Consider the following 140,703-nt stretch of genomic DNA (forward strand, 5'->3'; position numbering starts at 1 on the left):
CCATGGTCCAGTATGACATTTATTGTTCCCTTCTATAATTGTTGCCTTCTAACTTACCAAATAATGGCTGATGTCAAACTTCAGCATGTATTCTCCATCTCCTTGTACGCCATCAACAAGTTGGTCTTCCACACGCAACTCAACTAAAGGCCGCATTGGCATTGGTGGAGCTGCGCATGCCAAATCTGCTATCCAGACTGTGGCCCCAGTGCTGTCAATGTTTGCAGGACTGCAGGAGAAACAGGGAAGATGGCGTTATTGTTTTTTTACTTCACAACAGAGGAGATTCATCCCCAAGTTCGACTACAAGCACTGGTTTGTATTCGCTAATGGATAAGACTAGTGTATGTTACTCTGTCGTGAGTTCACAATTTGGCGGGAATGCTCAGTTTCTCACAACACTGACGTCAGCCTTACCTACAAGGGTCCACGGATCTAAAAATATTTGATAAACATTTTTAAAAAGTGGCAAAATAAATGGCTTTACAAAAGAAAAGCCCAAATGTAATGTTATTCTGAGCTGTCTTTAGTGTTATTTTTTTCTGTATGGCGGCTGGTATAATAGTTTTTCCTGTTTGTCGGAGGAAGAGCTGGGTCTGGCGGTGTAATGTGATTGGACAGTAAGGGATTTCGCGGTGCAATGTGATCGGACGGATTCTCCGGGTCTAATGTGATTGGACAGTAATGGATCTTGTGGTGTAATTCTGTTACTAGGGCGAGTCTCAAAAAACAAATTAAAATTAACAGAAATCTGGCTTCTGAAAATGGAAGGAAAATACAGCAAAAGAAGAACACCTGAAGAAACTTAAGACTCAATCACAAATGAAAAGTTTTTTGGCATTGAGACCGTTGTGGGGAACAGGGACTGGGATGGGGGGGCACTAGCGAAACACAAGGGCCTGGAGGAACTGAGATCAAGCTTCAGAAACGACCACCTGAAGGTGTTTAGAAGACAACACAACAGCCAGCTGAGAAAACTGATCCACCATGTGATGTTTTTAGCTTTCCTAACCACAGTCAGAATTAGGCATTCCTTGCGAGGTCAAGCATTTATAAGAGGGCCCAAGCAAAAGCAGGAATCAGATATGTTAAACGCTCATTTTCCAACTACTGCACACCCCAACGGTACCAAACGGTGATTCTCTTCAGCTCACTACAATTGATAAGCAAGGACAGTATCAACAGCAAACAAATACTGGCCTATTTAAAATCGTCTGATTTCATTGTGCGTATGTTCTTGCTTGTTATTTGAATGGAATGAGAAGTCGGATTTCTGTAGGTGGAAAGGGCTTGAGAGCTGTCAATGTCCAGACAAATGTGTTGGTCTGTTGGCAGATCTGGTACTGAATATTATAACTGAACAAGTGAAGAAAGCAAAGTACTTCAAGCCTGATTGTGGACTGTACACTGGACATTTAAAAACATGAACAACTTTTACTTGTCCTTTGTTATATTGACGAAACAATCAAAGAAATATACATTTTTGATTTACATTTTATCATAAGTAAGACAAGTTAAATGTTTTAAACTAATCGCTAAGATGAGGCTGGATCAAGACGGAAAGGCTTCTGTAGTTTATATTTGTGTGAAAAAATGCATGTATATTGCAATTGATAATTTAATAGTTTGATTTAAAAATATATTTCCAGAGTTTAGGGTAGAGGTTTGGGATTGGTGGGGGGCCCATTAGAGGTCCATTGCCCAGGGCCCATAAAAGTCTGGTGCCTGGCCAGTACAGTCAGCACATAGTAATTAGTTTTTTCTTTTGCAATAACAAGAGTTGTTTAAAATAAACGTTGTCACAACACTCCAGCCTGAGGCGACTACGCTACCTACAAAAATAAAAATGACCATAATGATCCTAATTATTGCTTGCAGATATGATTGCTTATCGAGTTTTGTCCAAACTGAAATGAAAACAATAATTTCTGTGGGTACCCAAACTGAACAAACACACGCAACGAAATACATCACATTTTTACAAATGTATTTGTTTTATGTTACACTCGATTTCTGTCTTATAATAATAATAACCAAAAATATATATCCACAAAAACATGCCATATCCAAAATCACCCCAAAATATAAACTTTAAGAAAAGAAAGCAATAACTTGTCAAGAAATGCAGTACCCATTTTATAGTATACTGTAATTGTAAATACTTTTTGTAAACTTTCTAATATGCATTCAGACTAAGGCTTAAAGCTGTAAATTTCTTGTTTATTTTTGTTAAAGCCATCTTTGTGTCACAACAGCATTAGAGAGAGCTCCTTGGTGCTGATCAGGGTCTCCACAAAATATCCATAAACACTATAATGACATACCTAACAGCAGGAAGCTATGTGTGGCCAGGAAAAGCTGAACAGCATTCCTCCAGCTTTCAATCAATGGACTGGCCATGCAGACCAATCATTGTGAGCCTTTTGTAGGTTGTCTTCATTCTGTCCCAATCCATTTTGGCTATGCAGTGTAGATTAGATTTGGAAAGTCAAGGCAAATCTGTAAATACGATGTCGCTATGATCTAAAACACTACAGATTACCAACAATGTGCTGTGTGGCATTTTTAAAAGAGTTATCAGGACAGGCTACAATGCTACTTCCCTTCCCAGTTTGCCTGTGCTATGGGGTTTTCCATTCATCACTGGAGAGCATCACGAGAATAGAAAGCCGACACAGCGGCCACAGCCAGCATTCACACAGCCTATTTTTAAGGGCCAACAGGGGCTCCTTAAGTACTGTTTGTTCTTTCATTGAACACAATATGTAATTATGCAATTCAGGCTAAGCTAGCGTGCACTCTCTCCTCTCTCTCTCTCTCTCAGCATGCAGGATGGCACAGAGACCGCGTTACTGCGTGTGTGCTTGGACGCTCGTTTGTTTGCTTTATGTCGGTGCTCCCGGCGTTAGATAAATTGGGTCTGGCTGCAGTATATGTCGTAACTGTGAGAAAATTACATGTTATTAAAGGCAAGATAAATCACCAATTTCCCTCTCTCTGAGGCTGACAGCAGGCCTTTAGATGTGTCTTAAGGAAAAAATAAAACAACAATAAAAAGGGACTGTGTTTCTTTTTCACTCAGTGGGACAATAATAGCATCCCTGCTTCCTGTAGATAACCTGAGCTGCTGGATTGTTCCTCGCTGTCTTTCAGAACCCCTTCCCTGTTCTTGTTTTGCTGATGTTGTAACGATGGCAAATGACCATTCAAAGAGAATGGGTTCAAAGTTACAATCTTCTACCATGATTACTACTTTGATTTTTATAAAGTCCAGCTAATAGGAAATTCCCAAAGAGGGGAATGAATGACCAGAAACAGGAGAAGAAATCAGACTCTTGGAGTTGAATGTTTGCAGTGAAAGTCTCAAAACTGTTCGCAGAAGCACGTTATGAGCACAGACATTAAATCCTTTCATCTATCCTCCCTAGACTCCACCTTTACAACAAACTCTGTCTATTTCACACTCTGTCCAATGCCTCATCCACATTGCCAGGTCATTGTTCAAGCCAAATGTAAACACTTTCATCACAATCCACCCACCATAGTCTACCTATTAGTGTTCAGCTCCTGAATGAAGCATTGCAGCTTTTCCTTCAGATAGTGTATTGATTTCAAAGTGTTGGCATACTTTGTACAATGCCCACTCAAGGGGGATGACTGAGGAACAGCTTCACTGATTGTACTATATGTATGCTGGTGATCAGAAGTTGCTTATTTACTAGGTTGAGCTGACTGAACACAGACTGAAGTAATTTCAAAGCCCTGGAAAAAAACTATACAATCAAAAAGCACTGCCAAAAAACATTCAATCAATTTGAATTCAAAACACTTTGCTAATCATTGATACCTAGTTATTAAGGTTTTAATCAAAGTCACTGTTCTTCATTGAAGATAATATAAATTAGTTATTTGCCTTCTGCATGGTCTACTAGGTGACATGGTGACATTATCTATTGGTTGTTCAACTAAACAAAAGATCTTCCCCAGAGTAGGTAAGAATAGTACTTGATTGTTGTGTGTACTTTGATATATTTAATTATGACATGCAGCCTAAGAAGCCAGGCCCCAAAAAAATCATATTACAGTGTTTTGTGTTTGTTTGTTCTTGTTTTTTTTTATACAATGTAATTGACTTCTACATTTCACCCACTTCCAGTTCAAAGACGTGGTTATTCAAGAGTCTGTGGGAGGGAGGAAATGCATTCTTAGAATATGAAAGAAAGTTCTGAGGCACGAGTCAATCAAAGGCGTGTTTGTGTGAGCGAGCGAGTGCGTCCCCTTGCGTGTTTGTCATGTGTCTGTGCGCATTCCTGTGTGCGTGGCGGTGTCTCTGCCATTGTTTGTGCGTTTGTCTCTGCATATGTCTGAGGGATGGGTGCGTCTGTGCGTCTGCATTCTTGTGTCTTGCACCCGGACTTTGAAGGCTTTTGGTGAGGAAACGTTGAGAATGTTTCATTTGCAGACTCCTTTGTGATACCAGAGATTTATTGTTAGGATTGTTTCGTTGTTGTTCTAGTTGTTGTTGTTGTTGTTGTTGTTGTTGTTGTTGTTGTTGTTGTGTTCTTTGTGTAAACTGTTCTGCTTTGTATAAACTGTTAAGTTATACCCTGAAAAAACATATTTATGTGTTTTAAATTAACTCAACATTACACAATAAATAATGCAATTTTGTCCTTACAAGTTATCTACAATACAGGCTATATGTGTGTGCAGAACATGTTTCTGCACTGCACTGTGTAGGTACACCTTTTCCAAAGCCTGGTGTGTCTCTCACTCTGTGTGATTTACATCCACACACACACACACACCCCCAGCTAGTGTGTATGTGTGCTAGTGCTAGGTTATGCTGCAGTGCCACCTCCACTCCTGTCTGCTGTATAGTGAGTGGAGTTTATCAACAGTACAGTGTGTCCCAGAGCTGGCGTGGGGACGGCGCCCGCCTCCGGGGCCTCTTCCCGGGACTCTCGTGCGAGCGGTGTGCGGAATATTTCAAGCGTTCTCAGAGACTGGCATTTTTTTTGGCGGCGGAGCCAGAGTGGGTACCACAGCTTCCAGGCAGGGCGCCCACAATCCCACAAGAGATCCATTCTCACGGGGAGGGGCCGGGCCATGCCGAGTCAGGGATGACAGAGACTCAGCCTGCTCGGCACAGCGCAGTCAACACCCCACACCACTGTGTGACACAGCCCAGTCCAATCCATATAGAAAACATCAATGGGTATAGCACAGTCAACACTGCACAGCACAGTACGGCACAGCATAGCTGAGCTACACTTCACAGTACAGTACAGTATTGACAGCATTATAGGGATTATAACACACATTATTTGGCATTTTATAAGCTATTGTTTTATGGATCTGTGTCGTGTATCTGTCTCTCTTTACTAGTGTATGTATGTATGAGATTAATAGAGAGAGATGCTAATGTGGAAGGAAACAATATTTTCAATTCGGAACATTTTAGAGCAAATTAGTTTAATTTGCACTTTCTGATGTTTTTTGTTGTCATTGTTGTTTTTATATGGGCATTGCCCAGCCCAAAAGTGTCAATTCAGGTCCTTAATTCAGGCACTGAGTGAAGGCGAGGGGGAAAAGTCCCCATTTCATTTCACATCTCTCTTCCAAGACCTGGTAAAACAATAAAACATTCACACTACAGCCAAATATCGGACCTTCTCCGTCTGCTGCTCTGTTTATTTGCCTTGTCTGAATTACTCGAAACACTGAGGGCTCTAAACAGTGTGAGTCCCCCTCACGGAGACGGCGCCACTCCAAATCCTGGATTATGTGCGACTTAATGGTCGATGAGAGAGGAACATCTGAAAATGAACCAAAAAGAGATGTGTCCCTCACAGCTCTGAAGAGAGAACTAAGAAGCAAAACAAACAAACAAATATATATATATATATATATATATATATATGCACACATGCATACATCAAATACAATCCCTTGGTTTTACAAATTTACATTAACATGTCACAGATGTCATTAGCTTGTTTGTTTGTTTATAATTATATTTAAAGTTTCCAGTTATTTTTTCCCTTTTTACAGAAGTGACTGATTTCTCAAACCCACTCACTTTAGCAAACCCCTCTCCATTGGACAGACAAACAGAAACGCGTACAAATCCAAGGGCATGGTGTTTATATGTGTGTGTATGTGTGTGCCAACAAAGGAGAGAGTAAACAACTCTCAGTGGCTGTGTTGACATGCAGGTACTGCTATGATTTCTTTAAGGTGGTTGTAGGTGGTTACAATTTTAAATAGTTTTGGTTCATGTTTGAATACAAATCTAAACATAAAGCTCCACAGCACGGGTGATTGAACTAATGCAGTATTTACCACAGCGAAGTAAAATTGTTATTATTTTTTTTGTTCCAGCATGTAAACACAGACAAATATATTGATCACTGAAATCTGTGAATGTAGTTCAGTGTGATGAAGTTCTCCAAATAATGGATCCCTCTGTCTGAAATGGAGATATTGTCAAGGCTCTGACTGCTCTCGGCTCACAGCACACAGCTGGACACTGAACCAAGTGGAACAGGAACACTGCCAAATTGATACTAAAATAAATAAAAGTGGTATTAACATATACAAGCAACATTACCCAACCAAGAATGTAAAGTACCTTTACCTCACAAGACTGAAGATTGCTATACTTCTACTTTTATCTATGTTTGTAGTGTTTGTATGTATGCATTTGTTGTTTTCATGTTATTTTATTCTGCAATACCAATAGTACATAGTGTAGTTATTTTGTAACAAATCCAGCAATCCACCCCACATTGAGTAAATATCTGGAATTTGGTGTTGATGTCCCTGAGGTCTTAAAAGAGGCCCATGTTCTACTGATCACTCAGTTATGGGGGTAAACTGTAAATTAAATGTCTTCAGTAACTTGGAAAATTGGAAATGACATAACACTGGGCTTTAGCAAGCTGTTTCAACTTCTTGGAGGCTTTGATCATTATTTGATGTCATTATAAAGCCCCCCCTTTCTTTTTTAACATCAATAGCAGATTGCATTAATCCTCCGCAAAGCCTGGAACTACTATAAACTGTACCCCTACAGTGATTCGCAGCATCACGTTGTAGTCTCTAACCACAGAAGAAGCTGCAACATCAAAAGGCCGAGAGAGAAATGCTGCCTTCTTGTGGCCATTTGCAGTTCATGTGTGCGAATTTGCTTTATTTCTTTGCTCGTCGGGATCTTTCTAACTTCTGGGCTTTTGTGTGAGCTGGTGTAGGTATTTGTCTTGATTGTCATGTTTTTCCCCTGTTGTGGAGATGAGGCTACAGGAAAGCAGTGACGTATTCGGATCCTTTACCCTTCAACCAGAGAGAGACACTGAAAACAGTTTGGCACTGCTCTGGGAAAGGAGATTCTGGGTGCCTCAGCAACTGAGTTAAAAAAATGTACACACAGAGCAACTCAAGAGTGATTTAGAAAGCATGAGTGTTCCATTTAAATAATGAAATAAATATGATGTTTTGCATCAATCCAACAAATTAGTTGTGTTCATATATATTATCCCAGCAGCCCTCTCTCTACAGCCAAAACCGCGGGAAAGGATTCTGCTTGAGTACAAACTTGTCAATTGTGTTTTATTGTATTGTGGTTTAACAGTGACAAACCCTGATCCTGGATAGCCACAATTTTGTTAAAAACACCTGGAATAATGAAATGAAACAATTAATGAATTAGGGACTGGGATCAAAAATAAAAACAGAAAACTATACATTTCTCCAGGACTACAGTTGGCTGGGTATGACCTTTGAACTGCTCCCGATTTGCTAACAGCTAAAGGCAATGTCATTTATTCACTTTATCTTCCTGGGTAGAAGAAAAAAATCTCTGCAGCACATCTGCATACAGTATATGTTTGCAGTGTCACGGGCAAAGTGCAGTTAGCTAAAAGCCCGGGAGGATCTGCTCTGATATAAACAGAGAGGTGATCTTGGGTGTGCAACATTGGGGAATCTCAGCACTGTGAGGAGGATCTCCCTTGATAAGGTATGTGACCAGGGATGTGTGCGCTGTCTCTGTCTGTGAGGGGGAATTGAAAAGAAACTGTTAAATGGCTCAAACTGCTAAGGACACTCTGGCTGTTCTACATTTAGGATATCTATAATATTTGTTGAATGCCAAAAAACATTAAACAATAAAAAGTGTCATGATGTGACGGGACAGAAATAAAAGTTCCAGTAAATGTTACTCTCCTAATATAATTGGGTGCCAACTTGTTAATGATCCATCTTGTGTTAAAGAGAATAGAAAATAATTGGTGTCCTATGGGAGCTATTGAAGGTACTTCTGCCACAGCAAATGGTGCTGCTTGAAAATCTAATCACAGGGTTAACAAAGCATGCAGATGACTGTTTAATTATCTTCCATCACTTATCTCTTTCTACCCCCTCTCAGTTGTGCTGTCTTTGAGAAATGAGAGGGTCTCTGCTGCTGCTGTGTCTGGCTGGGCTGTGGGGCAGCTCCAGCACCACAGGTAGGTACTCAGCTGCACCTGAATTTGTCAGTGTTGGAATTTAAAAATGATTCAGTTTGTCACTGTCCTTGAGAGGCGCATTTGCCCAGTTCTGCAGTGGTTTTCCCTGTGCTTTGCCTTATGCATTTACTGTGCTTGGTCACAGTTTTGTGCCATTGTATATTATATTATTCCTCTGCCCATGCTTTACCAAGAGTGAGAGAGGTACACAGCACAAACCGGTAGTCTGCCCTTTGTAGCCAGTGTTTTACACAGCTTCTAACTTTCCCACACACATATATGGCCTAGATATATATATATATATATATATATATATATATATATATATATATATATATATATATATATATATATATATACAATGTGTTTTTATTTAACCTATTTAACTTATTTTATTTAACCTATTCTTTTTAACTAATTTTATAAAACAATTACTAGTAGACTGAAGATTTGGTAGAGTGATAGATAATCAAACTGTCAGCAGAAGTAACCTCATCTGTCTTTGTTTCCCTAGACTGTGTGAGACACCTGAGTGCGAACACTGACTTCCCAGGAGATGATGTCTTGCATATTTTAACGCCGGATGTTGATTACTGCCAGCTGGCCTGCACTCAGCATCCCACCTGCCTGTTCTTCTCATTTCACACCTCAGAGTCTACTATAGATAAAAGGTAAAAGGAGTATCACAGTTGAGATTAAAAAAAAAACGATGATGTTTTTTTTTTGGTGTAAATGACTCTACACATGAAGACAAGATTTCTCAGAGAAATTCAGTTGACTTTTTCCCGCCAATATTACAAACCTGTGAAGATTAATTACTTACTTAATTAAGGGATGATTGCTTTTAAAAGGCTATTATCAGCAAGCCCTGTAGATTTATCATTCTTGTCAATCCCTAGGCAATTCTACTGTTTCCTGAAGTCCACAAGCTCTGGCAAGCCCAGCGTTGAGAAGGAGTTGCAGGGAGTGATATCAGGCTACACACTGAAGGACTGTGGGGATGACCCTACAGGTGAATATGGGGAATTTTAGATTGCTGTGTTGGGACAGTTCTTGTCATGTATTTATATACAGTATGTCTGAGGTGAGTGAGGGATATGTCGATCATAAAACATAACAATAGGGTGCCTTTTGAATGATTTTCCACAGGTTATGATTATTATTTTTTTAAATCAGCTTTAATTTTTTTTTAACTTTTTCTTGTCTTTATAAAATACATTTCCTTGTGTTAGCACAGAATAGAGCCTAAAACCCATGTTTTGTTGGAATCAGTTTCTTCTATCAGTTTCTTCTCTGCCAGGCAGACTAAGCAAATTAGCTCCAAAGTAACTATTTAATTATTGCTATTATATACATATTTATATACATATTTTTTCTTGTCCATGTTTGTAATTCTCTTCTACCAGTACAGTTTGATGTATTCATAATTCATAACCAGTCTGTAAAGCGCTCTGTGACTACACTGCGAAGGGTGCTATAAAAATAAAAATGGATTGATTGATTGATTGATTGAACTCTCACCCTGTGTCTTGTCTGCCTACAGTATGTCAATCCACTGTCTACAAGAACATAGACTTCTATGGAGCCGACTACAAATTCCTGTATACAGACACCCCAGAGGACTGCCAGAAAGCCTGCACGAGAGACCTGGACTGCCAGTTTTTCAACTATCACACAGACACCTTCATAGCACCTGCTGATCGGTATTTGGGCATGGGAGGGGGAAACTAAAGGCTGCAATTACTTCTGGGAGTAAAATGCTTGTTGGTTGGAATTTGTTGACTTAATTTTTCCCCCCTGTGTAGCAGTCACAGTATCTCCATTCATGGGTGGAAGCAAGCATTGAAAGCATGGTAAATTAATAATCAATTTCAGGTTACAGAACTGAGGAGATGACTTCAGCAATGGGCCATACTAATTATTGATTATTATTTGTACAGTTTAAAGATGTATAATGTAGGCCTACTGATACAGACGTTAAGTTGTTGCATCAGTTTTCCCTGTTGCAAAGTTTCATTGGAGCTGTTTCACTGTGCTGTTCTTTCTTTAGTCAAAAGTGTTATTTGAAGCACATCAAGAGCCTCCCCAGCCCTCCAACTATCAAGTCCACTAACAGCGTGATTTCGGGGTTTTCCCAGCGCCCCTGCCTCACTCAGAGCACTGGGACAGGTAGACCAATGACACACTACGACACAGAACAGACCAAGTCCCTCTGTATTGGTTTACTCTTATTTACCAATGTGGTCCCTGTGATTGTGTGCAGAGTGTCAGTCCAAGATCCTGCAAAACACTGAAATCCCGGGGATGGACTTCATGGAGCTGCCCGCTCCCTCTCCGGAGTACTGCCAGCTGCTGTGCACGACTCACCCTCACTGCACCTTCTTCTCCTTCACCAACGAGAAATACGCCACGCCCAATAAGAGGTACAGTCTCCCAGTCGGCACTGCAGCTGTGGTACATTGAGCAACACGATGCAAACAGCCCCCTACAACAAGGCAATGAACTGACCTAAAAAAACAACAAAAACAAACAGCGACTTGAGGGTAGAGGTCACTAACACAGTGCAAATATTTACCTGAGATTAGGAGGTCCATCTCACTCTCTTTCTAGCTCTATCTATGCATCTCTTTTTTTTTTCCAGGCTAGTCTGCTTCCTTAAAAATGGAGACACGCGACCAATCACAGCCAAATCAGAAGTCAGTTCTGGATACCCCACCAGATTCTGTGGCCCTGCAAATGGTGAGACACTGGTCAAATGTTCTCTGACCATACCTTTACTTGTGGTCCATTCTGCATTGCCTGTAAGTGCATTAGGGAATAGGTGCTCCACTGCTGCCATGAGTTCTGATTGGTCAGCTGAGCTTCCTCCAATGGCTCAGGAGTTATTTGGGTGACCAGTGGTTAGTGCTCCGTAAGTTCTTCACCGTTGCAATCAGCTCAGACTTTGTAATTGCAAATGTGCTTCAATTTGGTGTGCTTACATAATAAGGGAATCCTTTTGCTCCTGAGACAGCTTCTGCACCCTCAGTCCCTCTCTCTCTCTCTCTCTCTCTCTCTCTCATTGTCTCTTTCTCTCTCTCTATCCCCAGCCTGTGTTAAGACAACATATAAAAATATTGACTTTTGGGGCTCAGACATACGCACCATTCAAGTGGATGATGTTAAGCCTTGTGAGGAGGCCTGCACTGCTGACCCTGACTGCCAGTTCTACAGCTATATCACATCCACATTTGACCCACCTGAATTCAGGTCAGTACCTACCCCCTCAGAGGAGCACCAGAATGGACAGCAATTTTAGATTATTATATTTTTATGTTCCTTCACTTTAGTGTTAGCAAAGAGAACAACAACATAAAAAACAAGCTTTTACTCAGCTTAGAAAATCATGATTAGCAGCACAGTGTAAAGTGGAAGGGTTTGGAAGTTGCTGATGTAGCGTATGTCCCCTGCAGGCAGTATTGTTACCTGAAGAAGGTGATTTCGGTCCCTTTGCCACCCAAGATCCTATCTCTGCAGGGGACTGTGTCTGGGTTTCAGATAAGAGGCTGCCAGGAGACTGTGCCAGAAGTGACCGGTAAGTGGTAGGCCTACTTCCTAACATAGAAATTCCCTCCACTTTATGTAGAACAGCAGTCACACCCCAGCACATCAAATGAGCCTAATGTATTCTTAAACCACCAGTTTTTCTATTTTGCTGATGATGGGATATCAAGAAAAGACAAATTGGTATCACGCACTACATACTGTATTGGGTGCTGCTCTTCATAGTCTCTTCCACAGCTGTCACATAGCTCATCACAATAATATAAACTGAGGGTGCAACAGCAATAAATGTTTGGTAAACTTTAATTATGTATCAGTAGGATGTAATTCGCAGCAAGGTTCCAGTGCCCAGAACTTCATTAGGCTGCAATGGTGGAATAAAAACAGTCCAAGACCATTAGAATCAAACTGTGGGAATTGAAAGCTGGATTGTTTTGTGGTTTGTGCTGTTGCCTGCCCATGACATTATATAATGAATACACAAAGCAGGCCTTTTTCAGGATTTGTTCAAAGTCCTGATTTTTAAAGGAATCAGGGAACCACATCATGGCCATGTGGCAATGTACAAGGAGAGACCAGCCTAGATTTGCTATGACTTGCCATGAAGTCTAATTTTTATATTATTATTATTATTATTATTATTATTATTATTATTATTATTATTATTATTATTATTATTATTATTTTGTTTTAATAATAGGAGAAAGTGAGAATGTGGGAGCAGTGAGGAGTGAAGACATTTCTTCACAGACAGGACCTCAAGGAGAGACAGCTAAAGCTACAGATGAAAAATCGAAACATAAACATAAGGACACTCATAGACATGGACATCATTCCAAACATCATTGAGACGCAGCACACAGCTGAGTGGCAGTCACTCTTCACTGTCAGCAGTTTTGGATAACTTGCCTGGAAATTTATTAATAAACACAGCATAATTTCATTAGAAATTATATACAAATTTAAGATGTATGATCTAAAAAAATGAATCTTTATCATATAATAATTGTGACGTGCTGCATGTGACAGCAAGGATAATGTTTAATGGTTCATGGTTTAATGGTTTAATGGTTAATGATTTTTTTTTGCAGCCCATGCTTTTTATTAAACATATTTGAAAGGTTCTCTATCCCTTGAAGCATTTACAAATTAAAAAAAACGAATTACCCACCATCATTTGTGTGATTTAACAACATGCTTCGTACTTGCTTGGGGGCAGTGGTGGACAACATAATTGCATGGCAGGTAGACATCTACAGGGAGGCAATGCAACTCTAAGAAGAATAGGGCAGTGACACTTTAGGTAAATAAAATACCCAAAACAACAAACAAAAAGAATCACAATGGCTTTTAACAAAATGAAAGCACAAGTCTATGCAGCAGCAGGCAACACTCAAACCCCTGAAACTGAAATTCAAGGCTGAAGAGAAGGCCTGTGCTTGGTTTCTCACAGGGCTGTCTAGCTTCCATCCTGAACTGATGACATCACTGAAGTCTGGCTCACTTTTGAAACCCTTATTGCCATACCTGAACATTATAGCCAGTCCACTCGTTTGTGCAGGCTTAACTGGTCTTGACTACATAGGGTATTCACTTTAATGAGGATTTGCTTTGCAGTGCAGTTGGCAGCATATTGGTAACATAGCAAGCCAATATACCAATATCAGAATGTGTATTTTTTTCTGTGTCATTTCATGTTTTTCAAGATTGAGTGGTGTGAGTAGCCAAGGGTTTGGTGCCCAGCAACACTCACACACTAAAGAAAACACTAAAACATGATTGTGTCATTCCTTTTTCAATCTTGTATCACCTGTTGCATGTTTGTGAGTTATACATACGTTTACAAATGGTTGTGCCTGTTAGGTGGAGATGCAAACATCTCAATTTGGAGTGAAGAATCCTTTACCTTTTCTTCATTAACTGACAGAACACACAATATGTACAATAAATGGAACAACAGCATATTATCATCACCAATTTGGAAGAAACTTTTATCCAATGCAAGGTTTTTATCCAAAGTTTACTAGAGTGCCAAAACAAATTCTAAAACAATATGTTTACAGTTTTATACAATACAACATAGAAGCACATATGTAAAGATATCAAGTGTAACAGTTAAGTACAGTAAAGAAATGTGCCTTGCTATGCAATGCATAAAGTGCAAACTGTCCATGAACAAGAGAAATTCACAGTTGTGAGAGGGTGCCTCCTCCCGTGTGCTAATGGACTCAAGCTAACACAAGCCCCTGTTGTGTTTAGAGTGTGGGAAAGCAAAGGCAGGCCTTCAGCGCATTCTGGGTGGTGAGAATGCCAAGCTGCAGCAATGGCCCTGGCAAGTGTCCTTGCACCTCTCCTCTCACTTGTGCGGCGGCTCCATCGTGGCAGAGCGCTGGGTCATCACGGCAGCACACTGTATCACAGGGTAAACTCCAAGTCCTCTCCACACACACAGACACACACACACTCTCTCCTCTCAATATCCATTGATTGTTTTAGGAAGGTGGGTGAAAGATAAAGATGTTTTTGTGCTGGGGCAACAAACGTGCTAACGTCTGTTTACCACCATTCACAGCACTACTGTCTCAAACTGGAAAGTCTATGCTGGGATATTGAACCAGTCGGACGCACTTTCTGAATACTACAGAGTGGACAAGATCATTCAGCATCCAGGGTATGATGAAGACACTTTCAAAAATGACATCGCCTTGCTGAAACTGAACAAACCCATCAAGTACTCAGGTGAGATTGTTTGGATTAATGTGGACTCCCCCCCTCCCCCCTTTTAATTATTATAATTAGCTTCCATCCCACCTCCAGCCACCTAGCTCTTAGTGATGCAGTTGGCCTTTAACACTCTCTGTGTGTGTTTCTAGATATACAACAGCCCATTTGCCTGCCAGATGTGCAGCAAGTAGAGATGTTCTGGGAAAAGTCGTGTTGGATTACAGGCTGGGGATACCTAACCTCAGGTAAGCAATAGGGCAGGGCAATGCACATCGACCTTTGCCCTGTTTCTTTTTCATGCCACCAAGATCCCTTACAATTATTATCACCTTGTTACTGATTTAGTGGCAGTTTAGCATTCCATGCTGCAGTGCGGTTGAAACCTGCTCTCAGAAGTCCACTGGGAGTCTCTGCTGCATTGATGAAACCCCTGCTGATTGTTTGTTTTATTTTAACTTTTTGACCTGCAGTGGGGCGTCTGCCAAATACCCTTCAGCAAGCAGCGGTCCCTCTGATTAAACATGAGGCCTGCAGCTCCTTGTACACTTCCAAACCTGTCTTCAACACCATGTTCTGTGCAGGATATTCTACAGGGGGAACTGACACTTGTAAGGTAATGCACAGTTTTAATCTTAGTGGTATTGGGTTCAAGACTTTTCTTTCTTAAACTGACTGGACTGATGTTAGGAGGTGTTTCTGGACTGCTGGACCACGTTTTGCTGGCTGATTCCCTGGGATCCTTGAAGAAAGAGCTTGATATTTGACCAGAGGCTAAAGGGTTTTGTTTGCCACCTTTCTTGTGTTCTTATGGCCCAACATCAAACAGCAGGTGCCAAAAGCAGTAGACAAACAAAAGTACAATGGTTACAGGAGCAAGTTTGAACTGACTGAGCTGGGATTGTGATAGGGGATCATTGGTTTATCAAACTAGGCTTGCAAATCTCTTTCCAATACAGCTTGAGAACCCACTTCTGTAAGTTCAGTGTGGCAAATATGATTGTCACACCAGGAATCGGTGGGCAAATCCTATCACATTTCTGCTTCCTGCAGCAGAGGTGTTGTTAATTTTTTTTTTCTAGTATGGAAATGATTCAATAAGTCACTGTCACATTTGTTTCCTGGTTTGCAGGGTGACAGTGGGGGCCCTCTAGTGTGCCAGGCTGGGGACACGTGGTACCTGATGGGCATCACCAGCTGGGGGGATGGCTGTGGGGAACCAGGGAAGCCAGGGGTGTACACCCGTGTTGAGAGCTACAGGGATTGGATCACAACCACCATCAGTAAGAGTAAGCATTCTCTCTCCAGAATCTAAATTAAATATAAATGTAATCAAAGTGTGCCAGTGCGCCAATGCATTAAGACTTATGTTGGCTTTTATACACTCTACACAATTGTCAGAGTTTAGAATTTCTAATTCTTTGAGGGTTCCTCAGAGAACCCCAGAGTTCTAAATTATTTTTTATTCCCCAGAAAGGGTTCATTTGGGTGTTTTTTTTTTTTTTACCCAGTAAGAAGATTCTTTGAAGCCCCTTAAAGGTTCCTCCTTAGTATCAACCTGAGGAACATGCTAAAGTGTATGCCATATACTGCCACTGTTAAAGGCACACAAACTCACCTTTGTGTTGAAGATGCAATTCAACATTGACCTTATATTTGTACACCTAATAAGACTGATCATTTAATTATTGTCAGAGGAAATCAGCCTATTTTTCAGGTTCTCTCATACATGGCTATAATATCTCACTTTTAGTTTTCCTGAAATGTACACTGATTTGCTGTGCTTCCCAGGGTCCTGATGCTGCCTTCCTTAGAACAACAATAATACAACCAACTTTGTACATTTTTTACAATTGTGAATCATAGTGTAATTTTCGTTGTGAATAATACCTCAATTAGGCATATACATAAAGAAACAAGCAAACACACTCCTCTAGGAAATAAATGCCTAGTTAATCAGATGAATAATCATCAGATGTTAATCTCTGGTCTTTTTTTCCCCTTCCCTGTAGATTTGTCAGTCAAGTAACACTGGACTTATTTACAGCTTTTGACTCTCACTAAAGGACAGTAGTACAGGAGAAGATGTAAACCGGCCAACCAGAACACTTCAGAAAGGTCACAAAGAAGAAAAAGCTAATCCAGTTCCTGTGCTCTTCTTCCCCGAGTTATTCACAGACCTTTACCTTACAGTTGTTCACCTGTTCCAGCAGGGAAAACCCTGTTCCTACTATCACGGACAAACTTTATTGAAATACATGATATCAATGTTAAAAACAAAGAGGTCCCCATGGATGTGTAAGCAAATTATTGTTTTATTTAATACAACATAACAGGGGTTACAGTGTGAAAGAACAGTGATTGATGACCTTCTGTAAAACAATACCTGTGAAATTAAATTCATTACTGCAGTAAGGTTTGTGTGCAACTGTCCATATCTCTCAATCCTACATCATTGGAAAGCTGTGTAAATAAAAATGTGAAGTTACAACAATGATAATATTATGAATAATACAAATGGACAGTTCTAATTAGAACATTAAACCTCTCTTGGAGATATGAACAATATTCCACTTCTAAGGCCAGTACAATATGAAATATGCTTTTTAAAATAAAATAAAATACAAATGTTAAGACTAAACTTTAAAAATGCGAATGGATTTTTGGAATTTCCTTCATATTCTAGAACTTCATCATATAAACGCACTTGGAGCGAATGCAGGTATTACTGGTCACATTGCCATCTCCGTTTTGTGACACACAGATGTCGCTATTGCCGGCGGGGAGGGTAGTTGTGATGGTGTAACTGCTCTTCCTTTTCCGCTGTCTGCTCGGTGTTTTTTTTATCCCAAGTTTGACCCCAGTAACTATTTCCTCTCGTCTCCCTATAAAGTTCCCATGCGTTTCACACGCTCCCTCTTTCCCTGGCCACAAATTAGAGTGAGTGTCTGCACTCACCGGGCTTTTAAAACTTATAAAAAAATCTTTACAAAAAAAATTACAAAAAAATAAATAAAATACATAAAAAATACAAAATTCACAAAACCTTTATAAAAAATAACTTAATACCTGAACGTCAAGAGAAAAAAGAAAAAAATAATAATATAAAAAAAGCAAAATATATTTTTATTTAATTTAAATTAAAAAAAAAAATACAGAAGGCCTTGGGCTTGGATTGCCTGAAGTTTTACAACGAAAAAATAAATAAAAAAAAAGAAACAAGAACAGAAGAAAGTTATTATACCTAGCTACTACTTTTAAAAGGACTCCGCATCTTTTTTTTTTTTTTAATTATTGTATTCTGGGACTTATTTTTTTCTTCTTCTTCTTGGGTTGACAAGTCTGCTCAAACTTTTCTACAATTCGCCTTTTTTATTATTTTTCCTCCTTCTCCTCTGTGGCGTTTCCAGCGCTGCCTCCAGAACCGCCGCCAGTAAATGAAACATTAAATCCGACAGCACAGCAGTTGTAACCAGTGGACATCTTACCACAAACCCCGTCTGTCTCTCTCTCTCTCTCTCTCTCTCTCTCCTCCAAACATTTCGCACAAACCATCGTCAGCCCTGAACGATGAACACGGCGACAGCAGGGAGCTACCCGATGGCTTCTCTGTATGTCGGCGACCTGCACCCCGATATCACGGAGGCGATGCTGTACGAGAAATTCAGCCCCGCCGGCCCGGTTCTGTCCATCCGGGTCTGTCGCGATATGATCACTCGCCGCTCTCTGGGTTACGCCTATGTGAACTTTCAGCAGCCCGCAGACGGTAAGAACCGGGAATGCGTCTTATGTGTGTCTGTGTGTCTGCATTGCCGTGGCTATTTAAATCCGTCCCCCCTCCCGGTGTGATGTATGGACGTGGGCTGCAGTTCAACAGCGTTTTCCCTGTGTGTCCCTGTGCTGCAGTAGTAAGATGCAAGGTGCAAACCTCCCCTTCTCTCTCGGGCAGATGTAGGCAGTTTCCTCTGTATCAGATAAGCGTGCGGATGCTGGGAGGAGGGTGGGTTTTAGGGAGTGTCAGACATCCGAGAATGGTTTTATTTATTTATTCATGCTCTATTTGTTTTAGCATAACGCAGTTATTTGTAAGGAGTCACTTTCTTCCACAAGTCTAGTGGTCTCAGCCCATTTCCTGCAGTACTGCACACACACCTTACCCCAGAGAGAAGAGCTCAAACATGGGATAAGCTGGTGGAGATGGGAAACATTGGCAGTCAAAGAGGGAACTAGTGGTCATTTCTCCTGTATGCAGGTTTACCACAGTACATATGTGTAGGGCATTTTGCAGTGTTCCCCATGGTCCCCCCCACACCTGCTTATGCCATGTATTGATTTTGCTCCACAGTGGTTTCACTTCCCCATTTCAACATCAATGCCTTGCCATGGCTTCTATATAGGCCCGTTTGTTGTATTAATATAACTGCACCGACCATGTTTACAATGCAAAGAATAAAATCCTAATCATAAGCATAACCTTCACTGCCTAATCTGGAGCCTGCAAGGTTATCTCAAGTTTTTATTCTCGCTGATGTGTTCTTGCAAATCACCCAACTTGGAAAAGACGTGTCTATCTATCTATCTATCTACCAACTATACAATGGTAAAACTCTTTTTAAAGCGTAAACTCATAAGGAAGATTATTCATTTATATCTGAGACTTCACCTCAAAAGAACTGGGTTTTTGAATAGCAGGTCATAAAATTGTGCTCCAGTCCAAGCTGGCTGAAGGAAAGAAGTGGATCCCATGTTACAGAGGCTGCAGACTCAACTGTCTTATTTCATTGCAACACCCAGCAAAGTGCAGGTGCAGGCCACAAAGACTCAAGGTGGCTGCCTGGTTATCATCACATTTGTTCTGTAAATTGCTACTTGATTAACCACATTAAGATATGTTATTTCCCCCTATTCTGGGACGTAATCTGCATTTTTACAGTCAACTTAAAGGGTGGCAGTTTGTACACTAAATACTTTTGCAATAAGTGGACATCCCCACATAACATATCACTAGTACACAAGCCTGTACTAGTGTTCATTATCCAGAAAATGTGCCTTTTTTTCCTCAAGGGACTGTAGATAAGAGTTATCAAGGAGATCCAGAACTCTTCCCATCTATGGCCTCTCTGGGAAGCTCGTATATGAATATAATTGAACCTGTCTGTTTAGTTCACGGTGAGGGCAGTGTATACGATGTTTCCAGGTGTTAAGATGCAGTTTTGCACAATATTCACTGTTGATAATGTGCCACTCGCAGAGACCTCCATTACACAGCAGGCTCGGCTCGAGCAGAATGGGAGCCGGGTACAAAAGAGACTTTGTTCCTGAAATCCACAATGCAAAAGCCCAAGTTTGCATTTTTGAACAATCCGTTATTGTAGCTTTGTCTGGTTTTCACACTGCCGTTTTTAAAGCTGCAGCCCCTCGACTTGCCATGTACCTCTCTGCACTCTGACCTGACCTGGTTCCTGTGCTGTCACATTTCTTCATTTTTTATTTTTTCATTTGCATCTATGAATGTAGCTCAGCACCTGGATAACAGCTTCTATATCCCCCCAGGGTCCAGTCAGTTATTAGCCTATTAACATTTAAGTGACAAGAAACACTGATGACTGGTTGGACTTTGGGAAACCCCTGTACAGAACTGATGAACAGAATCAGTGAAAATGTTGGGAAAAAGTCCTAGCTAGTTTAAAGCATGCTTACAGTGGAATAGCTTGGAACGCATGAGGTTTTGTGATGATTTTTTATTATTATTATTAACTAGCAAAACTCCTCAGCGGAGCATTTCTTGCGATATAGCACGATGCAGCTGCATTTCTAAACAGTTGCTGGTCTGTGCTATTCAGCAGCTCATTCCTCTTCCATGTGCCCACCCCCGTGAACAGCAGGGTAATGTTAAACCTATCTCCATGCCAGCAAATACCTTAGAGGACCCCTTGCTGCTAAATATAGTCCTCTCTTCAGGCTGGCTGAGACCCTGCCTGTCTAAAAAAGACCCCCCCCCCCCTACCCCCATAGCAGTTTTTCTGCTGAGACATGTGAGGTTGTGGTGTCAGTTTCTGTAAGAATGACACACAGAAATACATTTCAAAATCCAATCTACCTGACTTATTAAATCTATCTTTCAAAAAATAATAATTATATATACCAGTACTACTTTAATGATTATCATAAATGCTGAGCTGCAGTGCTGGATTTAGTTTCATTGTTTAAGGTGATATCGAAGACCTTGTCCTATTGAGGTCGTACGCAATGTCACATTTCGCCTTCTTGGCTCTGTCTGAGGTTACTTGAATCCGGCAGTGATATTGGCCTTGATGCTTGAGAGAATGGCAGCCCTGCCTCTACCGACAGCTTGAATCTGAAGGCCGGTGGAGTTCCCAATTGTCTGCTCACATTGAATTGAAGGTGCTGTCATCCTGCAGAATCAGTGCAGCATGTAGTATGAAAGATGTTTAGTTTTAATGTGAGCAGACAGGTGGGAACTTGCAAGTGCCAGGTGAAGCTGTTAGTGCCACTGTCCTCTTCAGCCCCTGAGGGTATGATTTGCACTGATTAGAAAAAGCACCAGTCAGACCTGTGGAACCAAAGTACTTTTGCACTTGAAGACCGTGTGTGTGATGCACAAGAGCCACCAAATCATGTGTTTGTGTCCATATAGTTCTATAGCTTTGCTTGGTGTTGTATTATACCTAGCTGTAAATCCAATTTCAATGCCAAGGTTGCTCAGTGGGCTTTGTATATACGAGAGAGGTAACTTAGAAGATTTCAGATTTTTGGCTGACATGAAGGGGAGAGAAAAAAATTCTAGAGCATCAGGCACAGAGGCAGGTCTGCAGAGGAGATATCTAGGACGCAGTGCCACGGATTCCTGAAATACAATTTTATTTAATTTCTGACAGCTCTGCACGTTAAATAATATCCATTATACTGCAACATACACAGAATTGGAGTGCATCAACTTTCAGGATACTATGGCCTGCTTTTGGTATGCACTTATTGAAAGTTGATCAAAGAAGCTGCACCAAGTTCTTTATTACCATGGGGTACATTGTGGGGGGGGGGGGGTGAGATTATAAAGTGGAAGTTGTGGTTAAAATCAATTTGTGTTATACATCATGTGTTACGGAAGCATATTAGGTATTGTGCCTGACAATTTTTTGAGAACATCGTCACCATGTTTTGTTGTTATTATTTATTGTTGTTTGTTGTTTCAGGTATACATAGTTGAATTATTATTCCCCTTCAGAAAAAATAAGTACCAGCACATGGGGCCTGATAATGCAATGTTTAGAGAAACTCTAATTTGCTTTTGCAGTTGACAGTGAGGTGAAGTAAAGTGCTTCGCTAGCCCATCCTTTTCAACACACGGGAATATTTTGCAGAATGGCATTCCTTGTTAAGCCACAGCTCTCTCTTGTGTTCTCTTTGTATGATGTAAGGAAAGAGGCTGGTCTGCATTGTTGGGAACACATACCAGGAAATATAGATTGAATGATTGTTTGTCTTAATTAAGATGTAAGAAGAGGGTAATAACTCTTCTACTGACTCAGGGACTTGCAGGCAGGGGACACCATACACCCACGCCTCTCCTCTTGTATGAGACAAGGCCTGATGCAGGCATCGTTTTATAAGTGCTGCTTGTGTGTGCATGCTGTGTGTTGTGGGCATTTGTACATGCTTGGGAATCGTCCACTTCAAACTCTCCAGGTGAAGTGGTCCCCAGTCTTTCATCAGTTTCATTGACAGTCATGAATCCCTTGTGGGGGTGGCTATGTTATTTCCCTTACACTTTTGTTGATAGTAAAGGTACCTGGAGAAGGGAACCAAGGGGATAACAAATTAAAGAAAGGTGGAGGAAATGTTATGGAGTTTTACAGGACCACTCTGGAGAGTTTTTAAGTGGATGGATTGGTAACCCCTCTGGCCGTGTTGGGGGGGCCCATGACACTCCCCCAGTTCTGTACAGCCAAGGTGTTTGAGGTGTCCACTGTGCACCCCGCACTGATTATCTCCCCCCCACCTTCAGCCGAGAGAGCCCTGGACACCATGAACTTCGACGTGATCAAGGGCAAACCTATTCGCATCATGTGGTCGCAGAGAGACCCCTCGCTCAGGAAGTCGGGTGTGGGCAACGTTTTCATCAAAAACCTGGACAAGTCCATTGACAACAAGGCCCTTTACGACACTTTCTCCGCCTTCGGGAACATCCTGTCCTGCAAGGTAGGGCTCAGGGCGGGCTGGGAGCTCCGGCTTTCCCCCGAGGGGCGGGTCTTGTTAGGGGGTGTGCAGTGCTGCATCTAGGCAGGACAGCTAGAGTGGAGCAACACTGCATTTGGGACTTCTGTTGCCTTCACAGCAGGGGAATACATCCTTGGTTCTTCCAGTGCAGGTTATTGCAAGACCAGACTCCCTGCTATACTTTAATTTGTGACTTGCCCTTAATTACTTAAATGGCTGAACTGCTGATGACTGAAAAATGGGAGTGTGTGGTGGACCACAGACTTGGAATGGAATAGAATGGAATGGAAGAGCCAAAGTGGTCTCTGCCTGATCTAGGGCAAGGGAGATAATAAACAATAGTAATAGTGAAAACAGGATTAACACCACTTTGTATACTGGCATATTTGTAGCTTCTCATTCATTTATGGAACAGAGGTTTCTTCAAATGTAGTGTGTTTCCACCCTAGGCCTTCCTGTAGTTCTTCTATTGGAACTGGTATAACCCTGATCTTTGAGAATTCTACCAGTGCTGGACTGTGTGGATTGTGTGGCAGGTCCTGGAAATGTCTGGTTCTCAGTGAAGCTCAGGGAGTGAGAGGATAGGGGTGGGGACAGATGGGAGGACAGGGTGGGGGACAGAGAGGAGGAACACTGATTGAATAGGACCTACAGTGAGGGAAAAAAGTATTTGATCCCCTGCTGATTTTGTACGTTTGCCCACTGACAAAGAAATGATCAGTCTATAATTTTAATGGTAGGTGTATTTTAACAGTGAGAGACAGAATAACAACAAAAAAATCCAGAAAAACACATTTGAAAAAAAGTTATAACTTGATTTGCATGTTAATGAGTGAAATAAGTATTTGACCCCTTCGACTTAGTACTTGGTGGCAAAACCCTTGTTGGCAATCACAGAGGTCAGATGTTTCTTGTAGTTGGCCACCAGGTTTGCACACATCTCAGGAGAGATTTTGTCCCACTCCTCTTTGCAGATCCTCTCCAAGTAATTTAGGTTTCGAGGCTGACGTTTGGCAACTCGAACCTTCAGCTCCCTCCATAGATTTTCTATGGGATTAAGGTCTGGAGACTGGCTAGGCCACTCCAGGACCTTAATGTGCTTCTTCTGGAGCCACTCCTTTGTTGCCTTGGCTGTGTGTTTTGGGTCATTGTCATGCTGGAATACCAATCCACGACCCATTTTCAATGCCCTGGCTAAGGGAAGGAGGTTCTCACCCAAGATTTGACGGTACATGGCCCCGTCCATCGTCCCTTTGATGCGGTGCAGTTGTCCTGTCCCCTTAGCAGAAAAACACCCCCAAAGCATAATGTTTCCACCTCCATGTTTGACGGTGGGGATGGTGTTCTTGGGGTCATAGGCAGCATTCCTCCTCCTTCAAACACGGCGAGTTGAGTTGATGCCAAAGAGCAAAGAGCTTGATTTTGGTCTCATCTGACCACAACACTTTCACCCAGTTCTCCTCTGAATCATTCAGATGTTCACTGGCAAACTTCAGACGGGCCTGTACATGTGCTTTCTTGAGCAGGGGGACCTTGCGGGAGCTGCAGGATTTCAGTCCTTCACGGCGTAGTTTGTTACCAATTGTTTTCTTGGTGACTATGGTCCCAGCTGCCTTGAGATCATTAACAAGATCCTCCCGTGTAGTTCTGGGCTGATTCCTCACCGTTCTCATGATCATTGAAACTCCATGAGGTGAGATCTTGCATGGAGCCCCAGACCGAGGGAGACTGACAGTTATTTTGTGTTTCTTCCATTTGCGAATAATTGCACCAACTTTTGTCACCTTCTCACCAAGCTGCTTGGCGATAGTCTTGTAGCCCATTCCAGCCTTGTGCAGGTCTACAATCTTGTCCCTGACATCCTTGGACAGCTCTTTGGTCTTGGCCATGGTGGAGAGTTTGGAATCTGATTGATTGATTGCTTCTGTGGACAGGTGTCTTTTATACAGGTAACCAGCTGAGATTAGGAGCACTCCCTTTAAGAGAGTGCTCCTAATCTCAGCTCGTTACCTGTATAAAAGACACCTGGGAGCCAGAAATCTTGCTGATTGATAGGGGATCAAATACTTATTTCCCTCATTAACATGCAAATCAATTTATAACTTTTTTGAAATGCGTTTTTCTGGATTTTGTTGTTGTTATTCTGTCTCTCACTGTTAAAATACACCTACCATTAAAATTATAGACTGATCATTTCTTTGTCAGTGGGCAAACGTACAAAATCAGCAGGGAATCAAATACTTTTTTCCCTCACTGTATCTGAGCAGCAGCTTCATTTTTCTGAGAAGAGGCTGGTAGGCACACATACCTTTTTTAAATGGAAGAATACATCACCACACATTTGATGTCAGGAGGGGGGAACCAGACAGAATATCAGTGTGACCTGCTTAGGTTGGATCTTGAGTTGTGTGAGAAAATGATGGCATCAGGCCAGCACTTCCACTGAGACATCCCTGGGTCTTACATGCTGCAGGGATCTGGTGCATATTGTAGGAGCAGGAGAGCAGTGTTTTTAGCATTGATTCAACTGCAAAGGACAGTTCTTCTAGATTTACTTGAACAACATAAGGTAACAACCCTGACAAGGGAAGCACTTGGTGTTTGCTTTCATATAACTCTACAGGTCAAAACAAAATCTGAAATGAATGAAACAACCGATACTCTGATTTCAGTCAGAGTTGTTGGTTGTTCAGCCTGGTGCATGAAAGACCAAACTTGGTCTGCTTACAAGCTCTAATCACCCAGGCCCCTGTCGTGCCATGACTGAGACTCCTGGCTCAGTGCATCATGAAGTGCCTGTAACTAGACATTCACCCTCTCCCTCTGTCTCTCTCCCCAGGTGGTGTGTGATGAGAACGGCTCGAAGGGCTACGCGTTTGTGCACTTTGAGACACAGGACGCAGCTGACCGCGCCATTGAGAAGATGAATGGGATGCTCCTGAACGACCGCAAGGTGTGAGTGTCCAAAGCATCAGGCCTCAGAGCCACACTGCTCCTCTGGAGCAGTCAAGGAGCTCTAGTGCGAGATTGTTTACCGTTTTAATAATTTATTTTTTGGTGGACTGACATCCTCTAACACTCATGATAAACTGGCAAGGTTACATTGTGTGGACAACGGTATATTATTATATCAATAATATCAATACAATTAGCTGTACAGTGAACCAACATACATAACAAGATCCAGAAGCTGCCGCAACAGAGGTGTAGCATTGCAATCCAGTACATTCCAATGAGCAACATGCAGTAAAACTAAGATGTAGTCATAAAGTGCAGGTGGTCTGATCGTCCATGATGACAGGTATGGCGAAGTTGCAAAGAAGGGAGATGGTAAAGAAGGTTGTGCAGGTACTGTCTGAATAGATACATTTTTAGGAGAAGTTGCAAAGAGATGGTGCAATCCTGTAACAAAAATGCATGTTGGAGAAAGTGATTGCAATAGAATGGAATGTAAGGTGCCAAGGTTCCCACTACTCCTCAAGATAAACACAACTGCAGTAACAGGCGTTCTGACATCTGTTGCCTGCAAATATCTTCTCATTACCAGACTCAGAGGTGGAGTGCATGTCAGTTAATTTATTACACTTGTATTTATTAAAGCAACATCAAGCACAGTACAGCTCTCGAACATTGTTAACATAGTTTACCTGTAATTCTTTCCTCAAGACCTTTATGACCAAGATTTGGAAGATATGGTTGTTTGCAATCTGCTCCCCTTGCCCCTTTGTAATAATAGTAACAGGTGTTGTAGCTGTTGAAAGAGGATCTTGTTCTGCCTACAGCCTGCCATCATTTGTTTGGTCTCAATGTGTAATGTATCAGAGATAGTTGTACATGAGAGAACTCCTCAGATCTCTTGATCTTTATTAACTTTTCCCGCTTTATGGGAAGAGCTGACCTTTTCATGCAAGACTGCATCGTGAGGACCTGTTACAGTGCAGTGCATACACAGTCCTGCAGGTGCAAGCACTTCATCTTTTATGATGATCAAAGCTTGTGCAATAATTATCCTGTTTTTTGCTGTCCCGCTCACTGACTGATTGGGTGGCAGCACAAAGAAACCCCCCACAAGCTTCTGATAAAGGCAGCTACGCTTTGGAGTGGAGTGGCAGGCTGATTGATGAGCTGTCTGTCCGTCTGTCTGCCTGTCTGTCTGTGTAACCTGGTTGTGTGTTTTAGTGATGGATCAGGTGCAGGAATGCGGTACTGGAGGGATGAGAAGGGAGAGGTCTGGATGGCAGGTACAGTTTGAGCACAACAGGACTCTCTCACCTTAATCGTCCTGAGCCAGACCCCCTCGGACTGTCTGTCCGTCCATCTGTCTGTCCCCCAACCTGTCTGTGTGTCCTGTCTGATTGAGAGGGCAATTAGCTGCTGTCACTTGTGGGTGTCCCTAGTGTGTTGTGGATCCTTCTAGCACCCAAGATTCGTACCCTACATCTGCCTGATTGTTGCACAATTAAGAGAGGACAGTGAGGTTTATAGAGACTGTCTATGGAAGCCATGTACCCCCTTTCTATAAAAAACTGATACATTGATCAGATCTTTTAACATTCTGGACCGCGACTTCTTACTGTTGACTTACCGTTGCTTGAATTGTCTTGAAGATACCCTACTGAAGTCAATACATACCTTTAGAAACTGAGAGATTTTTGGGACCTGGTGATTGATCTTTCTTAACTGTATAGATGTGTATACTTCAGTATTCTTGATTTGGTTTTCGTTTAAGCATTTAAACATCCTGCGTAAGCACTGCCCGAGCCCTTTACATCCCTGTCCCCCCCATACAAATGGGCATTTTGGTTAATTCCCCACCCGTTTAGGTTTGTGGGACGGTTCAAGTCGCGGAAAGAGAGAGAGGCAGAGCTGGGCGCTAAAGCCAAGGAGTTCACCAACGTGTACATCAAGAACTTTGGGGAGGATATGGACGATGAGAGGCTGAAGGAGCTCTTCGATAAATACGGTGAGACCTCGAGGATTTAGACTGTGGAAGTGGGGTGGATTACCTTGAATCTTCTGGTGCATTTCAGTTTTCCTACTAATTCTTAAATTATGTATGTGATCTACAGTTGGCAGGTCCATTTGTGTCATTATTGTACCAACTGGGTCACCTGCAAGAGTATTGACTAGAAGAGCCATTCATCATGTGCAAGGGTGATACAGTAGCTCGTGCCCTGGTGACTAGTCCATCTTTTTCACCCTCTGTAGGTAAAATCCTTAGTGTCAAGGTGATGACAGACCCCACTGGAAAATCTAAAGGCTTCGGGTTTGTGAGCTACGAAAAACACGAAGATGCCAACAAGGTATGAACTGCACAGCTTCTCGTTCTAATGTCCACAATATAAGTTCCACAAAACCTTATGGGGACAACAGTGTGTGCCGAGTCAGCATTCTTGAAATAGCTCATAATAATTGTGATTATTTTAATGGATACCTACAGAACAAAGCATCCATCAGTGACTTGTTGGCTTGATTGTGAATGATTGGGGGACTGGGAATAGATCTTCAGTATGGTCAATTATATATGTACATAAAACAAATAAAAGTTAGCAGCTCTGATTGTAAAGTTTAAGCAGCACACCTTGAATTAGCACGTGCTGTAAAGTCCACCAGTTTGTATGGATCCTGATTTAAACAGCATTTTATTCCATTCACTGTGCTGTACTATATCCCCAGGCTGTGGAGGAGATGAATGGCACCGAACTCAATGGCAAGATGGTGTTCGTCGGGCGTGCACAGAAAAAGATGGAGCGACAAGCTGAGCTGAAAAGGAAGTTTGAGCAGCTGAAGCAGGAGAGGATTAGCCGATACCAGGTCACTGAGCAGCCCGTTTAAATTGAATGCATTTGTTCAGTCCAGGAGGGGTGGTTAACCCTGGTCCTGGAGAGCTGCAATGCCTTCTATTGTTTTTTTTAATCCAAAACTTTAACTTAATTGAGCCAATTATTGAGCTTAATTGGTCACAATTTAATGTGTTCCAGGTATCCAGTGATTTATAACTGGCTCTCCAGGAGCAGGGATGGCCACCCCTGGTCAATGTCTATCCACTTTGCATTTACACAGTTTATTCAGGTTGCATTCACACACTACAGGTTGTATATAGTTTCTACTGTGGCCTGCTGTGCACGGAGGCTCTAACTATATCCTGTGTGTGCGCAGGGCGTAAACCTCTACATCAAGAACCTGGACGACACTATCGACGATGAGAAACTGCGCAAGGAGTTCTCCCCCTTCGGCTCCATCACCAGTGCCAAAGTGAGCCACTGTACTGGGGGAAATGGAGGGGGAACTGGGGTGTGAGAATGGGCAAGCAGCTGATGGTGTAATAATGTGCCAGAGATCTCCAGCTATCCCTTGTGTTTTTTTTATTAATCTTTTTTTTTTTTTTTTTTAAGAAAATGTTTTATATGTAAAATCATAAGTTGCCACTTATGATTAGATTTGCAAATTCCTGACTCGTAACCAGACTCTTTGCATGCTTGATTCTCCCACCACACCGAATGGCCTTGTCTTGTATGTAAGCCTTTGTTCTTTATTGCACATTGTCCATCCCCCATGCTGACCTCCCTGGCCCCTCTCTTTCTACAGGTGATGCTGGAGGAAGGGCGCTCCAAGGGCTTCGGGTTTGTGTGTTTCTCATCCCCTGAGGAGGCCACCAAGGCGGTGACGGAGATGAACGGGCGCATCGTGGGATCCAAGCCGCTGTATGTGGCGCTGGCACAACGCAAAGAGGAGCGCAAGGCACATCTCACCAACCAGTACATGCAGCGCATCGCCGGCATGAGGGCCATGCCCGCCAACGCCATCATCAACCAGTTCCAGCCTGCCAGTGGCTACTTCATGCCTGCCGTGCCACAGGTGAGACCCCCCCTCCTTTGCGGGTGTCAAAACAGGCACATGCAATCTACAGTTACTGTATTGCGAGCTTCTGTGTTTTCTTTTCACTCACACTCACCTTAGTTATGTAATAACTTTGCAAAATAAGGTTGCAGCTGAGCTATATATTGTTATAATTTATTAGTGTCTTATCAGTGTTTGAGTGTAACTGTGTGCCTGTGTGTTTCCCATTCAGGCTCAGAACAGAGCAACCTACTATGCACCCAATCAGCTGGCACAGATGAGACCCAACCCTCGCTGGCAGCAGCAAGGGGGGAGGCCGCAAGGTGAGGGTTCCCGGGACAGAGCTGAGCAAGTGCTGAGGGAGTGTAGAGCCGCTTCCTTCATCTCCTCTCTGTGTCTCTCTCCTCAGGTGGGTTCCAGGCGATGCCCGGTGCTCTGAGGCAGAGCGGACCACGCGCCAACCTGAGACACCTGGCACCCAATGCTGGCACACAGGGCCCCCGTGGTATCCCAGCCGGGGGACAGAGAGCAGGTAAAATAGGTTTGGCAATGAGGGAGTCTGGATGGTTCTCTGATGATTCTCACCAGGGTTTCACAGTTTGTTTTAGAGAAAGTATATCTGACAATTTTTTGGGGTTCAACTGGAGTGATTTGAGTTTAGCTCTCAGAGCACATTACCTATGCCTTATTTTATCCACTTTAAAATTAAAAATTAAAAATAGTTTTATATATATATTTTTAAATATAGGGTTTCATTTCTTTCTCACATTTGTAATAGAATAAATGGCAGATTTTCTGGTTCATTCATAAAACACTGCAGTAATGTATGAATGAACCCTCTGGGTGTTGGGACCTGTGTTAGTAGGGGGTCAGAGCATGAGCACAGTGTAATTAACATAACTGGTTATTAAAACACAGTTTATATTGTACTTTATACCTAACACTGAAGATACTGATGCATGATGCAGATGACCCTGACAGCTGGAGTGGTGAGTGACAGTGTGCAGCACAGTGTTGCCAGTGACTGATCCCTCTCACACCTATCCTCGCCGTGTGTTGTTCCAGGCATAGGGGGTGCCGGTCAGAACATGGGTCCTCGCCCCTCTATGGCAGTGCCAAATCCACGGGCCGCGCCACCCTACAAATACGCCACTAGCATCCGCAACCCCCAGCCACAGGTTGTGCAGCCGATCACCATGCAGCAGGTACGCCCTGAGCTTCAGCACCATGGTACATTTGCTTGATCGGTTAGAGCTGACTGATCTAAAGCAAGAACAAAAGTCAGTATCACTGACCTACTCATTCCAATGGTACCTGTCAGACTCACAGTCACTCTCTGTATTTACCCCCCCTTATCTTGCCTCTGTCTCTAATGCAGACCCAGCCGGCCGTTCATGTCCAGGGTCAGGAGCCCCTCACGGCTTCCATGCTGGCAGCTGCGCCCCCCCAGGAGCAGAAGCAGATGCTGGGTGAGTGTTAGTGTGAGGCTATTTCCAGCCTGGGACTGTGCTGTTCACACATAGTGTAGAGTCATGTGAGAGTCCTGACACACACACCAAACGTAGACGCACTACACAGTGGAGATGAGAGAAAGCTGTTCCTGCAGGTTGGGCTTTTGGCATTATGTCACACCTTAAAGTACTGGGAGGGGGGAAACCCAATGCTCCCCAAGCAAATGCATGTGGTTGGTGAGAAGGAAACCCATGTCACTCCGCCCCCCCTGTTTTTCCCTGTCTCTGTAGGGGAGCGCTTGTTCCCGCTGATCCAGGCCATGCACCCCAGCCTGGCGGGGAAGATCACTGGGATGCTGCTGGAGATTGACAACTCAGAGCTGCTGCACATGCTGGAGTCGCACGAGTCCCTGCGCTCCAAGGTACACACCTGTACACACCCATGTACTGTTCACACATGACCCTGAGCGCACTGTACACACTGCTGTGGTGTTAACAGACTACAGTTTCATGACTATTTACACTTGCATAGGCACTGGAGCCTCAGAAGGACTTAGATGTGATTACAGGGCTGTCCTGCTATAAAATCAGCATCTTCAGGGGCCCTGTCATTAACATGAGTGCATTCTATGATATGGTCCTGTATTCTATTCCCTTGCATATAAGCATTGTATTGCACTGTATAGTATTGCAATATATTGTACTCTGTTATATTAGATTGCATTTCAGTGCAGGCATTATATGGCATTATATTGGAATACATTATTACTGTATTACACAATTATAGAACATGATCTTATAATGTGCTGTATTCTATAGCATAGTACTGTATTGTGCTATATAGTCTAATATGTAGTATAGTGCTGTTTTAAATAGTACTGTCTTGTACTACCCTGGCTCTCCAGGTTGAGGAGGCTGTCGCTGTGCTTCAAGCCCACCAAGCCAAGAAGGACGCTGCCCAGAAGGTGGGGGTCATCGCCACGGCTGCAACCTCTTGACCGGTGAGGGGGGCAAGAGGCACACTGCACACACAGGGGCTGCGGAGAGCACACCTCTCTCGGGCTCTGTTAGAAAGCACAGGCACAGAGTTTATATTCTTATTATTAACCTCAAGCGCTATAGCTATTGTTTTTTTCTTACACTTTACAAATGGGTTGTCTGTGTTTTGAAAGCTTTCCATGCTGTGTTGAAGCTGAAGATTTGGGAACATTTAAAAATAGACTGGATAGGATCCTTGGATCACTCAGTTATTAATGGACACCAAACGAGCATGATGGGTCGAATGGCCTCCTCGATTGTAAACTTCATGTTCTTATGTATGTGGGCACTGCTGTGATTGACCTCCACTGTTTCAAGCTGAAATCTTTCTAAAGTGAATAACAATATTTCAGATGTTTCACATCCCTAAGTAGCCACTGACAGCTTCTGTACTGTACTGTACTGAACAGCACTGTCTTCTCACTTAAATTGTTAACTTGTTCCCCTCTTTGTTTTCAGGGTTCCACCAAGCAATGTTCCAAAGATGAGGTTTCCCAGGGATCTCCGGCTAGCGCTACCCAGATCCCTGCTGCCGATTGAATGCAAAAATTGAAACATACTTGAACTATTTTAAGATATATAGTTACAATTATTTTAAATTATATTTTAGTAAGATGTTTATATATATATATATATATATATATATATATATATATATATATATATATATATACAAATATAAATATATATAAACAACTGTATAACAAAGTACAAGCTGGAGAAAAGGGTTTTTAACAAATAAATATTAGTTTCTTTGTGGCCAGGACAAATTATTACTTTTTTTTCTCTCTCCTTAGGAAAAAAATATTATATATATATATATATATAATTTTGGTTGAAGGTTTGGCATTTTGAGGTTTGACTGGGATTGTTAAAACACTCTATTCTCTGTAGCGCTGGATGGTGTGACTTTCTCAATAAAGTGATTAAATGTTCAGCTGGCTCCTGCCTGTGTGTGTGTGTCTGTGTCTCCGTTTCATAAGATTTACAATTCTTCAGCTTGGCACTCTGTACCTCTATCCAGATGCTGATGTTCCAATATTTAAAAAAACTGATATATTCAGCTTGGATTCTGATTCTGATTCTGATTCTGATTCTGATTATTATTATTATTATTATTAATAATAATTATTATTATTATAAACTGGAGTCCCAGAATCCGTGGCACAGAGGATGTATTACACATTTGGATGTCAGGATGCTTAATCGTCTTTGTCATTTCCTTGATATAACACATGTCTCAGCCTGCTGTTTAGTGGTGCTGTTGCTTTGTGGTCAGCAGATTCATTCTTTATGTCAATAACCAGCAGCACACTATTGTTATTCTTAGGCACAGTGGCTCCAGTAAGAATGTATCTATTCTTGGGAAGAAAATTGTATTAGAGACATTGGTTGTATTAAAAACTGTATTCAGATCAGTTTTGCATAGTATAAATATGTCACCAACCACAAACACACACAAAAAAAACAACAAAAAAAAAACTGGTGTACTTTACTGCTAAATAAATATAATGTAAACTATATTAGGTTGATAAAGCAAGACCATTGTATAGTGTTACATTTAATTGTGGCTTTGGCACTTAAAACAATATTTTGTAATGTAAAGGTCAGTGGTGCACGGGAAAGTAAACAGTATAGGAGACTAATCAAACCTCACTCTACGAAGTAAACAATAAAAACAAATAGAAATTGGATCCTAGGTGAATACCCAGTAGCTCAACTTCATGAATCTTGAATGTATTCATTTACAAGCCCGTTTTTTCAAACACATAGTGGTACAAAATAAAAACATTTAGTTTACATTCATGGAGTTACTCTGAAACTTTGCGTGACTTCACCACTTCTTTGTGTTTTCTTTTCCTCCGCAAAAACAGCAGTGTAAAGTTATCTTATTATTATTATTATATAACAATCGAATTATTTTAGGTTGTTATATTAAAAAATTAAACAATTTAACTCAAGTGCATTTATATATTTGGCAGATTTGTAAGATTATATATATTCGGTATATGTTTGCATCCTAACACTGTAACTAAATCGCACAGAAACTAAGCCCACTCCACGTGTTCACGGCTGGACTGGGAGGAGGGCGGGACCTGCACCGGAAGGGGCGGGCTGAGTTGTCGGGTCAAAGGGTAAAGGATACTGGCAAGATGGCCGCCGCCAAACGTGTACTTTATGTTGGTGAGTTATTTTCACATTTAAAAGTAGAAATAACTTAGGATTTGCATGTGTCGACAACGATACTGGTGATTAGGAGAATCGCCATTCATATGTGAATGATAATGCTGCATTTGGAAATAAATAGTATAATAATACTACACTAAAGAGCCTGCTCTAATTTGTGCGGGGTTTACAGTCGCTTCCTTGTATCCGGATCTTAGAATAAGTTTATAGACTTCATGAAGATCAGTTTATTGTTTCTGTATTTTATGTTTATTCACGCGTTCTCGCTGCTCGATATTTATACATGCGTGTGTGTATTCTTAAACCATACACACAGTGATTTGAGCGACTTCCTATGTTTAAAAGCTTTTCAGTTGAATAGACCCGTTGTATTGGTTGGTATGTATGTGTGTATGTGCACTGTACACAGTGTGTCGGTGTTTCCTCAGGCGGGCTGGCGGAGGAGGTGGATGAGAAAGTGCTACACGCTGCCTTCATCCCTTTTGGTGACATCACTGACATCCAGATCCCCCTTGATTATGAGACAGGTGAGCCATGAACTTGCTAAACGTAATAATAATGCAAACAGTACCTGCTGAGTCAAAACACTTATTTTAAAACAATCTAAATTTAATTTAAAACCCAAGCCTGGCCAACCTTAAAACTCATTGTTTCTAATTGATTTTGATGTCTCGTTTCAGAAAAGCACAGGGGATTTGCCTTCATTGAGTTTGAGATGGCAGAGGTGAGTGCGGATGAGTGAGAGTGTCATTGAGGGTGTCTGCTCAGTAATCTGTATTCACTGTGCCTAAAAAGCTCATTCATGTGAAGGAAGTATGTTGCCTAATATTAACTACATCAGTTCAAATGCACAAATAATGGATCATTCTGAAATATTTCCATGTAGATACTCATTTCTGGGTACCTGTCTCCATCTGGTGGTAGTCTGTGTGTGGCAGTGATCAGCTTATCCCGTGTATCTTCTCACAATTTAGAATAGGGGTGCACAACTTTGTTTGTCTCAAATCAGCAATCCAGTCACTGTCCTCCATCAGAGACGTGTCTTTCCCTAGAATGTCTTTCCTTCACATGCTTTAGTTAGATTTTTATAAATAAGTGTACTGGGTTACTCAAAATAGTGTCCTTTTTAAGGGGGATACAGCCAAACGATTACATCAGCTCTTGTATGTTTTTTGTTATATATTTTGCTGTGATTTTTTAAATGAACTCATTGTTCCCTTTGATGACACTGTAATCTTTGAAAGTTGCATTCAAATGGCACTTCTGACGAGCCCTTCTCTCCCCACTCCTCCTTTGTCCCTCTGCTTCTACGTCTCTGTACCAGGATGCTGCAGCAGCCATCGACAATATGGTGAGTTGGTGATGTAGCAAAAAAACTAAATTGTATTCATTATGTGCCGAAACAATCTTTCCCCAATTCCTACCTAGATTTCAGTTGCTCAGTCTGTGAGGTGAAACAAGAAGTCCTGTCTACGATTTGTGATTAGCACTCAAGCTGACATGAAAATACCAGCATGTGTGGATCTGTGTTGGCTTGTTTCTGTTACATCAGACTTCATTCAACTTTCCACTGTCTATTCCCAGTTACGCTGCATTGACGTGCAGATTATTTCGGCATGTGCTGGCGATGCCTGTGTAATAACAGCCCTGTTCCCCTGTGTGTCCCTGACAGAACGAGTCGGAGTTGTTCGGCCGAACGATCAGGGTTAACATTGCCAAGCCCATGAGGATCAAAGAGGGCTCCTCACGTCCAGGCAAGATCTCACCGTCTTCTCTTCTCACAATAATGCTGAGTCTCCTAATGCTTTTTTTATTGGAGTATATTTAATTACCCAGAGGGATCCAGAGAGGCTTTATAGAGAGCAGGGTTTAAACGGTGTATTTATACAAACATTTACTTATAGGAACCGTGTTTGTTTGTATTTTATCCAAAGGAGATAATATTTGCTCAAGGCTGTACTAAGTAGAGAACCAGAAAAATCTTGGTTTCGAGTCCTGTGCTTAAAATCACCACAGTACACAGCCAGCCTGCTCTGTTAAGGCGGTCTGACACTATTCATAAACAGGGTCAGTGAAAGCTGCCCTATGTAGAAACACACTCCAGCCTGTCCCAAAGTCTACCTGTTAGTCATCCTAGCATCCTTCTTTTCCCGACAGTCTGGTCAGATGACGATTGGCTGAAGAAATTCTCGGGGAAGACCATGGAAGAGGCTGAAGGGGCAGAGCCAGCAGCAGAGTCGGCCAATCCAGAGACACAGGAGGTGTGTCGCTGTTGGTATCTGTGTGACCTGTCATTTTTAGAAATGTTTGTGTTTCGAAGTCTGTCCGTGTGTGTTCCAATCTGTTGACAGAATCCAGTCGATTTTAGTCTGACCTGGCTGTCTGCGTTGACCCCTGTGTGAGTGTGTAGGGCGAACCGCCAGCCAAGAAAGGTCGTGCCAATCCCCAAGTCTACATGGACATCAAGATCGGCAACAAGCCAGCTGGACGCCTGCGCTTTCTGCTGCGATCTGACATAGTTCCCATGACGGCAGGTACAGCCTCTCGCACTCCCCTCTGCCCTGGGTATTACTTTCATGTCTGCCTCATGTCCTTTTGAGCTCAAGTCAGATTTTTAACTGGTAACAGTCCTATTTCATTGATTTAAAATGAACTGAAGAAATTAATAAATCTACCTCTCTGACCCTTCAATCCTAGGGATGGGGAGCGGGGTCAGAATTCCTTTTGCTGTGTTACATGCACTGTACCAAACCTCAGTGTCTGGGTCCTGGTGTGACATTTGATTCCACCTCTGTCTCTGTGTTTTAGAGAATTTCCGCTGCCTGTGTACCCATGAGAAGGGCTTTGGCTTCAAGGGCAGCAGTTTCCACCGCATCATCCCTCAGTTCATGTGCCAGGGGGGCGATTTCACCAACCACAATGGGACCGGCGGCAAGTCCATCTACGGTCGCAAATTCGATGACGAGAACTTCATCCTCAAACACACGGGAGCAGGTACGGCCGCAATAAAACATGCAGTACCTGTTACAGAGAGATTTGGGATGGCAGTGTGACTTTAACAGTCAGTGGAGAGTGCTGTGGTTCTGTGGCTCTGGGCAGGAGCACTTCAGGATGTAGAGAAGTGAGGGATCTCTGACTGAGTGCGAGGAAGCTGCTGCGACCATCTGGAAAACCACCATTCACACTTCAATTCCTAGACCATAGGCCGTAGTGGAAAGCTATAAAAACATTGCAACATATTAATTAGCGCAATTCCTTCACTGTACAATTTGTAAATTAGTTACTAACACAGCTGGTAAAACTTGTTCATGTTTTCAATAAGCAACCAATTAAATTAAAATATAACCACAATTTAAGGAAACTGGAAATGCTTGTAGAACATGTTGCTTGATAGAGCTGATGAAAAGATTACATCACTATATTGAAGTGCCTTAGGGAAATCCCCACAAAATCTAAAATGGCTACTGATGGCAATGCGGGGAACACAACACTGGGTTGTGTGATGATAGGTCTGCATCTGACCTTTTGGCGTACAGACCATATTCAACACTCGCATTGTTCCCTACAGGCTGCACTGATGTCATATGCCACATGAACTAGTTCAGTGTATTATTTTGATAACTTTTACATAAAGTTTACATAAGTGGTTCTATATATATTTAATTTTGTTTATACCCTGTGGCACCAGGATACAACAGGAACAGCTGATCGGCTGTGGCTGTTCAGCTACTTCATGGGTTTCGGTGCCAGCGAGGGCAGAATGTATGGTTCTGAGAGTGTGTGTTTGTGTGTTTCTCTGTTGCAGGGCAGCTGTCAATGGCGAACTCGGGTCCCAACAGCAATGGCTCGCAGTTCTTCATCACCTGTGACAAGACGGACTGGCTGGACGGGAAACACGTAGTGTTTGGGGAGGTGATGGAGGGCATGGAGGTAGTGAAAGCCATGGAGGTGAGCAGAGGGCTGTGGAGTCTCTGTGTGTAGGGGGAGTGCGATCGGTTTTCAGTTGTTTATCATTTGGTTCAGCCTATCCTAAACCTCAGCCAAGTGGTCAAAAATCCAGTCGGCTCTAATCCATTCATCGGTTTATCACTCATTCACCTGTAACAAGCTTAATTGAAGCTCCTGAATAACATGTTATTCAGTGTCATAGGGATTCTGATGGTCCTGCTGTTTTGCTGATTTCAGGCCCTAGGTTCAAAGGATGGCAAGCCCTCGCAGAAGGTGATCATTTCTGACTGCGGGGAGTACGTGTGACGCAGCGCTGGATGGCAAGTCTGTGGAGATGTGCCATAGTACCCGTTTGAAATACCACACCCCCATCTGGTTCACTGTATTTAATGAAGTGATGGGCTTTGAAGCTGCACCAGGTTACCTTATTACCTCAACACTGGACCCAGCAGGGCTACACGGGGATGCATTTACACGAATAGCAACTTTTTATGTATTTGTTTATGACTTGGATAACCACAGTTCTGGACACAAGGAACAGTGCATTCCGCCCGGCCATGATGAGAGGTCCAGAATGATAACTAGATCAATGTTCTCCTTGTCTAAAATGTAAAATCATATACTGAATTGTAGCCATGTCTGAGGTTTAGTGCAGCTGCTGATGGTCCTTAATACCTTCATTTAAGTCCCGTTCCATGTCCTGCTACCAGCAACAACAAAAAACACCCTACATACCAAGCCTGTCATTCTATGGCTTTTGTCAGAATGCCTTGAAACTAAAAAGCCAGAGTGTGTTTGTAAATACAAATGTGAATAAATCTTGTTTTTTTTTTTTAATAACAAACATACATGATTATTTGGGGTTTTTGTTCATGGGAACCTATTGTTTGACACACGAGAGGGGGGGCTGTACACGGCTAAAGAACATTGCAGGTCTTCGAATGCATTCTCTTTAAATAAAGCACCTTGATGTAAGCAGCCCCTTTAACTGTGAACCTCTCTGAATCTCCGACTAATCAAAATATCTATTCCACAGTCAGTGGAATAGATGGGAAAATCTGATCGTTGAAGTTTAATCTTTGGTTCAGTTTGAGAGATGGACTTTCTCTCCTTCCTCATCTGTGCCTTATCACAAGAACCAAAAAAACTACAGAAAACCTGCTTTCCTCAAGAAGGCCCTTCACAATTCTTCAGTCATTACATTTACATTTTTATTTTGCTGCAATATTTAAGGGACGATTGTCACAGAGACCAATTAATGGAACAGATCAACAATTGGTGCTTTATAATTTAACTCTTATTGACCTGGAGAAAAAGTCTGCTTTGACCAATTAAACAAATAGTTGAATTTAGCAACTTGCATTGGCAACAATTATTCTTTGGTGTGTCAGTAGTGGTGGGGTGGGATCTCTAAAACAGATCCAGTGTGTAATAAAGGCCAGGCAGGACAGGAAGGATTCTGTTATAAATTTCAGTTTATTTTCAGGTGACCGCAGCATCTAATAAGAAAATACCTGTTATGATACAGTAATCAGGGCAGAGATGGTTCATTAAATGTTATCTTTATTTCGTCTTCTTATGTATTGTTTTTAAATGGTATGTTAGAATAACTTCACTCCAGTAACCTTTAGTTCTTCCTCCATTCATATAAGCAGACTAATCGAGAGAGGTGCACTGGTTGTTTCGGCTTTTGACAGTATATACACTGCAGTATATTCCCTGGTTAATCAAATTGAAGCAGGCATGTACTGCACTAAGAATAGCCTCTCCCTGAAAAAGCGCTTTAAACACTGCATTCTTTGATAGTGTTATTTTCGTACCGTTTTCTTTACCTGCGGTTAAAATCTAACCCATTCTTGGATTTCTTTGCCCTTTAGAGATATACTATCCATGTTACATCCATACAAAGAAAAACTATTACATCAAAATAACATAGCATTTGAAAGGGTATGCTCTTTGCACTAATTTAAGTTATATTTGTATTAGCAGCTATTTATGTGATTTGCAAGATAAGATGCATAAAAGCACAGTAACACATCTGCACATTATCGGTCAAATGGTCAAACCACATAAAATATGCGTCAGTGCTGGTATGGTTTTCCTGCTTTTTAAACACTGTTTTCTAGAGTTTCGCAGCATAGTGAAATACAGAGATGGAGAATATAGCTGAAATTAGGTCCTGGCTACATATTGGCCATTAGGAAGCCACATGGGTCATACATTCTTCCTTGCTCATAATAAATTACTTGCACTACCAACCCTGTTTTAAGACGTATGGTTGGCTCTGACAGTGGTGCCATTAGGAGGGAAGTTAAACCCTCATATATAAACGCTGCTACTTGGAAAAAGTACTTTGTAAATTCCACACAAAACATCCGTAAAATTAAAAGCAGTTCGTTTTAGTCAACCAGTATTTAGCACCAAGGTTGCTGCTACATTATAGTCTCCTATCATTTCCTTCTTCTGTCTGAAATAACGTTACCTGAGATTTCATCTCCACTGAGTCATGTATTTTCCCATTATTCATAAAGTTTAGTTCCTGGTGGGACTAAAATCATCCAGAGGGAGCTGCAAGACTCATGGCCCTCAGCCATGACGAAAGCCTAACAGACTAACCACACAGAAGACAGTTCATTTTCCTAATTCCAAATATTTCCCTGTCCTGCAGGTTCCCACTTAACTTACTGAGAGTTCAAATAAAAAATACTATTCAAGGCTGCTGTGATTTTGCAGTGCACACAAAGCCATCGTTTACGGAGCTGTAAAGCTGAGGACAGCAAAAAGGTAAACTACGTGCGGGTCACAATGATAAAGCTGTAGCTGGGCTCTCTCCTGCAATCCCAGACCCTACACCATGCGTCCCTCTCCTGTCAAGGAGCAATTCTTAAGACAATCCTGGAATGCACTATATAGAGATTAATATTGTTACTGTTGCCATTACTATTAGTATAATTATCGTAATTACATACGGTGGCCTCCCTGCCACTGACAGTGCAGAGGGAATTCCTCGTGCAACGATAGCTCGCCTTGCCCTCTTGAGGCATCATGGGAGGAGCTTTGAGTCACAGCCTGTGGGATTGGTCTGCACCCCTGTGTTTCCCAGCCATTGGTCCATTCTGGCTGTCACTCCTCATCAGCTGCCTCCCTCTTTAACTCTCCTGCCTTCTGATTGGCCAAGATCAAGGTGGGGCTGTGGAGTGTCTCCACCTCAGCAACCAATGAGACTGGCTGTTGCTCAGGATCTTTCCTGGAAGAAATGTCTTCCTGAGGGAAAACCGAAAGCGTTTGTCAGGCAAACAAGAACATGAATGGTTCCAATTTTCATTGTGAATATTGACGTTTTGCAGTGAAGACAGGTCCTTCAGAAGCCTTGATTCACCTGTTCATTGAACTCTGGCACCTCAATCTCATCACCATTTGAATGACAGCTGGGGCTTTGGACTTCAATTCCATGGCTCTCAAGAATTGCAGCTTCTGTAAGTAAAACCAAACAAAATAAATAATACCTTTAATAATTTTTTAGGAATATAACGTGAACTATTTTAATGAGTAATGAATGACTTTTCATGAATTTCCTGGTTTTTGGCCAACAAATGTGTATTTCTTGGAAATCAGCCAATGAGCTCCCATCAATTAAGAGGCTTCAATGCTATCCTGATTTTCTTTCTGGGAAAAACATACAGTGCATTTGAAGATATCCCATGGTTATAGTTAGATGAATGGATAAAATTAGGCTTCAGCTAGACGGGGCAACGTACCAATATTAGCACGCCTCTTCATCTCCTTTCGGCGGTTTGCGAACCAGTTGTACACCTTCAGAGCTGTGACGCGCTCGAATTCCGAGAGCTTGCAGCCTGCAAAGTGGAGGAGCGACAGTGAGGGACCATGTCAGCAGAAGTGTATTCCCTTGAAGCAAAATCATTTTCAGGGTTGTCTGGGCTCAATGAGGTGGACAACAGCGTTTTCAACAAGCTTTCTAAAATGAAGAGTGAAGTCCCTGTCTAAATAAATCAGTAGATCAATACAATCCAGACAAGAACAGCTTTATTCATCACTTTTCCAACAGACGCTCAACTGACCAGCCAGTACGTGTTGGCAGATGGTAGACAGAGCTAGAGTCTTGCACAGCAGCACTCACCTGGTTTCTGTATGACCACGTTACAGGCACTGGCAATCTCCTCTCTCTTTGCCTCATCAGGGTACTGATTCTCTATGAAGAAACTGAGATATAATAACCAAATTGTCAGAGGAGACCAACTGCTCCGGGTATCTTTTTCTTGAGGTCTCTGACATTCCCGTAACTGCTGGCTAAACCAGGAGGACCAACTCCCTTCCTGGAGGGTTTTTATCCATCCGTGTTTTACTTTATATGAAAGTACTATTCTCTTAAACTGACCACCATTAACATTGTATAGTCTTTAATCATGACTAGGATGTAAAGATACCTAGGAAATCCCTTCAGAACTGAGGCTTTTGGCCACCCATTTGCCTTTACATTCTGTTTGCCAGCAGTACATAGGCAGCAATGTTGACATGTTGGGTTAGAGTTCTGTAATTGGCTCACCTCTCCATTACGGACAGGCACTCCTTCCTCCAGGTGAAGCGACTCCCTCTGCGCAGTCTCAGACCCCCGCCCCCAGTCCCGCCTCCCCCAGGGCTGCTGTTGGGCCGCCACTCCGGCTCCTCTTTCACCAGGGGACGCAGCGACAGTGTGGCTCCTGTAGGAGGTGCGAGAGTTTAGTGCACGTCCTCTCATGCTGCTTGGAGTTTTGTTGACAAAGCGTTTCACAATTCACAATTGTTTCTACCAGGTTCTCTAGTTCTGGAATTTGCATGACAGAACAACTTTTATACAGGCAGATTGAAAATGATTGCCAGTAATCAAAAGAAACATGCATGAGGAGATGAAGCAATCTAGGATAAAGCTGATTTGGCTATATGAGTATATCCAACATGGACTACTTTATGAGTATCTGAATTTGGTAAAGGTCTCTGTTGTTCTTGTTTAGATAAACTCTGCCCAAGGCCATATGGTCTACTTACCGGGACTATTGCGCTCTAAGAGGTACCAGCGGTAGAAAGCTCTCCTCTTGGGGTCACTCATTTCCAGGCCCTGCTGCAGCAACCACTGGGATATATAGCTCTGACTGATCCCTGGGAATCAGGTTAGGAGATGTTGAGGTGGCAGATATGGGGGGGGAGGAAAGAAAATAAAGACTGAGATTTAAAAGTTTCCATGTTCATGAGTTTGCATATTGTTCAAGCCAACGGATGGGGTTAGCAGATAGCAAATAGCATTTGTCACCTTCCTAGTTCCACGTCTGCCCTGGCACATTGTGTGTGTCCTTCTATATATTCTAGTTTCTCAGTTCTAAAATCTAACCAATCAGTCTCTCTTCCTGGCCTTGCATTGAGATGAGTGGTAGAACAGTCCTGTCCAGGGCTGTAGACACTGCCTGACCTCAAATGCAGCAGTACCTCCCCTCCTGGATTTCAAACAGAAGAGTATAACTCTGTTCTTTGAAACCAGAGCTTAAAGATCTCTGCTCTGCTCTACACCAGTCATCTGCAGTGCAAATTGAGTAGCACGGCACAGAGCTCTGGAAACAGGTCAGATAATAAAGATAACCTGCCAAGAAGACAGCCAGCAGTGCAACAACACACAGATGATAAGTAGTTTTCATTCTGCAGCAGGGAGGTGACTAAGAGGTGCTTCTGCTTCTTGATCAAGGGCAGGTGGGGGTAATGACAGTATTTGAAAGCAAGTCACGCCAACAGGAGAGAGGGACCGAGATATGATGGCTACCATCCAAAATCTTTGCTACCTGATTATTTTCTCAATGTAAACAGCAGTATAAAATTAAGCAGGTGATTTCAATGGATTCTTAAGTGATGGATTTGTAATTTCCAACAGCTAGCAGTCTTTGTCCCATTCTGAATACATAGAAAGTTAACGTTACAGTGGCAGGCCATGATTCCTGATTTAAGGACTATTTCAAACTACCAACTACGTAGGACACTATATGATATGTTATATGATAGCAACCGGAATTAGCAAGCCATGGTTTACTTCTGATAGGTAATAGAAAGCACAGGTTGAGACAAAGACTACGTACCACAGGGATTTCAGACAGTGAGAAATGCTCAAATTAACTATTACAAAACTAAAGCAGAATCTGAACCTTGATAGTATGATGATCTTTTGGCCTTTTACCTGTGACTTGTCCCACAATGGCCTGTGAGATCCTCCTGTTGTTGAGGAACACTTTGATCTCCTCCTTCACCATGTTGCTGTCCCTCCTGCAACATCAGAGAGAACACCATACACGTGGATACATTAACTAGTAATCAATCAAGGTAAAACAAATAATAAAACTACGGGGAGACTACTTTTATGAGGGCGAAGATGCAGGAACACAGAGAGGGATAATACAATGGAGGGTGCTGTGAGGGACTGACACACTTCTGTTAGCATGACAGACACAGGGAGAATGAGAAAGGGATGGAGGGAAAGAAAGAGAGCAGAGGCTTCATGCTAGGGTTCCCACAGTACCTCATGTATTCTTCTACTTTCTCCTCTACATCCCAGTCCTCCTCAGCAAGGTCATAGTTGAACGACCTCTGACCCCCGTTGGCAGGGTACAGGGGAGGGGGGGAGGCCTCGTAGCTGTTGCTCGGTGATGGGGAGGCGGCCAGGCTCTGGGTCTGAGTGGTTGCCGAGGTGAGAGAGGACGTGGAGGAGGAGGATGAAGCAACAGCGACGGGGGCGGCAGGGCCGCTGCCGTGGCTTTCACAGCACGGAGGCCGTTCCCGGGGGAAATTGTGGCTCTGCTCGGAATCGAGGCGCTCCAGGGAGTCCAGGGCGTGGAGGATCTGAGGCTTAGACATCCCTGACAGGCGCAGGCGCTGCAGCAGGTCAATCTGCTCAATGGTGTAGCGGGGTTCGTCTGGACAGCACTCCATCCTGGCATCTACAGGGGTTAACAGGATCAGTAAACACACACCCGGCACTGCGAGTGGGAAAGCCTGAATTGTCTGTGCAGAATATAACCTCACTCCACAAATGTTCCACTACCACACCATCTGTCCAGTTTAGCAAGGGGTGGGGTGTGTTGTCACTAGCATAAGGCAGGCCTCAGGACTGGGCAGTTAATCTCTTTGAGGGCCACTGTGCTTTCTCTTCTGGTTTTTGTGTCCACATCCACTCTCAGTTGTTATCTATTTGCTTAGTGGAAGCAGCTCATCGCTGTGACCGGGTTGTAAAGAGGTAGAGACCTACCCATCCTGCAACATGTACCCCTCCAGGAAAAGGAGTGTCCCCACCACAGACCTAGACTGTCAGTGTCACATCCCACAATTTCATCAGTCGTATTTTTTTTTAATGTGTTTTTTTTTTTTTTTTTTTTTACACATTTATGCTGTGGGAGGGGGAACTCTGATTGCCTTTATTTTATCATTTGGCTGCCTTAAAGGGAGTGGATTACATTATATTATACTCACTGATAAACTGATATCTCATAAGCTGCATTACTTGATGCCTTGTACGGAACTGTATTTTTGCACTTTGTACTGAACTTATGTTTTGTAAGTCGCCCTGGATAAGGGCGTCTGCCAAGAAATAAATATTATTATTAATAATAATTACTAATCATTCTTATCTAAGCCCAATCTTTAATTGTTTTTCCCCAACTCAAAAAAGGGTCAATCAAACTGTGTATGATATCACAACTACTGGGCAGAATAAAAATGATCTATATATTTTTGTTGTTGTTGTAGTTTAAACAAACAAAAATATATAAATTATGACAGATGACCTTCTGTTACTACATTGGTCAGACATGCATTTATATTCTCTTTTCTCAGGTCATTTAACACCAGAACAACAGCTTTACCAAAGCAGCCTCCAAGCACAGTTAAAACCTGCAGGAAAGACTTATTTTTGCACAGGATGAGAAGAGGCTAAATCTACTGAAGATCTTAAAAACAAGAAAAATGTACAGATCAACCCAGGCATACAGCTCTAGTGAGAGGAACAGAACAGGACGTCTACACATGTTTACACACTTTAAAAGTAATCAGACACAGTAAACTATAAAAAATAATAGAACTGAAAACAATACTACTAATGACACACAAATAACACATAACCACCACCACCATCACCATCTACAGCACCGTGCACAGTCATATTGATCAGCACAGCTTGTATGTCAGTATGGTACCACGCCGCTGCAGTACACAGGACGCCCCGGCCGGAGCTCACAGCCCAGGCGGCAGGAGGCCCAGGCCACTGGGGGCTGAGCGCAGGACAGACAGCTGGGACAGTCCGGGCCCAGCATCCCGTCACCCAGGACAGTGTTAGACAGCAACTACTACAACATTGCACTGTTATTCCCACGGAGACATACAAACCAAAAGTCGCCAGCTCTCCTCGATCTGCCAGAGGGAAATATTATTTTTATGAAGCCCGAACTCACAGGTACCCGTCCGAGACCCAGACAGAACTGGCTGTGGTTTTAACAAAATGTCCCGACATCCATTGCTGTTGACAGATGTCGCTTTCCCCCCTCCGCCTCTTTCTCCGCGCCAGTGCAGATGAACTGTCGTGGATAACGGCATGCACCGACACATCAACACGTAACGTGGAGAATCACAAAGCACTGGAAAGGGGGTCGGGGGGAGTGAGATGCTGGCGGGCGCTTTCCCTTACCTCCCCGCAGCCGGAGTGACAGGCTGTGCGGCAGCCGAGCGGCGTCCTCCCCGGGAGATCCGGCCCAGCCGCACACACCGTCCTTGCGCGCTTCAGTCGCCCCCACCATGCGCGGAGACCCGGGCTGCTCGGGCTGGTCACAGTGGCGAGGATGGGAAGCGCCGGTCGGGTCACATTGTAACGGGCTGCGGCGGCGGAGAGAGCCGAGTCTCCGGCACTGACCTCTCACCCTGCCCCGGGCTGCTGCTGCAGGAAGCACTTGCCTGTGCGCTGGGAGGGAAAATCAAACTTGCACTGAGAGGGGAAAAGATACACATATACTGTGTGCACGAACAAGCCTGTGCATTAGTCGCGCTTGTGCTTAGTTTACCCAGTAATGCTGACTGATCTCCCATCTCACAGTGTGTGTTAGGATGCTGATAATAACATTGCGGTGGCTCTCAATTTTGGGGGTCCCCTATGCCAATGGCTATAACCTTACATTGCATTTGTTCAACTCCAGTATATAATGCAATAATAACAATTAGAACAGAATTAGGATTATTATTGAAGTTAGAGTTGGTATTCTATAATCAATCGTGTTGGGATCAGAGACGCATGCACACTTCACGGGTGTGTGTGTCTGGTCCCAAAACGATTGAAACAAAGACACTTCTTCACTGAGAGTCAATCACAATCTGAACAAACTGCCCAGCGATGTGTTTGAAGCCACACTTTGGGAACATTCAAAACAGACTGGATAGGAAACTTGGATCAATGATTTATTAATGGACACCAAACGAGCACGATGGGCCAATGGCCTCCTCTCGTTTGCACACTTTCTCATGCTCTAATGGTAAACAAGTACAGTGCACTGGGAGGTGATTTGTTTGAGTCGACTCTGACAGGCGCACCTGTGGCAGGTAAGCGATCGCAGGCATCGCAGCTGCGCACCTCCCTCCCTCCCTGCCTGCCTCCCTGCCTGCCTGCCTGCCTGCCTGCCTCCCTGCCTGCCTGCCTGCCTGCCTGCCTCCCTGCCTCCCTGCCTCCCTGCCTGCCTCCCTGCCTCCCTGCCTGCCTGCCTGCCTCCCTGCCTGCCTGCCTGCCTGCCTGCCTCCCTGCCTCCCTGCCTGCCTCGCTGTGGGTGAGTCTGGACAGTTTACGCAGAGGACAGAGGTGTGGAGCTTGTGGGTGGCGTGAGTACCGGATCACTTTGAATAGTCAGCAGCGTGCTCCCGGTGATCCCCCGACCCGCTCCGTAAGTATATATCATCTATACTTATGTTTTGTATTAAAATATACACATCCTAATTAATACATTCAAATGCATGTAAAGCGCATTTCTGTAAAACTCACTGGAGATAAGTGGGGAGTGGACCACATGTGTGACCCGTTACTGTGTGATATTAGAAGGGTTCATATTTCCCCTGGTGAAACGTATGACATAATAATATACGTAGTTACATTTGTGTCTATTGTCAAACGACTGGTGAACATGTCAGAGTAATCATTTTCAATAATATGTTTGCGTGGAGCTCTTTTGTGGCATTAAAGTAGCTTCATACTTTCAGATCGTGAATTGTCGATAGGAAATGCAGTTTAAAAGCATAAGTGCGTCTGTCAGAAATGTGTTTTTCCTTCAGCTGAATAGTTTTGAATGTATTTGCACGTAATATGAGCGTTTGTTCGTATTATTTGTATACCATACTGAAAGCTAAATTACAATTGAATGTGAAATGTGTTTTTAATAGTAACAAGGACTGAATTTAAAATCACTGTGTTTACGTTGGGTTTTCGGCTGCATGGAGTCGATTTGATTCTATTTCTCAACATAAAAATGCGATTCAACATGAAGTTTATAAATGTCAGTTGTTACCGACATGTCGATAGTAATGTTGACATCTATACCTGTTTGTTTTAACTTCATATTTAGCAAAACCTGGGAAATGTGTGCGGTTTGAATGTTGAAGTGGCCTCAGGTCTTAATCCAGAGCGAATTTCTAAGTATTTATTTGTCTTAATTATTTTTACCATAGATTCAGATAAAGTCGAACATTATAGAATGTGTATCACATGTGCACGTTTATGCAGGTACAAACTATACATTTTAAAACAATCATGTATTAATTCCTGGACTCCTTAAAAACTATTTATAAGCTTGTTTCATTTCTGCAGATCAAAGAATCCAGTGTTTACAGCTTGCATGTGCTTTCCATAGGCTTTGTATCACTGTGTAATTACTTTCTATCAGCATCAGATTATTAATAATCACATTCAGAATTACATGCATGTCTTTGTTATGTGTGTTTCTGTGCAAATGCTTTTTCGGGGACTCAGTGTTTGTCACTGAGCTTGTAATACAATAATAAAATAGAGAGAAGGTAGTTTGAGGTCCTTGTTGTCTAGGGTGTTTCTGGCAAAAAGACAAAAAGAACAAGCTATGAATGGGTTAACAATAAAAAAGTACACTAGTGTAAGATTCACATATGGCTTTAGCTCCCCTAACCTGTTTTGAAAATATCACAGATTTTTCTGGTTTCATCCAACGGCTGCTCCCTGCAGTTTTGAAGGGTGTGAATCACTTGTTCTCCACAGTGAACAAACAGGTGTGACCCTCACTTCCGGCACAATCGGGGCTGAGTGGGGTGCTGCCACACTTACACCTTCTACTGATAGCTAGAAACACATTTTTTTTTTGTGAGTGTTTGTTCTTACAAATTTATCAAGAAAGCCAAATGCATTCCAAGACCAGCCTTCTAAGCTAATGTTTGCCTAAACTGTGCAGAAAAATGTTTTGGTGTGTTCAGAAGAAAATCATAATCTAGCATTAATTCAGCAGGAATGTTCAGCCTCACTTGTTAGAAACGTTTTGGATCAACCTTCTCCCTCGTCCTCTTTCCAGAGCACCTCCTGGATCCGGTATTGACACTTATTCCCAGAGTTGACGGTGCCTCCTGGTATTTGACTTTGACGTTGGGCCAACTCCACATTCAAGATGAACTGGGCATTCCTCCAGGGCCTTTTGAGCGGAGTCAACAAGTACTCTACGGCGTTTGGCCGCATCTGGCTGTCGGTGGTTTTCATCTTCCGGTTGATGGTGTTTGTGGTGGCGGCGGAAAAGGTGTGGGGTGACGACCAGAAGGATTTCACATGCAACACGGCTCAGCCCGGCTGCCACAACGTCTGTTACGACCATTTCTTCCCCATCTCACACGTGCGGCTCTGGGCGCTGCAGCTGATCTTCGTTACTGTGCCCTCGCTGCTTGTGGTCCTGCACGTAGCGTACCGAGATGAGCGCGAGCGCAAGTTCCGTCTGAAGCATGGCGAGAACTGCCGGCTGTATGAGGACACAGGCAAGAAACGAGGAGGCCTGTGGTGGACCTACTTTCTCAGCCTGATCTTCAAGGCAGGGGTGGACTTCACCTTTGTCTACCTGCTCTACTTCATCTACGAGGCTGCTTACTTCCCACCGATGGTCAAGTGCAGCCAGGATCCCTGCCCCAACTTGGTGGACTGCTTCATCGCCCGTCCCACTGAGAAGCGCATCTTCACTATTTTCATGGTGGTCACCAGCTTCGTCTGCATCCTGCTCACCCTGTGCGAGATAGTCTACCTGCTAGTGAAACGCTGCATGGGGTGCGTCTCCTCGTCCAGGCAGAGCCACCAGCCCACCATGACCACCTCTCTGGTCAGTGGCAAGGACAACAGTGCCTTCCTGGAGACGTGCCACCTGAAAGTGCCTGAGAGCACCGGTGGTCCCCCCAGTGTCTCTGTGTACAGCGTGCCCAAGCACTGAAACAGAGAGCTGGGGAGGCTGGGGAATATCGAGAACTAAGCAGTATTGTGCCCCCCTTTGTTGCACAGGTTACAAGACCTCTTTGTACAGTTTTCAAGGATAGTGCAGGAAAAAGGCTCTGGGTTCAGTGTGCTTCTCATGAATGCAGAGGGATATTTAAATCTGTACCAAGAAAGACAATTTTCATTATTTCTGAATTGCCCTGAGAGCAATACCCCCAGAGTGGTTTTAATGAATGTACTTGTGAAAAGCAATTGTGTGAAACCGAACCATAAAAATCAGAACACAAATTATATTCCACAGTAATCTGGCAAAAATGTATATACAATTTGGGCACATTTTTAAAATGATTTAGCTTTATCTTGTGTGCCTTGCACATTTGTATTGAAAACATGTGTAAGCTCTATTTCTGAAGGCAAACAAAGGACTTTAATGGACTTCTAAAAGTTGTGGCAGGGCCTTCAGGGAAGAATTTTGTTTTTTGCATAAACATTTCTGTTAATTGGTAATGATTTCAGAAGCTCTTTAAATTATTATTTAAAATTTCCTCTTTTATGTAATGAATACCATGTTATATACTTTATTGTACCCAAGTAGTAATGGTCTTGGATCTTAAACATAAAGCATTTATTTTTGATTGAGTTTGACATTTGTGCAGTTTTCATGACATTTCAACAATAAACTCTTCACACACAATTTTGTTTTGTGAATGTTGTGTTTTACTTGGTTTTATAACTGAGGGAAAACACATGAAGAAGGGGGAAAAAGCAGTGTTTTGAGGCATGATTGTGAAATAGGCATTTACTTCACTGAAGGTATACCTGCAGATTAATTTAGATTGTACAGTCAATATGAGGGACAAGGAACCAGAACAAGGCTATACAAATAGAATAATGCAAATGCATGACACTGATGATGATTATAATACACTATTATTATTTGTATTACTGCCCACCTGAGATTTTACCCTAGTTATAAGGAGTATAAACTGTTGACATTTATTTGGAGTTATTGAGCTCACTGTTATTTTTTCTGATGGATATTTAGTGTTAGTCAAAACAGTTTAGGTTGGAAACCTCAAATTACTAATGCCACAGTAAGAAAACAAAACTTAGATGGACCACGCTTATCAACACAATCAGGTTCTTCTCGTGCATTCATCTGTTTATATGAGACAAAACAGAAAGTTGGAGATTTGTGAATAAATATTTGTATTGTTCATGTTTACGTTGAAGGTAATTAGCACAGCGAGACTTATTCTGAGTTACACAGCTGAACATTCATGCTTTTCTCAGATTAGTTTGGACGGTTTACAAGTTTTTCATACATACACTCAGGGGCGTAGATTTCATTGCAGAATTGGGGGAAGCGTCCCCTACGCCTATGGAGCTGAGCATAAATTATTGGGAGGGACAATTTAACATTCTCTTAAGCTTGTGGGGGATGTGTGTCCCCCGTTCCCCCCTAAACCTACCCTTTTTTTGCCTTTTAATTTTTCATTTTCATACAGCACAGCTTAGTTCTTTAGCAAAATACTTACCATACCATATTATATACTTTATTTTATATGATTAAAGCAGACAGGGAATTCTAATTAAAGTAAATTCTAAGTTATTTAATTTGTGTATGCAAACACACACATATATACTATATATATAATCTATCTATATCACATATACATCACTGGAAAAGAACACTCACTGAATGCCAAGGCTTTAAACTCACCCAAAAACTCCCCTGATATGTGTTTGAATTCACCTTCCCCCCACCAGCCTCCATCTGCATCCTGGCTTTCCTTGAAGGGTAAGGTCAAAACCACAAGACTACACTCACCTAAAGGATTATTAGGAACACCATACTAATACTGTGTTTGACCCCCTTTCGCCTTCAGAACTGCCTTAATTCTACGTGGCATTGATTCAACAAGGTGCTGAAAGCATTCTTTAGAAATGTTGGCCCATATCGATAGGATAGCATCTTGCAGTTGATGGAGATTTGTGGGATGCACATCCAGGGCACGAAGCTCCCGTTCCACCACATCCCAAAGATGCTCTATTGGGTTGAGAACTGGTGACTGTGGGGGCCAGTTTAGTACAGTGAACTCATTGTCATGTTCAAGAAACCAATTTGAAATGATTCGACCTTTGTGACATGGTGCATTATCCTGCTGGAAGTAGCCATCAGAGGATGGGTACATGGTGGTCATAAAGGGATGGACATGGTCAGAAACAATGCTCAGGTAGGCCGTGGCATTTCAACGATGCCCAATTGGCACTAAGGGGCCTAAAGTGTGCCAAGAAAACATGCCCCCACACCATTACACCACCACCACCAGCCTGCACAGTGGTAACAAGGCATGATGGATCCATGTTCTCATTCTGTTTACGCCAAATTCTGACTCTACCATCTGAATGTCTCAACAGAAATCGAGACTCATCAGACCAGGCAACATTTTTCCAGTCTTCAACTGTCCAATTTTGTTGAGCTTGTGCAAATTGTAGCCTCTTTTTCCTATTTGTAGTGGAGATGAGTGGTACCCGGTGGGGTCTTCTGCTGTTGTAGCCCATCCGCCTCAAGCTTGTACGTGTTGTGGCTTCACAAATGCTTTGCTGCATACCTCGGTTGTAACGAGTGGTTTTTTCAGTCAAAGTTGCTCTTCTATCAGCTTCAATCAGTCGGCCCATTCTCCTCTGACCTCTAGCATCAACAAGGCATTTTCGCCCACAGGACTGCCGCATACTGGATGTTTTTCCCTTTTCACACCATTCTTTGTAAACCCTAGAAATGGTTGTGCGTGTAAATTCCAGTAACTGAGCAGATTGTGAAATACTCAGACCGGCCCGTCTGGCACCAACAACCATGCCACGCTCAAAATTGCTTAAATCACCTTTCTTTCCCATTCAGACATTCAGTTTGGAGTTCAGGAGATTGTCTTGACCAGGACCACACCCCTAAATGCATTGAAGCAACTGCCATGTGATTGGTTGGTTAGATAATTGCATTAATGAGAAATTGAACAGGTGTTCCTAATAATCCTTTAGGTGAGTGTATATTAAATAATGTTAGCACATTGTTAATAAACTGCAAGTTATTGCATGAACTATATTTTTCTTAATCATGAGTTGGAATGTGATGGTATGCATGAAATCTGATCCTGTTGCCCATCTTAAGAAAGTCCCAGAATCCCCCCCCCAAAAAAACCAATAAACAAAACAAAAAACTGTGCAGCTGGTGAAGGGGAAAATATAAGGAAGTTGACATCTCTCTCATTATGTGACCAGACCTGTTTCTGTGTAATTCTTTTTTATAAATCATTTACTGCCAAGGAAAATAGTGTGTCCTAGAAGGAGTGACAGAAAAGAAGAACATCTATTCAATTTCTCTAGGAGTCTTGGATAAGTACAAAAGCATTTGGAGTGCCTTTAATGTTGTTAGGAGTGTGACAGCGTATTGATGTGATGGGATAAAACTGACAACACATTTAAACAAAACTGGCACCATTTAAAAAAATATATATTTTCCATCACTATATAATAGCCTCTGTATTTCCTACAGCAACAACAATATAAACAACAGAAATAGTTAAGTTGAGAAAACAGTTAATATCGTGAGTTACTGTGGTGTGTCACTGGCAAGAAGACAAGAGGTGGGGCAATGGTGAGAAAATGGTAGAACATTGCTCTGGCCATGTACTGCTAAAACATAATACTGGAAGGCATTCCCCACTGTCTAGCAACCTGTGCGTGCGATTGTGGGTTGGACTTATGGATAATGAACCATTTTTCAAATATAAAGTCAGGGCGGACTGCAGTGTTTAGATAAGCGGAATAGAATTAATCAGTGTAAAAAGGGGAGTGTGGAAGGGCAGTGTCCTGTAGTACTCTCTTTAAAATGTCAGACGGTGGGAGCTGTTAATCTGCATGATTATTCTGATAATTCTTTCGTTCAAAAAAACTATAAAAGTTTTCAGTCTGTTGCGGTTACATAAAAACAGGTCTCTGATTACAGCAGCGCATTTTGGAGCCACCCCTACTGTTTTTCTCTGTTTGTTGCCATGCCCCAAGGTTAGCTCCTTAGTTGAGACCTGCTTCCTTCTAATTTTCACTCAGGAATCCTCCAATATGTTTTCGTGGAGGTGTTCTTTCCCCTGGGATATTGTTCTCTGATTCCAAAAGAGTTCAGCTTTGTTTGGACCTGTACTGCCCATGCTGTTTTATAACTTGCTTAACTTTTGCAAAGCAGTTTCAAAGTTTTCGCACTCCAAAATGTTTAGCCGTAGGACTCCCTTGATCCTTCCAGAACTGTAGCTGAAAAGTGTGACTTGTGATGATTTTGCTTCTGCACATTCCCTGCAGTCAGTCACTTAGTTAGATTAAAGAGCAGCACCATCCATGAACTCCATGGGACGCTTAATTATTGAATCCCTGGATATAGTTAAAGGAGCACATTGGGGCAGTTTTTTTTTTAATGTAATGTTGAATAAGAAAAATAATATGAATAGAGTTGCCATGAAAACAGCTTTACTTATGTATACACTCAATATGAACTCAATAGGAAATCATATATTACTTCATCTACTTATGTTGCACTTACAGAGTTTTAATTATAAAGTTTTAAAACTATAACAAAATACTTCGAATATAACCCGTTCTCTTGTTTCTGTAGCCACATAAGGATAGGTTGTGACTGCAACTCCGGTTACCTGAAAAAGGAAGCACTGCCCAAGGGGGAGGGGTTTCTGCACACTTCCATAGGAACCTGTTAGAAAACGTCACTCTATCAAAGCTGCTATTGGCTCCTGCACTTGTCACTCAGAACAGGTCCCTTCCCACATCCTGTTCTATAAAACGTGACGTCAGCGCAGGTTCGTCCTCTTTTCCTGGGCGACCTTGCACCCCTTGGGCAGTGCTTCCTTTTTCAATTCGCAGTCGGAAGCACTGCCCAAGAGGGAGGGGTTACTGTATAACAAATACCGCTAGGGGACCTTGGCAACACAACTCCAGACCAACAGGACAACACCTGGCAACCCAGAAGCGAGGACCGCAATCTTGTTCCTACCGGGAACTGTCTAGAATCAGCATATACAAAGCGGGGCTACAGAGGTTAACTCTTACGCCCTCCACAATAGCAAGGTCGGCTGCTCTACTAGTGCAGCTAGGAGCGAGGCCGAATCTACTTGCACAATATTTGGTGCGGGCAATCAAACAACTTTTGCGGGCATATCATGGCAGTGGACCCTGATCCACAGGAGCGGGGCCACAGACCCACTGAAAAATCAACATAATATACAGTCAGCTAGTCACCAGAGTAGCCAAACTGGACACAACAGTGTATACAGCGTGGCACCAGGAATTTCATCCTCGCTCAACTGACCAGTACAGAGAAGACAGCTACACTGTGCTGATAAGCTTACAATGTTGTTCAAACTAACTATATACACCACAGGAGGAGGAGGAGCCATCTCATGCGCCACACGCGGAACAACAGAGCGGTGGTCGCTTGCTCCACTAGCACACCTAGGAGCGAGGCCGCACCAGCTCTACAATGTCATCACAAATTAACTATATACATTGCGGGGCACAGGAAAATTTTCATGCGAGAGGAGGTCCGCCATCATGTTGGACAGGTCGTGGAGGTGAGCTACTCTGATGGAGCGGAGCCGGGGCTGTGCCCATAGAATCACATGAATCACCACTGCAGCAGCCTCAATTGGAGGAGGCAGAGGGGGAGGATCTCCTCCAGAGTAGGGTCTCTGTAACGCGACACTGCCTGTTTGGACAGGTCAGGTCACGGGAGGGAGACCAGCACGGCTATAGTGGAGTTCACCCTCAGGAAGTCCACCAAGCCCACTTCAGCCGTGCCTTGGGTCCTGGCATAGACTTCTCCTGCCCATGTCAGGTGATCCCAAGGTTCTCTGAGCTCTGCCAGGAGGTCTGGACGCAGCGGAAGGGCCCGTGTGGGACTCTGTGACCGGTGCCCTCTTTCGAATCTCTTCAGCGCGGCGGGGCGGGATCAAAGGGCCTGGAGAGCTGAAGAGGCCCCCTTAGTCATGGCCCAAAACGCCCGTCCTCGCTCAACTGAGGGGGAGGGGTGGCCGAGACCAGCTAGCAAGATTAATGAGGCTCAAACCACGTTAATGCACAGCATGGAGCATGGCTTACACTTGCACGATGTGAACAATGATGCAAGAATGATGACTGCAAACTGCCCTGAGCACACAGAGATAACTGCGACACTAGACTGGGCTGGGTTAAGGGTGTTAGGAAGTAGAAACTCCTCAAGAACACACAGATTGCATTGAATTGCCCGCTAACGAGAGCACCACTACCAGTGGCTCATGGGCATTGATATTTGACTTGTGATAACGGTAACAGCGGGAGGAAAGTGAAGAGAAAAGGGGACGCAGTGAACAATCAATGTGTCAGGTAGTTCAACCCTTGTCTACAATGCACACTCCCTCCCATACCAAGCGTTCTCCAAACCGCTCACCAAGCAAATAAAGGAAGGACGCTGGGTGGGTCAACTTATCTACTGATTCCCACACATAGATGTCTGAGCAGCAGAACCAACCCACTTTACTCATTACTCAAAAAGCAGTTTTGCAAAATAGATTTCCATAGCTGACATGATTCAATAATCCTGATACTGCAGTCTATTTGTGGTACCATGGAATGCAGTCTAATGGAAACCGAGATTAACAGTACACAAAAGTGTAGCATAAGGAAGGGGAGAAAAACATATCAAATTGAGAAAATGAATGGAGAGTGTCTGCATGGTAAAAAAGGGGTTTTGATGTAAGGCCCTACTGATCAGAGCCAAACATCCTGAGATTAACCTCTGTCTACAGATGGGGCAGCTTGAAATTAATGCTGGGTCATCAGCGAGAAATGAAGTTGTGTTTGTAGTAGCAAAGAACTGCAATGCGTGAGGATTTGCTTGACCATGTGTCACAATCTAACAGGAGATATATATAAACAAATGTAAAAGCAATGATTGTGTGTACCATTTGGGGAGCAGGGTGTTTGAGACTTTCCAAGCACAAGCACCATACATATTCTACCTAAAGGTGATTTCTAAGGCTTCTGTCTTTGCCTCACCCTGTACCTATACAGTGAGGGAAAAAAGTATTTGATCCCCTGCTGATTTTGTACGTTTGCCCACTGAGAAAGAAATGATCAGTCTATAATTTTAATGGTAGGTGTATTTTAACAGTGAGAGACAGAATAACAGCAACAAAATCCAGAAAAACGCTTTTCAAAAAAGTTATAAATTGATTTGCATGTTAATGAGGGAAATAAGTATTTGATCCCCTATCAATCAGCAAGATTTCTGGCTCCCAGGTGTCTTTTATACAGGTAACGAGCTGAGATTAGGGGCAGTCTCTTAAAGGGAGTGCTCCTAAGCTCAGCTCGTTACCTGTATAAAAGACACCTGTCCACAGAAGCAATCAATCAATCAGATTCCAAACTCTCCACCATGGCCAAGACCAAAGAGCTGTCCAAGGATGTCAGGGACAAGATTGTAGACCTACACAAGGCTGGAATGGGCTACAAGACCATCGCCAAGCAGTTGGTGAGAAGGTGACAACAGTTGGTGCGATTATTCGCAAATGGAAGAAACACAAAATAACTGTCAGTCTCCCTTGGTCTGGGGCTCCATGCAAGATCTCACCTCATGGAGTTTCAATGATCATGAGAACGGTGAGGAATCAACCCAGAACTACACGGGAGGATCTTGTTAATGATCTCAAGGCAGCTGGGACCATAGTCACCAAGAAAACAATTGGTAACACACTATGCCGTGAAGGACTGAAATCCTGCAGCGCCCGCAAGGTCCCCCTGCTCAAGAAAGCACATGTACAGGCCCGTCTGAAGTTTGCCAATGAACATCTGAATGATTCAGAGGAGAACTGGGTGAAAGTGTTGTGGTCAGATGAGACCAAAATCGAGCTCTTTGGCATCAACTCAACTCGCCGTGTTTGGAGGAGGAGGAATGACCCCAAGAACACCATCCCCACCATCAAACATGGAGGTGGAAACATTATGCTTTGGGGGTGTTTTTTTGCTAAGGGGACAGGACAATTGCACCGCATCAAAGGGACGATGGTCGGGGCCATGTACCGTCAAATCTTGGGTGAGAACCTCCTTCCCTCAGCCAGGGCATTGAAAATGGGTCGTGGATGGGTATTCCAGCATGACAATGACCCAAAACACACAGCCAAGGCAACAAAGGAGTGGCTCAAGAAGAAGCACATTAAGGTCCTGGAGTGGCCTAGCCAGTCTCCAGACCTTAATCCCATAGAAAATCTGTGGAGGGAGCTGAAGGTTCGAGTTGCCAAATGTCAGCCTCGAAACCTTAATGACTTGGAGAGGATCTGCAAAGAGGAGTGGGACAGAATCCCTCCTGAGATGTGTGCAAACCTGGTGGCCAACTCCAAGAAACGTCTGACCTCTGTGATTGCCAACAAGGGTTTTGCCACCAAGTACTAAGTCGAAGGGGTCAAATACTTATTTCCCTCATTAACATGCAAAACAATTTACAACTTTTTTGAAATGCATTTTTGTGGATTTTTGTTGTTGTTATTCTGTGTCTCACTGTTAAAATACACCTACCATTAAAATTATAGACTGATCATTTCTTTGTCAGTGGGCAAACGTACAATATCAGCAGGGGATCAAATACTTATTTTCCCCACTGTACATTATTTTATACTAATTAACAACAAAATTCCTTTCGATTTCTTTGTCAAGCTCAGACAGAACGTAATGAAGACGCACGAACACACACACACTCACACTATTCCAATGCTCGCAAAACACACACCCCCCTCAGATCCTCATCTGTCTTGCTCCTTTCCAGAAGAAGTATGCAGACAGTAAAGCAGACCAAAAAGCATCTGACACAATCAATGCATGTTGCAACCTGCTGAGGAGTCAGCACGCAAAGCAGGTTTCTTGTATTTCAGGATGTTTGGGTGGTGTTGTTGCAAGATCAGAGCTGCAGTCCCCACAGCCATTTGAAAATGTTTGCTCAGAGCTCTCTTGTCAATTGTATGGTTGTCCTTTTTTAGGCAGATTACATTAAAGGGTGTTGGATTACAGCAAGTGAATTTGACACCTAAATCTATCATGGTATAAAGCATTTATACGATTTTCCCGAGGCAAAGTAATTTCGATTACACTGAAGGTGTGTGGGGGGATTATGTGAAAGGAGAGTAAGGTAATAAAGCAGAAAACATCAAGCCATTGTTCAAAGTCCCGCCAGACTGAATTTCCAATCATTGTTTATAAGCTAGAGGCCAGGAGATTGTAGTTGCAATCCCACTTACAGATGTTCACAGTCTTGTTCCCTTTCTGACCTGTAGTAATTCAGTTTTGTTTCATAGCTCAGTTTGTACTCAGGCTATAGTGGAGCTATTAAGGCTGGGGGAATTTTCGACAGGTGTGATGGGCTACTCTGTGTATGTAGTTCAGGACCAATAAAACACTGAACCAGACCCACACTGTGAGCATGTATCTGCCTTTGTGTGGCTCTCTTGTGTAGCAAAACAAAGAGGCAACATCTGCACACAAATCCCAGTTTGCACTGGTCTATGAACGAGCCCAAACAAGAACAGGTGGCTTGTTCCCCATTCCATTGTGTCGCCCAGGTTAGGTGCCTTGCATCATCGCTACAGTCACTGCAAAATATGCATATACGACGTGACAACCAGTGCCCTATTACTCAACTCTTAACTGATGCAATGGAGTCTGGAAAATAGGTGGAACTATTACCTACATAGTTTTTATTTTTTAACACAAATGTATGCTTTATGCTTTATCAAATGTATGCTATACTAGACAGGTTTAGGGATCTAAGAGTGGAGTGAATTTTACTTCTATCACTGCACTCCAGCAACACACACCAGTGGATCTGAATTCTGGGGTCTGGAAGAGTGTTCTGTTGGTATCAGCAAAAAAAATATTTAGATTAGTGCAGTCACAGCAGGCATCTGATGTACCACTGTAAAAGGGGAAAGAAGAGCACAGGAACGTATGAGCAATGTGAACTCAGTGGGACTTGTAACCTAATAGCCCTCATTCCTCGATACACCCCCTCAGTGAAAGAGTTCCACAGCTCCCGTGAAGTGTCAGCCAATGTTGAACAGATAAGCCTCACAATAAAGATCTTATTCACTCCGGGGTGTGGCTGATCATTCCTAGCAGGGAGGGCAGGTCTCAACAGTAAAATGGGAATGCTTAGTTACCAGCAAAGGAATGATACACAATCAGCAAAACAACACCACAAACTTTGGAGTTTTCTGTATTCATAGAATTCGTAAAACTTCTCCCAAAGAATCAGCCCTGCAGTCATTGCATAGGTTTCCAAGAACACCGTATGAAAATGTGAGTGAAGAACTTCTCATATGGATACTGAGAAAAACAGAAAAGGAATAAAATCAGCTCCCCTAAGACACATGTATTTTATGCACATATATGTATCTATGGATAGCCATTCAATGGTGTACATACAAAATATGACAATACAAAATGTGCAAGAGCCTGTAAATACAGAATGCATAGCTGGTAGTGGATTGATTACAAGATTTTAAGTAACACAAATGGGTCTTAAAAGCACAAGGGCATAATAAATGTGGAGATGACCTGTTCCAAATTGCGCACCTGGATGCTAACAGAGCTAAAACACAAAGATGTCGCACTATTGATGGCCTTTCATTCATGTGTCCCCCCCCATTGCAACAAATATCGGTTTTATATTGAATACTGCATATTTTGATGACACCCTTGGTCAATACTTTGAACACCTGCAGAGTAGATTCAGCCCTCAGAAAAACACTAAGTTATTTTTATTCTTTATGAATTCTCAATAATCCTCATTGATTGAATTATCTTTTCTTAATCAAAATCCTTGCACCAGACAATCATTGGAAAGACAGGTTTGTTTCAGCTTTCTATGGAAATCACTAAATTATACAAAGCACCAAGATGGGGGTGTGGGCAGTCCTACTGGGGGACTAACTGTCACCACTAACTGTGGGAAGCCTGCAGGGTTAAGGCAATGTTGTTGGGAATTCATATCACTTTCTCTTAAGACAGAGTCCCCCTAACAACACGCTTCCATGACACTTGGCTCCCATGGCAGCCCATCCACTATAATATTTTATTCCCACCGTCACTGGGTGCTTCTGTTCAAGGGTCATGGTATCAGAATACTGCAGTATAGCCAAACTGGTGATTTTCAAAGTTTGCTATGTGGAGTTATGGTTCCTCACATTTCCTTACTTGAATGAAACTGCCAATTAATAACAATAATAATAAATAAGCCCAAAATAATATAAACTAAATAAACAACGCTTCATGTTTCCACTGGGTTCATGTGTTAGCAAATCAGTCAATGATACATGTCTGTTTGTTTTAAACTGAGTCAAGTCTTTATTTGCCTGGAGGTAAGTTGTGTTGCTGTGTGCTTTACAGCGTCCTGTCCAGGAGGATTAAGGTAAAAGGGCGGCCTTGGGCATGTTAACCTTAACCATCCTCTATGCAACCCATATTATTCAGACCCTGTAATGATATAAACACTAACTAGCAACAGTACAGCTGTTAGGAACGAAGCCAGGCAGTTCAGTATCTCCACCTATTGAAAGTCTCCCTCCCTAGACTGTGGCTCAGACCGCGCCTCCCGCCACAGAGCAACTTCGGCTCCCGTCAGGACGGCGGTACACACCTGCGCCGACGAAACCAGGACGGGCCGCTTATAGCGCATCTGCGGACGATATCCGCCATCGGATGTAACGACGAGGACCCCCAATAAACTGACTAATCGGACCTGGGAATTATCTCATTGTAAGTATACTACCTGTTCCTAAACCCACAGTTGAACAAAACGTGGCACCGAAAACTGAATTAACTAACGACGAGTATTAACATTATCGCTCTTCCTCTTCTCATTATTATTGGTTGTATGCTTTTTTTAAAGGAAAGTAGCAATAAGCACAGTTGACACAGCGGAGTGTGTGTGTGTGACACAGTGAAGCTCAATAACGCTCATAATGAATTGGAGAAAAAGCGCAAATCTGTATCTCAACTGAACCTGTGCTACCAGACGGGAAACTCGAAGACCAAGGCATGATCACGAAAAAATGTTTGGACGTTTTAAAAACACCCTGTAAATTATAGCAAAGTATACTTGCGTTGGATACGCATGTGAATAAAGTGACCGGGTGCGGGTGTTTCCAGAGGTTTTCGTTTCCACATGTGCCGTGTATAACAATGCTGTGTGCATCCTGCGTACCTGGCCTGTGTGACTGACAGCCGCATTGCTCTCTCGTCTCCGGCTGTGCTGTTATCATTCCGCAGATTGCATGTAGTAATCTCTGAAAAGCAAGTTTTCACATCAGGATCTCTCTGTTATATCCTGTTACAAACTGTATTAGTACACATTGTAGGATCCAACACAGTATACAACAGCAACTGTGTAAACTTCAGAAACTAAGACGTACAATACAACTTTTAAATTTAAACAGGGACAACACAATAGATTTGGGAAACCAAAATCTACAAGTGCCATCAGGTGTGCTCGCTGTGTAACTATATACATATCTTACGCAATGGCCTCCCTACTCTACACGTCTTTTCCGTGTTAGAAATTGACTCTCGTCGGGGTTCACAGAAGATTGTTGTTTATATTTGCTGCCGTCCATCTCTGCCATGTATTTAATGTTAGCTTATTATTATTATTATTATTATTATTATTATTATTATTATTAATTATTAATTAATTATAATTAATTATAATAATAATAATTAGTAGTATCAGTAGTAGTAGTACTATAGTGGTGGTATAATGGTAATTAAACTAACACCACCCTTAACACTCATCTTTGAGACCATTGAGAATGTAAAAAAAGCAAAAAACATTAAACTACATTTTTTACTGGAAGGAAATGTTATAAAGCAGCATATATATTAATATTTCATGTTTAGTTTTGCGCTGTTTCCATATCCCACTGGCCCAGAAAAAGTAGATGGCAGATTTTATTTTTGCTTCAGTGCTTATCATCCATAATGTATAAACATTTTAAATCAGGTGGGATGAACATTGGTCTGAGCCCCCAGGAAAACCACATCTTCTACACAAATGGTGCACCTCTCCACCAGTCCCGACTGAATCATTTCTGGAAAATCACAGCCTGTTCTACCGTTCTACACTAACTGTGTTGTATATGTGAGATTTCAGGCGTTAAGTCTTCTAAGATTGATTGATGAAATAAATACCAATATATGACGTCTGATTAATCTCCCCGGAAATACGATTATTTGATATTTCCATGGCGGAATTCGTGAACACATGAGTATCTGCAAGATCGCATGACGCATCAACGTGTCTAATGCATCTACAACCAGACTGGCTTGTTTTTGAAACACAAAAAAATATTTCACAAACTTTAATCACTTTTCCCTTTGTATGTCCAAAAGCAGCATTGCAATTTGTTATTGCTAATGCCGTGAACAAGAAAATAAAACCAAATATATTTTAATGGAGAATATATGACACGAATTGCGTCCAGCAAAGCTGCCTAATGACTGTAGGTGTTATGAAAATATCCAGACAACCTGTCACTACCCTTATACAAATGTGCTGTAGTTTACTATGGTAAAATCACATTGAAGTGTAGGAAAGCAATGTAAATGCATGGTAAAGCAGGGAGAGGTATAGGAATGGCAAAGCAAAGCACACAAGCACATTTACTGTGATGTACTTTCATAGGGGTAAAAGGTAGACCTCAAACAACACACAGGTATTGGTACTTTGAGTGCACCTGTGCCATACACTGACAAACAAAATAAAAGAACAATACCCTTACATTTCACACACAAAAACTCTGCAGTGTATTTTTTTCACTTTATAACAACTCCTCGATCATGTTGGCACTCTAAGTATATACGTTATCTTTGTTGGGAAATGTTGTAACTTAGATGGGAGCATTGACTTAATTCTCATGGCTGAAGCTCTTAAATTACTGCTATTTACAGCCTTGTTGCCAAATATGAATTTTCAATAAATAAGGTCAGTGCAGCTCATGCCTTCAACATAGCCGGTGACATTTGAAACACAGAATCACTTTTTTCCTTTTTTAAAGTTGTTCTTTCTTTTCGTTGCTCACAATGTAGTAATACATGCTGCTAATTAGTTAGTAATGGAGGGGTTAATTATTTCTCCATATCTGAAAGTGAGCGAGGAGTGATCACTCGATAGCTAGTCACTGAGTTGCAAATAAGGTGTGTGATTCTCAGGAACCTAATACTGCAGCCATTTAAAGACCTAGATTAAATTTATAGAGAGATGCATACACAATATGAATGTTTAGCCAACAACAAAAGACATTTCATACTTCCTCATGAATAAGATCGGGACCATTCATGCAAAACATAAGAGGAACATTAAAATGCTGATTGAAGTTTCGCTTGGTAAACAGTCACATCCTTGCTAAAGAAAGGCGGAATCACGGAACAAACAATACCTTTTGGAATGTGTATACGAACCATAATATGAACACTGCAGGATAAAGAATGAGGCTGAGCTGTAAGAATTCAATACAATTTAGAAAAAAAGTCTGCAGCTGCAAGTTACCAGTACAGAGACCGGGGAAATTGTTTGTGTAGTTTGATGTGTTTTTTGTTAGTTTTTTTGTGGTGATGCAATTTCTGAATAGTAAAACATTGCAAAATGATGCAAATAACATGATTAATGTCTTCAATCTGTTGATAATAATAATTCTTAAATATTAGGCTAGTGCTTATTCAAGTTTGGAATTTTGTTGGTCAGTGCGAAGTGCTCACACGATACCTTACGATCATGTCTATTTTTTTTTTCCAGGTTTCCAAAAAAAAAAAAACAGAAAGGAAAGAAATCAAAGCCAGAATCATGGACTGGAAGACCTTCCAAGCACTTCTCAGCGGAGTCAATAAGTACTCCACTGCGTTTGGCCGCATCTGGCTGTCGGTGGTTTTTGTGTTCCGGGTGATGGTGTATGTGGTGGCAGCCGAGAGGGTATGGGGTGATGATCAGAAGGACTTTGACTGTAACACCAAGCAGCCAGGTTGCGCCAACGTCTGCTATGACTACTTCTTCCCTATCTCCCACATCCGCCTGTGGGCCCTGCAGCTCATCTTTGTGACCTGCCCCTCGTTGATGGTGGTGATGCATGTGGCGTACCGAGACGACCGCGAGCGCAAGTACCAGCTGAAGCACGGCGAGAATGCCAAGCTCTATCAGGACACAGGCAAGAAGCACGGTGGCCTGTGGTGGACCTACCTAATCAGCTTGTTCTTCAAAACTGGCATCGAGATCGCCTTCCTCTACCTCCTGCACCTCATCTACGACAGCTTCTACCTGCCGAGGCTGGTCAAGTGCCAGATCGATCCCTGCCCCAACGTGGTGGACTGCTACATTGGGCGGCCCACCGAGAAGAAGATCTTCACTTACTTCATGGTGGGCGCATCTGCCTTCTGCATCGTGCTCAATATCTGCGAGATCATCTACCTCATCTTCAAGAGGGTTTTTGGCTTCGCCCACAGGATGAGAGGCAGGAACAGGCGCTCCCCTGACCCTCACAACCATGGTGATGAGAAAGACCACGAGTGTGAGTGCAATCTGAAGATGACCCGCACTGATTTCAAACCCAGAGTCAACGAGGAGCTGCGAGCATCTGCACCAAACCTCTCCAGTGCAGCATAGGACCTCCTCTGCCACTTTTCACTTCAAAGACTTGGGTACTACCCACCCCTGCATTCACATGATTGCTCTTACAGTAAATACACTTTAAAAGGACAAAGTTTTTTTCCTGTTAGGTCATTGCATTTTTCTCGTCTCAAGTTGGTGCTGCAGTGCAATAGTGCCATTGACTCACAAGACAAGAATCTGCAGAGGTCTAGAGACACTCAAATGGACAATCCAGTGTGGGCTATTCATACTCAAAGGGAGACAGTCCTAGCTAGGTGTGTCTAACAACCAGAACAAAGGAGGATACATTTCAGAGGAGAAGCTTCCAATACCATGAGTTTACAGTAACCAGAACAAAATAGAATGTATTTAATTGTTTCCTAAACAATGAATTAAACATGCATACTATTTTATATACTTCTATACTTGATAAAATCATAATATTTGATTCCAATGACTAATTAACATTCTAATTTAGCATGTGAACTATAATTCTTTTGGGCTTCGACTGTAATTATTTTGATAAAAACAATTACTCATATCAGTCAGTCAGTCCTGCGCATCCGCTCTGTTTTAGTACACATTTTCTATTCTGAAAGCTTTGCAAGTATTAACAGATCTTGGAAGGGGAAAACAAATGAGACATCTCTCCATGAATGTCCAGAACAAAAGGAACAACAATAGCTGGACAACCATGGTTGAGCAAAGACAAGCAACGGGTCTGCCTAGAGCACCACGTCAGTACCGAATTGAGCTCCACTGTTTGTCACCTTGACTGTACAGTTTTTATTACACAATGACATGGCATTTGACGAACACTGAAGCGAATGGGAGAGGATAACTGGTATGGTGTTGTAGATCATGGAGAAGCAGCGCCATTGAAAAGAAAAGGAAGACTATTGACAATTCCTAATACAGCTAAAGCAGAACTAACCCTGCCTCTGCCAAAGAACAAACTACACCAATGTATATATATTGCATTTACTGTACTACAATATGATGCCACAATGTGTTTTTAATTGTGCTCTAGTTTTCTTTTTCATTTAGGGAATGGCTAGGTTTTAGACTAATTCCAAAAATTAGTAAAACCTGATGACTGATTTCTTGACTGGCACTTAAATAATAATTAAAATCTGGAAAGTTATTTTATTTTTAAAAACTTTTCCCACAATTGTGTGGCCTTACTTGTAAAAACCATTTCAGGGAGGGAGTAACTTATTTTTTTGTACACATTTGTCCATATTGTTTGTACTTTATCAATGAAAACTAATAAACAAAACAAAAAGTTCCTGGCCTATACATTTAAATATTTTGCAAAGTAAAGCATCAAGACATAATGCAAAATGAGGTAGGAACCACCAGTTCTACAGCACTTGTTTAAATGTGTTCTGACAAGGATCCATGTCCATGTCCATGAAGAGTGGGGTGGGTGGTGAAAAGACACCGTTGTTAGTATTGGTGTACAATTTGGCACAGTACCCTTTCATTCAGTCATGCCTGTCCAGGCCATCCTTCCCTTAAAATTTTACTTTATTTGAATTACAGCAAAAGATACAGCAGCACAGAATCCTTGGAGAAGGAAAGGGGGATTCACTGACATCCATAGTGAGGTCCCCCCCCCATTCAAAAAGGTCAGAACCCATTTAGACTCTACAGGAAATAGGTGATGGGACCAATACTTCAACTACTGACATACCCATTGATGTGTACCCTGAACAGGGTTGTAGCGTTACATTTACCAGACCACACATACTATATAAGCAGTAATAAATTACTGATAAGGGCAAAACATCTTGCCTTAAGAGTTCTGGTTACATTCAGTCAAGTTTCTATCCAGCTTCCCCTGGGGCTGGGGAGCCTGGCACACCTCTCACACCCATGACCACCTCTGCAGGGGTAGACCAAGATCCCTCGCTGGCAACACTTATTGGCTCATCAGATCTCAGGTCCCCATCTTCACCCCACCATCCATCCTCCATCTCTAAAGGCAGGCTGTCCCACTCGGCACCCTCCTCCCCAGGCTTGACAGCTTTCTCAATGACCTCACTTGGACCCACTTCTTCCACCACCTCCTCAAATGTGTCCTTCTGCTGGCTGAAGTGCACAGGAGCACTGCGGACCATGTTGGTACCTGCAGGAAAACCATATGCACCATTCGTTGAGCAGCTAGTTATGTATAGCAACAAAACAAAAAAAAAAAAAAAAAATACTGCACTAGATCCACATGGTCATTTTAGGAAGTGCAAACCACTTTAAAAAAAAAAACACCACACACAACTAGTTGCAGGCACCAGTCTTGGGACAGATGGCCAATATCTTGGTCCAGAACACCATTAATTCCTTCAAAAGGAAGATCAAAAGCTTCACAGGAATCAAAGTTAACAATCAAAGCCTTCAATCAGGAACCCCTGCACCATCTGCCATTTAATGGATTGGGCTGAAAGATTCACGGCAAGGTATAGGAGCACTTCTATACAAGATGACCAGAGCTCTGGCCAGGAGTAAAATAACTTGCCTTTAACCGAGCGCCCCGAGCACCGACCGTCACAACATCTACACACTTCATGATTACCAAAGAGTTCTTCCCATCTGCAGGAAATATAGTTGGTTTTACAAGCATCCACAATTTTAAGTTTAAAATGTAGGAATCCAAATGCTTCCATCAGTTTACCTTTTGTTTAGTTTGTTATAGGTGCAGGCTTTGTTCCCCACAGTGGCTTCAGTCCCTGCCACAGCCATGTTGCAGTGCAGATACAGCATGGATTTCTTGGGTAAAGGAATGGTACCATTGGAAAAGTGCAAATGGGCTACTACATAAGAGGAATTCCACTAGATGGAGACATTGCATCAGAAGTATCCCTATTGCATTGCTAGGAGAGTGGTTCAATACAAATAAGCTTCAAGATGGCTTGCCATTCAAGTTCAAGTGCTGCATCAAAACACAGACTGAACATTTTTCTCTAAGCCAGTGAACTACACAACACTTGTACAGTAGAAGGGAGTAGTTCAGAATAAACACTGCCATGTTGATTTTTATAAGGGGCTGTACCTGGAGGCGCTTTTTATCAAACTGGAAGGCATCAATGACAAACCGGACGACATCTTTGCTCTTTGAGGGCACAAACTTGGAATGGCAGTTTTCCAGCTTACTATCAATCATGCATCTGCATTCAAAGATCAGAAGCCAGAAGAAAGTGGTTAAGCATGGTCAGATGGAGACCAAATATGCATGAAGCAGATTCATCAGTACCTAACAAAAGCCTTTACAGTCACAAAGACTAGATGCAGCACAGGTTATTAATTTTAAAGCCTACTAGATGCAGATGCTTGCAAATATTTACCCATTGGCACTTTTAGGACAAGTCTCATACAGGCAAGTCAGACCATCAAATACATTTCTTTGTAATGAAGAAATGAAACTTCAAAGACTTACCCAAAGTTGTCAATCACCTTGAACCTGGGTTCTGAAAAGTGATTAGGGGACAAAGTAGCATAGCACCAGTGGATGAAGAGTCTTTGTTCTTCAGAAACAAAGTATGCAGTGGCCTGGAAATACATGGGCTGCCCAAGATCATAGGCATTCCTTGAAGATAGTCTGGTCCAGTCAGCTGAAGGGGGGGGGAAGCAGCCATAAATGCATTTGTAGGAAGGTTGCATCTAGAAGAAACTAGAAGAAAACCTCTACAGAAACACTTGGTGCATAACCTGAAGATGGCAGACTATTGCCACTAAAATTATAAACCTGGCCTATTCAATAGATTCTTGTAGGTTTAAAACCATCAGTTTGTAGCAATTTAGGAAACTGTTGTATTGAAGTCAGTCCCCTTTCACTAGAAAGTTGAGAACACCAGCTTCAAAACTTGCTGGAATGGGCAATGGAGTTCCTTACCATTGGCAGTGCTCAGGACAAAGCTGTGCTTATTTTTCAGATTTCTGAAGTGGTAATTCCTGGGCAACAGAGCACGATAGCCAACCTTATACACCTGGTGGAACCTACAGCATAGAAAAACCAAAGATGGGAAGCAGATGTGAATCAATTTCAGTGCATAGATGACACCAGGGTCTACAAGGACCAGCATACCCAGCTTTTCCAGTCTATGCATACTTTTAAACTTTGAACCTATAGGCACTTACCGGTTGTATCGGCATTGGATGGACAGGTTGAATGGCAGGGAGCGGTGAACTGGGCCTTTTGTTTTGGGTGGTGTGTGGTGGAGGATATTGGAGTAGGTCAGCTGTCCATTGATAACCTGGATAGTTTATTGGTCATGTCCAAAACAAAACAAACACTTTTCCAGTTTAAACATTTCAACCCACCCTAATCCAAATGTGTAAATGGTCTCCATACTAACCGATCGATTGCTGCCACACTCATGGAGGCCATAGTTGAAGTAGTAGTAGTATTTCGATTCCAAGTTGCTCTTGCATCCCACTCCCAGGGTCAGATGGCGAGATTGACGGCTATACAAGTTCTTCTGCACCCTAACGTGCATTTTGCTGTTGCTGCACCATGCGGACACTGCTGGGGGAGGCCGTCGAGGTCGGAAGGGGTTCAGGGGCTGTGGGTAGTGGCGGGGCGGGAACAGGATCCGCTGGATGTCGGTGGGCAGGGGCAGGTTCCCCCGCACTGGCATTAAGCGCTCCTTCGCGACCACAGGAGTGCGCCAGTGGGTTGCAATGGGGACGTACCTATAAAACGGTGGCTTCGGAACAGGCATTTGATTGGGGGGTGTCCCCGACGGAAACAGCGGGTCCCCCTCGCCCTGGTCGACATCAACAGGCCAGTTTGGATCATCCCATTCCGCCAGTCTCCCCTTGCTCTTTAGCCCGGTACCGTTACTCTTCCCAGCACAGACGTACCCATATAAAATTAGCGCAAATTCAGCCACAGTAAAAAGCTGCTGCATGTTTACTTCGAGTTAATGTTATTTGGAAAATAATCAAGATTAACGTCACAGTCGGCGGATCACTCTTATCTCCAAAAAGTGTTCGATTCAAGCGATAATAGGGGCACTCTGAAGCGGCACCTTTATAGTAAAATTAGCCTACGTCACATTCCCAATGTGTTGATACCCTTCAATCATTTTAACCCGTTTTAGACTCTGTGGTGCAAATTGATAGAGTGGATAGAGATAGAGATTGTAATCTGTTTCGAAATTAACCACTTGCATCCTAATTGATTTATTTATTATTATTTATTCTTTAACTTTATTATTATTATTATTATTATTATTATTATTATTATTATTATTATTATTATTATCAGTAGTAGTAGTATAAGTAGTTTGATAGCAGAAGTTAACTAAACTATAAGAGTCCACTTACAATAAAGTTCCGAGAATCTTATACTTTAAAAAATAAAATATGTATTTGCTTATTTATTTGTATTTGTTTATTTGTAAATTTAAAAAATACACATACATACATGGAGCTGCAAAGATCAATAAACCTATTAACAAGTAGGAGGTAGGCTATATGGATTAGGGATACACTTATCCTAATTAACTTTATTTGTTTGATTGTCTGCCTTTCTGTATCTCAGGGGTTATAGACACTTAGGTAGGCATTTGTTTATGATACCAAAATTGGTGTTGGTGAGAGAAATCTTTTCATCCTCTTTGACGAAGCTGCTTTAATTGCAGGTGGGAATCGTAATCAAACCCAGTTCCTCACAGTTGCCAAAGACAGACCACTGATTGGATTCAGTTAAAAACTGCAGCTGTGCGTCATGTTCTCTTTCTTTAATTTTCCCCACAACCTTAATTCCCAAATTGAAGCTATAGATGTCTCCCTACGGCTTCGGTTGGTTGTTTTAGGAGAATGCATGTCATGTTGCGTTATTGCGTCCTGGTGATTTTGGTAAGCACTTGGGTTTATGCAGCGCAGGTTAGAAAACCAGTCAAAGCGGAGAGTCTATCGGGCAGGTCGGTGCCCAGTGCGCTTTCACCACGGGGGAGCAGAGGCAACACCCCCCGCAAGAGCAGCAACATGGCAAGGCGGCCGACTGTCCAACGATCGCGGTTAAGGCTGCCCGAATTTGGGAACCCAGATGACCAGCGCCCCGACGTCGCAGCGGTCAAACCCGTGCCGGTGCGCAGCCCGGCGGCTCCTCTGCCTGCCAGCGTCAAAGATCTTCTGATTCCCCAAATCGCCAGCCTTCCCAAGCGTCCCGGCGGCCCTGTCCCAGAGGTGTCCCTGACTTGTTTGGACACCAAGATGATCGTGCGGGTCAAGAGGACATTCTACGGACTCGGTGCCACGTCTGCGCAGCTGACCCTCGGCAAGGGGTGTAAGAACAACGGCATCCTGCGGGGCTCCGGAGACTTTCTCTTTAGGTACTCGCTGCAGGATTGTGGGACGCGCCGACTGGTAGGTGGTGGTGGTGGTGGTGGTGGTGGTGGTGGTGGTGGGGGGGGTGACGCCAAAGTATTTTTTGTTTTGTAACTGAGCAGAGCATTGTACAGGGATGGCATACGTTTAAACTCCGATGTTGTAACTTATGTAGTGTCCTCTGTCCTCAGTCTACCCCTGGGTACATCGTGTACAGAAACGTTATTCGCTATGTCCCAACAAAACGATGGGGTCCAGTCCGGAGGTCTCAGAGTATTGACGTGGGAGTTAAGTGCCGTTATAAAAGGTGAGGATTCCTGTCACTCGAGTCTTTGATCTGCAGTGTTGCCAACGTGTCCCATGTTCGGTGGGTGTCGCAAAGTTCTGATTGTCTACCCCTGTATTCACGCTACATTTTCACCTGCATTACTATCTTTGCAGGTTTCATTACTCCTACAAGCTTGCTGTTCATCCAACATGGCAACCAGCAACCCTGGTGAAGACCTTGGAGGGTGAGGAGGGCCATTTTGGACTGAAGATCATGAATGGTGAGCATTCACACGATGGCCCAATTAAAAGCTTTGGCTGCATTGCAGTGTGTTTAAGAAAAGAAAATATTTAACCCCAACTTGGCGCAAATGTGTCAATGCATTTTTATGTAATGTACACTGCTGGTCAAAAGTTTTAGAACACCCCCATTTTTCCAGTTTTTATTGAAACCTTAGCAGTTCGAGTCTAGTGAATAACCTGAAATTGTACAAATGTAAGTGAACTTTTGAGCTCTCTGTGTTGCTTCTACCAAAACGTGGATGGTATTGTTTTGAATCTACTGTATATGCTTCAGTAGACCTGAAAGCTGTTATAACCTCTCGGACTTACTGCAGCTCTTGGAATACCCATGCATGTTTATCAAAGAACCCCCCAAACTTAAATTTTAAACTTAAATTGTCATTATAAACCTTACCATAGCCATAATTGTGAGGTTTAGCTTAAAACACAATATGGGTGTTTGACTGCAGAAACCTAGGATTTTTCTACACTCCAAGGAGAGTTTGTAAGTGGATGGAAAGGCATGGCAGTAATGGTGTCTGACATCTCCCTCTGTCTTCAGATGATTGGACAGCATATGCGGTGTCCAATGTATACACCCTGGGGCAAGTGGTCAACTTCCAAGCCAGAGTGAATCGGGGAACAACAGGAGGAGAAGCAAAGCTGTACCTCAAATCTTGCTATGTGACACCATCGTACTATCCCAATTCCAAGCAGGCTTTCTCTGTGATTCAGAACTATGGGTATGTCTGCCTATAGAGGGCATTGTGGCATTTTCTCAGTCTTGCTGTATAGCTCTGTTCATTAGTTTTGAAGTTCAAGTTGGTTCACTTTAGGCTCCAGTTAAGTCCAAATAAATGTGTTCCACTGAGATTGCAATGAAGAGTCATCTCAATGTGTGGCTCTCTGCTGGTGTCCTCCATTTGTTTCCTTGAATAACTTTATTTGCAGTTGCATGGTGGACAGCAAGGTGAGAGGCAGTCGTTCCAAGTTTGTACCCCCCAGAACTGTCAGTACAATAAACTTCTCCATTGATGCTTTCCAGTTTAGAAAGAGGTCCTCCTATAAGGTGTGTGGACATTGATTTCCAAAAACTTTACAATTTAGATTTACAATGCATGTACCATATTCACCAAGGTCTTGAACTGCATTTGTTTCAGTGTGTTTTCCTTCTATATTATCGTGAATTGTAGGTCTATCTTCACTGCACAATGTTCATTACGAAAGATGCCATCAGTCCCACTGCCAAGGCCTGTACCTATAACCACAAAAGAATAAGGTAAATGTGCTTTTTGTATGCCAATTGCAATGTTCTATTATGAACAAAATAAGTGACCAAGCCTAGATTTGGCATAGATGTATTCTTGAAGATTCCTCCCTTACACTATGGAACTGAGGGTCATGGGCTCAATCCCAAGGATTGAGTATTTGAAGGGACACTGCTGTTGTAACCTTGAAAAGGTACTTTACCTAGTACTTTAACTCCAGTAAAAACTCAAGCTGTATAAATTAGTAATTGTATGTAAAATTGTATATTGTAAGTTGTTCTGAATGTCTGCTAATCTAATATTGGCAAAGTAGTCCAAATTATCCATTAATGTCATTTAGGTGGGAAGAAGTAGAAGATATTGAAAGCAGGGTATGTGAATGCTGCAACTCCAAATGTACTGCTCCAGAGGCTTCACCTGTGGCTATGGGTAAGATCTCCAACCTTCTTGTGCATACTGCAATGATGCCACATCCTGCTTCTATTGTTGAAAAGCATAGCGCATGTCCCCAATGATTGGGTGCTATGAGATCTGACCCAATGTATTTTACTTTTATTCCATCTGGTGGTCTCCCTTCAGACGTGCAGTCCAGTGGTCCTGTCATAGTTGATGGCAGCAGGCCAATGCAGGAGGAAGACCAGTTTCCCAACATCTCGGTCTCTGAAGATGCCCAGCTTCCTTCTGCTGAAGAGTGGAAGTCTACGAAGCATGATGAAGACTTCGGTCCTGTGTCTGAGAGCTACATGGAGATGCTTCCAAATGAGCACCAGCAGCAGGAGGAGAGGAGGGATAAGGAGGAGAAACTCTTAGAGTATGGCATCTAAAATTAAACTGGTTGCATTGAAGAACTTGATCTGTTGCCGACTTATTGCTTCTCTTTAGGATCTCTCAGGTACAGATCTTTATTCCACTGATTCAAGCAACATGTGCTCGTCTGTGATAAACTCTACAAAGTTGTCCTACAAAGCCTGACTACATATCCTAGATGTGCTGAGAATCTTGAATCCACATCATAATAAAAGTGGATGCAATCCTTTCATCCTAATTCATTGATCTTTTTCCTTGTTGATAATATAAATCTTGCCTGTCTATCCTATGATTTCTGAGCTGTACATTAATGCAGGGATATTGGTGAGTTTCCCACAAACTATACCTTTTGAACAATGGGTTTAACATTGTTTTGCTAATTAGAATATCCTTCACTCTGATAAAGTGGAAAGTAACTATTGCCATTTAGTCAACAATTGCCAAATGTATAAATCTAGTACACAAAACCATATGAAAGTATACTCCTATTCATATATTACATTTTTAACCAGGAAAAAATATTTCCAACCTGTAAGGAATCTACAGGACTAGAGTGAATCAATAAGATGTTTGTCTAATGGTAATTTAATAATCTAGAGAAACCGGTGCAGGAGATCTAGAGGATCCCTTAGCTCTGTGTAGGTTCTGAGCCCAGAGCAAAAATTGGTGTGGTTATTTATAGATTAAGTGAACAAAGAAAAGCCTGTATATGGGAATAATTAGGAAGAAAAAATAAATACTGATTAATAGGCAAAGCTAACATTATATTGGCTACTGAATAATAAACTATATAATGAGTAGATATGTCAAACCCTCTGGTACATTTCCACTGCACTACTGAAACCTTGTGGATAACTGTCAGAAACAGAAATGCTTGTTATCAATATAACCATGTTTACCTCATTCTCTGAAAGTGTCAAGGCAAGGGAAATCAGATGTTTGAGAACCGAGTATCTGTCTGCTACAGCCTTCAAGACACCGACAAAAAGGCAGATGGACACAGGGCCTTTCTGTGCCAAACTATTCATTTGGAGAAGTTAAATATAGGTTCTGATCAATACTAGAAGTTATTACAAAACTTGGTGTGGAAGCTACACCGTTACAGGATCACTTTGCTCTGTTGAGAGGGCTGGGCTTCCAAGCAATCCGCTGGATAATGCAGGAAGTTAGGTTCCTATTGCAATCCCTCCCCTTGAAGGTAAAAACCCTTGCTAGAAAGATTTAGCAACTATCCCCAACCATGTACTTTATTTCTTCTTGGCAAATGTCCTGACCCAGGATAATTTACAGGTTACAGGAGCAATATAAAAGTGCAGGAATATAATACAAAATCCAAAGTAAGTATAATACAAGTAGAACAGGGTCCCCTGCAGCTAGGGTTAAGAGTAACTACATGCTTTGGTTGTTTGTGAGCTTTATTAACTATTTCAGTTAAAACCCTAAAATCTTTCCAGGAAACAAAAGGGATATTGCAATCATTGTTTAATTGAAGTTAATCCTCCAAAATGGTATATATTGACAAATTAACAAAGCTAAACTACAGATCCTACTTAACCGGTAAATGCATAATTACCCATTAAGTGTACCCATGATAGGGATCTAGCAAACTATGCAATCAGTACAAATTAAGACCAATTTATGGAATCCAGCAGTATGATAGCCCTAGTGTGCTTGTTCTCCCAGTGACACCTTTGTCATGAATCAGATGTTTTCCTTACCCCACTGTACCTCCTAAAAGCACATTCCACAACCAGCCAAGAGAGAGGGGAATAAAAATAAATACTCATCCCTCCTACACTTACAATTTCTTTAAGCATAGTCAGTGTTGAGCATCATTGCTGAAGTTAAGCACTGGTTTCCCCATTTAAAACATAGTTTTAACTATTAAATTGGTCTGCCTGAGAAACCAATATTTAACCATCAAGTCAGGTGCAGCTACTTATATCGCCATTGGGGAGATTCAAAGACTCAAGCTGGATCAACGATGTTAATACTAACCATTAAGAATCTTAAATTGTGAGATCAGATTTGTATTTTTATTTATTTAAGGAGCACATTAGCCCTATACAAAAAGTAGTGTCGAACATCAGAAGTTGATTATGGGTTTATAATGTTGGAGCACAAATATTTAAAACCCAAGTGGGGAAAGACCAAGACATTGGGTTCCTCCCCATGAATTCCATAAGCCAAAAGCCATTTCAAATTTTATTAGTTACTCAAAAAAAAAAAAAAAAAGTTTAGTCCACATTCGCACATTACAAAATTCAATTAAATCACAGAAGGGGATATGCCTCCCTACTCTGCCCTGGATAATCTGCAACAGAGGAGAGAAAAAGTATCAATTTAAAATCAGTTGTCAGACTATACAATGCACTTTAAAAGTTAGACTCCCACCCCCCAGAGAAAAAAAGCCTTGCTTACCCTAGCAGATCCCTCAGATTTGGTGGCTGGGCCTCATGTTCCCAGGCAAGAGCAACACTCCTCCACTCGGGGACAATATTGTCCCCATCAAAGTCCACCCTCTCCACTTTGTATTCCAGGCTCCTAGTCTTCTCTGGAGACTCAGCCAGCTTTAAAATGGAACGGAAGACGGCCAATGGATCAGAGTTTAAGTTCTTGCTTTCCTGGAGTACAGCTTTTCTTAGGGGAAGGCTCTTCTCTTGCCGAGGGGTTTGATTCAGAAACCAGTCACTCTGCCTCACTGAATAGCCTTCCCAGTTATAGAATTCCGATTTGGCATTCAGCTTTGACATGTTTTCAGAGAAAACATCATGGAATAAAGGTCTGCTGGTTTTATGGCTTGTAGGTTTTGTCCTCAAGTTCTTACCCAGTCGCTTCCCTCTCCCGTTTCTGGTCAGCTGTCCAGAAGGGGATGCTGGATAATCATTGATTTCAATGGCAGGAGACCGAAAAATAAGGTCAATGCGTCCTGGAACTTCATTTTGCAGGTCTGTGGAAGATGAAGGATAATCCCAATTCCCTTCACTAGCTTTTTCATGGCCTTGAAACTCATCCATCTCCACCATATCCCAACCCACCAACACTGGCTCCTCCTTTGAAAAAGAGAGGAAAGGCACCTTGACATCCCTGGAAACATCGCTCTGCAGAGTGAAACTCCTGTCAAAGTCCAATTCAGCAGCTGCCTCAGACACTGGCTCCTCTCCTTCAAACCACTCCACAGAGCCAAACCTATGCTCTGCATGAGCCCATTGATTGCCAAGAGACTCATCACTTTGCATCAGGAAGATCACATCAAGGTTTCCATCTGCTAAAGGGATATTCCAGTCTTGCTCCATGGGGCCGATTTGGGGTCTACCCATATCCTTGGGTGCAAAGTCTTCAACATTCCAACTCCAGTCCTCCTGAAACCCTTCCGAGTCCTCCAGGGGAAGTGGTTGAGCTTCCATTTGGCCCTCAGGAGCAACAGGCCCTTTGGAAGAGATAATCCCATATTCAGGAGACACTACAGGATCAAAAGCATAGTATTCCTTCCTTGCTTTAGGAGATTCTCTCTTGGCATTCTTCACCTTGGTCTCCTGCAAAGAAGACCACTTCATAGCTTTGGAATGTTTATGAGATTTTGGTTGCTTTAGATCCCACTTCTCTTTTGGAAAACTCTGAGAGTCAGCCAAGATGATGAGAGGCCCAGTGCGGAGTTTTACTCTGGAAGCTAGGATGAAGGATGGGAGGTCAGAAGTTTGTACAACATTTCACATTTAAACAAGACTCACAGTTGGCTAATCTCAATTGTATGTTTCAATTCAGCTTTTCCCCCTGAAAGCTGGTCATCCTTTAAATTTCAGCAGCTCTAATATTTAGCAACATTAAAGACATTCCAATTGTAGCTCTTTGACCTTGATACTGTAAACAGATTTGCAGATCTGCATCCTTTAGATTCCACAGTGCAGTTCTTTCAAAACTAACCTTTTAGTAAGGATTTCAAGCCCGAGCTTGCGCATTGTTCCCTGCAGCACTTGCATGCAGCATGGTTACCATCCAGTTCCTCCCACCTGAAAGAGGAAAGGGACAGGGCCAGACTTGAGCATGTGACTGTTTGATCTAGTGTTTGGATTACTCTTAGTTATGTTTACATTTTCAAGAGGGAAGGGAAAGAAAAAGCTTGCCTTTTTTTGGCATAGTTATAGTTGCATGATTTGGTACCTTCCGTTACTTTGCGATTATTAACTGCTACCAGGACACAGTGCATGTAGATCTACAATGAAGAGGAATTCAGTGAGCAAGCAATTCAACAATGATAGAGATTGTTTTGCAACAGACCAAACATTTCCAAATAGTCACCTCTGAAGACTGCAGACCAAATGCATTGACCACAAAGTTGATGGTGTTCTTTGTTCTAGGTGCAACAAACCTAGCCCGAGAGCCCCCGGGGATTTGCTCTGGCATGCACCTGGGAAAGATATTTGAGCAAACCTGGAGTAGTACTTGTAGGGGTAAACAATCACCAAATGTATAGGGTAATTTTTAAACCAACATCCTCCACCAAAATTTCCATGTTTGAGCTTTTCCACCCCCCCCCCCCTCCCCAAGCATGGAGATTTAAAAAATAAAAGTTTTAAGTGAATATCAAAAATTTAGTGTTGCGACAGAGGCAGAGTTTTTTTTTTTTTTTTTTTTTTTTTTTTTTTTTTTTAAGTAGTATTCAGAGAAGGTCGAGCCACTACAACTAAATCAACCCCCATGCACACAATTCCAGTTAAGATGTATTCACAGCAACACTCCACAGCAGCAATATTGCAAGAGCCACTTACCCTTTTTTGACAATTACTTTAGATCTGGGTCTGGAGTTTGGATCTGGCAATGATGTGGCATAGCAAGACTGAATGAAGAGTCTCTGCTCACTGGAGAGGAGCTGAGCAGTGGCCTGGAAATGGATGGGCTTCCCTCGGTAGTATACATTAGTGTTGGCCTCACCAATCCAATCTTCTATTAAAAGAAAAAAAGTGCAAAGGTTCTTGCCAGTTTCTACTTTTCAGCTCTATTAGCATTTTAAGGATTTATTGCAAAATCCTCACCTTGCTTTTGGGCAGTTTCCAAGAAAAACTAATCAGGTGTGGAAGTAAGCCACATGCAAACCAGACGTTGCCCTTACCATGCATGGTCCGAAGAGTAAAGCCAGGCATGTTCTTATTCAAATGGTGTCCTTTGATGGAGGGAGCCACTTCATCTTGGGGGAACCTTCAAAATAGGCATTTAAGTAAATCAGAACCATTTAAGAAAGGAGATTTTCACCCAGCTGTACACAACCTTACCTATTCATAGTACATTTTATAGGCACATTGAAAGGGCTGGATTTCCGAATAGGACTTTTACTTGCAGATGGAAGGTAGTGAAGGACGTTGCTGTAGACCACTTTTCCATGGCACATCTTAGGAAAGAAAAGGGGAAATGCACACAGACAAGTTGAATTGGCTTATGGAGTAAAGGTTTGCTTGGACAAGTGTAACCGAGAAGTGACAATGCTGGTGGATGGTGTAGACCAGTGGTTCCTAAATCGTCCAATTACACGAATGCAATCCGCTTGATATTCCGATTAAGTGCAAACGCAATTCAAACGGCGCTACTCACCGATCGCTTGGTCCCACACTCGCTCAGACTATAAGTAAAGAAGAACTCGTTTCCAGAAACCCCATTGCTTTTGCATCCCGACCCTAAAGTCAGTTCCTTGCGTTTGAGCTCCACTGCCCTCATCATCTTCTTAACCCGGAGAGAGATGGTGTCTCCGCTGCACCACACCACCACTTGTTGTTCCTCGGGAGGGGGCATTGCCCGATGGTTTGCAGGGGGCGCCGGATACGCAGCGTGGTTTCCAATGTCGGGCTCAGCAAAGCCATCCACCGAGTCCTCACGGAAAGGCGCATTAACCAGCCATATGTTCTGCAGAATAGTGGCAGACTCTGGAGGGTTTTCCCTGCGATGGCCGATACTTTTGGCGGAGATCGGTGCAGGTAAAGCAACAATACAAAGTGAGGCGATTAACGCCAATAACCCCATCTCCGTGACCAGCTGAGAGAACAACCCGACCTGAAACGCAATCTTGACCACCGTGCACCACAGCGCGCAGGCCGTTTGGATCACGCTGCTGGGCTGAAACTAATCTCTGTACCTACCCGACAATGCCATTTATTGCGTTTCTCAGGTTTAAATACCCTAGACAATTAAGGGAAATTGCCTATTCGGGGATGAGGTAAGTATTTAATCACATATTACTCACTTGTTGCTCATTTCATGGTAAGTATTTGCAAGTAGCACAATTAGTAAAAAAATAGATTCTGCATACAGGGTCTATTGACAGATTATAATCTATGTAACACCATTTTTGTTCCTGGGTAGTAAGTTTTATTTCCTAATTGCTTATGCCTCAAACGTATAGAAAATGTCTATTATTCGCCACAAACTTGCTTTTGTGACCAGGACAGTGATATTTTGAAGTTGAACTATTTCCAATGAGAGAACGGGCGAATTTGTGTCTTTTCGTTCACATAAAGTGAGAAAACAAACAACATATGAATCCAAATGAACATGTATTTATACTAAAGTCATACAAAAATGACTACAAAAGATTTAGAAGTGAGAAGTTTTTCGAGATTTACGATTATACTACATATACTACTGTATTTACAGTATAATCTTAAATCTCGAAAAACTACTCACTTCTAAATCTTTTGTAGTCATTTTTGTATGACTTTAGTATAAATACATGTTCATTTGGATTCATATGTTGTTTGTTTTCTCACTTTATGTGAACGAAAAGACTAGGAAAATTAAGAAATAACACTTACTACCCAGGAACAAAAAAAGTTACACGGCGTTATCAACGAATTAATAATATGTGTATATGTGTGTGGAGTGGAGTTATGCATTGTTTTATGTCCTGGGTGAAAATGTAATATAACTTTTACAATTGAATGTGACTTTAATATACTAATGTTCTGTAATTTATTAGTATATATGTATTGTATGCATGTATAATAAACAATAATTAACAGTATAATAATCATAATAATTATAATATTATGAATAATAAGCATTATAGAAGGATTACAGTTGGCCATGGCACTGTGGTTTTATTCAGTGATGAACATACACCCAGACAGTGTCGAATGAAACACAGGCCAGTGCTCTAATGTCTATATATGCCTTTCAGATCACTATTTTCATTGTACTTTGCGTTAGAATAATATATATTTTTGGTATTGGGGCCTCTCCCATTTGACAGCCTGTCATAATCGGGTCGTGTTCCAGTCCTGTATACTGATAATTGCTTTTCGATCTTAAAACAAACAAACGAACAAACAGAAAAGATCCGAGTAAGCAAGTGATCGATAAAATACAAAATGTTGTTATTGGATATAGAGCTGGGGCTAGGGCTTGATGTAATCTAGTATTGGGACGCCCTGACTGTACAATATTGCAGTAACGAAATAATCCACCCAAAAAGGCCAAACAGGAGCCCTGTCTCTTTAAGGGCCCTGGGAGTGGCTTTGCTTCTGCTGATGATGTACCTGTGTGTCTCCCAAACAAGGTAGGAGGGACCGGGAGACCTGTGAAGGGAGGGAGGAGGACAGAGAGAGAGAGAGAGAGAGAGAGAGAGAGAGAGAGAGAGAGAGAGAGAGAGAGAGAGAGAGAGAGAGAAAACTGTTTAAAATGCACCAAATTCTCTCTTTTTAAAAAACAAAGGCAAAATGGTCAACTTGGGTGAGTGTTTTTCTTCTTCTTCCCCCTTATGTGGTGTTAAGAGAGGAGACAGGTGTGTGTTTTTGGAAAAGCTTGGTGACAAAGGACCCACACCTGGCAGTGGTGTCTGAGCACATTTTGTTTTTGGCTGCAGTTTCCTCTGATTACAGTTCAGTTCACTAAAGTGTCCATGGCATAGTGCTACAAAATGACAGCTTCTCTCTGGCATGTGGCTTTGTGTCGTGAATTCCTTTGATCTTTTGCTTGGTTTTGTTTTCTCTGCTCTTCAGAACGCACACATCTGATGTTTGACTCTTTATGTCATATTTCTGTTTCTGAAGAGAGATGTGTTCATGCAGGGCTGTAGTATGATAATCAGTTTAACTTAATAATACTGATAAAAGCAATACAAAATATCTTATTATGTGTGATGTTAAAGTAGGGTATTTTGTGTTACAACTGGGACTGCAATCTGCAAGGAAAATCAACCCTCTCATTGTCTCATTGTTTCACTGATTATTTACCAAACATCAGGCCTGTGTACTCAGGGGCCAGCATTCAGAGTGAGTGACCGTATTGTCACCAAAAGGAGCAGTGAACTTTTCTGTGCTGACATGAGATCCAGGCAGACAGTGTGGAGAGGTAGATTTGAGCAGAGTTGTGTGAAAAGTTGTGTGTTGGCTTGGCTGTTGTCAATGCAAATGGGGGTGTGTGGAGCATAGAACTCAGCAGGAGATAGGGTGGGGCTGTGGAAAAGTATTTTTACTGCATGAAACTGTTCAATGTGCCGCCGATTTTCATGATGTGGGTGGAGCAAAACCATTTTGGAGTTTTCACACACTTGCACTTTGTTTTCCTGTATTCTTACGTTTCTGTTTGTATCCCCCCCCACCAATCTATGAGGTATTTGCTACACATTACTTATGCTTTACCCAGTTCCCCAGCCACACCCCGCCTTCAAAAGATGTGGCTTAGATGTGCCTCTGCATGCTAGAACATGTTCTCCTTTGGTTCAGATTTTGAATAGTTTGTTTGGTATTGTAGTGTGACTAGATGGCCTGCAATATGACCAGGTATTTTCCAATGAATCTTCGCAAAGACCTTGAAGATTTTATTGTGGGGAAAGTAGTACTCTCACTTTTGCACAGTATCTCAGTTTACCCACTTTAGATTTAAAGTCACCTCTAACCTGTGTCCTTATAGTCAAAGATTATCTTATCTATCTATCTGTTTTCCAGTTAAGCTCAACATATTGCTCATGGTTTCTGAGGAAGTGCCATGTGGCCATCTGAGTCCCAGCTTTCTTTGTTTGAACTCCATGGTGTGTCTCTAGTTGCTCTTCCGGGATGACAGTGATATGCCTGTTTTTCAACAGCCTGCATTATTCTCTGCAGAGGTGAGGGAGATGATTTGAGGTTGGCTGATGTTCACAGCATAGTAACAGGGCTGTCTCCGTGTCTGAACAATGCCCAGATTTTAATTTCGACGATCTTTTGTTGTTCGGCAGTTTCATTTTAGAAATCTATTACATTTTAATCACATTTGTTTGCTAAACATGTGTGCGAATGCTGCCCTATTGAGAGAGGGGAAAACAAAACCAAACAGTCAGCCCTGTCATGTGTGGGAAATAACAATGGTTTTCTACCTATCTATCTATCTAGTTGTAAACATACATTCATTCAAACGTATACATATGAGTGTCTGGAAAAATAAAGCAATATAATCTTTATGAACCTGACCTTGTTTTTAGTTTTTTTTTTAAATCTTACTACTTCTACCAATGATGCATTAACATTTGTCTTCCTCAAAAAGTACTTAACAGTGTAACTAAAAGAAAAGGTAATCAAACCCTTCAAAGTCTGCAACAGTTATATCATTGCAAGATTCTTGTCAGATCATTGTAATTGTCTAATTTTTAGATGATCATGGTTTAAAATACACACAGAGCTGCCCTGTGTTTCAGGTGTAAGTATTAACAGTATTATTGCAAGTCTGAAATGTATTTTTCACTACGACCTTGGCATCACTCCGGTCAATCCCATGGGTTTGTGTACGCAGTACTCTACTGTACAGGCCAGATACATTGTGCAAGGAAAAACAGTATTTTGTTATTATAAAATCTGTCCCTTATTTTTGGGGAATTAAAGCATTGCTACATTAATTTCCTTTACAGTAAACTGATCATTAAACATTTCAGCCCGGAGAGTTATCTTATGCCCATCTCAGGGCTCTGTCATTTTAGTCATGGATGGACAAGGGCCTGAATGTTTTAAAACTGCAAGGCTGGTGACTTTTCCTGCATAAGCAAATAAACTGGGTCAGATGAAGTAATTTGGCGATCCGATCACATCCCTGATCTCCCTTGGTGCACTATTTCTATCTTATAACTCTTTGTGTCTTATGCTGCCGGATGCCTGATACCGCAGCTTAAGTAAAGTTTGGGAAGTGTTAAGTGGCTGTGTGCTAATAAGGGGGTGACTTACCACCGAGTGCTGAGGTCCTGATGATGTCATGGTCTGGTTATTTCATCATCTTGATACATGAAGTTAAATTCGTTTTTTTTTTTTTTTTTTTAAGCAAGGGTGGGGAGCCAAAGTTTAAAGCTTGCATTCAAATAAACTGTTGTTCTTTAGAAGAGGTTAAGGATTATAAATTTATGGTTTGATGTTTTCATGCTGAATAATACTGCTGGATCCAAGTTTGAACATGTCGATTGTTGTAACGTTGTCAGAACTGTTATGATTAATTATTTACAGAACAAACTATTTATTTAAAAAGTAAATATCAGTGTGTACAATCATGATTTAATTGCATTTTATTGATTTTGTTCACCCTAAGGAGTGGGTGTCTGTGTTGATAAAGACAGATAATTAAAGCCAGTGGCCAGATAAACAGTAAAAGGATATAACCATACATTTAACACATATGGCATTAATATGATTCTTATTTAATCCCCTTTCTCCCTCAATTAACACTACACCTTAATAATAAACTCTCTTCCTCCCTCCCTCTCCCGGAGACAGGTGTGTGCTGTGCTGACCTGGAGGATGAGAAGTCCCTGATGAAGATGGGGCTGGGCCTGGTGCTGGTGGGGCATGTCAACTTCCTGCTGGGGGGGCTGGTGCACGGGGCCGTTCTGCGGCACATGAGCCTGTACGAGCAATCCAAGACCCTGGAATATGCCATCTCCAACATCATCGCCCTCGTCTCCGGCCTCGTGGTAATGCCAACCCCAGCCACATTCTCCATCCTTTCCCTTTTTTCTCAAAGCACTCTTTGAAAAGTATGCAGATTTAATTAAGTCCACTCTAACTCCCATAAGTTGCATCATCAGTCTGCTGTACAGTGTGGTGTACAGTGTGGAGCTTATCTTTTTAATGCAATAACTTTAAATGAATTAACCAGACCTTTTTAATTCCCCCCCACCCCCAATGTTTTATTGTGTACATTGTCACTCCTCCAACTACCACGGTCACGCTAGCTTTTTAAAGTCCAGCCAGGACAGAGATGCCTATGTAGTCTTTTATGATATCATTTATTTGGAGAGATGATTTCTAACTTCTAACTCATGCCAGCAATGCTATTAGGTTGTAGCAGGTGGTAAACCTAATTTTAATTGTTAAATGCTCGGCAGTGTTGGGTAGCTTTAACACACACACACACCAAATCATTCTAAATCTCAGAAATAAACACGGAAAAGGAAGTCTTTATACATTCTCATAACAATTTAGGTAAACTTTTTTTGCCCTGAACCCTCACTGTCTGCTTTCGGGTTTTATGATTCACTTTACAGTCTACTTTACGTGCCCACCTTAGTCGCTAGTAACTGGAGTTGTTATTCGAGTCAAGTGCATCTCTTAAAATTAAGTCTAAATGTTCCTTGCGGGGGAATTGGAAATGTATTCAAAATTACACTTAGACTGAAAATAGGAAGACACTGTTGCCCTCCAGGAGGTGAGTTTGAGATCCCTCGAGTTCCCTCTGGCTATAATGATTGCCACGTAATGTATTTTTCCTTCTGTAAGATTTGTCTAGACCACAGACTGAGAATTCAGGCTCTGCTGGGTGCTCTTATTTATTCTGGTAAATGTCACTCTCTGGCGTGGTGATATTTACACCCAGCTCCCTGTTTATCCCAGTGAGCAGTCTACAGAGTCAATTGTAGTTTACACAATTTCACACTTCTTACCAGATGTCTGGCTCATCTAAAAGCAAATCCCTGTTCTCCTTATAAATCCACAAAACCACAATTGGTTGTGGATTCAAGTTAAAACAAAAGGGAAAATAAAAAAGTGTATGATTTTTGCAAGCTGTAGGGTGAGTTTATAAAAGTGTGCACTTTGACCCATCTGCTGTCCTCTGATCTTAAGCTGCCTGTGCTGTGTCCGCAGGGAGTGATCACGGGGATCTCTGCCATCGTCCTGTCCAAAAACAAGAAGAACAGGAGTTTGGTACGTCTCTGCTTCTGTTGACTGCTGTCCTGCTGTGTCTGGTGTTCACTGTCTTGTGGACTGTTTACAGTACAAAGCATAGGGAGTGACTTAAGCCTCCCTCCTGCTGGGTTTTGTGTGGTTTGTTAACTCTCTATAGCCCATTCATGTAATCTGACTTCCAAAATCTAATTTCCAAAACGTACAGTATAACTTTGTATACAATTGTCAGTAACATTGAAAATCCTAAATTACATTTCATGTTTTATTGTGTACATGTGGAGGAAATTGTGCTGAACCTGTACACATTGTTTTGCATTCCACTTTTTAACAGCTGCCTTTTTCAAACCGAAATATAATGGCGTGCTGAATGTGTAGCGTCACATCTAGCCGTAGCATCGATAAAACGGCATCCGATATCATTTCGTTCATGATTTTATTTTTGTTTCCTCTATCTCTGTCTGTCTGTCTTCTGTTTGGAGGCACTGTCAACAAGATGCCTACACTGCAGTATCTGACTTCGTTTCTGAGGTCACTGTACACATCTACCTCCCGGAAGTGTCCACAAGTCTATTTTAGTTATTTGTTTGTTTTCCCTCTTCTGTGCAGTGAGTCGCAGACTGTCTGGTCTGTCTAGTAATTTAATACTAAATTCACAAATCTGTATAAGCGGGGGCAAATTCCACCTGTCATAAACTGAATTAATCCAGATACGCTTTGTTATTTGACATTGCAGAGGTCATCTCCTTCAGATTACCAGCACACTTGACTTTCAGTAATGTTCACCCACGTTCTGCTAGGATTTATCTATTTCCCAAAACTGAGTGAACTTAAGATGACTCGCTGTGAGTTGGAGGAAAATTACAACTTTTTCAAGGGGATGTCTATAAACCGTCACCCCCATTTTCTGTGGCTTTAGAGTTCGCAATGATTAGAAATTTACTGTCAATACAGACACCCACACACTTTACTGAAAGTATCATTATCATGTGTTGAGTTTGTTGTATACTTTGTTTTTTGTTTATTTTTGGAGAAGTGAAATGTGCATATCAGTATTTATGGTATTTATTGCTCCTTTCCCCTCTCTTCCTCTCTGTGTGCCTTTTAAAGTCTTCTCTCTCTCTCTCATGTATCTGTTCTTCTCCTTTAGTAGATATATATGTCCCACAACCTTATTTAATAGTATATCTTTTTAATCACCTCAGCTCAAAACCCTGTAAGAGGCTGCCTATAAAATGGCATAAAACAGTACCAGGTAATTCCCGCCACAACTCTCTCTCTCTCTCTCTCTCTGTGTGCCAGATGTGGGCGCTCCTGGTGCTCAGTGTAGTAAGTGGGCTGCTGTCAGTCGCCTCCATTGTGGGCCTCACTCTGTCAGTGGTGAAGGCAATCTTACACGAAGGGCAATTGCTGTTGTCTCGCTGCAACACCAGTACCCCCCTGGGCTACGATACCATCACACACGTGTGCCCATTCGACCCCACGCGCATCTATGTGAGTACAACAGGGCTGGCTTTCTGTTTTCGGATCGTGGCGCGGGGTGGGCTGTGCTTGAGGGAAGTAAAGCATAATTATACCAAAATAGCTCCAAAAACCATTGCATAGTTATTGTTAAAGTAATCGTAAAGGTTTATTGGTACCAGTTGACACAGTTTGGTGAAAGGGTATTTTTTTTTAAAGTTTTTACTTCAAATTCCTCAACTTGGAAGATGGAGGGTAGGGGAGAGGAGCGGGGAGGTGGGTGCATTCCTGAGATGTGTGGCTTCAAGCTGCAATAGGGGGCGCCGGACTCGGAGAAACGGCCTCAGGTGCTATGAAGAGGGGCGGCCTGATTTACCCTGTGTGTGTTCTCTCTTGCAGGAAACGACTGTTATCCTCTGGGTGCCTCTGATCCTCATGACAGTGGTGGCGTTAGTGTTCGCATTCCGATGCTTCCACGCTTGCCTGCTGTTCCTAGAGCTGCCCTGCAAGACCCGGAAACGCAAGGCAGGGCGGCCTCGTCGGGTAAGGGGAGCATACCCTCATGCCCTACACACATGCGCACACACACACACACACACACACACACACACACGCACACATATCCCCCCCGGGCCTCTTTGTCTCTCTTGCTGAAGCTCGGCTGTGACAGGTGATGCAGATATGACTGCATTGCACAGAGAATTGGATCTGTGAAGCAGAACAGCAAAATGCAAAACTCCAGCTCCACAGATCCGTCCTCGTCCTCGCAGATTTGCTCACAACAGGCTGACAAGCCTGGGATACCCAGCACTTGTTCTTGGCTGATATACAGGAGCTGGAGAGAAGCAACTCCATATCTCTGTCTTGGCACATTTGCTTAAAGCAAGCTGACAAGCTTAGAATAGCCAGTGCCTGTGCCAGGCCTACATACAGGCAACCCCTGCATTTACGACCTAATTGGTTCCTGGAGAGCCGTCATAAATCGAACCCTTATTTCCCATGGGCGCAGTGTTACAAATTACAGTTCTATTCCTGGAAACCCATTTCATACCCTAAAAATACCTACATTGACTATGGAAAAAACTAAAACCAAACATGAACATTTATTATATTGGATTATTGGCGAAAAGCAGAAGGGAGGGCACTCTGCATCACTTCCTTTTCATAGACATGGTGAACAGCAACAATAGTTCAAATTCTCACATCGTCTATCCACCTTTGTGGTTTTCCATGCTTGACTGTGCTTATCTCAGCCCTGAAAGGTTTTAGTCTGCATAAGGAGTTCATTGTAATATAAATTGATCCACAATCCCCTTTGGCAAGAGCAATGTGTGTGTGTATGTGTATGTATGTGTGTGAGTGTGCAAAAGTGTAGTGACGTTTGTTTGTAACGTGCTATTATTGGGCCTTGTGTTTCAGGTACAATTTCAAGAAAAAAGTAGCACATCAATGCCACAAAGCACAGCGGACCGGATGCCCGAACAACATGAGCTGCTGAACCGGACCAGAGCCAGAGACTCGTGGATTTGATGTTCCCAGGTGCTGCAGCACGTAGACTCCACGGACTCGCCCGCGGCTTGCGAGCAGGGGTCTATGCCCAGCCTACCCAGAAAAAAATGTCAGGTGTGATGTGCTTCCATGATGATTATGATGCTTACAGTGTTAAACGGCAGAAGATCTCAGCTCCCGAAGCACCTGTGTTTGTTGTCTTGGACACCCTTCTTTATCTGGGGAAGTGGTTATGTATTTATCAGTTGTTTTAAAACGTGTATGTGCGTGTGCACATCCATATGTTCTTTTTTCCTGATATGCTTTCAGTGTCATACAATTGCCTTCCTCTTGATGGATGGAGACAGGCACAAATTGGAGAGATGTACTTTTATGTCGGCAGCAGAACTCAATGTCTCCCCCTCCTGGACTGCAAAGTGCTCTAAGGCAGCTGTGTTCTGGGGAAGGACCACTAAAGCTGTACTGCAGGTGTCACTGCCTGTTTCAGAACCGTGTTTGAGTCACAAGGGACTGAACCCACATCTTCAGCATGTTCAGAGCACAAGTTTTATCTTTGATTATTTCTTTCTTTTTTGACTACCATGTTTTTTGGTAAATATACATGCTTGTAAAACTGACACGTATTGCTCTTCTTGAATATGTTTGTGGGGAAGGACATGGCAAAGAACATTAGTGGAGAGTTCATGGATTTGGGTACTGGCTTTGACATCCCTTTAAAGCTGTGCTGTCTCAGGCATGTCACATTTTATTCGAAATTGTCCTCAAAGAGCTTTGAATTGTGAATTGCACTTCACTGTTCAGAGCCGATGCCAAAAATGCCCAAGTCAGCAAACGCACACTCCCTGATAGTCACAGGGCGGGTGGAGACTTGCTTTGTGACAGCTATTACATTAAACAAAAGTGTCATTTGACCGTAATTTGCAACCGGGGCGATGGGGCCAGCACAGGACAACTCGAGAAACGTGTTCAGCGAGTGATGGAAACCCTAGGTGCATTGTCGTTTTTAAACCTGTCTTTGAAAGGGAGAGACCTGAACAAGGTGGGTTACAGCCCTGAAAACTGAATCTGCTCCAGTCTTTAGTTATTGGTGGTAGAATTCACCAATCCATCTGCACAGACATGTATGTTTGGAACTAAATAACCATGTGTGATATCATACATTACAATCAGTCATTTAGCAGCTGCTTTTATCTAAAGTGCCTAACAGAGGCTAGATAGGAAGTATGAAATAGTTTTGTTAGGCTTCATTCCTCCCTGGATTGATAGTCTGTACACTCTGACCTTCTGTGCCACTGCCCATGAAAAGAAGCACCGCTGATCAGCACCAAGTCATCCTCACCAGTCCTGTGGAGACAGGATTTTAACCCTGAAAAGCTTGGGACTTATCTGTGCTTAGTGTGAGATGGAGATGCACCTTTCTGTAAAACTCCAATCTGTTTGCAAAAAAGTTTCTAATGTAGGAGAAAACAACTAAACAAACTATTCTATAATCCAGAATGGCGGGTGGATGACTGCAATAACAAACTTCCCACATTCTTTTTTATTCTTCTGTGATATGGTCACCTTTCAAAAAGCCCTCTAGAGAAGGATTTTCACTTTCAAAGAAGACAATAAGACTTGGATTTAAAATGGAAAACGGATACTCTTCGTACAAACACAAAGTTCAGTTGTTTGTCGATTCTGTATAGCCAATGGAAAAGCTACCAGGAAGTATTAACTTTGGAATTAACAATTACCGGCTGTTTAAGGTTTGGTTTGAACCGGGCCTAAAATGAGAAACTTGTTGGGCATGATTTGAAACTATTTTGTCAGTGGATCTCTGCCAGAAAGTTATTTCCTGTTGGATTGCTGCATCTTCTTCTAAAATATATAAAGTAAGAGAACTTTCCAATCTACATAAAAATAGTACAATCACGAGGGATTTGTTAGAGCATTTAAATCATTGTTTGGCCACGTACATGACTCCCAGACCCGCATAAGTCACAATTTAGATTTCTTTCCATTTTTAATCACAGTGGTGGGTGGATATTTTGAATGTGGCAGGAGAAACAACCGATCATGACGTGGCAAAGATCTAAATAAAAGCAAAACAAAAATATTCAAAAATCCCCACTCGGATGGTAGTCAAGTAATGATGGGGAGAGGCTTCACTTTTTAGGGCTGTGTGTTCGCCTTTACCTCTCTCCCGTCTCTGATTCAGTTTGCGCTCAACCCAGCATTTACACAGCAACATTTACACACACACACAAGGCGACACCGTTTTTAAGAATCTCCCAGTTTATAACTTATTTCCATGTTGAAAGACTTGTGACATGCAGTACAATAAACAGAACTCCATGTGCACAGTTACAGAAGCCCACGTGCAATAAGCGTATGTAATATATAATGTATATATAGAAGTATAAATATAATAAACATTTTAAATCTGGGAAAAACAAAATTCTGTAGCTTCCATCACATTTCCTTTCTCGAGGTGCTTGTGTTGGATTCTGATAAAATTATCTCTTATGTGGGCGATTTGTCAAGGAGGCTTCAGTTCATGGGTAACTAGATGACACAATACTGCTGCTTTTGAAATGGGAAAGGCCACAATGTCCATTTTTGACCAATGTTTTCCTATGTGTATATTTATCGGTGCTCTTGGAATATAGGACTCTAGCCTTTTGAAGGTGATTGCTGATTTACTGTCATGTAGCACAGAAAACAAAATCTATATATACTGTATATATGTTTAATTAAATATAATGGACAGCAGGCAGTAGATGGTTAACATGAGTAAACAACTGAGACTGATGTGACTTATGAACAGTGTTGCCTGTTAAGAGTATTTTCTGAATTTACAGCACCTTACTACAGGCATGGAAAGACACTGTAAGGACAAGGGAATACAACCTGTGCTCAGTTTTCCCTTGTGGCCTTGTTTCTGCTAAGCTGACAACGGAGCAGCCAATCGTACTTTCCTGTGTTCATCGGCAGTTGTTTTAGGCAAAGCAACCCGAGGCAAGGCTTTAATGCAGTGCTTTATAATATATGAGTGGTTGTGAAAAAACTGAGCAACAAACGTGCACACCATCAGTTCTCAAAAGTATTGGGATAGCATAGACTAACACCAACAGACAGCTGTTCACAATGCATTTGATTGGTCAAGCCCTGCATTTAACATGAGTGAAATACAATTTAAAAAACCATGCCATGCCGATACATAGTGTCCTACAGATAGGGTAAATCAAGTGCAGTAGAGTTTCGGGTTATCAAAATGGGATTAGGGTCGGGTGCCCTGATCAGGCTGTGAAATGTTTTGCCATGCTTCCCTTCTACTGTTGGTTCTATGACGTGGTGCCCTCACCATGAAATGCCACCATTGCTGGCTGAGAGGCTGATTAACCCATCATGACACACAATTGTGTGCCTTTGAACTAAAACCAACCTCTCCATAGCACATTACTGCAGGTGAAATACACGGAACAAATCTTGTCCCCTTATTTTGGGTAACAGTCTACCTATCAGTTCAGGATACTTGTATCCCCTTTTGCCACTTTGACAAGTGCTTCTCCACATTTTCCCACCCATAGGAATTTAAGCATCTCTCTAAGGTTCTGTATGTCAGTCAATTTTTTAAAATGCAGCATATGTGGATACATTTTAAAATCTAGAATAACACATAGAGGCAGTATATCTAAATCTGATACTTGAAAACACACACATTTCTGTTCATGCTGTGTGGTGAGATTAGGCATAGAACAGAATTACAGAACCTTGTCATTGAAATCCACACTTGCAAGAAACCCTAAAGTATAGAATTGTTCAGATGGTGTTGTGTTTCTGTCTGCTCTGTTTCGTGCTTGGTGTTTTGTTGGATGCATATCTTATTAGTATCATAGGGCTCTTTTTGATGCTAAGACTTATCTTGTGGACACTTGTTACACTGGCATTTGACTGTAGTAATTTGTGCGTCTTTAAAAGCAGCCTCTTTGGATGGATGGATAGAAAGATTGATAGACATAAACAGAGATACATTTTTAAACAGCAAATCTCAGGGTCATTTTCTGCAGTTTTTGTGGACCTGAAAAGTGAATGGTTGCTGAGATCTGAAACAACGTTCCTACCTCAAAAATAGGTTTACACAATGAGGATAACTGTGTAAACAAGACATTTAATACATTCTCTTAATTATTGTTCTTTTTTTTTTGTCCCTCTCCCCCAAGGTTTTATAGACATAAGTACATGTTTTAAACATAATAGTTGTATGTATCATGCAGTGCAGATAACAGGTTAGCACACCACTGCTTGAAAGTCATACGGATTTTAACTTTGAGATAATTTTGGTTACTTATATAAATATAACACAAAAGGATAATACTGTGATTAAACCAAACACGCATATGCATGCGGCCCAGCTTTGTACTTTCAAATGGCTCCTCAGATCCTGACACAGACGCTCCAGAAATCCCCCAGCATGCATCTCTTTACCACACCTTTTCCCAGCATCTACAATCCTGTGGTATGGCGGGGGCAGCAAGGGTTACAGGGGCACAGCGGGCGATGAGAGCTCCTACCAGTTCGACAGAAGCAGTTAAATCCACTTTCCCAAGGCCAGTGTTGAATAATCATGTCAATGGAAAACAACCAAAAACAACCCCCCCCCCAATATGAAGTAAATAAATAAAATAAAAAAATCGGTTAATAAAATAAAATTCAACTAGATTTTCAGCTTTCTTTTCTTTTTTTTTAGGTCCATCAATACAAACCACTGCTTCCAGTCCATCCCTGTCTCAACCTCTTACCCACTGTCTAGGAAGTAAGGAAAGTCAACCTAAACATATATACATATCAAAAGTGAAAAGAAAAACATTGATGTTCAGAAAACAAACGCACAAAATAAAATAAAACAAGAAAAATCAACTGCAACGTGCAAATTCCAAATGTTGTATCCTGATTTTTTAATTTCCATGGAATTCCTGGACTGTGCCGTGTCTCTGGGTAATCCTTTCTCCGGAGAGTGGCAATGGAGTGGTGATGCATAAAGTCTTGGCAGCTTTTTTTGAATTATTTATGTATTTGTATGTATTTTTTATGTATTTATTTATTTTTACTTTTTTGCTTAATTTTTTTTTTTTGTAGCGTCCCTCTGGTACACAAAAAAACAGGAACCTTCATGCACTGTATGTGTTTGTTTCCCCTCGGGGGTGGAGGAAGCGAGAGGGGGCAGACTTCAGAACTGCGAGGCGCTGCTGGGGTCACATTGCAGTAGCCGGACAATGGAAGGGTCGCTTTTGGCACCTTTGATAAACTCCTCCAGGGACAGTTTGCCTGGGGAGAGACAGTGTCAGAGAGAGGGTCATTTACATTTTTCCTATCCAGTCCAAGCTGCCTAAAAGGCTATTGATTACCCAAACAAAATCTCTTTAAGGTGACTATAAGAACTGTCAAAACCAGAGATGGGCAATTGTCAGGTAAGGGACATCGTTTTGACAAGGCTCACCAGTACACATTGCTTTGCTTTGTTAATTCTGTATTTTCATATGATTGTTATTACAATATCCAGAGCAAAAGGCTATGAATGACTTTCAGATACAACAAACTGTCTGGACATCTCCTCCATCCTAACTCAACCTCATTACTCACCATCATTGTTCAGGTCCATCTGCCTGAAGATTTTGTCTGTTCGTTTCTCTGGTGTCGACTCATCCTCTGGCATCTTCATCACTGAGGACACCATCTTGTAGATGGCCTGGAGAGAGGAAGGAGACAAGTCACATCCTGGATCTGACCTGCTGTCAAGAAAACTTGCCGTACAAAACGACCAGTCCCCAGGCATGGGGGAATTGTTCACTGTGAGGATTTGAAGGGAGTTATGTTACCATATGAATGACACCTGTCACATGCTACAGGCCAAATTACACTGACACAACCTGAGCAATACGAAGCATGGAAAGAAATATTGCATCCCATGCATTTTGGTGTAAGTGTCTGTTGTGAAGAGAGGATGCTGGGAAACAATTGTGCTTTTTGCTCCATTCAGCATTTATAAGCAGCACAGATTATTCCTTTGCTGGGAACCTTACCAAAATAAAGTTAAACTAATGTAACCCTTGCATATATAACCCTTATATATATTATACATAGTACACTGTGATCCTGGAAGCTATATCTTCACCCTTTTGAATGGGAATGTAAAAGAAAGGCAGAGATGCATAGGCAAATAAAGTGAAGGATAAAAAATGTTTAAAAACAAACTCGAAATTGCACAGAGGAGAGTTTAGACGGTTATCAGATAATCTGAGTTCTGTTTAAAATTCTAATGTGATGTAAAAATCCTGAAATCCTGTGGTGCAAGCGAACCGTTACCTTGGTTAGCTCTGGGATAATCCTGCCCATTCTGCACAGTCAGGATAACACCCAGGTTAAATTTAACTCCCTAATCCATAATCACAGGCCCTGCACTCATCCAGCTGGGTTAGTGTTTACACGGGGAGCAAGCAGCCCCAGCCAGCACGTTCCAGCCATGTGCTCACTCCCAGTATGCATTGGGACTGGCCCAGAGGGGGGCAGGGACAGACCGAGCATCTCGAGCAAGAGCTGGGCAGTGCAGGCAGACACTATCTCAACTAGGGAGCAGACCAGTTGTTTGGGTGTTATACTTTTATTATTATTAATTTGATACTGTCATACCACCATGTTACTGTATGTGTTGCGTACCTAGGATTTAAAATTGAATCCTGATTATCATTTACTTTCAAATGTTCCCTGCTAGTTTTTATGTTTTTAGTTTTCCTCACTGCAGGATTCCTCCTACTTAATGCAAACACATGATCTGGTATTGTGTTTTTAATTTGTGATTGGTTTTGTTGTTTCTGTGATTTGGGACTAGGAAGTATAACATTGGTTAAACCTCAGTAAAATCAAGGTAAATCAGGAAGAAGTACAATAAACCATAATAGAAAACCTCAGAAAAACATGCAATCCATTGGAAAACGAGTGGTAAGTGGGCAAATTTACTGTGGTAAAGTTTCAGTAAGGGGCGCCTCACCTGTACGATCTCCAGCATCTCATCGCGGCTGATGTATCCATTGCCATCCAGGTCGTACATGCTGAACGCCCACTTCAGCTTCTGCTCCAGCTTGCCACGGGACGTGACACTGAGCGCGATGATGAACTCCCGGAAGTCGATGGTGCCATCGTTGTTGGTGTCGAAGGTGCGGAAGACGTGCTCTGCGAATTTAGAGGCGTCGCCGTAGGGAAAAAAGTTGGCATAGATCTTCTTGAACTCCTCCACTGTCAGCGTGCCGCTCGGGCAGTCCTTCAGAAAGCCCTGTGAGAAAAGGGGGCATGAACGTGCACTCACAACTTTTTACCGGCACATCTCCTAGGAACCCATCCGCACAGTCCATAAACCGGTGACAGACTTGCTTCACTGCTCCTGACTTCTTGTGGCATAACACCGGGGTACTGTACACAGTGAACACTGTTACCCCCCACACACCTCCCTTGAAAGGGCACACTTCCCTTTTGTGAGCAAGGAGCATTGGTGTTCATTTATTACATGACAGGGAACCAAAGGGTTGCTCTTGAAGACATCAAGTGGTCCTCATACTTTAAGAATTGTAGCTGTAGGAGTCATTGTATGTCAGATAATCATTTGACGTGGGTGTACACAGGTGCGTATGCATTTATGTATGCATGCATGCCTGAATGTATTGTTTTAGGCCTGCCATTTAAATGACTGTGTCGCATTGTTTCCTGGCATTTCGAAAGCTCGCCCTGCGTGGCGATGTTTGCTTGTGTGCGATTTTGTGTGTGGGGCAGCTCTCCCACCTTGTACCACTCCTGCAGCTCATGGTCAGAGAAGTCTGTATTCTCCCTCAGGTCCTGCAGCATCTCTGGCCGCAATTTGCTGTTCTGCTTTCCCATGGTGTCGGGTCTCTGAGCGTGCTGTTAGGAGACAGGGTGGGGTCCTTTCAACCTGCAACCACGAAAACAGCACCGTGAGTGAGCACCATCTCCCGTTACAGAGGAAGCAACATAGTGTATCAAACTGTGAGGGCTCTATTAACATATTTGTATACACCGATCAGCCATAACATTATGACCACTGACAGGTGAAGTGAATAAAATTGATAATCTCGTTATCATGGCATCTGTCAGTGGGTGGGATATATTAGGCAGGAAGTGAACATTTTGTCCTCAAAGTTGATGTGTTAGAAGCAGGAAAAATGGGCAAGCATAAGGATCTGAGCGACTTTGACAAGGGCCAAATTGTGATGGCTAGACGACTGGGTCAGAGCATCTCCAAAACTGCAGCTCTTGTAGGGTGTTCCCGGTCTGCAGTGGTCAGTACCTATCAAAAGTGGTCCAAGGAAGGAACCGGGCGGCCAAGGCTCATTGATGCACGTGGGGAGCGAAGGCTGGCCCATGTGGTCCGATCCAACAGACGAGCTACTGTAGCTCAAATTGCTGAAAAAGTGAATGCTGGTTCTGATAGAAAGGAGTCAGAACACACAGTGCATCGCAGTTTGTTGCGTATGGGGCTGCGTAGCCGCAGACCAGTCAGGGTGCCCATGCTGACACCTGTCCACTGCCGAAAGCGCCTACAATGGACATGTGAGCATCAGAACTGGACCACGGAGCAATGGAAGAAGGTGGCTTGGTCTGATGACCAAGGTGTTGACTTGGCCTCCAAATTCCCCAGATCTCAATCCAATCGAGCATCTGTGGGATGTGCTGGACAAACAAGTCCGATCCATGGAGGCCCCACCTCACAACTTACAGGACTTAAAGGATCTGCTGCTAACGTCTTGGTGGCAGATACCACAGCACACCTTCAGAGGTCTAGTGGAGTCCATGCCTCGACGGGTCAGGGCTGTTTTGGCGGCAAAAGGGGGATCTACACAATATTAGGCAGGTGGTCATAATGTTATGGCTGATTGGTGTACAAGCAGATTTGGGAACCTTCATACAGTATATGTTCTTCAGGAGGCTGGATCAAAGCCCCCTCAGAGACAGCTGAAATGTTTATTTTCACTACACATCAGCAGTTTGTTTTTGTTCCTAGCAGAGAATATGCCGCTAAGACTTTATGGGAAGTGTGAGTAAAGAGATAGACTCCCACGTATGCTTTATTAGCAAACTTGTTTCTAATTAGCTCAAACTGATGTGGGAAATTGAAAGAGCCCTTCTTCACAGACAGCTGAATAGTTTTCCAACTTCACTTTCATTTCCTCCATCAAATCAGTTACACTCCAGATATCGAATAATTACGTTAAGGATTAACTGCATTTTTTGGTAATGTGCGTGGGTAGAAGCAGAAGAACACTGGACTCATATTTTCTATACCCAAAGAAATACCAAGTTAAATATTTTAAGACAATTATTGCCTTCATAGACAATAAACAACTCACCACCCCAAGGCCCAATGGACTACCATGTGCATTGTACTGGAATGTTTTGTAGACACAGACAACTATGCTGCCTGTAATACTAAAACCAAATACACACACTATACAAAATCTAGAATATTTTCTAGAATTACTTGTGGGGATTAAAATACATATATAGCATCATATTCCTTCATGTTTCTCCTGAAGCTTAAAAGTCAACTAAATCACATGTCCCTGAATGAATTCAATGACAGAATGGAAGGGTTTTGTAACAGAAAACCAGTGACATCCCATAATACCTCCATGCTGGCGTAAGATGTGATGGAGTGCATTTTGTCTACCTCTTTTCTCATCGCCCCTATGCGATAGATTATCGCTGGCGATATTTCAGGCAAAAGGTTATTAATAAGAAACACCACAATGAATGCCAAGCCCAAGTAACAACAGAGAATTAGGTTATCGAAATTACCTGCTGGAAAGGTGGAGATATTACTAGCTGTGCAGTCAGTAACTGATTTTGTAGCTGGATCAACGATAAGCCGTAAAAAAAGAAAACAAAAAGCAAAGAAGCAAGCCCATTGTCCTCCTTTCTGTCTCTTTCTTTCTCTGCGTGTGTGTGTGTGTGTGCCTGTGAGGATCGCTCCTTTTCCGCTGCCTTGTTATATAGTAACATGCATTTGCTGCTTCCACTGAGTGAAAGATAACACAGTATCAGGGCAGGGTAACAGTTAACACAGCACTGTGCCGGCTCTCTGCTTGAAGTGTTGGTCCCATCGCTCTCAGCACGATGCAATTAGCTGCTAATGTTCTACCAAGCTGGCCTTTTTCCAGCTGCCGTGAGAATATCACCTCATTCTAGTTAGAAAAAGCTGACAAAAAAGCATGAGAGTGAGAGAAAGAGAGGGGAATGGGAAGAAAGAGGGGGAGAGACTGTGTGAAATGATAACATGCTCCTCCTCAGGTTTTTCCGCTAACAGATGACAAAAACAGTGCAATCTTTGGCCTTTTCTGTCAAGCCCTTCTCTGGGACAAGGACTCTGCTGAGCTGGAGGGACTTTGTCCTGTCAGTCCAAAGAGTTGACCGGCAGCGTGACCTTTAATAGCTGTCGACACAAGACTGAAGCCTGACTACTATGAGGATGATTCCTTGCGAAGGTTGAACAAGGAAAATTAGCACTTTCACCCTGATTTGTTCCCTATATTGTACACTATTTTACCCTGCTCTCAACGTGCAGTGACTATAATAATACCATAGGCAATACCTTAAGAATAACCCAAGTGTACCTTATGAATTATCACAGTTGTACATTTCAGTGGTACACACAAGACTGGCCAATTACTATGCATAAAATAGTAAATGAGAGGGAACATTGTCCTTTTACAAAACAACAGTTTACAACTGCTACACTTGAACAGAAACAGCACAAGTATGAGAAGGGAAATCCTTGGCAAGTGTGAAGTGCATTACGATGCAGGATATTTAACAGCAATTAAATAGATATAATTAAATATTGACAGAAACTACAAGCAGACACAGTGCAGCTGGGCAGTGAAGCACCGTAATACTTTCCTCTCTCTGTGATCCTGCAGATTGGAAATTGGAAAATCATGACCACAGTACATTTTCTTTGACTAGAAAATGATTGTATTTTTAATGTACTGTTTTTACTGTAGATATCATCCCAATCAAAAGAGTGCACCTCAAAGGTTTGCAATATAACAACAGATGAAAGGTTCACATGCACGCAGACAAAACACAACTCATATTTATACCTCTATGCTAGTCTTTTACTGTGTGTAACTTGAAAGAAAATGGAACATAAATAATTGACTTTACCTTCAACATATGGGAAAGTGCAATGTTTTTGTTTACCCCAGGTCCTAGGGGCACAGGAACACAGCATAATGAAATGCCCGGGGTCAGGAGCATGTCTGTACTGGACAATTTTCATTTAGATTATAACTAATCCTAGTTTTTTATCTACTCCATGTGTCTGCCCAGACACATTTAATACTCTCCACTGTGAAAATAAGGGCAACAGCAACCCCTCCCCCACCACAAAACATCTGGCCATTTTCTCTTACTGGGTCATGGACATCTGTGCAGCAAATCCTGTGTTGAGGATAGGAGGGAAAACCTTCATGAAATAATAATAATAATACAAAAAAAAAGCTTTCTGTTTCATGAGGTCGGCTAAAGCCCTGTACTGATGACGCACTTGTGTTTGAATAAGAGATAGATAGCTGATGCCGAAGTAAGAATTCATAATCCGAGCCGCACTAATAAGGCTTGTGTGTCAAGCCAGAGTTTAAACACTACGAGAACAACTGGAGTGTTCACCTCCAGTGCTGAGCAATATATTTGTGCATTGGAGACATGTTAAAATTGGACAGGACCCAATGTGACATCTTTTTTTATAGTCGTTATTATTATTGTTTTATTTTTCCATGAAAGTTATTACAGACCAGGTCTGGGCCACGGGAACAGGGGACCCAGTTGCGGTGCGTGGTAGAGGTGGTCAGACAGATGTGGCTGGCAGGACAGGGCAAACAAGGGCTAGGTAAAGACGTGATCGTGGTAACAGGTAAGGGTCTGGTGATCAGGGAAATGGGAAAAGTCCAAAGTCGTGGTCAGGAGGAAAAGCGAGTGGTCGAGGAATCAAAGCTATAGAATGCTCGGAGATGCAGGTAAACTGACAAAACTTTGCGATGACGTACAGTTAGTGAGGGGTTTAAATGTGAAGCAGAGAACTAAGTTGGGAGGTGCTGGATGCATGGGAGCAGAGGGTGATCCCAGAAGTGCACAGGGGTTTCAGGAATGTTGGTTGAATGAACGGAGCTTGGAGAAGTGACTGACAGGGAAGGGAGATGGGGACATCTAGTGGGAAAAAGAGGAAGTGCTTGGACTGGGAAAAGAGTGCTGGTCTGTAGCCGTGACATTACCCCCTCCTCCACGTGCGGCCACAGCCGAACCAGACCGGACACGGCAGGGACGGTCACGGGGCTGAGGAGCAGGTGCAGTGGGATGGGCCAGGTGAAAGTCCGTGATGAGAGGGGTTGAGCACATCGCAAGCAGGAACCCTGGGGTGCTCCTCTACACCGTATCCCTCCCAGTCCACCAAGTATTGCAGGCGGCCCTGGAGGTGACGGGAGCAGAGCTGGGAGCGCATGGCGTAAGCAGGACTGTCATCCAGATCCAGAGGGGGAGGAGGAGGAGCAGCAGGAGATGAAACAGGCTGGGAGGGAGAAGGCGAAGGATCTGACACCACAGGCATTAAGAGGGAGACATTGAAAGTGGGAGCGATCCTGTAGTGAGGGGGCAATTGCAGGCAGTAGGCTACTGGATTAACCTAGCGCAGAATCTTAAAAGTACCAACGTACCGGGGACTGAGCTTCTTGGAAGGGAGCTTCAGTTTGATGTCCCGGGCCCGGCAGATATTACAGTGCTGAGTAGTGATGACGGGGAGCTGTGGTCTTCTGGCAACGGATCGCACTTTGCACCCGGGTGTGAGCTGCTTGCCAGACTGCAGCACTACGGCGAAACCAATCATCCAGCGCCGGGACATCTGTGGATTCCTCATCCCAGGGGAACAGGGCAGGCTGGTATCTGAGGGTGCACTGGAAGGGAATGAGGCCGAAGGAAGAGATGGTGACTGTTCTGCGTGTATTCTGCCCAGGGTAAGAAGCGACTCCAGTCAATCTGGGATGTGCTGCAGTAGGAGCACAGAAACCTACCGATTTCCTGGTTCAGGCACTCGGTTTGACTGGGGGTCATAACCGGACGTGAGGCTGACATTCACGTTTAGTGCCTTGAAAAAGGCAGACCAGATATGGGAGGTGAACTGGGGACCTCTGTCAGAAACAATGTCCTCTGGCAACCTGTAGATGCGGAACACCTGGTTCAACAGCATCTCTGCGGTCTCCGCACAGTGCGTAGTCCCTTCAGAGGCATGAGCCGGCAGCCCTTAGAGAACCGATCGATGGCCACCAGGATGGTGGTGTAGTCCTGTGATTTGAGGAGATCAGTGATGTAATCTGTGGCTGTGTGTGACCATGGACGGTGAGGGACAGGAAGCGGCTCAAACAGACCTGTAGGGAGGTGTCTGGAAGCTTTGGATCACACGCAAGTTGAGTAGGCACCAACGAACCTGGTGATGTCACGCACAAAACAAGGCCACCAGAATCTTCCCCTAACCAAGGCGACAGTGCGGCTGACACCTGGGTGACCGGAGGCAGGAGTCAAGTAGATCCACCGCAGCAAGTGGGGACTCAGTGCTGATGGGACGTAGGTCCAGTTCGCTGGACAGGTGGAAGGAGCCGGATCAAAGGCGAGCCCGTGCTGAATCTGGTCCCAGATGCTCCATTGAACAGGAGCCAAAATGCAGGAGGGAGACAGGATGGATTCCGCAGACTGAGGAGCAGGAGAGAGTTGAACTACCAAGAGAGGGAGTCCGCCTTGATGTTCTTTGATCCCGGACGGTAGATGATGGTGAACTGGAATCTGGTGAAAGATAGCACCCAGTTGTTTCGCTGAGTGGAAGTTCCAGTGGTCAGTCAGAACCAGGAGGGGATACGCGGCACCTCTAGCCAGTGTCTCCACTCCTTGAAAGCCAGCTTGACAGTGAGGAGCTCACAGTTGCCGATGTCATAATTGCACTACGCCGGTGACAGCTTTCGGGAGAAGGTGGCGCAGGGGTGAAGTTTGGGCGGCTGTCCGTGTTGCTGGGAGAGCACAGCCCCCACTCCGGATTCAGAGGGATCCACCTCCATGATGAACGGGAGAGAGGGGTCTGGGTGTCTGAGGATGGGGGCTGTAGTAAACAGAGTCTTGAGGCAGGCGAATGCGGCAGTGGCAGAGTCCGTCCAATTGAAAGTCTGGGGGATCCCTTTAACAAAGAAGATAGTGGAGAGGTGACAGAACTGAAATTGTGGATAAACCGCCGATAAAAGTTGGCAAAGCCCAGGAAGCGCTGCAGCTCCTTCACAGTGCGGGGCTGCGGCCAGTTGGTGACAGTGCTCACCTTCTCCAGGTCCATGTGCAAGCCGCTGACATACCCAGGAACCCCACGCTCTGGCGGTGGAACTTGGAATCAAAGATATAACAAGGCACAGGCAGCGAATGCTCAGAGATGCAGGTAAACTGACAAAACTTTGCGATGACTTCAAGTTAATGAGGGGTTTAAATGTGGAGCAGAGAACTAAGCTGGGAGGTGCTGGATGAATGGGAGCAGAGGGTGATCGCAGAAGTGCACAGGGGTTCCATTAATGTTGATTGAATTAATGGAGCTTGGAGAAGTGACTGACAGGGAAGGGCGATGGCGACATCTAGTGGGGAAAAGTGGAAGTGCTTGGACTGGTAGAAGAGTGCTGGTCTGTAGCCGTGACACGTCTGGCCCAGATTGTGTAAAAATTTATTTCAGGAAACCCATCATTAGGGTCTCGGAAGATCTGAAATCCAGAGCTAATCGAGATAATAAAAATAATAATTGGGCCGACTCCTCAGTGAGTGCTATCACATGGGCTATTCACTCCTAAGCACGCAACCGATTATGTGAGATTTCTTTTTTCCTCAAGGATTTTTTTGTCTTCCCCCTGTAGGGAGTTACACAAGTTTCTATAGAAAGGTTTCTAGGTTTTTTCCCATTTATGTATGTATTTGATCCATTTATTAATATTTTCCATGATTAGTAAATACCTGCACTTATTTTCTAGGTCACAGAGCAGACATTATAATGTCTGATGTGATATTGTGAATGGACTGGATACCATAGCCAGGTTGCTGAGCACAAACCACTCATAACCTGTTTGCATGTCTATTGGTGCATGGAATATACACAATGGACATCTGAGCAGTGGAAGGAGTGTGATATGATCTGAAGAGTCATCCTTCACCCTGTTCTTGATGAATGGTTATATGCATGTGTGGCAACAGCCATGGGAAATCTACACCCTTAAGAACCTGGTTCTAACAGTTAAAGGTTCTGGCAGTACCATACTTGCGTGGGGCGCATTTTCCTGGCATGGCCTGAGTCCACTCATTCCATGAGAAGATAGAGTTGATCTTCCATGGCCCTCCCAATCACCATACAGCATAGAGCATCCCATAGAGCATTTGTGGGACTGTCTGGAGAGGCACCTATGACAGTTTTTTGCCTCCATCAAACCAGAATGAATTGAAGGAATACCTTGTGGAAGAATGGTGCCAGATTCCTACAGAACAGTTCCAGACCCTTGTTGATATATATTCATTTGCATGCCAATGGATTTTCTCAACCAAAACGATTTAATCAAAATCTACCCTGAAAATATTCCAAGGGTGCAGACTTATCATCTCCTAGAGAATCTGGGTCAACACAAGAGCCACGGATTTGTACAAAACATGTTTTACAGACAGGTCTTGTCAAGGTTCTGCAAGAAAAAAAATCTTCCCAGCACTAGCCAAGACAGGCACTGTGATATTGTCAATTAGAGAGAAATATCACTCACTTCAAACAGCAGAACACACTCCCATAGAAACGCACAATGCAAAGCATGTAAGACTTTTGGACTAATTGGACTAATTAAGCACAGAGGTAAATACTTATCCAATGACATAATAAATATAAAATACAACAGCACTAGCTTACACAGAGCCTGCAGTTTGCAAAACCGGAAATGAATCAAACAAAAAATAATAATATTCTTTCTGTAATCAGATGTAGACCTCAGAATGGTATTCCGATTTATTTCTCAGATCCAGGGGGAGCTTATACACAATATATAATATATTATCAAGACAATCATGACAAATATGATCATGACAATCAACTGAAGAATCTGGTAATGTATTTTATATATAATAATGTACACCGCTTCTCAAATAATCGCTTCAGGAAGCTGCAGTGTTACACAGCACACACAATCTCCTGTACGGCTCCAGCAGCCTGCACTGCCTGGGTAATTTGAAAGAGAAATTTGAAAATGATGGCACAGCCCTGTGGTTGAAAAGGTGGCACTGCGTCTCACCCTAATGTTCTCTGCAGTAATAACCACTGCCCCAGATCTGCAACCCAGATAACCGTTTACCCATTACAAACCATTCTCTAACCCTGGAGCATTCCTGCTAATGGATACCCAGCTACTTAAGGCTGCAGGTTACACTGCAAACTCTGCCTCAATTAAACAGGGGTCTAGTGCACTCAAGCCCTATATTACAATTGATGAGCAGATGCTCTTTAGCCCTGACACTGTGGCTTCAGACAGGACTCCTTTTTCATCACACAGCAATACAGCCAACACCAGGCACAATATTGCACTAATGCACTTCCCTGAAAAGTCTAGCCGGACACAGAAAGGTTCATTTACCCGGCAATATGTCTTTCGTTTGTGCTTCAAACTGGAGAAGGTATTCTATTAGCAGACTGTTTTCTTATTTCATGCTTCTGTGTTTAGAAAGGTAAATGTAAACTTTGAGTTAAAGGTGTAAGTCTGCTAGTGAGTATTTATACAACAGTGCTGTCTTAATGAACCTCAAATGATCTACATCTAGCACTTCAAATCCAGTGCCACCTGCTTCTGTGCAGCACCTCAACTTATAAATATGTAAGAGCATATTTTTCATTTTCATGTATGCAGATTGCACTGCTATGGGGAAAGATGATGTTAAGAGTAAATCAAGGTGCCCTAAAATTAATTCTCTTTCATAAATCAATAAAGATGAGAATGCACTCTTGGCTGGATAGACTTGATGAGTTGCCGTAACAGTTCAAGGAAAGAGACAGTCTTTTGAATACATTATGCAAATTAATATGGATCTATTTTTATAGCCCGTGCTGCTTTAATTGATACAAATTGCCTAAATGCTGAAAAATAGATTCATATAACTCAGAGAACTCGAGTAAGACCAAGAACCAAATCAGACAGCTTGGTGAAGCAAAACAGAAGTTAACAGCACTGCCTTTCTGCAGCTGTGATGGATGCAGGTAAAGAAGCACAGGTGCTGAAGGCTGTCTTAGATCTTTTAGAACATTCATGGGTCTGTTATGATTATTTTTATGGAATTGTGTATCTCTTGATGTTCCAGCAGCAGAAAACAATACTGTCTTAACCAGAGAAACTCAAACATGGCCAAATGGTAAATTGACACCTTAAATTAGAAGGGTTTCCTTGGGTCTGATGTGTCTCTGAATCTCCAGCCATACATCACATACAGGTCTGCACTGTATTCATGAGATAGATGCACCAGGGTTCCATAAAACATCCCTGTGACATCTATCCCAAACCAAAATCCCCACCCTAACCAATGGGTGTCCTGTGATTGGATACTCCTGACAGGAGAACACTTAAGTCTCCACTGCATGTGCCAGTGCCTGTGTAAAATAACAAAGTCTTGTATTGAGCTGATATCACTATTACTTTATAGAGGTCTGTCTCAGAGCCAGTCCTTTCACATTCCCAGGTATGTGTGACTGCTGGTAGTACAGCTAATTCAGATGGGATTATAAACCAGTTTAGCCACATGCAGTCATCACCCCCCACAACCCCATCCGTGGCATTAAAAGGATCATGACTCTCTTGGCGGCCAGGCAGAAGTAGAGAGATGTCTCCCAGGGACACTGTGATAAATCCCTCACTCCTGGAACCCATAATAAAACCTCATTCAGCCTATCCAGGCCTGACCTCACAGCTCGTCTGCACCTAGATAAACTCACCGTGTCTTTTAAGTCACAAACTGTATCGGTACTCTGCCCTTCTGCATTCCTTAAGCAACCAGAGGGAGGTTATACAGCTCCCAGTGACCTTTATATCCTTCCTATCTCCTATAATGTGAAGGGGTTTAATTCTCTTCCCCTCACAGCTGGTTGTAATGGTCACTGTAGTGGGACAGAGGAACACTGGGGATTCTCCCCATTTTCATGGAAAATGTTCATATAGTCTGTGTTATACACCTCTTCTTTTCTGGTTTGTTTTAAAGGAAAAAGTCTACAGAATCCTTACTCTAATGCACCTCAACATTTTTGTTCTATATCTTTCAAATAAGTTCCTTCACAAATATTTATATTCCTAGAGCAATACCATTCTGCATCATTGAGCCATACTTCCACACAGTGCTATAGTGGGTATATCCTAATTAATTTGTCAATATGTGTGTGTTGGGGGGGAAGGGGGTGTTGATGATTTGTCGCTCGTTGGGTGGGGTGTTAGCGATCAGTTGAGCTGGGGGGTTGCAGGAGGTGCTGGCGTTTTGTTGGCGAGGGAATGGCGTAGAAAATGATACAAGGTATACGCAAGATATTCCAGAATGAAGGGGGAATAGGCACAGTTCCTTTAAATTTAAGTGAGCATACGGCATATGCCTGCATATACACCACTGCTTTCACAGACATTCACAGCTAAAAGTAGAAGTATGCGCTGAAATACTGAAATACGGAAATACCCCATGTTTCCTCTGCAGACGTGATGTATTACCCTGGAAGACTACAGAACAGACAGTATGTCAAGTTCTCTACCTGCTTGTTTCCCAAGCAATAGTTAATACACCAGTATTACACATGTCAGATAGAACAGTCAATGGGAACATTCTGAGCGGTGGGGTTTACTCAAGAAGTTCTTCCTTTCTTTTCTGTCCTGAGTTGTTACTTAATCCTGTTGAGCCTAAAGAGAGGTATAATAGCTAGATTATCCCATGGACGTACAAGCACAGATTAAAGCAGCTAAACCGTTCTCAATGCCACACATAAGACACAGATGGCTGACCACAGCCCCACAAGAAGTCTTGCATAGTGAGAGGGAAAGACTGCCTTTCACAAAAGTACAAAGGCATTTCACAGGCAATGGGATATGGTAGTCGCTATACAGAGATAGAAAATGGTTTTCTTATGGATCTAAGCAAACCTGCAAACTCTTTTTCTTGGCTTAAATTGAAACTGTCTGTTAGGTAGCAAAGCATTATTAGGCATGCAGGCCATTAGAACCTTCAACAGTCTGGACTGGACACATGAAATGGAAAGAGACAGGTTATACAGAATAAATATTCAGAATGCATTTAGTAATCCTCCAGCACCACAATCCAACAGTAAATCTCTTTAAATCATCGCCTGGTGGGAAAAGGGTTAAATGGGTTTAGCTAAGCCAATCATTAGTTCAATTAACTTGTTTAGAGCGCGAGATGCAGTGAAAACCAGAAGACGCTGTAGCCCTTGAGAATTAGATTCGAAGAACACTGCCTTAGCTATTCAGGGAAACACCAGAAAGGCAAGCCGCTACCTGTTCCTGAGCTATTTGCTAGTACCATCTCTTACACACAGATCAATCACTCAGTGTGTTGAGCGCTCTTCCTTTTACAAGTGTGGTTCACATGTTAGATACAGCAGGAACGAACATCCCCTGACCTGTTCCTCGTGATGGAAGCACTTTCTGGGCTTCACCCCAGCTCAGCATTCAATTTAGAGCTCCCAACCCTCAGATTAATTAATTCATAATTGACATCTTTCAAAACACCTTTCAAACATTTTCTGTTTATACAATCTCAAGTGTGCCCAAACAATTCTACGAGTAAGGTAAGACATCCAATATTTGAAGTTCAGAAAAAAATACTGGTGTCTAACTGAACAGATTATAGGTTAATTAAAGGGGTACATTAAAGAACTGAGGGTTCAGCTAGAATGAGACTCAAGAAGGACTGGGAACCAGGGAACCCAACTCTCTTACTGGTGCCTGGCCCACTGATAAAGCCCAAGCTTTGTGACTGTGTCAGTCCAGTGTGGAGACACAGCTTTGTTATTATGAGCCTCGATTGCCTGCTTTGTTGCTGAAGTGCCCTTGCTAGAAAAATTGTTCAATCAGGCAGATAGCTGGGTTGGGGACCTAGCACAGCTGAGCCCCACCAGGTTATTTCCAGGGGGTTGGGCTTTGACTATGCAATTTCAAACTTCAAGGATCCATTCTACCAGTTGTTTCTGTTCTATATGCCTGTTGCATCACCAGATTATTAAACCTGCCATTCAGGAATCCCCTGGTACCTGCCTACAAGCTGGATATTTGCGCAAGAGATTACAATGCACCTTGTGTTGTGCAATCGGTGCAGTCTGGGAAACGTTGGATACTATGATTCAAAAGGGTAACATCACATAGGTAAGCATCTGTTCAATCTGTTTTGAATCCCATTAAGTAAAACAGTTTCCTGCCTTTTCTTAATTTCTGCTTCCTATTGAGGTGGTTCATAACATTTAAGTGCTTTGATATGTGTGCACAGCCGTCAGATTCACTGTCCTTTGTTAGCTTACTAAAACTGGGGCAGAGGTGAAGGAAAAGGATTGTCCATGCATAAAAACCCTGCCATCTGGGTTTTACAATATATTTATATTTATATATGTCCATCCGAGCCAGAGCAAATGCAAATAGCTCCCAGCCTTCCACCTTCAAGGCTGATCTCATTAGCTGAATAGTGAAACAAGGTTGTGCCCGGTTACCGCTGAGGTGGGTGACCTCCAATATAAATAAACAGAAAACTGTTCTGCTGGCACTGACTCACAGTTTAATCAGTGCCACACGAGGAGCTGCAGCTGTAGCAGTGAATGTGTTTTCAGAGCAGGGGGCTCCCAGGTTAGTCCTTGTCTTTTTCAGGGACAAGTGTAAAAAGAAGAAAGAAAAAAACAGGGACAGGACTCAGAAGAATCAAATGTTACAGCAAGCATCTGAATCCAGGACACGTCTGAGACTGCTGTGCTAAACCTGGATTTTAAGAACTGTAGAAAGTTACCTGAGCACCTGGAGAACCACTGTATCGTGTTATGTATTCCTATGCAGTGCATTGGCTGTAGTTATGACCACAGTAGAGCTCTCATTATATCATTCAGTGATACCATGCAAGCACAATCAGTAAAATTGTCCAGAAAATTGTATATTCATGAGGTGTGTCCCCTAATTTAAATTGCTGGCATCTCCAAGTGCTCAGCATGCATAGGCAACACAGTGCAACATCCACAATGGCAAAAGACACAGTTCCTCAGCATGGGGGGGCAACACAAATGAGAAGCTTGTCCAGTCTCTGGGGAACAGGGCCCTTTTTTATACATTAATTTTCCGAACAGTACAGCCTCTGTCTTGACAGGAACAAGGGCTGCAGTACAGGTTTGGATTTCCCTGGTTACTGCACACAGATGCTTAAAGAAAATAAATCTCTTCTCTTTTTTTTTTTAAAACACGACTCCAGCTCAGAAAGTGTTGAATATATTCAGTGTGTAAGCAGCCGGCTTCCTTGGTGAGCTGCAGGTTAAATCACTCATCCGCTTCCAAATGAATCACATCCAGCTGCTGGGCCCTGTGTGCTCGCCACTTCACCTCGGCTCCCCCCATCTCTTTCTTTCTCTGTCTTTATCCTTCTCTCTTTAACTTCCCCCCTTTCTCTCAATCCCTCTTACCTCTTCCTTCCACTCTCTCTCTGTCTTTGTCTCTCTCTCTTCTCCTCTCTCAGTCTTCCTTACCAAGTTTATCTGCCCCCTCCTCTCTCTCTCTCTCTCTCTCTCTCTCTCTCTCTCTCTCTCTCTCTCTCTCCCTCTCTTTCTCCGCAGTGTAACCCCAGCTCCTCACGATCTGATCTCATTTCCAAACCAAAGTGTCTGACTCACCGATCTGAAACCTCTCGAGATCCCCTGGGCACACAGCGCTCTGCTCTTTCTGGAACAAAAATAAAAAAACAAAAACAACTAAACACAACCCAAAAAAAAAACCCAAAACAATGCAAACCCCATTACATTTGGATTGGAGAATCAATGCCAACTAATATAAAGAATGAATGATTCAGGTTTATTTATTTTTGGCAACTAATCTTCTTTCATACATAATCACTTTAATGCTTTTAAATACATTCCTGAAATTACAAGAGATTATAGATCCCCCCCCCCTTCTTTTAATATATATATATATATATATATATATATATATATATATATATATATATATATAAATTATATTTTTTGGGAGGGAAAGATTCCTAAAGACCTTTCAGTAATTAAGCCTATACATGTACTGGCTTCACTTGGGTCAGTGGTCATTTCCTGCACATTTGCATTAAGTAAGGCTGTTCAGCTGGATAACAGTGAAGGTGACAGTGTGTTTAGTGAAGACAGATCACTTGGTTTATGTTCTAGCTGCTGTCGAGTGAAGGCTTAGTCCCTCTAATGTGCTATCGATCAATTGGGACCAGGGTTGGACACCATCGTTTTAGGACAACTGCTGATGCACTTTGCCTGTGCAGCTACTACAGAAGCGGTCAGAATGAAGAATAATTCCCTATGGCAAGACTGTGTTTGCACTTTGCTTGATCATAATACCCAGTTCCCTGCTGCTGAGTTGGTACAGTTGATACAGTCTCCTTCCATGTACTTTGCTTTGTTATGCAGCTTAAGGATCTGGAGGCTAACACGGCTCGTAAACCTCCCGGGAGCAACCTCTGTATTGTCTCTCTGATCCGAAATTGCTGCTGTCTGTACGATAAAAAGGTTAAGTGTCTTTTAACTGTCTCTGAAATCTCGGGGGTAATGAATAAATAAACTAATAGTTAGATGAAGTGTGGAATTACCCTCCTTGACAAAAATAAAAATAAAAATAAATCGTGCTAAGCGGTGCATACTGTATTTTATTGACTAAGTGTTGGAAGGCCCCTACGGTCTGGCAGTAAGCAGAAGACGAAAGTTTAATTACCACCAAGACAGCACAGAAACTTAACTTGTGCCATTCGATAAACATAAATTCCTGGCTAGCAAATTGGAGGTTAATGACAATGTCCTTTAAACCCAACTTTGTTATGTGCAGGATGCTGTAAATTTGCTTGGCATAATTACAACTGTCAATCTCGCTCTGGTATGGCATTTAAGATACACTGCCTTTTTCTGGTGAGTGAGTAATGACAAAAATATAACTCTGGGTATGTCTGGTGTCGTGGCACTGTCCAGCAGAGGTTAATTGAATCTGGCCCGGGCAGCTCTTGTACAATGATTACTCCTTACACCACAGAAATTATTTCCTCTCTCAAATGCCATTCTTCTGGTGCCCTGACCTGCCTGCTGTGTATTTCACTGATAGTGAAGGATGCCTGTGATCCACCCTTCTGCTGATAATGCATTTCAGTACATATTCAGTACATTTTTATTGCTTAATACAAGCACATCTTGATCTTTAAGTGGTGAGCTGGGATGTCTGTTCGATTTAATGGATCAATTGATTGATTTTATAATTATTATTTGTTTGTTTGGCTTCCATGTTGGCCTGGTAAGTTTACAGACTTGCTTGGGATCGAGTAGACAGCCCCCTGCCTCATCCCTTTCAGAAGGATGTCTGAAAACGCACCCGGTGAGATTGTCTCGGTTGGAGTAATTGGGCTGCAGGATTGTAGACCGTGTGCGGCAGGGAAGTGCATTGTGGGAGCAGGCACAAGAATGACAGAGCGCACTCTGCGGCGTAATGCTCTTTTCATGAAAGGCATAGAGAGTGAAAGAAAGGGAACAAAAGAAAGGAAGAAAGACTGTGGAGGAGGCTCAACACAGTGCTGAGGACCAGTGCAGTCTGCTGAAGGAGGAGTAGTACAACCGCTTCGGGCTCTGTTTTGTTTTATTCCTCTCCAGCAAGCCTGTTGCCTCTCGCCTGGAGAATATATTAGTGGAGCGGGAAGGCTACTGTAGAGGCAGGAGAAAGGAGCGGTGCCATTCAGAGATGGGGGGGAGACATAAGCTAAAATGACAGGGGATTTCTGAAAATAAAAAGTATATTAGATATTGGCTGAAGCGGTTTGCTCCCACTGTGCTCCTGCTGATCTTTCACTAGTAGAGCAATGAACTGCACATCTCTTCCTCCTTCCTTTTGAAAAAGCCAATTACAATCAACCACAAGGCAAGCAGGACTGGTAATTGAGCGCCCTTTGCTAGTTAATAGCAGGAAGAGCAGCCTCGGGCCTATAGATGTTGAAAAATAATAGGCCTGTACCACTTGTAAATGCCATTTCGAGTTTGATTGTTTCTTTCAGAATTATAATGGCTACACAGAGGGGCAGGAGACCAATAAAGCACTTTTGAGGGGGGAGAAGATGAGATGCTCAATAGTACAGAACTGGGAGCTGCAATGGCTGAGGTCACTGCAGGGACCGATCAAGTTACAAAAAATCTCTAAAGACAGAAGCAAGAGGGCTTTGCTGTAAAACACTGACTCCACATTGCAGTCAGCATATTATCCTAACAAACACCAGATCCTTCAGTATGTTTATGTTCTCGCAATTACTACAGTATGTGTCAAACAGTAGACAGATGCCCAACATTATAAAGCACTTCTGACACTGTATATTTACCAAACTCATAGAACATAATGCAGAGAATAAAGATGAGTCAAGCCTAAATCATTTAAAATGTACCACTATATCTTATACGGTACAGCTGATGTCCAAAGCAGGATTCAAGACAACAGTGCTAAGGCAGCATTACGAAGTTTTAAATTTACAGAATGTGTTATACATTTTTTTAATTGCAAATTGCTGAAGAAGAAAGGGTTAAATGCCCCTGTCAAAGTAGAACATTCTAGTTATTGTTTTTCATAAAATGTCAACAAAAATGAAGAAGAAGAAAGCAAGCACCTTATGTAACAGAATTATGCAAACTTCTTTTGGGAAAGGACAAAAGCTGAGCTTTTATAACGTTTGGATTTGAATGCTCTTGCAATTCCAAATGCCATGTTAGGTTTCTGCATTGCAAATCTGGCTAATGAGGAAATACGACGTAACCCGTGATTACTTCTTGTGCATCGGACCAAGCAACTTCTGAAGCCAGGCTTTGGTGTTAATTACATGAATGTGTGTGTCTGGGGGTTTCATTCTTGCATTTTTAATTCACACCTCGCTTGGCTGTGGTCTTGTCTGATAACTTAAATCTTCCATAAACTGGAAAAAGCTGCAAAAGACTGCCCATACATCACGGTGACCTTTTCATCTCTGGTTAAGGGAGGGCTGGTTGGCACCTACTCAGAGATGGCACTGCTGAGACCAGGGTGCTGCACACGTGCTCGGGAGATTTGCAGTTATCAGCAGAGCCAATCCCCAGATCTATGGACCGCAGCTGGAACTTGATCCAATATCCTGTTACCAGCAGCATGGCCTGGCCAAGATACAGTGATGGCGATCTGTGCACATGTCCTATGGTAAAACCAGTCCATTTACTATAGGGGTTATGTTTGATTATATGACAGGATGTTATATTTGATTGTAAACATTTTAAAACAAGTGACCATTTCAGTTCCAGTATACCACTATTATTCTCTTAACACAAATGTTAACCCCCTTCCTCACCCGCTTTTTCATACCGGAGGTGTCATTTCCCCAGGCATAATAATAACAATAATCATAATAATAATATGAGGAACAGTCATTTTTCTAAGGAGAACTGCAACTCCTGTGCAGTTCAATAGCTTGGATAAGATATCACTCCCTAATATTCTCCTGTTTCCTCCTTCATATAATTTTTTCACACAATTCAATCTGTACAACAGATGTCTTAGGCTATCAGAATGTGTATTCCAGTTGGAGCTGCACCAGTGTGTTTGAATCTAGCTTCTTACAGAATGCAAGGCCAGCATAACCAATACATTGTTACTTCAAGCCAAACCAGACAGATGTTTTTTCCAGCTTTATGTTAGTTTCTCCTAAGTTTTACTATTCCCTCACAGACAGTTACTGTCAGTGGTAGGCTATGCTGGCTGCAAAGGGATTCTTCACAACAGGTTCCCAATTCTAAAAGAAGTTCTCTTAATCCACTGGGATTTATGCCAGATTCCAGATCCCTGGATGACTTTTATAATGAAGGAGACATGCAGAGAACAAATGAAGAACTAGTGACAGCCTCTTGCCTGAATGCATCAATGGTTAATGTATGCCTTAGGGATCAGAGATACACATAGTGATTATTTATACACGATCATTGTTTTCCATATTGCACAGAATTGTAGCATTCAAAAAGGGAAACAGGACTTCACTGGATATTCAACACAGATATATTTCTACTTCTGCTGTAATCTCAGAATGCTACATTGTACATTTACATAATCTACTGCAAAGTGTATGAATGCGTGTACAGGAACAGCAACCCTCTGGACCGGTTATTATAATTGCACATTTGTGAGTGAATGTTCTAGCGCAGTCACTCAGTGAAAAGGCGCTAGTGGACCCGAGTTAACAGCTTACTGCCCTCTACCGGTTACAGACGGAACTTCACGATTCTACTGTGTAACTGTTAACAGGTACTACAGTCCATCAAGCGGGGGGGAGCAGGGAGGGTGGCGCTTTATGAGTTGAGGCTATATCTTTAAAATTGACCTGTTTCAATACAATTCCCATTTCTCCAATACTGTAAGCAAGTAAGCAGTTTTATTGGTGTCGGAGGTGATACTTTATCCCTGTCAGTCACCACTGCCTCCTTTATGCATGTCAGCTGTCAGGCGAAATGCATGTCAAATTTTGAAGAACTTTATGTGCATTCCCAGAAAGCCTAATCGCACTGAGCTCTACAATTCAGACAACATACGCCACAACATTGAAATGGATTAAGATACTTATTTGTTATCTAATAGGAGTGATATATTTCTAGAGAACATACAAACCCAGCTGCATACATACATTAGAGACCGTACTGCACCAGCCAGCATACAAGAAATCTATGCAATTGTATTTTAATTAGAAATCAATGGCTCCTCTATGGTTTAAGTTGCAAGTAATAAGCACAGTAACATTTACACTGATAACTAAGGAAAAAGACCCGAGAAAGGATCATCACCGAGAGCAGGGAATATTTCATAAACGGGTAAATAGATTAACAATTTAAATGATCAGATGAATGTTCCCATTTATACAGTAAACGTCACTTGTTTCGTTTGTGTTGTGTTGTAAAGTGAGCTGAACGAGGTAATTTCAGGGAAAGACCACATAACAATATTTCGTCGCACATCTGTCCCATGGGGACATCAATTCCATCTCTGGCTTTTTTTCTGTTTGTTTTGAAATTAATTTTCTTTTTTTTCTTTTTCTTTTTTTAAAAACAAGCGGATGGCAACATACATGTCACACGAAAGTATGTCAGTAAAGCGCATAGTACGCGTTTTAGGAGAAAAAAAGGAGGAAACATCTCGCAGACACAATCGGACGCACATTCTCTCGACACAACATACCATTTCAGCCCAACATACATGTTATATAATGATAATTCAACCTCCATTCACACAGCAGCCGAAGACTCAACACGCTGTTAGAAAGCGAGATGTGTGTACATGGGCTCTGAGGGCAGAACAGATCATGCCACTTCGTGCAGCGGCACAACTCCCAGATGGGTCGTATGCCCATACCAGCAGAGCAAGCAGATCATTTAAAAAGCAGAAATCACACAACAGTGCAAAGCTAGACCCCGGTCCTACCGTGTGCTGCTGACCCGGCACCCTCTCTGTCTCTCCGTGCGGCGATAGACCGACGTGCGTCTCCTGAGCTCCTTCAGCAGCGCGGAGCTCCACACAGCCTGGCACTGCGCGATGCCCTGCGAGAGAAGCGGCCTCTGCCAGGCGGTCTGCACGGGCACCCAGCGGCGGCTCTGCAAGCTGAGGATGCTTAGAGTCCGGGCGAGCGGATTTAAACATCTACAGAGGGAGAGAGAGAGAGGGAGAGAGGGAGAGAGAGAGAGAGAGGGAGAGAGAGAGTTGGGGGGGTTGTTGCGGGAATTACGTGGTACCGTTTTATGCAGCTGCCGCTTACACACACACACACACACACTACCACTATCTCTTCCTCATCTTCCCAGTTTCATACATCTTTTCCAGCAGGACGTCCCCTCATCATCGAGAAAGATGTGCTTTTTAATAGCGTGAAGTCTACATGAATATAACATTGCGCATCCCACCCCCCGCTTCCTTTTGCCAAGCGCATTTAGCCCATTATTTAGTAGATTTATTTTGAATGACTGAATGTTTTTTTCTTCTTCCTTTCTTTCTTGATTGCCAGGATATATACAGGCCCTAATAGCCATCTCTGTAATAATAGAAAGCCTCTGTAATATTCATATTATTATTAATAATAATAGTTATTAGTATTGCTGCTGTTGTTGTCATTCTTCTTGTCACTAGGTATGGCCGTCATCACATCTAAATACCCTACATAATGAAGCTGCAAATATAGATTTCCTTTGTGAAAATTAATACATGTATTTTTATAACTGTACCTGTTATGACTCTCAGTATGGGTTTCTGAAATAGCAGCTATTTGAAACAAAAGGCATTCAGACTTTCTCCTTAATGTTTTTCCTCCTTAATATTCTCAGGGAATTGTATATGACGTGGAGTCTCTGTGCGCTGTCCAAAGATTTTCATTCATGTTTTTTGTTCACTGTGGCATCTCTCTCTCTCTCTCTGGTTAATGCAGAGTAAGTGTGATAGCGCTGTTGCATTACAGTATCAGCAATACGGCTGTGGATGCCGCTGATTCCCACACATTCATTTCGAGATCTGTTTGTTCATTTGGAAGCTGTGGGCATAATTTTCTTTGTGACTGTGGGCAGCAGGTGTTGTAAAATCAGCAATCTGGGTATCTGCTATTAATTTAAAATGCTATATCATGGTCAACATGGCTACAGATAATATGCATTGTAGGAAAGAATAATAATAATAATAATAATAATAATAATAATAATAATAATAATAATAATAATAATAATAATTATAAGAAGAATTATGATGATGATGATTAGTATTATGTATGCACTTATGCATTTATTTATTTGACTTATAGGCCATTATCTTATCTATTAGATATATCCCTGAACAAAGCCTCCAATAAACTGAATATTTGTATGCAAGCAAGGTCTGGGTTACTGTGCTGCATTGCACAGCCAGCATCTTCAAACCAATCGTTTAGTTTCTTTGACCGAATACTCAATGGCAACACAAATCAAATTGCACTGGTAGCCTGTGCTCCGCTGATACATGTATCGGCCCTAGCCTGTGATATGTTCTGTCAGGTCTTTAAAAAAAAATAGACTTCACATTCATCTTCTTACAATGCGACCCAGCGGTGCAAAGAACAGAGATACTGGAATCAAAAATAAGCGATCAGGACCGAAACCCCAGAGAACTCGAGGTCTTAATGGCACGGCAACTGCTTTATCGGTAAGATGTTTTGATCGTGCACCATGCGTCTGAGATTTCTGTTTAAAGAGTACATTATAGCCTGATAGTTCTTTGTCAAATTATTAAGACGACTCTGTCCTCCTCTAGGGAAGATGAACGCAGGTTTCCTATCTACTTCTAGCAGAGCTTAGCCATTTCCCACATTTTTGAAACCATTAAACCAATAAATGTTAGTGTGGATCTGAAGAGTGTGATAGTACCTTTTCAATTTCAAGGGGCGTTTCTCATCTTCAAGATATAACTGGACCGAAGATAGAAGAGGTTTGCTTCAAGTATAGCAATTTTCGACAGCATATATCAACTGAGATGAACAGAAATACAGTCACGCAGTTGGTAACTGGACACATGTATACACAACAGAATCACACAGAAAAAGTACAAATGTATGCAGCAACAGTTAGGCAGAAAGGCAGGCCGTACTCTAAGAAGTAATACACAAAGCATGTTCTGAAGACTGTTAAGGAGCCAACTAAGGACAAGACAGATAGACTTAAATTCCAGAACATTCTCATCAATCCTCGGCTCCTCTCATAGCCATGGGAAGTAAGTCTGTAGGAGACCTTGTCTGTGAAGGGGGGGGAGGGGTTGCAGAGCTCATTTCTAACTCCATCACATTTGATTTGATTACTTCTTTCATCCCTGATGGGATGTCGTTTCTGTGTTGCCTCGATGTGCAAAAGCTCTTTTGATTGAATTATGGCTTCTCTCTCAACGGTTGGCATTTCCTCTCTCTCATGGGGCACAGTGCAGTGCTTTGCTCTTGTTTTATGTAATACATATAGTTTTTTGTTCTTTTGTCCTGTGCCTTCGTATGAGGATGCATCACTGTAGCTATGAGTAGCAATCATGTACTTACGGTGAATTGGGGGTGTGCATGAATCAATGTTTCTCTGCGATGGTAACTATTGGGATCAAGTGCCTGTGGCCTAAGTGTAAGTATAAGGTGTAAGCCCATTGCTGACATCATGTATCTAAATTTTTATATTTTTTGTTTATTGATAGATGCCATTAAACCATTTTAGCCTATGAGCATTTTCTTTTACAGAAGCTCAACACTTTCCAGTCCATTGGTAAGATGTGTATTTCTCTATCTGTCTAGTTAATTTGTTTGGTCACTCCAGACTGTAATATTCTCCTCCAGCGCCTCTCATGCGTATAAGCTATTAGTCTTATCATACTGGTGTGCACAAGGGATAGCACAGCAGAGGTCTATCGAAGCAGGATATAGAGGGAACAACACTGAGGTTAAATTCACCATGGGGACACGTAATTGAAAATGCCATAGAGCTTAACATTGCATGCATACATGTCTATGTTTGTATGTAATATCCCCACCCCCCACCCCATTTTTCCATGTTTTGATGAAATCCTGCTTTAAGCTGGATTAGCTTCAAAACTGTGTACGTGTTTTTTATAGAGTTATATAGTGTGTGAGAGAGAGTGAGGCTTTTTATCTTCAGGAAACGTTCAGATGGGGAAAAAAATGTGCTCAGCAGCCTGCACACATCTTTAATCTAATCATGTTGGCTTCAGCTAAAAAGGCTGATGTAAAAATAAATACATACACATATTTAAGAGAATTTTCCCTTATGGACAGTGGCTACTTTTTGGCTTACTACTATTGGTGTAAAGGAAGTTAAGGAAAAAAAGTCTGTAAAAAGATGACACAGTCTATTAAATAGGGTATAGACTCATGCTGGCCTTTATTGTGAGCTGCAATCCTTCAATAGCTGGCCAGAGGAATACAGTGATTTTCCCCAGGCAATACAGTTCTAGTTCGGGCAGAGAAGGTGATTTCAGAAAGTGATTTGAAGGTGAAGGTGATTTCAGTCTCTTCCTGATTTTGCTCTTCCAGTCCATCCCTGGGGGGCTCTATGCCACTGTGGTCAGGGCTCTGTGGATGTTTTCAGTGCCGTTCTCCTTGTGTTACACTCCCAGCTTTGTTACACGGTGTGTTATAGAGCTGGTCTATGCACAGGACCTCCCCTTAATCCCCTCAATGCTGGTAGCCCTTGGTTGTTCACAATAATCACATTACAGTCATTGTGTACGTAGTCCTATCTCCATTGCACATCACATCAGGTATAATCCATTACCAGCATAAGTAGGCTTGTCCCATTATTTATGTAGTAAGCGTGCAAATCAATTACTTCACCTTTTTTTATGTCCTTTTGCAATGCTTGTAACCAGCTGTCTCAGATGTGACTGCCCAGCTGGTCCTAGACTGACTGCACCTTCACCTATTATTTGAATCAGTGCTGCTTCGTGACATGGCACACATTCATGTTGTGATTAAGGGCCAGCATTATGCCAAAGCTGAAAGGATACCACACAAAATTAAAGACAACCTCCTGAATAAGACTTGGGCTAGTCTGGGCCGTGGTGCCTGTTATGGGAGCCCAGCAGTGCAGCTTGGCTACTCAATGAAGAGTTCAGCTAATCCTTACATGGCTAATGTCACCTCTGTGCGGTTAAGGGATTATCAAGATAAACTATTTTAGGAAAACGGCACAATCTGCTGGTAATCCAGCCTAACGGTCACCCCGCTCCACTCAGGGTGAGTTTAAATTTGCTTTACTGTCTCTCCCTCTGGTTGCCATCAAGAATTGCACTGAAAGTGAGACTCGCTGCAGGGATTTCAGATTAAGGCAAGGGCAGGGAACGTCTGGGGCTTGATACTTTTAACAGGAGCCTGTTTAGCTCTTCAAGGCAGTCCTTGCTAGGCCCTGAACTGCGCGGAGTTGGAACCAGGTCACTAAGGTCAACAGTGTTTCCCAGTGAGGGGAGGATCTTTAATGACCTCAGAGTACACCGACGCACATTCACCCTGTGTCACCTTCACACTCACACATTGGACCAAAACCTTGAGACCATTTAAATACATGTGCTTGCTCCCACCCTGTGCTAAGCTGCTTTAATGTTTTATGTGATATCGCTGATGTGTGCATCAGGTTGTGATCTCATTTTTTATTTTTCATGACAATAATTCAATCATGAACATGGCAAGGAAGCAGACGGTTTTCAGGACTGGCTTGTGCTAGAGAAAAACGCACCCAGACTTGTGCACACACAAATACAAACACCCAATTCACAGCCATTTCAATGTAGGTTTTGCTGCCATCTACCATGGCAGGCAGCAATGGCTAATTTGTTAGATTTTTTTTTCCCTCCCTTTTTTGTGCATAAAATCACAGCTGCCGACCAGAGCCCAGCTTCAGGCTGATGTTAAGGAGAACACGGGGGGAATTATGCTGCCAGGAATTCGCTTCCAGAAAAGAGTTGACAAACTCCAGAGGTGCTCTGCAACATAAGCATACTGGCATATTGCAAGACTGAGAAAACAACCTATTCCAGCATGCAAGGATTCACCGAAGCCTATCAGTCAGACTCATATAATTGCAGAATGTATTTAATGTATCATCAAGCAACAAAGGTTACCAGCTTACTCATCAAGGCTGTTTACCTTGCCGCCCGGATAATAACAATGCATATTCTTACAATCACACTTGGTTGCACCCTGGACAGTTGCTATTAGCATGCTGTAGGACAGCTGGCTGCACACGGTTACATAACAACGCAGAGCCCAACCTCTAACTTTACTCGGTGATTAGACGCTATGTTCATGTCAAGGTTAGTAAAACACTGCCTGCCTGGCACTGCCAGATCCATCAGGGCAAAGGCGCTCGGCTTTCCCTCTCTTTGTTTTCCTCTGATGGAGTATAATCTGAATGTAATTATACAGTGGTGTCCATTTTTCAGTGATAAGCTGTCAAAACTGACACAAATGCGTAACCTATTCTCAGACTCCAAACTGCGCAGTACAGGAGGAGCTGCAACATGGCATGGCTGGCTCGCAGCCTTAACAAAGGTCTTGAGTCACCTAAATGGATGAAAGTCTCCTCTTTAGAAAATAATACGGTCACCACCATTTTTTGTGATGACCTTTCACTACCTTAAATAGGAATAATCAGGAGTAGACACTAATTGGCCGGTGATGGATTATTCAGTGTATTTGATCATGTCTTTTTTTTTTTAATACTATGGAAAAATTATGGAAAGAAGAAACGAATATCAATATAAAAAGATAAATTGGAGAAACAGGTCCCAGGCTGCACACAGGCTGCTTCCAGCATTTTTGAATTTCAAAGGGATCAGCAGCTTTAATGTGCCCTCGTCTCTCTACATGCAGTAGGTACCTTGAGAAAATTGGCTTTCAATTAGGCGCAAATGTGTGCATGGTTGGGTCTGATCAATACCCAATACCTCTGGCCTGCTCTCCATCAATAAAAGGCTGGAGTAATCACATCTACCATCACAGAGCAATAGATTGTGAGCCAACATATAGAGTGCAGTGGTGCATGTGTCTAAATACAGGATGTAATTTGGTGGCTAATGGGTGAACAGAAAAGAGAAAGAAAAAAAGTCTTCAGTCTCATACTTCTTTCTTTGTTTGATGTGATTTATTTTTCATGCCGGGGCTGTCTGTGTTCTGAGACTGAAATTTGTTAAGTTTTTTTTCTTTTTTTTCCCATCAGACAGCCTTGAGCAATACCTGTCTTGTATTCATATGAGGAACAAGCCACTTACATTTCTGAAATGTCACACAAACCCTGCTTCTGGCTAGTAATTATTTTCTTCTTGAGTATTTCCGTATTTCCCTGTTGGTTTATTTTTGTATTATTTATTTTCCTTTTTGTAAATTATTTAAATATGTCTTTCAGTTGTGAGTCTAAGTACAGTCCATCTCAGACTTTTTCTGCGAAAGTAGCTTTCTTTAAGAAAACTAAAATACAATTGGAAAGAGCTGAACAACAACAACAACAAAACAACACCTTATAAACACAAACCATAACACAGAAAACAATAGCAATTCTGTTCCATTTTCTTCTGAGACACCAGTAGATTGAATGCTGTGCTTTGCAGTGCACATACTGCTGGTTGAAAAGCCTGTATCGCCCCTTTCTCCACAGCCTCCCTGTCTCCCGGGATCAGGCCTCAATTCATTGACTGCAGTGTGTCAGGACTGCAGTAAACTCCTCTCAATATGGGTCTATTTCCAGTCTGCAAGAAGAGGGAGTGCTACATTGGCAGTGAACACATGACACTGGAAAATGAAAAAAAAAAGATAAAACAACAGCTGGATCTTCATTGTTGCAAAATGTATTCAACAGGCACAAAGCACAAACTACTAAGACAATTCTATTATTATTATCATAATTATTATTTATAAGAATAGCAGTATTGAATATTGTGTTATATATATAATGTAGAACAAAAACTGTTGATTTAGTTGGCTTCTGATTAAAGGCCTTTCTAAAGTGCATAATTGATTCTCTGCACAGTCATCTTGTTACAATACAAGACAACCAGTCAATGTTGTCCCAGTTACCAGAGCATAATATGAGCCTGAGTGACTAAGAGTAATTGCTTTCAATTTCTTAAACTATGTGGATCGGGTTAATTTGTATGCAATGCTTAAAGTCAGTTTTGTTTTCTTTTCAGTTTTGTCTGTGGGATTTAATAGAGGATCACAACACCACAGAACAGCAGGATGTCATTGCAAAAGCCATGTCGGGAAATAATGCTATTGATGGACCTCAGCAATTCTTCTATGTTCCTGCACCTTTCCTACAGATAGTAATTTGTATTCATATTCATCTTTATATATCCTGCAGGATGGCACTGGACAAATGGAAATCCTAGATACATGTCAGAATCTGTAAGGGTTTTGACTGGAAATTTCAGCAGGATCTCTATATGTGCCCCACTGTATTTTGTGTGTGTGCATGTGTGTGTGCATGTGTTTAAGAGGGGAGGCAGAAGTTTTGTTAAATCATTCCCCAGAAGGAATATTTTTTCTAACCAAGGTTCACTAAGCTATAAGCATTCATATTTATATTACCTACCTGAAGGGAAGCTTAAAACCACCATAAAATAATATTTTTTGTCCACAGAAACAATATTAATCTTCTGTCACCAAAGAAATCAAGAGCTTATCAAATCTCACCACACCTAAAATTGCCCTTTAGTATCTTCTGAACCACTTTCTCAAACACATATGCAGAGAAACGTCTTATATGGAATACATCATTACATCAAGGCATCAAGAGGACTCTTTTCCCCACTTGCTATGAGCACATTCTGAACACCAGACAGGATTGAAAATAGTTTTCACAAAGCTATCGGGGCCTGAACATCAATTCTGGCACAGAGAGGAGGTGAGCCATCAACTCCGAGAAAGATTTTGCTCCCTTCCCAGAACCACATCACGCACACGACAGGTTCACTTTTGTAGTCACCTCTGAAAAATAATGAATTATTGTCTGTTAACACTATGTTTTAGATTAATGTGATTTGAAAAAAATATACATGTATTTTCTCAATTCTTGAGGTTGATGAATTTATTTATTTCTGTTCCTTCCCCGTTTCCATGCAACAATGCTCTGCGATGCTGTTTAATCATAATGAGGCTTTCTTTCTTTTTACCTTGGTGTACAATTTAGGAAACTCAAAACCGCAATAAATAAATGCATTTAGAGCCATGCTTGATTAGCGAGTGTAGCAGTCCTTCAAACCTGCACACAGACAGCTGATGCTGTTGCTGCGCTCTAGAGAGACAAATGAGGGAGAGTCTGCGACCAGGAAAAGTGAGGATAAATGGGATAAAGTAATTACGCGCTGGAAATACGCACCTCGAGAAACTATTCACCTGTTACTAAGGCAACAGGTTATGAGAGCCCCCCCTTACAAACACACACAACACCCCCTAAATCCTGTAAATCCCCAATGGCCTCTTATTAGTAGCCTAAGCCTAGAGAGAGACTTGCCAGAACATAAACCAAACAGACTACACTGAAATACAGTCTTTTTTATGGAAGACATTGCTTTTAGTGTTTAATTGTTGCCCTTATTAAAAACAGAGATTAGTATTCCAGTGGTTCAGTATCAATATAATTGCAGACTCCCTGTCTCCCCTTTGGATTAATGAGGCACTATTATAATTATGAAGCACAAGGGGGAACGTTTACATCATTGTTGTGGCTGATTTATGAATCAAAGTGTGAAAATGATCATTTATGTAATCTTGGTTATCATTTATCATTCCAAATCTCTGAAATTGAAAACAAAACAAAATAAGACATAACATTTGTTTTATTTTATGTAAAACCTGGCCTAAAAAAACAGTCTAGTCATAATGCAAACTATATGAGGTGACGCCACAGCAGGCACATTACATTATTATCATTAGTCTGCATATGGGAACAGGTAAGATCTTTATTTTTATTTATTTTATTATTATTATTATTATTATTATTATTATTATTATTATTATTATTATTATTACATCAGGATAAACAATAATGCCAGAAAACATTTTGCATTTAAGCCAAATATATTAATTTTTGTCTCATTGGACCACTTTTGCAACATCTTTTCAGAGTCATGAGTCAGAGTGTACTGTCATGAACATACCTGCTAATATACTAAAGATACTAACTTTACTTTGACACACTATTACTAATGCATACTACTCCTAAGCTAAACTTTACTACTACTGCTTCGATAACAAATTCTCACTGATATTAACCTGTATACTACCAACAATAACACATATCCAGTAATATATAATGCAAAAAAGTACAGGACCATGCAGACAAAGTAAATTCAGATACTTTAAATTCTAGTTATTACTATTATTATTATTTTTATTATTATTATAGGTTGAGGATGGTATGGAGCATTCACCAAGTGTTGAGACAGTGTAGACCTATTAATAGATAAACCTCAGTTACAGGCTTTGAACAGAGTCACTCGGTATTTCTGCTATGGATATATTTATAGATGTATGTATGTATAGCACGCACTACAACGTCATCTCTGTGAGGTAAATCACTGTCAGGGACCCCCAGCACCATGCTGCGGCCTTGTGTCGTAACAGAGACAAACAAAACTCAGGCAAGCGCAGGGAAAGGGGGATGGAGGCAAGACTGAACTGGATAATATGTACAGAGTTGAGTAAATTCTTTTGAGAGGTGATTATTGCAGTGTAATGATTATTGCAAAGCAGTTGCACATCAAGCACAATAGGAAAATCGCACTTGAACTGTAGAAATTACCTTCAGATCCGTTTTGTTTTACACATGCACACACAGGCCTCCCTTTGTGTGTACGGCATGAGACATGAATAATTAATGATAAGTAATGCATACTTTAGCCGAAGCATAGGGCACTATTATGAAAACACACTTTAGGGATTTGCCTTGACATGAATTAATTAGTCAAGCTTCCTGTACCAGTTTGATCATCGTTTTTTCTTTCCAGCAGGCCTTCTAAATTGGGACTTCTGCAGTGTCTCTCTTCCTCGCTCCCTCTCCTGCCATTTTCCTGCAATTAAGCTATTATCAAAGCCACTGCAGCTATGCCACCTGTCCTGCAGTTGCGAGAACGTTCTGGAACCCCTCTGCGCAGCCTGCCTGGTAATTCTGAATGATCGTTAATCATTAATCAATGTCCCACAGGCTTCCCCCAGTGTGACTGTGCCTCGAAAGGGCTGCTATTTATCTCTGTACCAACCATGGGATAAAAATGCTGAAAGAGAATAACGTTTAAAGAGGTAGCGTTTATTTTTCTTTTACATTTTTTTTTTATGTTAATGCTTTTTGTTTATTTATACCTTCTTGCAAGTCTCCTCTGGGCATCTCTGTTGATGTTTTTCTGCTCAGGCTGTTTGAAGTGGTCTATGAAGTATCACAGCCAACATATGCTCATAAAAAGAGTCCTTTAAAGCTGCTTCAGAGGAAACAAGGTGAAATGGGGAACAACATTACAGAAGCACTGACTTTACACTGAAGTAAACGATATGCAGTGTGTCGGATTGGCCTTATGCTGTTTCATCACTGTCCTTACAGCAAAACTAAAGCTGCTTATAACATCCCCAAATAGACCACATGCACTGTACATGTTTGCAGAATTAACCCCCCAAGAAAGGTGTGACTTTGTTCTGTCTAACAATGCAACATTTATTTTACTTTTGGTTCTTTCCACGAACAAAGGCAGTGGTACCACAACAATGCATTTCATCGTCAAGTTTGTGTTGAGGTACATTCAGCTACACATCCAGTATGACTATCCAGCAGGGTTTGTGTTGGCCTCCACCTGCAGTGCAATATGAAAATGTCTACCCGAATGTGGGACAACCAATCCACTGAATTATTCTCATGGTGCTCAATAAGAGATCTACTGTGACTGTCTCTTTAACACCCGCCATAGTAAAAACTAAAAAAGCAACCTTGTTATCCTTTTCTTGGTAGGTGCTATTAATGACATACACTGTGATCTTGAAACAGAAAGCCTAAATGTAACACTTTCTTCAACTGGGAGTGATTTGAATTAATCTAAATGATACCAATTAGTCTCTGTGGGGCTGGATTGATAGCAAAATGGAAAAAGGGACCACGCCAGGAATCCTTCTCTTAATGCTGGAAGATACAGGGTGCTTATATTCTATGCAAGGCTCTCTGTGTCCAGAGAATTAAGGAAAAGGAATGAGGTATTTATCTATGTACTAGAGCTGAGATTCAGAAAGTGCTTCCAGTTACAAAAATAACAGGTTCATTAATGTGTATGTATTGTTCCCTTGAAGTAGAATAGTATACTGTGTTCTAGGGGGTAATAGAAGATATAGGACTTATTGCTATGTGCAGAAAATAATGTGAAACACATAAGTGAGAAAATATAGCCGGCGCTGTGTGGATGAATAAATATGACTTGACAGAGTTGACGAGTATGGTATTGCTGTCCGGCTTTTGCTGGCTTTTGCAGGAGCCTTAATTAAAATATATAGGGGAGTGGGGGTGGGTGGGGGTGGGGGGGGACAGTGGATGAGTTACCATGGAAATGAAAGAGTTGGGTTCCCAGAGCAGGGGTCCAATCAGGCGGCGCTCAATCTAAATCAATCGCAACAGGGGCCAGAGAGACCACACTGTCAATTGGAATGACAGTCAGCACCAGCCAGTTTAATACAGGAGCTCAGCTGAAAGAAGAGGATACACATTTAATCCCATATAACACCATACGTGTGCTATGGTGGAATACCAATTAGGTTGCATCTGAGAATCTGCAATTTCAGACATTACATTTTAAGCACTAATCAGACTGACAGTAAGATTCAACAGCCCTTTTAAGAAATGACAACACTTAGTATTTGAGTGCCATTTCCTGTTGCAATTTTTTTTCCTTTCTAAAACATCCAAATCATCAGCTAATACAATTAAAGCCATTAATAAACATTGTCCGATTTTTCACTTTTTTGATGTGTGAAGGAATTGTGGACAAAACACCGATAAGAAACGTAAAATATGAAATAATTACACAGCTGTACATTAGGACATGTGTTAGACTTCTGAAAGTAGTTTTGTGTGTGCATGTGTGTGTTATTAATTATTTTGCTTGGGAGAGAGCATATTCAGACCTTCAAAACAAACAAAATATCAACATCCATGTGTCACGGGCGGGGCGTGACTGTCCAATAGCATTAATTGATCATTTATTATGTATTTACTGATTTTTTTCACTTGGTTATTGTTTAGCGCACTGTGTTCATTTTTCACAATGGTTTTATTTATGAAGTATGTTCTTTTGACTTCCTTATTGTTTCTATTTGTTTGGTTGAGTTAATTATTGGGTTAATTGATTAATCGCTTTTGTTGCCCAGCGCAAGCTGCCGGATCACATTCCCACACGGACTAACCTGCACGTTTTCTCATTGGTTGTTTTTACCTGTGCCCCTATCCCTCCATTTAGTATTTAAGCCCAGGGAAATGGTCATTTGGCAGAGAGCAATGGACTGCTGAGCAGGACATTTGGTGGAGAGGGGAACCAAGCAGCAGCAGCAGCAGCAGCAGCAGCAGCAGCAGCAGCAGCAGCAGCAGCAGCAGCAGCAGCAGCAGCAGCAGCAGCAGCAGCAGCAGCAGCAGCAAACGGCAAAGATTTCTCCAAGCACGGATTATAAAGGGAGCTTTGGAAAATGCATTCATTAATCACATTTGGTTTTGTGCAATCTGAGACTTACTAATACTTGTTCCTACCTGCGGTTGTTGGGGTCCCAGTTGGCCGACGGGGTTCCAACCCAGCTGCAAAGAGACTTGTGTTTTCTCCGAGAGGAAAGGGGATTCTTCTGTGTGGTGTCGCCTATTGTGAACAGAAGAGACTGTGAAACTTTGCTGTTGCTTTCTGTGTTTTATATTAGGAAATTGGGTTTTATTTATTCTACTTAGTCTTTTTCTTTTCTTTGTTATTCTGGGTAGGGTTTTTAGTGTTTTATGTGCCCATTTTTATTAAAGGCATTTTAATATAGGTTTTAGAATTTTAGGGATGCCAACTTCCTAGGGTTCTGAGCTAGTACAGTCTTCATGCCCTGTTCTAGATGTATATAATAAATTGTTACTTTTTTGTGAACTTGCCTACCGTGTGGTGGTGTTCTGGGGTCCGGTCGAGCCTTCCCGGGGAGAGAATTGACGGGGGTGAATGAGGTCCTCTCTCGTCAAACAAAAGAGGTGGCGTGGTCGTGAGCGTGTCGTCCCTATGCACCCCATAGGTGGTGACACGTTTTTGGCGTAGCGTCAGCAGGATCCCAGATCACCACACATGGAAGGGCAGGTGTTGCAAGCTCCAGAGGTAGCTCCTCCAGTGATGGGCACAGTCATGATGCCATGGTTTATGGGGGCCCCATGGATCCCCAAATTTAAAGGTGAAGAAGGTGAGAAATATGGAGAATGGAAGGAACAGGTTCAGGTGATGTTAAGAGAACAGGAATTAAATGAGCAACAGAAGGCAGATTTTGTTTGTATGGAGCTCTGGAAGGCCTGGCAAGGAGGGAAATCTCCCTGTTAGAGGCAGGGGAATGGGCCACTAGTCGGCAGATTTTTGAAGCACTAGATACCCTATATTCTATGCGTGGCTCGAAAGCTGGGCTGCGTGCACAATTTTTCCAGACTAGTCAGCACAAAGGAGAGACTCTGGGGTGCCTTTACTTTACGGTTGCGCAAATTATTTTCCAGGTGGCACCAGGAGGAGCTGCGGGGTTCGGCCCAGGAGGAGGACACACTTGCGAGATCAGTACATCGCAGGACTGTTGGGGGGGGGGGGGCTTTGAAGCAGGAGCTTCTACGACTGGTCTGACAAGATCCAGGGATGACTTTCAGCCAGGTATGAAAAGAAGCACGGGCCTTAGAAACAGAAGGGTGAAGAGAAAGTTAGGAGGTGACTTCTCAAGCTGTGGTTTCGGCCCCAGTTGAACAGAAGCCCCCTGTGAGCCCCACCTCATGGAGAGCCGCCTTGAGGGCCGAATTGAGAGAGGAATTACGACGACAAGTGCAGGAGCTGGGCTGCCTTTTGAAGGGAGAGTTGGGTCGACCCAGCTCTGTGGAAGTCCTAGAACCAAGGATGTCGGACCGAGGCGCCCGAGTGGAAGAAGGGCGACATCGGCCACGTGTGGAGCCTCGTTGGACGAGGCAAGGGCAGCCTATATGCCTGCAGTGTGGGGGAGAAGGGCATATGCGTAGGCATTGCTTTGCATGTCGAAGTAGCGAGCCGGCTTTAAACTCCTATCCCCGACCACGGTAGGGCACGTGGGCAGGGGTTGGTCGAGAGAGGACTTGGCCGTTTGTAAGCCTGATTTGGTGGGGGACTGTCCAGAGGTGGAGGTGCTGGTAAAAGGGGTCTCCCTGCCCTGTGTATTAGATGCGGGGTCCCAAGTGACTTTGTTTAGTGAGACTTTCTTTTGGAAATATTTGGGATCCCGTGCTATGGGGGGCCCTGAAGAGATTGCCTGGTTAAAATTGCGGGCTGCGAACAGTTTGCAGATCCCCTATATCGGCTACGCCCTCTTGGACTTTGAGATTGGGGGAGTGATTGTCCCGAAAAAGGGGGTGGTTATTGTGGCCGACGGAAAGATTAGCCCGACCAAAGGAATACTGAGGATGAATGTGATCGGGCCGGTGTGGAAGCAGCTGTTTGAGGGCCAGACAACCCAGTGGGCTAACTTCCGGGGAGCAGCCAGACGCACTGAGATTTGGGAGCTGGCATTTGCAGTGTGTCGGCGGTTGGAGACGGAGGCCAGGTGAGCCGTTACCGTAGGGACGGCATGATTGACTCGTCAGGCCCCTGTACAGATCCCTCCGTGTAGTGAGATGGTGCTGTGGGCCGACGTTTCTGAGTTTTCCCACCGGGCTGAGCATTGCGTCCTGATCGAGGCATTACACGACACGCAGGAGTGGCAAGTAGCGCGGGCGGTGGCATGGGTTCGCCAGGGTAAGGTTCCTGTTAAACTATTAAATCTTTGTACTTACCCCATAGATGTGCCTCAGCGACGTCCGCTGGCCCGGTTGTCCAGCCTCGACCCTGCAATGATACACGAAGAACGGGAGGTAGTATTTAAATCACTTCCCAGATGTAGTGGAAGTGGATGTGTGCCCAGTCCACTCTACTGAGAAGGGAGGCCTGGTGGAGTGGGCCCGTGGTGCGGAGGGACTGTCCGCCAAACAGCAGGATCAGCTGGAAGCGCTGTTGTGGAAGTGGCGCTGTGTGTTTGCGGCTCATGATGAGGACTTTGGCCACACTGAGGCAGTTTATCATATCCCTACTGGAGCTGCTCCCCCGTCGAGGGAACGTTTTTAGCCTGTACCCCCAGCGATGTTCCAAGAGCTCCGGGGGCCTGATTCAACAGATGAGGACCCAGGGTGTCATCTCGGAGAGCAGTAGTCCCTGGGCTGCCCCTGTTGTCCTTGTTAAAAAGAGACGGGTCGCTTCGTTTTTGTGTAGACTATTGACGCTTGAATTTGGTCACCCACAAAGACGCTTATCCCCTTCCGCGCATTGAGGAGTCTCTGACCAGTTTGACCGGGGCTGAGTGGTACTCGACCCTTGATTTGTCCAGCAGGTACTGGCAGGTAGCGGTAGATCCTAGGGATAGGGAGAAGACAGCCTTTGTGACTCCAATTGGGCTGTACGAGTTTGAGAGGATGTTGTTTGGCTTATGCAATGCTCCCGCTACTTTCCAGCGCCTGATGCAACGATGCTTAGGAGATCAGGTGAACAAGTCTTTGCTAATATATCTTGATGATATTGTTTATTCACCTGATTTTAATGTACATCTGTCTCCCCTAGAACAGGTCTTTCAGACGCTTCATGATTATGGGTTAAAGTTGCAGCCTCGGAAGTGCCGTCTGCTGCAGAAAGAGGTGGGATGTCTTGGGAATAGGGTGAGTAAGGCTGGGGTGGCCCCTGACCCAGAGAAAATTGCGGCCGTGGAGAACTGGGTTGTCCCAGGGACTCTGCGGCAGGTGTGGTCTTTTCTGGGTTTTGTGGGATATTATTGACAGTTCATCCCTGCCTTTGCCAAGATCACCGCCCCTCTACATGGGTTGTTGGTGGGAGCAGCGCCCTTAAAGAAAAATACCCCCATTACTTGGATGCTGCAGTGCCAGGCGGCTTTTGAGCAGTTACGAGCTAGACTGGTGAGTGCCCCTATCCTTGCATATGCAGACTTTGCCAAACCTTTCAATTTATATACTGATGCCAGCCTGGATGGGCTGGGGGCAGTTTTGTCCCAATTACAGGAAGGGAAGGAGAGACTTATTGCTTATGCAAGTTGTAGCTTACATCCTGCAGAAAGGAATGACCAGAATTGCACGGGGGAACTGACAGATGTTTCTACATTGAGGGAAGCGTTCCCTTGGGCTAAATGGCAACAGGAGGACTCGACACTCCAAGAAATTTGGGCATGGTTAGAGAAGGGTCAGTACCCCCCAATTGAAGTTGCTTGGGAATGGCCCCCAGAGGCTCGGCGGTTGTTACATGAGTGGTCTCGGTTACAGTTGTATGAGGGCCAATTGGTGTGTAATTTGGTAGGTTCAGTTATGGGGGAACAAATCCAGCAGACTGTGGTTCCTAGAGCAAAGGGGAGGCAGGTGTGGGCCCGGTACCACGAAGCCACCGGTCATGCTAGCAGTACTCGCACCCTCTCGGTATTGCGGGAGAGGTATTTTTGGTATGGGATGGGCGAAGACTCGAAGCGTTGGGTGGGGGAGTGCCCTCAGTGCTCCTGGTCAAAGGCGCGTCCGGAAGTGGTGGGCCCCCACAGTCTCAATTAAAACTTTGTATCCTTTGGAGATAGTGGCCTTATATCACTTGTCTTTGGGACGTCCTGACGATTATTACCCTTATGTGTTAGTGATGGTAGATTTGTTCTCCCGCTTTGCATAGGCAGTGCCAGTGCGGGACCAGACCGCCTCCACTACTGTAAAAGCTTTGTGGAAGGCTGTTATACAGCTGTTTGGTTGTCCAGAATGCCTCCATAATGATAGGGGAGCTAGTTTCAAATCAAAATTGATGGCTGACTTGGCAAATATGTATGGTGTGCGCAAGAACAAGAACAGAGTAGGTGGCCCGATCAGCTTCCCGAGTTAGTTCATGCCTACAATAATGTAGTCCATGAGACAACGGGTTATTCCCCATTTTTCCTGATGTTTGGTTGGCAGGCCCATCTCCCAGTAGATGTAGCAACTGGGGCCTTGTTGTCTATGATGCCTCAAACATTGGAGGGGTGGGTAGCCGGCCACTATCAGTGGCTGAGTGCCGCCTATCGGAGTGCGGCTAAAAAGGCTGGAAAACGGCAAGAACAGGATGGACACCACAATAATTGGAGAGCCATGAGTACCCCCTTCTTGCCAGGAGAGAGGGTTTTTATTCGTAACTTCCGCCGTAGGGCCCAGGGTAAGTTAGCCCCACACTGGGCTCCTGACCCTTTTGTGGTAGTGTCGCGTTTGCGGGACGGGGGCCCGGTGTATCCGCTATGACCGGAGGGTAGGGAGGGTCCTGTTCGTACCATCCATAGGCGCCATTTGAGCTCTTGCCGGGCTTGGAGGGAGACGGATGAGGGGAATGTTCCTTCGGTGGCCCCAGATGGTAGTGGGTTAAGGGAAACTCCCCCTTCAGAGTTGGCATGGTGGGCTTTTCCCATGCGTGGCCGTTTTCCTGCTCCTGTAACTTTTGCCTGAGCCTGTTCCTCCTCCCATGGAACCAGAGGTACGTGGGGGGGAGGTGCCTAGGCCAAGGACACCGGATGTGGGTGAGTTACCTGCGGCTCCCTTGGTAGAGGGGGTGCGCCGCTCCCAACGAGCGAATTTTGGAGTAAAGCCACAGTGGTATAGAGAGAGGGGGAACTCGTTGTGATTGTGAGAGATGTTCGGGGACTACCATCGTTCCAGTGGGGGGGAGCGTCACGGGCTGGGCGTGACTGGCCATTAGCATTAATTGATCATAATAAGTAAATAAGTGATTTTTTTAACTTGGTTATTGTTTGCACACTGTGTTCATTTTTCACTATGGTTTTATTTATGAAGTATGTTCTTTTGACTTCCTTATTGTTTCTATTTTTATGGTTGGGTTAATTATTGGGTTAATTGATTAATCGCTTTTGTTGCCCAGCGCAAGCTGCCGGATCACATTCCCACACAGACTAACCTGCACGTTTTCTCATTGGTCGCATTTACCTGTGCCCCTATCCCTCCATTTAGTATTTAAGCCCAGGGAAAGTACCCGGTTGTAATTCTTTAGAAGGGAATAATTAGAAAAGAGAAGCCACATGTTGCAGAGGTTGAATTTTCTTTATTAAGACTTTGTTGAGATCTCCTCTGCCGGTTTACTTTGTGGAGAGCGTTCCTTGTCCTCGGGCTAGAGACTTACCTGCTGTGATTTATTTTTCGGTCTTTGTGATGCAGACGGGTGACTGCGGGATAGAAGAAAAGGCATTCATTAATCACATTTGAATTCGTGCAATCTGAGACTTACTAATACTTGTTCCTACCTGCGGTTGTTGGGGTCTCAGTTGGCCGACGGGGTTCCAACCCAGTTGCAAAGAGACTTGTGTTTTCTCCGAGAGGAAAGGGGATTCTTCTGTGTGGTGTCGTCTATTGTGAACAGAAGAGACTGTGAAACTTTGTTGTTGCTTTCTGTGTTTTATATTAGGAAATTGGGTTTTATTTATTCTACTTAGTCTTTTTCTTTTCTTTGTTATTCTGGGTAGGGTTTTTAGTGTTTTATGTGCCCATTTTTATTAAAGGCATTTTAATATAGGTTTTAGAATTTTAGGGATGCCAACTTCCTAGGGTTCTGAGCTAGTACAGTCTTCATGCCCTGTTCTAGATGTATATAATAAATTGTTACTTTTTTGTGAACTTGCCTTCCGTGTGGTAGTGTTCTGGGGTCCGGTCGAGTCTTCCCGGGGAGAGAATAGACGGGGGTGAACGAGGTCCTCTCTCGTCAAACAAAAGAGGTGGCGTGGTCGTGAGCGTGTCGCCCCTACGCACCCCATAGGTGGTGACACATAAAGACAAAACTAAAGACAAAAAGATAAAATTGAAAATCCCTTTCCTTAAAAGTTAAAAGTCAGTTTTGTTTATAAATTAATTAATGTTTATAAAAGGATGGGCAGGCAGGAGGGGTTGGTGTGCTGCACAGTGTTATATGTTAAGTAAGGATATCGTAGGCTTGAAAAGATTGGGAGACACTCCTCTATTGTGTAATCTTTAGCAACAAGTTAAATGTCATGTTACCATATCTTCCAATGACTCTGAGGTTTATCCCATAAATAAAACATTTCAATGTATGAAATAATACTGTTATGGGTTTTGGCTTGGGGTTGATTGTGGGCTAAGTAAAAACAAGGAAAACACTTGTGCTTGGAAGATATGGTTCATACATCTTAGAAGAAAGTAAATTAGAAAACACTTTGAGTTCAAGATTATTGCCTTGTGTTTCCTGTCTGTAATGCTATATTTGGCTTTCTCTGTCTTGGAGGGAGATTCCCTGTGCTAAAATGATAACACAAGTTTAATGAGGCTGCTGTGGCTAATTTCTTGTGTGAAACCATTCTAGTGTCCAGTCAGCTTGGATGTGGCTATTAGCCTGTCAGTACTCCTGTCTCGCTAGTGATGGCTCATTTCCTTTGTACATACAGAAAGATAAACAAAGAAGGAGAAAATGAGAGTGAAATGTGCTTAGAAAATTAATGATATGAGAAGAAGCCATGGGAAGGCTATACTTTGTGCCCAGAATTTTCTTCTGAAGTAGGACAAAATGTTTTCTATATAGTGTAATTACAGAAAACAAAGATCCTTTCCACCTTATCAGAATGCACATTAAGCTGTAGTCTGTGATGGCTATATAATACCAGAGCCTTACTCATGCTTGTACTGTGTAGTTGAGCTCAATACTACACAACTTTATACATTTTTCATTAGCATATAAATAAAAGAGATGTGTGTAAGCCTTAGGTAATAAATCGCAAGATACAGTATTGATCTGTATTTCCATGATTGTAATTGCAGTTGCATTCCAGTGGATTTCAGAGGTAAGAATATATGAATGGTTGTGTGTGTATGCATGTTTGTGTAGGTAGGTAGTGCCTCACCTTTTTTTAAAAAAGGTTTGTCCTCAGACTTGTATACTTTTCATTTTGTCAGGCTTTCTCCCCTCCTTTTAAATTGTTCTGAGGGAATAGATGGCGTCTCGGTTCTGCCCAAGACTCTGACGGAGAAGGCTGTGGGTAGAGTGAAAATCAATGGCAGTGACGTACAGTCTTTATTAATAAATCTCAATGTAAACGCCCCAAAGCACTGTTTTCAGTAAAGCAGGATTTCAAAGGAGGCTGAAACACATTCAAGATTTTGTTTTATTTTTTAAGAAAGAATAAAAGGACAGACTACAATGCTTTGGTGGTAGACTAACATTCACATAATGCCCCCAGGATTAGCAATTATTTTTTTATTTTTTTCTCTTGTGACTATGGCTGTTCAGGCTGTTATGAATTAAATTAAAATACAACTGCGTGAAGTGGCTCGAGATAATTGGCCCATTTCTGCAGCCTGCATGAGATGGGCTGATGTGTTTGACTGTACTGCATTAATACCCGCCCCCGCCAATACAGAACACTCTCATGTTCACGATACATGAGGAAAGCATGTATTATATGACCCATATATGTATATATATATGTGTATATATATATATATATATATATATATATAATTTTGTTTTTTAAACACAGGAGAAAATTCGCTGCTTTGGATACTAGTATATGTTATATATGGATGTAAATTGATTATAGTTTGTTTGTTTTTTACTCATGATTTTTGTGTGGCAGGTATATATTTTGAATAACTAGCTATTATATTCATGAAGAAGTAAATCAAAACATAACTTTAAGCATTAAGTTCTGTCTTGAACTTGCATAGCTCAGGGAACGATGGCCTGATGGATGAGGCATTATGTGTTGGTGGCCTATGATTGGTGTTCCTGGTAATCATATACTTCCCTTACTGGAAGAATTTAAGTCAGAATCACCCCCCCAAAGAAACATTAAGATTGTTCCGGATTTTATTTGGAATTATCAAGTTTTGCATTACAAATATAAGTCTCATGCTAGACTGAGTCAGAAGTCGGGATGTGTACGAAGCAGCCAGCTACTGCTGTGTGTGTGTCTACTCCATTGTGTGCTTGTCATATTTGCTCTACTTGTATTATCTCTGTGTCAATGCTGCTCATTTCAGTTTGGCAGGACGCTGTGCAATATGTCATAAAACAGACAAAGACATCCATGCAGCGTGACTTTTATGAAATGTCATTCATTTAGCAAGACTCATACCGGTACACCTTCTTTTATGGAAAATCCTAAATGTTATAGACTGGGTCTTCCTTTTCATCAGTGCAAGACTGTGTTCCTTGTTTACTTCGGGAGAACATCGTGTTCAGATTATAGTAGTTACATGACATGGCAGGATATTTGCATAGGAAGAGATAAATATAGGCATTCATCACGGCCTTTAAGGTGTTTGCTGGGGGATGGAAAGGGTGAATGCCAGTATCCCAGCATCACAGAATAGTTAACCCCCCAGACACTAATGTGATGTATGTGTCACAAACATTTAATGGGCTTGACAAACATATTTTATCCCAATTCACCAGACGTCTGTATGTGACATATAGGCCACACTGGGTACCTGAAGGTTAAAGCAACATTTTTGTCTGGACACATTTCAGAGCTCTTGATGTTAGTTATTAATTCTCCAATTGACATTGCAGCGCTCTCACTACGTTAATCCACAATCGTTTATCCTAGCTTGCGCTGTCAAGATCCATGTTTCATTCCTCCCAGTTAAGGGGGAAGTAATCCCTGTTCCACCTCACTCTCCGGGAACACAAGCTCTTTACAACATCAGTGAATTGGTAATCTGTGTAAACTAAATCTGAATTACTTTCTCCGAGTGGATGTGGACTCTGGGATACTAACAAATGCAACATGCACTGCAATGAAATCACAGTGAAAAACTGAATTTGTTAAATGTTATTTATGTT

General features: G+C 42.5%; 11 protein-coding genes across 14 annotated transcripts; 7 read left to right on the forward strand and 4 right to left on the reverse strand.

Moving 5' to 3' along the window:
- The first annotated feature begins 7,894 nt into the window (after positions 1–7,894).
- Positions 7,895–17,186, forward strand: LOC136763334 (plasma kallikrein). The gene is made up of 16 exons (XM_066717267.1): positions 7,895–8,020; positions 8,429–8,507; positions 9,022–9,178; positions 9,407–9,519; positions 10,051–10,210; positions 10,558–10,676; positions 10,771–10,930; positions 11,149–11,246; positions 11,597–11,756; positions 11,960–12,081; positions 14,310–14,472; positions 14,623–14,789; positions 14,924–15,019; positions 15,245–15,387; positions 15,904–16,060; positions 16,784–17,186. The coding sequence occupies exons 2-16, from the start codon at positions 8,447–8,449 to the stop codon at positions 16,798–16,800; spliced, it is 1,893 nt and encodes a 630-aa protein (XP_066573364.1). The 5' UTR covers positions 7,895–8,020; positions 8,429–8,446; the 3' UTR covers positions 16,801–17,186.
- Positions 17,187–17,685: 499 nt separating this feature from the next.
- Positions 17,686–33,273, forward strand: pabpc4 (poly(A) binding protein, cytoplasmic 4 (inducible form)). 2 transcript variants are annotated; one of them, XM_066717265.1, is made up of 16 exons: positions 17,691–17,711; positions 18,333–18,537; positions 22,798–22,991; positions 25,849–25,964; positions 27,833–27,972; positions 28,218–28,312; positions 28,686–28,823; positions 29,169–29,264; positions 29,598–29,867; positions 30,082–30,172; positions 30,259–30,381; positions 30,915–31,054; positions 31,228–31,318; positions 31,592–31,722; positions 32,206–32,265; positions 32,798–33,273. In XM_066717265.1, exons 2-16 carry the CDS (start codon positions 18,342–18,344, stop codon positions 32,876–32,878), a joined length of 1,962 nt encoding a protein of 653 aa, XP_066573362.1. In that variant the 5' UTR covers positions 17,691–17,711; positions 18,333–18,341; the 3' UTR covers positions 32,879–33,273. The 2 variants fall into 2 exon arrangements, with proteins under 2 accessions (XP_066573363.1, XP_066573362.1); XM_066717266.1 differs by having other exon boundaries at positions 17,686–18,537; positions 32,206–32,301.
- Positions 33,274–34,436: 1,163 nt separating this feature from the next.
- Positions 34,437–39,451, forward strand: ppie (peptidylprolyl isomerase E (cyclophilin E)). Its single transcript, XM_066717269.1, has 10 exons — positions 34,437–34,522; positions 34,954–35,052; positions 35,206–35,249; positions 35,850–35,876; positions 36,198–36,279; positions 36,683–36,786; positions 36,936–37,059; positions 37,334–37,519; positions 38,331–38,473; positions 38,711–39,451. The coding sequence occupies exons 1-10, from the start codon at positions 34,492–34,494 to the stop codon at positions 38,777–38,779; spliced, it is 909 nt and encodes a 302-aa protein (XP_066573366.1). The 5' UTR covers positions 34,437–34,491; the 3' UTR covers positions 38,780–39,451.
- A 479-nt stretch (positions 39,452–39,930) lies between these two features.
- On the reverse strand, positions 39,931–47,459 carry LOC136763335 (homeobox-containing protein 1). The gene is made up of 9 exons (XM_066717268.1): positions 47,184–47,459; positions 45,027–45,444; positions 44,688–44,773; positions 43,517–43,627; positions 43,038–43,191; positions 42,612–42,694; positions 42,232–42,327; positions 41,853–41,947; positions 39,931–41,737 (listed from the first exon to the last, which is right to left on the reverse strand). The coding sequence occupies exons 1-9, from the start codon at positions 47,290–47,292 to the stop codon at positions 41,597–41,599; spliced, it is 1,293 nt and encodes a 430-aa protein (XP_066573365.1). The 5' UTR covers positions 47,293–47,459; the 3' UTR covers positions 39,931–41,596.
- Positions 47,460–48,216: 757 nt separating this feature from the next.
- On the forward strand, positions 48,217–51,654 carry LOC136763338 (gap junction beta-4 protein). Its single transcript, XM_066717270.1, has 2 exons — positions 48,217–48,420; positions 50,065–51,654. The coding sequence occupies exon 2, from the start codon at positions 50,158–50,160 to the stop codon at positions 50,956–50,958; it is 801 nt and encodes a 266-aa protein (XP_066573367.1). The 5' UTR covers positions 48,217–48,420; positions 50,065–50,157; the 3' UTR covers positions 50,959–51,654.
- A 10,861-nt stretch (positions 51,655–62,515) lies between these two features.
- On the forward strand, positions 62,516–67,969 carry gjb3 (gap junction protein beta 3). Its single transcript, XM_066717273.1, has 2 exons — positions 62,516–62,801; positions 65,836–67,969. Exon 2 carries the CDS (start codon positions 65,884–65,886, stop codon positions 66,694–66,696), a length of 813 nt encoding a protein of 270 aa, XP_066573370.1. The 5' UTR covers positions 62,516–62,801; positions 65,836–65,883; the 3' UTR covers positions 66,697–67,969.
- A 224-nt stretch (positions 67,970–68,193) lies between these two features.
- On the reverse strand, positions 68,194–71,717 carry LOC136763339 (zona pellucida sperm-binding protein 3). Its single transcript, XM_066717271.1, has 8 exons — positions 71,034–71,717; positions 70,816–70,931; positions 70,571–70,674; positions 70,115–70,289; positions 69,731–69,845; positions 69,353–69,447; positions 69,197–69,270; positions 68,194–68,812 (listed from the first exon to the last, which is right to left on the reverse strand). Exons 1-8 carry the CDS (start codon positions 71,586–71,588, stop codon positions 68,511–68,513), a joined length of 1,536 nt encoding a protein of 511 aa, XP_066573368.1. The 5' UTR covers positions 71,589–71,717; the 3' UTR covers positions 68,194–68,510.
- A 684-nt stretch (positions 71,718–72,401) lies between these two features.
- On the forward strand, positions 72,402–75,873 carry LOC136763341 (zona pellucida sperm-binding protein 3). Its single transcript, XM_066717274.1, has 8 exons — positions 72,402–73,050; positions 73,203–73,318; positions 73,453–73,559; positions 74,123–74,303; positions 74,512–74,629; positions 74,754–74,839; positions 75,169–75,257; positions 75,408–75,873. The coding sequence occupies exons 1-8, from the start codon at positions 72,502–72,504 to the stop codon at positions 75,650–75,652; spliced, it is 1,491 nt and encodes a 496-aa protein (XP_066573371.1). The 5' UTR covers positions 72,402–72,501; the 3' UTR covers positions 75,653–75,873.
- Positions 75,874–77,649: 1,776 nt separating this feature from the next.
- Positions 77,650–81,719, reverse strand: LOC136763342 (uncharacterized). Its single transcript, XM_066717275.1, has 9 exons — positions 81,222–81,719; positions 80,906–81,021; positions 80,746–80,831; positions 80,405–80,579; positions 79,935–80,043; positions 79,760–79,848; positions 79,560–79,645; positions 78,057–79,305; positions 77,650–77,949 (listed from the first exon to the last, which is right to left on the reverse strand). Exons 1-9 carry the CDS (start codon positions 81,645–81,647, stop codon positions 77,931–77,933), a joined length of 2,355 nt encoding a protein of 784 aa, XP_066573372.1. The 5' UTR covers positions 81,648–81,719; the 3' UTR covers positions 77,650–77,930.
- Positions 81,720–83,216: 1,497 nt separating this feature from the next.
- LOC136763343 (keratinocyte-associated protein 3) lies at positions 83,217–95,638 on the forward strand. 2 transcript variants are annotated; one of them, XR_010820974.1, is made up of 7 exons: positions 83,217–83,351; positions 86,354–86,550; positions 87,722–87,781; positions 89,063–89,254; positions 89,621–89,764; positions 90,641–90,844; positions 95,463–95,638. XR_010820974.1 is itself a non-coding variant. In XM_066717276.1 (6 exons), the coding sequence occupies exons 1-6, from the start codon at positions 83,339–83,341 to the stop codon at positions 90,749–90,751; spliced, it is 717 nt and encodes a 238-aa protein (XP_066573373.1). In that variant the 5' UTR covers positions 83,217–83,338; the 3' UTR covers positions 90,752–91,347. The 2 variants fall into 2 exon arrangements, 1 of the variants encoding a protein (XP_066573373.1); XM_066717276.1 differs by lacking the exon at positions 95,463–95,638 and having other exon boundaries at positions 90,641–91,347.
- Positions 92,990–118,818, reverse strand: hpca (hippocalcin). Of its 2 annotated transcripts, XM_066717279.1 has the most exons (6): positions 118,531–118,818; positions 112,716–112,764; positions 98,546–98,693; positions 97,761–98,042; positions 96,356–96,461; positions 92,990–96,040 (listed from the first exon to the last, which is right to left on the reverse strand). In XM_066717279.1, exons 3-6 carry the CDS (start codon positions 98,639–98,641, stop codon positions 95,943–95,945), a joined length of 582 nt encoding a protein of 193 aa, XP_066573376.1. In that variant the 5' UTR covers positions 98,642–98,693; positions 112,716–112,764; positions 118,531–118,818; the 3' UTR covers positions 92,990–95,942. The 2 variants fall into 2 exon arrangements, with proteins under 2 accessions (XP_066573376.1, XP_066573375.1); XM_066717278.1 differs by lacking the exon at positions 112,716–112,764 and having other exon boundaries at positions 118,531–118,816.
- Positions 118,819–140,703: the final 21,885 nt, after the last annotated feature.

This window comes from Amia ocellicauda, chromosome 11 (assembly GCF_036373705.1).
Source record: "Amia ocellicauda isolate fAmiCal2 chromosome 11, fAmiCal2.hap1, whole genome shotgun sequence".
NCBI classification, from domain to species: domain Eukaryota; kingdom Metazoa; phylum Chordata; class Actinopteri; order Amiiformes; family Amiidae; genus Amia; species Amia ocellicauda.

What these genes read in the sequence shown, in the direction of transcription:
- LOC136763334 (XM_066717267.1), top strand. Translation starts at nt 8,447, where the DNA reads ATGAGAGGGTCTCTGCTGCTGCTGTGTCTGGCTGGGCTGTGGGGCAGC. An exon ending in CTGTGGGGATGACCCTACAG is followed by an intron (nt 9,520 to 10,050) that starts GTGAATATGGGG and finishes GTCTGCCTACAG; the next exon opens with TATGTCAATCCACTGTCTAC. An exon ending in CACTCAGAGCACTGGGACAG is followed by an intron (nt 10,677 to 10,770) that starts GTAGACCAATGA and finishes GATTGTGTGCAG; the next exon opens with AGTGTCAGTCCAAGATCCTG.
- LOC136763343 (XM_066717276.1), top strand. An exon ending in ACAAGAAGAACAGGAGTTTG is followed by an intron (nt 87,782 to 89,062) that starts GTACGTCTCTGC and finishes TCTGTGTGCCAG; the next exon opens with ATGTGGGCGCTCCTGGTGCT. An exon ending in AGGCAGGGCGGCCTCGTCGG is followed by an intron (nt 89,765 to 90,640) that starts GTAAGGGGAGCA and finishes CTTGTGTTTCAG; the next exon opens with GTACAATTTCAAGAAAAAAG.
- ppie (XM_066717269.1), top strand. Translation starts at nt 34,492, where the DNA reads ATGGCCGCCGCCAAACGTGTACTTTATGTTG. An exon ending in CATAGTTCCCATGACGGCAG is followed by an intron (nt 37,060 to 37,333) that starts GTACAGCCTCTC and finishes TCTGTGTTTTAG; the next exon opens with AGAATTTCCGCTGCCTGTGT. An exon ending in CCTCAAACACACGGGAGCAG is followed by an intron (nt 37,520 to 38,330) that starts GTACGGCCGCAA and finishes TCTCTGTTGCAG; the next exon opens with GGCAGCTGTCAATGGCGAAC.
- hpca (XM_066717279.1), bottom strand. Translation starts at nt 98,641, where the DNA reads ATGGGAAAGCAGAACAGCAAATTGCGGCCAGAGATGCTGCAGGACCTG. An exon ending in AGCTGCAGGAGTGGTACAAG is followed by an intron (nt 98,043 to 98,545) that starts GTGGGAGAGCTG and finishes CTTTTCTCACAG; the next exon opens with GGCTTTCTGAAGGACTGCCC. An exon ending in AGATGCTGGAGATCGTACAG is followed by an intron (nt 96,462 to 97,760) that starts GTGAGGCGCCCC and finishes TCCTCTCTCCAG; the next exon opens with GCCATCTACAAGATGGTGTC.
- LOC136763338 (XM_066717270.1), top strand. Translation starts at nt 50,158, where the DNA reads ATGAACTGGGCATTCCTCCAGGGCCTTTTGAGCGGAGTCAACAAGTAC.
- LOC136763342 (XM_066717275.1), bottom strand. Translation starts at nt 81,647, where the DNA reads ATGGGGTTATTGGCGTTAATCGCCTCACTTTGTATTGTTGCTTTACCT. An exon ending in AGTGTGGGACCAAGCGATCG is followed by an intron (nt 81,022 to 81,221) that starts GTGAGTAGCGCC and finishes TTCTTTCCTAAG; the next exon opens with ATGTGCCATGGAAAAGTGGT. An exon ending in CTTGAAATCCTTACTAAAAG is followed by an intron (nt 79,306 to 79,559) that starts GTTAGTTTTGAA and finishes CCTTCATCCTAG; the next exon opens with CTTCCAGAGTAAAACTCCGC.
- LOC136763335 (XM_066717268.1), bottom strand. Translation starts at nt 47,292, where the DNA reads ATGGTGGGGGCGACTGAAGCGCGCAAGGACGGTGTGTGCGGCTGGGCC. An exon ending in TGCCTGTCCGTAATGGAGAG is followed by an intron (nt 42,695 to 43,037) that starts GTGAGCCAATTA and finishes ATTATATCTCAG; the next exon opens with TTTCTTCATAGAGAATCAGT. An exon ending in CGTGGTCATACAGAAACCAG is followed by an intron (nt 42,328 to 42,611) that starts GTGAGTGCTGCT and finishes TCCACTTTGCAG; the next exon opens with GCTGCAAGCTCTCGGAATTC.
- gjb3 (XM_066717273.1), top strand. Translation starts at nt 65,884, where the DNA reads ATGGACTGGAAGACCTTCCAAGCACTTCTCAGCGGAGTCAATAAGTAC.
- LOC136763339 (XM_066717271.1), bottom strand. Translation starts at nt 71,588, where the DNA reads ATGCAGCAGCTTTTTACTGTGGCTGAATTTGCGCTAATTTTATATGGG. An exon ending in ATCCAATGCCGATACAACCG is followed by an intron (nt 70,675 to 70,815) that starts GTAAGTGCCTAT and finishes TCTATGCTGTAG; the next exon opens with GTTCCACCAGGTGTATAAGG. An exon ending in CTCGGGGCGCTCGGTTAAAG is followed by an intron (nt 68,813 to 69,196) that starts GCAAGTTATTTT and finishes GTTTTCCTGCAG; the next exon opens with GTACCAACATGGTCCGCAGT.
- pabpc4 (XM_066717265.1), top strand. Translation starts at nt 18,342, where the DNA reads ATGAACACGGCGACAGCAGGGAGCTACCCGATGGCTTCTCTGTATGTC. An exon ending in CTCCTGAACGACCGCAAGGT is followed by an intron (nt 25,965 to 27,832) that starts GTGAGTGTCCAA and finishes CCACCCGTTTAG; the next exon opens with GTTTGTGGGACGGTTCAAGT. An exon ending in AACACGAAGATGCCAACAAG is followed by an intron (nt 28,313 to 28,685) that starts GTATGAACTGCA and finishes CTATATCCCCAG; the next exon opens with GCTGTGGAGGAGATGAATGG.
- LOC136763341 (XM_066717274.1), top strand. Translation starts at nt 72,502, where the DNA reads ATGCATGTCATGTTGCGTTATTGCGTCCTGGTGATTTTGGTAAGCACT. An exon ending in TCTGTGATTCAGAACTATGG is followed by an intron (nt 74,304 to 74,511) that starts GTATGTCTGCCT and finishes CTTTATTTGCAG; the next exon opens with TTGCATGGTGGACAGCAAGG. An exon ending in TATAACCACAAAAGAATAAG is followed by an intron (nt 74,840 to 75,168) that starts GTAAATGTGCTT and finishes AATGTCATTTAG; the next exon opens with GTGGGAAGAAGTAGAAGATA.